General features: G+C 44.2%; 3 protein-coding genes across 11 annotated transcripts; 1 reads left to right on the top strand and 2 right to left on the bottom strand.

The window, feature by feature from the left end:
• Positions 1-2333: 2333 nt before the first annotated feature.
• Positions 2334-8707, bottom strand: rbm41 (RNA binding motif protein 41). 6 transcript variants are annotated; one of them, XM_034605818.1, is made up of 8 exons: positions 8691-8707; positions 7361-7490; positions 6084-6200; positions 5323-5524; positions 4833-5046; positions 3738-4246; positions 2908-3055; positions 2334-2688 (listed from the first exon to the last, which is right to left on the bottom strand). In XM_034605818.1, exons 2-8 carry the CDS (start codon positions 7366-7368, stop codon positions 2549-2551), a joined length of 1338 nt encoding a protein of 445 aa, XP_034461709.1. In that variant the 5' UTR covers positions 7369-7490; positions 8691-8707; the 3' UTR covers positions 2334-2548. The 6 variants fall into 6 exon arrangements, with proteins under 6 accessions (XP_034461709.1, XP_034461711.1, XP_034461708.1 ...); XM_034605820.1 differs by lacking the exon at positions 8691-8707 and adding an exon at positions 8506-8619 and having other exon boundaries at positions 4842-5046; XM_034605817.1 differs by lacking the exon at positions 8691-8707 and adding an exon at positions 8504-8524 and having other exon boundaries at positions 7361-7488.
• klf8 (Kruppel-like factor 8) lies at positions 8498-67024 on the top strand. Of its 4 annotated transcripts, none has more exons than XM_034605813.1 (8): positions 8498-8622; positions 38241-38621; positions 57769-58038; positions 58129-58363; positions 58494-58538; positions 62720-62831; positions 65367-65506; positions 66281-67024. In XM_034605813.1, the coding sequence occupies exons 1-8, from the start codon at positions 8596-8598 to the stop codon at positions 66460-66462; spliced, it is 1392 nt and encodes a 463-aa protein (XP_034461704.1). In that variant the 5' UTR covers positions 8498-8595; the 3' UTR covers positions 66463-67024. The 4 variants fall into 4 exon arrangements, with proteins under 4 accessions (XP_034461704.1, XP_034461702.1, XP_034461706.1 ...); XM_034605811.1 differs by having other exon boundaries at positions 57766-58038; XM_034605815.1 differs by lacking the exon at positions 58494-58538.
• A 12079-nt stretch (positions 67025-79103) lies between these two features.
• klf5l (Kruppel-like factor 5 like) lies at positions 79104-101003 on the bottom strand. The gene is made up of 4 exons (XM_034605823.1): positions 100797-101003; positions 90235-91144; positions 88485-88544; positions 79104-79568 (listed from the first exon to the last, which is right to left on the bottom strand). The coding sequence occupies exons 1-4, from the start codon at positions 100938-100940 to the stop codon at positions 79390-79392; spliced, it is 1293 nt and encodes a 430-aa protein (XP_034461714.1). The 5' UTR covers positions 100941-101003; the 3' UTR covers positions 79104-79389.
• Between the last annotated feature and the right edge of the window lie 12375 nt (positions 101004-113378).

Raw genomic sequence — 113378 nt, 5'->3', positions numbered from 1 at the left:
AATCAGAGACTGTTCATCGTCACTGTGCCTTAATATCACCAAGATGTAAAGTTTGGATTGTAAAGGAGTTTTATTTTTTCACTTTTCTACTTCTCTGTGGATCAGCATGAACACAGTGGATGAATTTACTGACTTGTTGTTGTTTCACAATCATGAAAATCACCTTTTCTTCTGTAATCTTTATCGTTTTATTCTCCTTCTTCATATCGTTCTTATTGTGTCTTTCCTTTGCACATCTCTGATGATTTTCAGGGATGTTTTTACATTTCCACGTTTCAGCTGATTTGAGCGAAGCACCAATATTGTTTTTATTATGATTTTATATTTTGGAAATAAATGCAACTATTTCTTACAGGCACGGTTTACTCACTTTGTTCGGCACCACAAATGGTCATGTATGAGTCAGACTGACATATCCCCTGCAGCAGAAAACACAGGTTTTTCTGTTGGGACAGAAAACACAGGTTTAACTATAATATAATATAATATAAGTTTTAAAGAAATGTGGTTTTTAATGTCTTTGTTGTGGGTTAAACCTTTTTCCATTTACTGCTCTAAATTGACTAAAAGTCCAAATTTACAGTCTAAACATTTACATTATTTATAAGTGGCAGATGAAGGCCTCTGTATTCTCACTAAAAGATAAAGCCTGATTACAGGCGGTGGTGTTGTTACAGTGTGGAATGGGGAAAAGATCACAGCCCTGAACTGAAGGCAAACAGAACATCAACACAAACAGACCTGATCAAACAGAGCCTCGGCTCTCGGACGATCGATGACAGCTTTGAGTTTCACCAACGGACCGATCGTTACTCTGACCTGCTCATTCTCACCGGGTCACTTTACTGTGATAGAGCTGTTAATAGTCAGTTTTAGATTCGAGGCTCGGAAGGTGGTGGTGGTGGTGGTGGGGGGGGGGGGGGGGGGGGGGGGGGGGGGCACTCGTTGTATTTGAATCAGTGCAGATGTTTATGAGTCTGTAATCGACCTTTCACAGGGTCAGAGAAGAGTGTGATGCGAGCAGCAGACATTGGACCTGCAGGGCAACATATAAACACTTCATTATAAGTCTGTGGGGTCTTATAATAAAATAAAGACATGGTATTCCTTTAGTTATGCTCAGTTTTTTTATTTGTCCAGAGTCTTGAGGTCAGGTGGGATTCGGGTTATTTGACCAGTGGTGTTTCCACATCCTCACTTTTGGAAGAATTCAAACCTATAACACTGCTGTGGCTCGTCGAGCTCGGGGGGGGGGGGGGAAATTGGAGTCTGGGGACAGAACTTGACCGAGAGAGCAGCAGAGATAAGTGAACTACAGGGACCTGCACACACTGAGGCTGTGAGAAAGACAAACACGGGACTGAAAAACAGATGCTGCTGCACACGCTCTGTCACAGTGGGAACATGCCTGGGCCAGTGGGTACACAAGGGCTGTAGGGAATAAATACATACGGTGGAAAAAAACATATTATAAGTAAATAAAATACATCGAAATGAGAAGAGATTTAGAAGCAGTAACACGTGTCGTAAAAGTCGTTCCAAAGTTTGGCGGCTGCTGAAGCCTTTTATTTTATTTTAAGAATATATCAAACTGCGAGTCTCAGCTCATATTATTCCCTCTATAAGATTCCTTATGTCTCCTTGATGCTTGACCCACATTTGTCCTATGGTCCCTATGTATACTTTATTTTAATTATGAGATTAAAAACACATTATTATGTTAAAGTCAATGTATTTAAATTGGTTAAATCTAAACTTCCGAAAGCAGAAAATAAAATAACTAAACAATTCAAAGAAAAACTTTTAGGGGAACATTTATTTTCCTCAAGAACAAAACTGGTTTTATTCTTCATAGGAAACATCAACTTTTCAAAATTCTGTAGAAAGACAAGCTGAGTCTTCAACAAGCAACTTTATAAATATATTATATATATTTTAAATGTGTATATTTTAGGGTTTGTGTGGATCCTCTCCTGATGGTAATGACTGAAGAGCTCCATCTAGTGTCCAAACTGAGAATGACACTGAATAAAAGCAGTAAGTGTGTAAACAATAACTGGTCATAGTCTCATTCATGTAAAAATGTCATTTTTGATATGGCAATTTATTAGACATTTAAAAGAAATTATAAAAAATATGACTTATTAAATAATTATTTATATGAAGAATTATTGATCCTGAAAGAAATTTTAATTTCAGTCTAAACATAAAATTAAATATATATATTTACATGTTTGAGGCTGATATTAGTTATGGAACCAAATACCAAGTACTTTATTTAAATCTGGAGATAAATTAAAGCGAAATATTGAAAACATGAGGAAATACAAGTTTTTCATTTTTTTTTATTAAATCTGATGCTTTTGTTGTCATAAATACAGAGTTATCAAAATGACAATAAAAAGTAAAAAGAGAAGTTATTTTATTTCATAATTACAGTTTGATGTAAAACAGACGTTTATTAAAAAGGAAACTGCCGAAGACGACAACTTTTTACAGTAAATAAATATGTATTGATTTATTATTGATGTATTATAAACATTATAAATTATTTCTCCTCCCCCTGCTGCTCTTCCTTCTTCTGTTTCTCCTCCTCCTGTCGCTCACGGCCGAACTCGACCACCAGAGGTTTCCCTAGCAACCGGTATCCATGGATCAACCGCAAAGCATTCTGGGCCGTTTCAGCATCTGCCAAAGGAAAAAAATAAATGCAGCTAATAACAGAGCCACTGTGGAACATGATGGGAAGTACGGAGCTGAGGTTCAGAAACATCATGACCAACAAGTCCCTGGTAACAGAGGGTAGGAGGCTCCCTCCCCTCCTCCGTCCCTCCTTCCATCTCCTCCTCCCTTTGTCCCTCCATTACCTCATCCCTCCCTCCTTCCCTCTCCCCCGCCCTCCCTCACCTGGCAGAGTGATGAAGGCCTGACCCTTCATCCTTCCCGTCAGCAGGCGGTAAACGACCGCAGGCCCGTTCTCCGGCTCAAACCTGGAGAACAGTGCCACCAGCTGGGCCGCTGACGCCTGTGCACTCAGGTTCTTCACACACAGAACCTACAGGGGGTCACACGAAGACAGAAATGATGAGGACGCACGTCAACACCACACGTTGTGGAGTGTGCCTGCATCATATCCTGTTAATTGTACTCGTGAACGTCCCCCTGAGGTTACAGCTCAGACATGAAAGTCATATCGATCTTCTCATCTCACTCCTGTAAAGACAGCAGATAACCACATGTACAGTCGTTACAGGCCACAGCAATTATCACTCTGAGACAAGTCGAATCTGTGAGTTGGTGGTTCTCACCCCACTGATGTTAATCTTTCTCATTTCAATACTTTTGAAGGTGTCAAAGATCTGCTGATTAAACCCAGTATGTTCTTATGCTCTTATTTTCCTCCTGAGGGACGTCACTGCATTTCAAAGTGTTGAATACGTTTTTAAAAGCAACATTTTATGACTGTTTATCACCAGTGACAAATAAAACTGGAGGTCGGACTCAGAATTAAAAGTATAAACTCTGATGAAAACCACAGTTAAGTGGAGGTTTATACTTAGAGGTGATATAACGTCTCTTATCGTAGCTCCACCGGAGAGAAACAAATGACTCTAAATGACTTCACCAGCACAAGATGGCGACGCCCATATCCTGGATATTTTGGGAGGAAGTGGAGATGTGACGTCCATCTTTACTGACGGTCTATGTTTGTGGCCACTAGGTGTCGCTGTCGATACCTTGGAGGGTTTTCCGGGCTGGTAGCTTCGGAACCTCTGGATGCTCCGGATCCCGTCCTCACATTCACGGTTCTGGAGGATTTCCTCGTCCGTGATCGTCTCGATCTTTCCTCTGAGGGTCAGCAGTCCCACTGACCCCGCCTTCGCCGCTCCATCCAGACTGCCGATTGGCTGGTTGATCTTTATCTCTGGAGGAGCAGCTGGTCGTGTTGGCTCCTGTTTGTGTTGCCGCTCTGAGGCGTCTCCGCTGGACTCTGGTTCGTCTGATGATCTCCTGTTTTCATCCTGCGGTGCTGATAGATTCTCTGTCCTGTCTTCTGATTGGTCGTTCTCTGTCTGTGAGGTCTGTGATTGGTCAGATAAAGTTCTGTGTGTGGACACTTGTGCTGGTTCTTCCTCCCAGTCCTGTAAAGACGCTTGTTGTGTCTCCGCACTGAGAACGTCTCTGTAGAGAGTGTCCATTGGATTGGAGGACGTTGCCTGCTGTTGTCCATCGTGGTTATCTTCCTCTGTGGAGAGAAACACAACCTCAATGAGATTATCTGACTTAAATTCAACAGTGTCTCGCAACTGCAACAGAACATTTAATTTTATACATATTTCTTATACTTTATTCATTCTAACTTCTTTAACTTATGTGATAATTCCAGGATCATAGATTTGTTTGCTTGCTGATTTTATTGCTTTTGATTTGAAAGATAAACCTTATTTCAAATTGAAAATTAGACCAATTTCATAATTATCCAAGAGTTAAAAGTAAAAACAATGATTTCTTCTTAAAAGAAACAAACTCCAGTATGTTAAGAAGTAAAAACAACATATTTAAGACTTTTAAACTGAATTGAAGATGTATGGAGGCTGTAATTAAAGGCCTGAGATGTAGATAAGATCATTTTACCTAATTTAGCTTTTACTCTATTTATTCTCATTTACTTTAAGCAGTGAATAAACCTGCTCTTGTTTCTTTTGCATCTATTATGTTTGGGTTTGAGAGGCTCCATCTATTCGTTGTCTTCCTTTTATCCAAGGGCGGGATGCAGTGGCACCAGGATTAAGTCCCAAACAATCTTCTCCACAGGTCCTGACGACTCTAACCCTCCATACCTCGGTGGTAAAGTGCAGAGAGGAAACCCAGACGCTCGTTTCCCTGGAACAGAGCTTGTTCGATCTCCATCTCCCGCCGTGACAGTGGCTGGCTGGTGGCGAAGCGCTGTGGGCGGGCCAGGAGCTCTGCCCTCGCTTCAATCTTGTCTCTGATCACCTGGAGACGCTGCTGCTTCGCCCCCGGAGCTACGCACACGCCATGGGACTGCGTGGGCATAAAGACAAGCGTCAGAGATTAGTTTAGGGTCAGGTTTATATTTAGTGTGTACTTCTATGTTTCCTCTGAGATAAAGGAAGTTAGATGTGGTCCATAAGATAATACACATATGCAAAGCAGTAGAAAATGTGAGAAGGGTTTCACACAGAATAAAGGAAACCAGAGCAAACCAGAGGAAACACACAAACTCCACACATACAGGACAAGAAATCGAACCCGGCTCCTCCTGTTGTCAGACACCTGACTGTCTCCAGCTGGTTTTACCTTCTCCATTGCCTCTGGTGTGTCTCTGCTCTGCCACACCTGGATCTCAGTATCAGTGAGGCCCAGCTCCCGCAGACTGGCCAGCTCCTTCTCCCCGTCCTGCAGGGCCTGGAACTGGGACAGGCTCCTCACACCGGCCGCCTGCTGCCCGAACGGCTTATAGAGCGCCGCTGGGGCGAAGCACTTCTTTTTGGCTACACATCTGTGAAACAGCATAAATATGAATGTGAGATTGTGTAAATGAGGACGTAGGATCCAAACACAGCTCTGTCTGTTAAAGACTGGGTTTTCAATGTCACGTTGCCTTAAAAGTGTTTCTGAAGTTTTACAAAGAGACATTTCTGATAAAAAAAGATGCCTGTGTAAGAATCTGTGGTCCCGGGGGGGGTGTTTATAAAATCCTCCCGGCGGCTCTGTGGGACACTGTGAAGGTTACGTAACAGAGACTTTGACTGACACTTTCATCCAAAGCGCCTCAGAGTTACAAGAGTGTTGGATTTTCTTTTTTTATACCCACAGAGGATTCTGGTGGAGATAATGCTGCAGACACTCTTTTCCCACAGAGCAGAGACAAACCACTGATTTTCTCAGTTTAATTTTTGTTTAGTGTTGATTGTGAATCACTGCTGTACAATTCATCCATGTATTGTCATCATCACGTAATGAGAGGGTTTAAAAACAGTTTCCCTTTTAAATGATCATGTCATATTTTCATTCTAAAAATAAAATGTATCCGCAGATACAAACAGATGGTCTCTGACCGCTCGAAGTCCACGTCAGTGTGAAGCTGCTGCAGCAGGAGGCTGTGCAGCTGCCGCTGTCCCTCCGTCTCCTGCTCCTCCAGCAGCGGACCATCGTCACAGGCCTGCCGGCTCACTCTGAGGGACATAACACAGGGAGACGTCAGATGCTGATACAACCACCACCGCTAACATCCTCATATTACAGTATTCTGTGTAGACACTTGCTTACTGTACCACACCCAAACTGTTAATGTATCGGAGCAACTAAAATATATAACACAAGAAAAACATTAGGTCACTGCAGGGCAGCTTTTTTTTACAAGGACGTTTCTTATTTTGTATTTTAATTTGTCAGGAATCTTATTCTGTCAAATACAATCTGCATTTTAGTTTACTTTCAATACTTTGCAAGACAATTGCCAAGACAATTATGAAATTACATATCACGTATTGTAGATTTCATCAGTAATTGCTCACTCAACCACATATTTACAGTATCTGACGTGAACTAAGGAAAGACGTCAAATAAAAGCTACTACATTTACTTTTAAACATTTTACAAGTGTAACAGGCTCAACAATAAAATGCACTGATGAGGACATAACTGACCATATCACTTATGTGAATTGTGATTAGAAATAAGCATTTCTAGTTCCACCAGAGTCATATATTCATTTAATTTGTTTCCAACCTAAACGTGGTTGTCTCATCACATCCTGCTGATTTATTATTTCTCTTATATTTACTTGTCTTGCTTTAATGTCAAAGCACTTTGTAAACTCTGTTTTTTAAAAGTGCAGCATAAATAAAGTATATTATTATATGAACATAAATAAAAGACACTTCTTCCTCCAGTTGCTCTGATACAAACCACCTTCACCAGTTTAAGACACAGAGGAAAAGAGGCTCACGTGCTTCTACTACTTTTAACTTTTAGATTTCTCTGTAACTCGCTTTATTTAAACATTTCTCAAGACCCCGGATGAGCTCAGAAGCTACACGTGAGTCGATGCTAAGCTAAGACTTAGCACATTACGTTAGAATAAAAGTAAAAAGTCCCATTTAACGTGTTTTCAAATCAAAACATAAAGCGTAGCTAGCTAGCCACTGCTAGCTTAGCACGCTGCGGCTATCTCCATGACAACAGCGTTGCCAGACGTGAACGATGTACAATGTACGTATCGTAAAGTCATATTTTTTATTAACCATGCAGTAAAAACGAGTATAAAAACAAAACAAAACGCAGTTTAAATATTCAAACTGGTGTAAATGTACTTGTGTGTGGTTTTGTTTACCTTCGCATGCTTCCGCCTGTATGCTTCCGGTTCCGGCGAATGGGGCGCAAGGAATCATGGGAAATGTAGTAGAATCACGGCTTGAGGCCCAAACGAAGCTCAAACGCGATATTCTCTCATTCTGTTTCTTCTGCGTGAAAAATAAACCAACAACAAAGACTTCAGGTTCATTTAGAGATCACAAATATAAATATGTTATACTATATTATACATATTATACAGAAATAGATGAGACTCTCTGTGATCAGATAGGTTTCGGATCGATGTTATTCTCACAGTAGAAATACACATTATATTTGCTCTACCGTGAAATCTAGGTTTATGTAAAATAAATCCTTAAGCGTGCCACACCCTGCTTCATTGCTCGGGGTGTGGTTGTAACTGTGCTCGTCTGTGTGTCCTGGTAAATCAAGCAAAATGCTGCAAAGCTTCGCAGAGCACACTCCGCTCGCCTCCGCCCTCCCCACCCAGCCCTAGTGTCCTCAATTAGCCTGCTGGCTGACGTCAGTAAGGTGACATGGGCGCTTCTCTCCACAATGAGCAGCCCGCTGCTGCAGCAAGGCATTCATGTTTGTGAAAGGGGGGCGGGGGGGGGTCGGCATGTGAATGCACAGGAGAGATGAGAAGGTGGTTGGGTCGCATGCATGTGATTTAAAAAAAATGATCGTGCATTAGCGAGGTGCGGGGCTGGTGCTCCTGCTGCACGCATGCCCGGCCGCCTGCAGCCTGCAGCCGGTGTCGGGTGGCCGGCGGGCGGGCGGGCGGCGGCCGGGCTCGGCTCCTCTCCCCGCTCCTCTGCAGGGCTGCGCAGCTCCTGACTGACAGAGAGATGAGGGGTGGGGACGCAGGGTGGGGTCACAAGCAGGGAGAGGCGGAGGAGGAAAAGGCAGAGAGAGAGAGCCCAGCCCTTGAGTTACACGGCAACAACACGCCGACACACAGAGAGAGGCAGAGGCGCGCACACGCACAGAGACTGGCTGTCTTTATTTTTTATTTGGGGGGGTCGAGGATTCAAAACAAGGAGCCTTCGACGCTGCGGATATGAACTGGAAGAGGCAGGGACACCCCGAGAATTCACTGTAACAAAAGGTGGAAAACTAGCCCCCCCCCCGCCCCTCCGTTCCTCCTCCAGCCCCAGTTCTTACCCAGATAGAGCTACACCCAAAGCCCCGGCCGAGCCCCCTCCTGCTCCCGCTGCTCCACCCCTCCGCCGCCGCACCGCTCCGGCAACCGAGATGCACACGGAGACCCGTAACAAGAAAGTAAGTGCACGTTCTTGACTTTGCCCCGGTGGTGCGTGGAGGCGGAGGAGAGAGAGAGCCTCGTCTACCTGTGCGGCTGATGCGCCTTTACGCACGGAGGGTTGTCACTGTCAGATCAACATGTGCCAGATATGAATGTCAGCGAGTGGAGCCTTGCAGAGAGAGAGAGAGAGAGAGAGAGTGTCTGTGTGTGTGTCTGTGTGTGAGAGAGAGAGGTGGGGGGCAGTTTATTTTGCAATTAGCGCAGGAGTTTTGTAACAGCGACCTCATTGCATTGCAACAAGCACCGCGCAGAGAAACCTCCCTCCCTCTCTCTCTCCCTCTCTCTCTCTCTCTCTCCACATCCGTGCCCCCGCGCGCCTCGCTCCCCGTCTCCCCCTCCGAGGTGAGGTCGGTTCGGGGTCCAAATCTGAAATGCTCTGTGATCTCCGAGGAGGCAGGGAGGAAACGGAAGGCACACAAACTGCAGCTTGTAGGACTCCATCTTATCTTTTTAAAGGGCCAGCAGCCACCGCTGAAACATGCGAACACACCGAGCCTGGGAAGCAGCCAGGTGCACCGCCTCCAGCTACACTTTTAAGGGCCCTGCTGCCTGACTTGTGCCTTGGAGTGAGTCCCTCCTCGGCGTGAGTGTGTTTGTGTGTGACAGTCAGGCTGCCAGGTTGCTCCAAACACTGTGAGTGACATGTGGTGATGTGATCAGACTGTCAGGGGGGGGCAGGTCAGTGGCTTCACGGCAGATCCACAATCTGCTGGTTTGAAGAACGATGGAGACATTTGTCCAGACACACGAGTCAGAGGCTGAATCCACATCACTGCGTTTTTATTTGAAAACTCATCGACTCTGCTCTGTCTGGTGTCCACACTACCTCGGAGGTTTAGAGCCGCTATAACAGAGAAGTTTGGTGCGGTTATAGTTTGAAAACTGGCAAACAGAGATTTTTGGAATAAGATTACGTAGACACTCATTCATCTCCTATCACATGATCCCCTTTGGTAACACAACATGGATATCAATCACAAGTGTTAAGCCCAATTCACGCAGCGACGCCGTAGCCCACGTGTAGACGTGTAACCTACGCAGAATCCTACACTGACGTAACTACGCGTCGTGGCAACGCAGGCAACAAGAGCTGTGATTGGTCCGCTTGGTAGTGACGCCTTTCTGGCAGACTGACCGCCATTTTTTTATTGAGTTGAAGGAACGACAACGAACGACGTCTTTATTTTTTTGCATTTCAAATCGCATCTAAATCGCATTTCCTCCAAAAGAGAATGCTCATCTTCATAACTTTACGTTTACTTGACCCACTATAGTTGATCCAATTAAACCTGTGCAGAGCAGCGACTGGCTGTTGGTGGTTATTTCAATCAGCAGCAAAATTCATCCACGTGTGGGGGGGGGGGGGGGGGGGGGGGGGGGGTTAGAAAGAGGTCCTCAGAAAAGTGGTATAAAATCCAATCAGCACTTTTGTCACCTGCTGTGGCGGTGTGTTCTTTGTGTTGTTTTCACCCTGTGAGTTGTGTTATCTCTGTAAAATGTGGTCCTGGAGACACGGAGTACAGTGAGGACGGCCTCAGAGGACATTTCTACTTCTCTGGCCGTTGGTTTTATGTCTGTGTGTCATAAATGGGCAAGATGGCGTCACAAAGGACTTACAGGTGTGTATTTAATCAAAGCGAAAGCAAAGCTCAAACTTGGGTGTGGTCAGATTTGGGTTCTGAGTAATCCTCGGTCAGAACACGTACGGCAGCTGGTCTGAGGCCACTGAAGGATGAACTCATTAGAGACGTGTTTAACAGACGTATAAATAATACAGATACTGTAAGTGTTTAAATATGGGACCTAAGTGGAAACCGATAGATCTGTCTGTGGCTGTGTGACTGAAGGAGACCGCTCTCTACCCCACACTGCACTGAGTCACAAGCTCCGGATCTGCCAAACACACTAAATCTGCTGAAATCTGCAGCCAGACCTTCTCAGTGGGTTCTGAACACAATGGAAAAGGTTCAACCTGAGCTGCTGCTTCACGTTGGAGACTTTTCCCACATTTGTCTTTGTCGCATGCGGATGTGTGAGTCTGAGACAAAGAACAAAAGAAGTTCAAGCAGCAGGGTTGAGAAGAAATGACCAGATACAAGCAGCGGTGCAACTGTGAAGTAGACGTCACCTTCAGGTTGATGATTTTAATTAGTGTGATAACTTGAAAAGGGTCACATGCTGTAATGTTCAGAAAAAGTCCTCAAACTGTCCGTTGCTGCAGCTCCTCTTTTCAGCCTCTGTCTGAAACTCCTATTTTTAGCTTCTGTCTCTTTAAGACCCGCCTCCTGATGAAGCCCTGTCTGCTCTGATTGGCCAGCTGGGTCCAATCTGTTGTGATTGGTCAACTGTTTTCAGGGCATGTCGGAAATGTCGGCCTCCGCTTTCATCAGCCCAAACAAAACAACGTCTTAAACAACCTTTTGTGATACGAACACGTTACAACTATGGCAGCTGAGAAGGTTATTCCTGGCGTTCTTAGGTAATTGACATTAAATAACTTCGTTATAAAAATACTTAGAACAGTACAACTTCAGTTTATGCGATCACCAAACAGCAGCATGCCCCATTTGTAGAAAACTGTATCTATACACACGGCGCTGCTGATTGGCCAACACCCACCAAACCAGATAAAAACGTACCTCGAAGCCTTTTGGAGCAAACGTGTCCTTCAGCCTGGAAACTGTAACAAAACGGTATATTTTAGTTGTTGTGCCAAACTATCCGCTAGACATACATTTGTCATATGACATCCTGGGAAGTTTGGTCCGAACATTGCAACTTTTACATCCACACAAAAGGAAAGAAACACAAAAAACCATGATACGTCTCCTTTGGGTTTCCGTGTGTTGAATTCAGATCAAGCTTTGACTTTGTCTTCACTTCATCTGAGTCTCCATGAGGTCGTTGCTGTGTGTGTTTTTCTCTGCGTTGCACTTGTGGGATTGTGACACAGAGGTTTTCAGCTGACCCCTGTTATCCAGGATCTGATACGGGACACAAGTCGGGCCCGGGTGCAACTTATTATCATATTCAGGCCTACCCAGGTGGACCAGGGCCACCTTGTGTCGTGTCTCTGTGGCTCCCAGCTGACTCCCCTTCAGCTCTGATCATGTGGTGTTGGTATAACCGGTGCTTTCAGAGAGGGGAGAGTGTGGTGTGTGGTGTGAAGCTCAGGAAAAAAGCATTTCAGTAATTATTCACAGTTTGGATCAGGTCCAGTTGTCCTCGGTGAAATCTTCTCTCCGAGCTGGAGGCGTTGACGTGTCTGTTTGGGCCACATTTCTTTCTTCACTTATAAAAAAGTACTTATCAACTCTTGTTTAAAACAGTGACTGTAAAAGCTTTTACGAGAACACTGAAGTTTATTTATTCAGACTGTCTAAATATTGTGGGTTATTACTTTAAGTTGTGTGGCGTTTCCTCACTTACATAAGAAGTTCATGTAAAATGTGACTAATAACAGCAGGTAAAGTGACTATAATGAACATATAAGAGGATTTGTCATGGTTTCCTCGTTAGTGGCTCTACATTAAAGTTCATGAAACTCTTGGGAAACTTTTCTTTCCCTCGGACTTTGTGTTTTTACGTTGACCTTTGACCCTGATGATAAGTTTTTTGACACGGTCTGAGCAGAAATCAATTTCCTCTCATTGTCGTTGAGGCGATATTGGAAGTGAAAATAACTGGTGTGTGTGTGTGTGTGTGTGTGTGTGTGTGTGTGTGTGTGTGTGTGTGTGTGTGTGTGTGTGTGTGTGTGTGTGTGTGTGTGTGTGTGTGTGTGTGTGTGTGTGTGTGTGTGTGTCCGGAATCAGCTGGACTGTACATTCCTGGGCAGGGCATAAGCAGTAAAGGCTTCTTGAATACAAAGTCTGCCTGTGTGAGAGCGTGTTTGTGTGTCTGTGTGTGCGTGTGTGAGTAGAAGAGCCTGTGTGTGTGTGTGTCTATGGTGATTCCGCACAGTAGCTAATAATTAACTATGCTGTACAACATTTTACCAAACTAGTCGGTTATTGGACATTGTGCGTGTGTGTGTATTTATGTATATGCCCCCTTCTCCACATAGGAACACAAACACACACACATGGTGGACACACACACACACACACACACACACACACACACACACACACACACACACACACACACACACACACACACACACACACACACACACACAGCTTACTGAGTTGTCAGGATGACATGGATGGGTGGAGGGACTAGAATCAGCCAGCTGTTGCCAGTGTGTCACGCCAGCCTCCAAAATTCAGTTAGAATCTCCGAGCAGCAGCTCTCGGGTCAGATCGACACTCGAGGTTTATCTGTGTTTCCAAAAATCGAATTAATAAATAAAGATAATAACATTTTTTGCCACTTCTCGCTGTCTGATCAACATCTGGAACGTTGAGAACTGGATGAACTCAGTGGTGTCAACGGAAGGAGAATGTTACACAACTGTTCCTGAACAGGTTTTCATGGCAGTATGTACACAACGTCAGGGCTACCTATTCCAATTTTCCGGTCATGGAGTTTTGGTTAACTGTTATTTCAACTGGTTATTTCAACATCCTCTCAGGTTCATTTAGCAGAGCATAGACTGGGTGTTGCTTTTTAAAAGTCTGAGAAAAACACCCCCTCACCTCACCTTAGTTTATGCACCACTTAGTTTTCTCACGTCTTGGACGCTGATATGCTCATGGTTATTTGTTTCTGACTCTGGGACAGAAAAAACTGTAAAATTGTTTGCTACATTCACACTTTTACATTTTATTTTTTTCCGCTACTTTCAGCAAAACTCAGGGGTCGTGTTTTAGTCTGGAAGTTTGGAAACAATTTGCTTTCCCCCAGAGGTGAATGCAAAGCGTTGAGAGCGTCAGTAACAGTTCCACCTCGTTGTGGGTCCAAGAAAAGAAACCCCTGCTCTCACTTTTCACCTTTGCTGTTTCTCATTCGTAGTTTAGCAACCAACCTGCTTCCTGTTAACAGCTGCACACACACCGCCCTGTGTATGGTCATGTGCATTAGTGTGGACAGAGATTCTTACTAACAGAGCTAAAACTATTGTCCGTAGCCTCTGAACTATATCTATACTTTCTTCACTTCATTCTCTGAGCGTAAACACCTGAACCTCTTTGGAGCCCCAGTGCGAAGGCCCGTCTCCCACCTTTTAAACCTCTCAGCGAGGATATCAATCAGAAGAGAGGACAAATTTTGCCTCTAAAACCTCTAAATGTTTCGACCCAGGAATGTTTGTGTAACACTAATTACCCGAGCGATGGTGGAAGCGTGTACGAGTTGATTTACAGCCACAGACTGCAGGGTCTTCCACAGAGAGGAACCCATGTGGGAATCCTGATTGGGCAGAAACTTAACAGCAACACTGCAGAAAACATTATAGCTGTTATAAAGAGAACTGCGTGTTGTCCAATCTACGTTCTTGCTTCTTTGTAACAACCGGATCCACTCAATTTCAATACATCGTTAAAATCAACCTGCAGAGACTTGTGCAAACGATTTTCGCCCACAATGGAGCGTCACCTTTATGTGTTGACGTTGCGTGGCAATGCAGTAAACAGCAGAGAGCGATTTGAGGAAAAATAACTTCAATGCAATTCAATTAACCTCAACGCGACATCTGTGTTTGCCTGTTTTTCTTAAGTGGTGCTCTTCAGAAGATCACAAATCGTTCTCGGATTTTGGAGCTTCCTTGAATGTGCCACCAAATAGGGTTTTTAAACTGCCTGTTAAAGACGGAATGTGACCTTCGCTGTCGGCCTGACCTGCCAATCACTTCTGATATTAGTGTTGCAGAAACATTTCAGGGTCACAACCTTTTTCGAGGTTTTAATGACGATACTGTCCGTTTTGGGAGCTCTGATCATTTTAAAAAGTGGAAGCAGGGGGAGGACAGTTTCAGTTGAGGCTCAGTGAATGGAAGTGAAAACATAGTTAGTTATTAGTTGAATCCACCAAAGAGGAAACGTTTTTTTAACTCATGTCCAGTTGTTTGTTGGATTACGCAAAAAAAACGTCTCCTAAACTTAAATACTTGGAGAGGAATTACCTGTTTGACAATCTTACGTCAGAGTTTTGCAACGTGATGTCACAGATGCTCAGTGCACCAGTTCCTCCCCGGTAATGGGAGGTGAATGTGACCTTGCTGCACCTTCTGGGAAATGGAGGAAGACCCACAGTGAAGAGGAAGTATAGGTGAGGTAATGGTTGAAGGGGAAAGGAGGTGCACTGGAATCGCACAGCCTCAACACAAAGATAGACTTGGCACGTGCTGGATGTCATAAATCGATTCTTTGTAATGATGTAGAAGTACCTGGGGGTGCATTTGTAATTTAAAGGCACTGGAGATTAGGGCTCTCACGCTCCGCTGGCTGAGCTAAGGGCTCCCTAATAAGTGTGCGGAGAGTGTTTTCCAGGTGGTGTGGAGGTGTCGGCGCGAACTGGCTCACTGCACTTTTCCATTTTCTGTTTTATGCGATGCTCTTATTCGGAGTAATTTACGGCGGTTGCAGCGGTACAATAGGGTTCAGTTCCTCAATCGCCGACATTAAAAGCGACCAGCGGGGACGAGGGGCAAGGGGGACAGATGACGGTTGACTGTGCCGACATGTATAATGTCTCCGTGAACACCGGGTGAGATGGAGGAGTTTGGGGAGAAGAAAGAGAGAAGGGGTGAGACGTTGATGTGTTCCCTCATGGTGGCTTGTTTCCACCTTTAACCAAGTGTTTCTGTGGATGACTCGGCCGGCTCGCTGCCTGAACGCTTGTGTGTGTGTGTGTGCTCGACAAAAGAGATAAATCAGAGGTATGAAGACACAGTGTGAGGAATGGACTGGGTGCGTTAGGATCATCACAAGGGTCATTGCTGGCGAGTGGCGTTCTGTCCGGGGCCATTCAGTCACTGAATCATTGAGAATTAATGGGAATAGAAAAGGCTGGAGAGCAGGAGGGAGGTAGATGTCACCTCTTGATGTCCTCAGTCTCTGTTTTCTGTATTAAACCACAGAGACAAATAAGGCCTGCGCAGATAAGCAAGTTGTTATATTTTCATAAAGGTTTAATTTTATCATAAAGACCCAACAGTCCCCTTATGAAACCACATTTATTTGGATCTGCACCAAACGACTCACAGTAGATATCAGTCCCCTAAATGTTTACTTAATTTCTTCATCAAGATCCATGAATCACCTTCTGGGAAATTGCTGAAAATAATAATATAATAAATTAAATCTAAACAAGGTTACAAAGTGCTTCACAAAATCCATGGCAAAAAATGAATGAACTAAAATAAAAATTTTAAGAGACCTTAGAATTTATAGAGAAACCCAACATTACACATGAGTTTAATGAGTTCTCACTTGGCCTTCTTGGTTTTGTGGAAATCTATTCAGTAGTTTTTAATAATCCTGCCAATCAACCAACCAACCAACCAGCCAGCCAACCAACCAACCAACCAACCAACCAGCCAGCCAGTCAACCAACCAACCAACCAACCAGCCAATCAACCAATCAACCAACCAACCAACCAACCAACCAACCAACCAGCCAGTCAACCAACCAACCAACTAACCAACTAACCAACCAACCAACTGACCTGACAAACAAACAAACTACCCAAGCCAATACCCAACCAACTAACCAACCGACAGACAGACAGAGGTGAAAATATAACCTCCTCAGCAGATGTAATGTAATAAAAAGAAATCTACAAATACCTTGTAAGAAAATGCCCAAAATATCAGTAATTTGAACCCCTTTCATATTCCTGATAAAGTATATTTTGACCACATGCTGTATTAGATGTAAATATAAACCAAATTAACTGAGAGCTTTACTGAGACAAACAGGTAGTCGATGTTCAGTGAAGCCGGAGTTCCTGGGATGGGAGAGCGAAGATAAGACTGTGACAAAAAAAGAAAACCACACTGATGCTATAAAACTGCAATCAGTGACACGCCGTTTCATTTATGCTATCCACTGTGAGGTTATGGTACGCGTCGTAATTTATGCTACACTTGATCCGGGGGCTGACGCACGATAGAAATTTCAGTCACTTTGAGGTTCATAAAATTTGTTACAGGAAGAACAGTGAAAATAAAAAAGCCAGTGAATGAGTTTCTTGAGGAGGAAAAAAAATCAATATCAGGGGAGTGCAGCTTAATAAAAAAAACCACTATTCACCTGAGAGACGCCTCTTCCTTTAGAGCAGGAAGTCACAACAACTGAGGTTCGATCTTTCCAAGAACTTGGGAGCATTTCAGGAAATTAACACTTTGACAACATGATTTTAAGATAAAGTTAATCTTTGAAACTCTCTTGAATCCTATCTACAGATTTGGATGCTTGTCTTTTCGATTGCTTAGATAAGTTTGAGGCGTTTCCTCCTTTCGATAAAAATCCTCCCTATTTGGTCATATTGGTCATATTTTTAAGTCGTAGTAAAACATGAGACATGGTTCACGTTACATCGCTTTTATTAGACAAGTTAAATCCATGATGGTAAAGATGGTTCCTGCAACCGTACCGTCATCACATCACATCACAAATCAGGTGAAATTAACTTCCTGTTTGTCTTACCTGCTGGAGTGCTGCTAAGAAAAGGTGCACTCGCTGCTGCCACTGGTGGTTGGAGGATCAACTACATGACATTATTGGTGGAACATACTGAAATCTAAGCACATTTTCCTCCTCGGACTCAACAGTTCATTGTTCCATTGTTTGGCTCCTTATTTTACATTACAGCAACTGTTATATTTTAGTTGTCCAACTTTGTGGCAACAGTTGATAATTCTGTCTCCACTTCTTTGTCTCAACATGTCCCCGTGCACCAAGCCAGCTCCATAAAGAAGTGGTTGTCCGAGCTTTCTGAGCTGGTGTGGAAAGACTTGAATGACCTGCACGGAGCTCTGGACTGAGAGATCTTGCCTTTTCAGTGCTGGATCTCATTGATGCTCTTTTGGCCGAATCAGAGCAAATCCTTGCAGTCTGGTTTATTTTATTTCTTAGGGGTAAAAGACTGAAACGAGATGATCTGAGTCCGTTGTAGCTGCAGAGGAATGCCGATGGTTTTGAAAAGAGATGTTGTATCACTCATGTTTGATCGTGAAGTTTGGTTAAGTAATAAAAAAGGGGTTAAACTTCCTTTTGAACAGAAACATGTTGCGTGAGGGATCGGCCTGATTTTGCTCAGATCTGGTGGGACGGCACTTCTTAAGATTTAGTCGTCCACACTGCGTCTGCATTATTCAGGCGAGAGAGCGTGTTCACTTGTTGTTAATCTGCTGCACTGTATCCTGCGGTGTCTGGGAGGCAGTTTACAGACTTTCCTGCCTGGACTCAGCAGAGCAGCTCAGGGGAGAAGCAGAATTGTTGGTGGTGCCACGGTGGGTTTTCTTTTTTCCCTGTTTTTCGCTGGGCAGCCTTGCTCAGGCTGGCCTGCCCCCGGGGTTTAGAGCTATTTATAGACACACAGCAGCATTTATATGGTGTCGGCAGAGCAGAGAGAAACGGGCTGATTCTACTGTCACGATACCCGAAAATTCAACCCTTGACACCATCGCTAAGTTCACAATGTTTTGAAGCTGATAAATACCGAGCATCAAGCGACGTGTGTCCACGCATCACACAGAGTTCACGGTGCGACGCTGAGCTGGAGGCCCGACCTTGATATTTCAATCTCCTCTGCCTCACAACTTTGAACCAGAGCGAAGCAGCTTTCACACCTGCACTAAGGCAGATGTCAGAGTGAGACCATGTGAGAATACAGCAGGATCATTTCAGTAAGTGGGTTGTTAACGTGAAACAGGAAGAATACAATTATAAATCCTTAGTCTTAACGTAATGATCTCAGCACATCTCATATTCATGGAAATGAACTTTGTAGGATGAGAAATATTAATGGTGGCATCTCAAATCAAATATTGACTATTACTTCCGCATTACTCTTGTGCTTCTTCTGTGGAATTACACTCGAACAGAAACCCGTCACCCTGTTCTTCCACTATTTGTCAGATCCGTCAACATAACACTTCCTTGTTCTCCTCCTGGCACGAGCTGTGTTGACACGTTTTTAGGGGAAATGGAATCCGGTTCGAGTCGTGATGGACTATTTGACTGTGTTACAAGACGTCCAGGCTGCTGCAGCACACAGCCAAGAAGTGGACTGTACCTCTGTCTGTAACAGGCCTCCTCCTCCTCCTCCTCCTCCTCTTTATTTCACTACAATCAACCATCTGGAGGTGACTCCGAACTGGAAAGTCTCATCACCTCGCACCTCCTCTCTGTTGGCTCATGGTTCATCGGTCTCTGCCGCACCTTAGCATCGGTGTCATCACTGTTAACTGGCTGATTAATAAATGACATAAATTTGTTGGTTTAGCCAGCGAGGGGCGGAGGATGTGACACCGAGCGCCTGGCAGCTGAAACCTTGAGATGGAGAATATTTGAAAGTTAAACAGACTCAAACATAGATATTCACTTGGCCATGGGTGGAGTGTGAGTGTGTGGAAAAACCAGGGAGACCATGTGGACAGTGTGGTTTTCTGCTTTGTCCAAACCTGATATGCAGGATTAAAAAGAAATGATGTAGATAAACCAACCAACTTGACCGAACCTGTCTCGAACCTGAATATAGTTTCAAAATGTTCGTCCGAACCCGACCTGGCCAGGGGCATCGTATATGTCATTAACTTGAGCCGTACCAATATGGATTTGTGGGGGCTGATTAAGAAGAGGCCATTATCAAACCCTTATGGCAAAGACATGTGATTTGAATCTTGATATTTTATAGTTTAAGCATGAACTTTATTATAAACAACAGTTTTTTACAATAAAATGTTAATAAAAGGCACATATTTGTCTTTACTTTTAAAGTTTTTGTATTGGTGCCTATTGGCCAACAGGTATGTCCACAGACGGCTCATATTGGCCTTTTGCATCCAACCAGTAGAGAGGCTTTTTTGTTTTGCTGGTTTCATACCATGTGCCAAACTGGGGACAGCTGATCTTGTTTCCTGTTTTATTTCTCGCTGACAGTTTATCGCGGGGTCGGCCGGCTGGTTCGCAGGGTGTCGGCCCGTGTCAGGGCTTTTTAACGGAGCCTGGTGTGGCTGATGTTTGTGGAGCCGGCGCCCCGAGTCTTCTGGAGAAAACAATATGGGCTCTAATAGTCGGAGCAGGGTTTAAGTTTATCTGAAGGTCATAAAGCTGCTGAGAGTTTGTCATGTGAGCCGCGGCTCCAGAAGGGAAGGCTTTGTTAGGACTCTGTGGTTAAAACCGCTCTCTTCCCCTCTGCCCCTTTCACCTCCCCTGCATCAAGCCTTCTCTTCTTGCCCTTCGTTCACATTCTGCATTAGATAAGTACAGATTTCAGTCATGTGTTGATAATGGCTTTCTCTGCTTCACTGTTAATTATCCAGCCACATGCATCCAGGCTTGTTTACGAGCTCTGAGCCAAATGTGTCCGAGTTCATTTCCGTTTTGAGGTTTCTCATCCACGGCACCTTTACTGGAAGGTTCCTGCTGTTCCTCTTTTTTTCACAGTATTGGCGAAGCAACTCTTACTCAACGGTGTCGTTCGGTGCAGGAATGTGTGAATTAATCTGTGCTGGTTTGAACGCAGCTTCCTGGCAGCAACACTGCACTTCCAAAGAAGAGACACATACACACCCACCCCCCCACCCCCACACACACAAGGGTGTGTGTGTGTGTGTGTGTATCTCCAGATGCAGGGTGCATCTGGAGATTAAATCAGCAGTAACACTGACCTGGAGTGTGCATGTTGTTTTTGTGCATGGGTGTGTGCGGATTATACAGATAATGTAAGTGATAATTAAGATCTTGTACAAATGATCAAGAACCGTTTGGGATCGAAAAATAAAAAGGTCACGTAGTTAAGTGTTGGTTGTGTGTTTTTAAAAACAACAAGATCTAATAATAGAGTTGAATCACGCACCTCTCTTTGGGCTGCGGCAAATTATTTTGTTTCACTAGAATATTTCCTCACCGACAAGGCCTCTAATCATTCGTTAACTTTGTGTGATTTTCCGTCTCGGTGCCCGATGTGAGTGAAATAATTACCTCACGTTATCTGGAGCTAATTCAGCTAATGTGCAGCTGATATTCAACACACACGCACAATCACCGACACACACAACGGACAATGCTCGTCAGGTGGAAGCCATTCATGTTCGGCTTCAGGTTCGCTGAAGTTTGTGGTGCTTCGGACTGAAGGGTTGGAAAGGTTGAAGAGTGGATGCAGTGAAAGTCTGGGGTTTAGCTCTGTGTGTGTGTGTGTGTGTGTGCGTGTGCGTGTGTGTTCATTATTGGAGTTTTGAGTGAATGTGTGCCTCTAGTGGGAATGTGTGTGTGTGAACTAGGTGAAAGAGTGTGTGTGTGTGTGTGTGTGTGTGTGTGTGTGTGTGTGTGTGTGTGTGTGTGTGTGTGTGTGTGTGTGTGTGTGTGTGTGTGTGTGTGTGTGTGTGTGTGTGTTAGTGTGTTGAGGTCTGTATGTGTGTATATGTGTGTGTGAGAGAGTGTGTGTGTGTGTGAACTACGTGATTATGTGTGTGTGGAGTGTATATATATATGTGTGAATGTGTGTGTATCTGTACACACATTCTTCTCAGTGGGATTCTGTGAATGGCTGCCGCATGCCTGTGTGTGTGTGTGTGTGTGTGTGTGTGTGTGTGTGTGTGTGTGTGTGTGTGTGTGTGTGTGTGTGTGTGTGTGTGTGTGTGTGTGTGTGTGTGTGTGTGTGTGTGTGTGTGTGTGTGTGAGAGAGGATATTGGCCACGTCACCTCAGATTAGGCCTTGATGCGGTGGTGGTGGTGGTAGCGATGAAGAGTGACTCCCCCCCCCCCCCCCCATCAACCACGCCACAGTCATTAACAGAGAGTGGGGTTGGGGGGGGGGAGAAAGAATCCTGTCACCATGGCAACGACGGCTGCCCTGCCAAAACGGCCACAATGAAAAGAAAAGGGGACGTGGGAGAGGGGAGGAGGGGCTGGGGGGAGGGAGGAAGGGAGGAAGAGGAGGCGGAAGTTGGTGAAGGAAGGGGGGGGTGTTGGGTGGAGGTACGAGGTGGGGAGGGTGTGTCTGTAATTGTGTGTGTGTGTGTGTGTGTGTGTGTGTATTGAGAGATGGAGGTTATGGCAATGACATAGAGAAAAGTGACGATGACAGGGAGAGAGAGGAAGATGATTGGGTAATCAGGTCACACACACACACACACACACACACACACACACACACACACACACACACACACACACACACACACACGTTGTGTTGATGAACACGTCTTCAACACAGACCCTAAACAAAGATGGACGACACGCAACAGTCGTATCCGGAGCAAATCTGTTTCATCACGTTCTTTAACATTGTGAGATTGTTTGTCATTTTCGTTTCTTAACGAATAGTTCATGGATCTTGATACTGTTGTCGGAGGTAGTTTTCATCGTAGTTTCTGTAAATAAAGTTGGCAAAAACTTTAACACAAAAGATGAAACAGTGGTAATGGGCCTCTTGTGTGTTTGACAGAAGGCGTCATGTTGTGGCGTCTGTCGGTGGAACTGTCGGCTTCTTTTCGACGGCGTCTGACAGACAGGAGCCGTGTTCGGATTGTTTAATGTTGGTCGGTAAATCATCGTGAGTTTGTGTTTGTGTGTGTGTGTCTGCACACACACTCGCCAGTGTTTGAGGTTAGTTCTGGCCTGTAAGTACTTTGAATTGAATGTGAGCTTTAGAGAAGTGCTCTGACCACAGCTTTGTGGTTTGGACACGTGTGTGTGTGTGTGTCTGTGTGTGTGTGTGTGTAGTGTGCGTAGGGGTTATATGTATTTAACTAAGTGCAGCGTACACCAACTTTGTGTTATGTGTGTGTCTGTGTGTGGATAAGAGGGTGTGTAGGGAAGTGGAGGCCGGTTTTGCGTCAACAGGGTGTGGTGTGATAACAGCGTCGCTCTCGCGCTCGCGCTCTCTCTCTCGCTCTCTGCCAGCCAGATGGAGACACACCCAGTTCTTCTCTGCACTCCGCTGCATTTACACTGTGTGTGTGTGTGTGTGTGTGTGTGTGTGTGTGTGTGTGTGTGTGTGTGTGTGTGTGTGTGTGTGTGTGTGTGTGTGTGTGTGTGTGTGTGTGTGTGTGTGTGTGTGTGTGTGTGTGTGTGCTTTCTGACCAACATTTTAAAAAAGAAAGTAAGAAAAAAGGCCATGTCGTAGTTTTTTATTGGTATGAACCCATGAATAAAACACTGTAGACGTGTTTTAAAGTGTTTTAAGGTGGATTTCAGTTTCAAACACCTCGACAGACACGGGTCACGTTTGGCTGGTTGCCAGTCAGCAGCATCTGTCGGCCGTAAATGAGCCAATCGGAAGCGACGTGAGGCGACGGAGGAAATAAAAAAAAAACCAGCGTGACAACACGGGAACAGCCTGGAGAATCACGGCAACATCTGGAAACACAGACAGACAAAGTGGCCACAATCTGAGGCTAAACAACCGGCACGACTGATGAGCACGTGTTGATAAAGTTCATCTAAAATGCCCACAAATCAATATTTTTTAAACCGACAGCTCATCGTGAGGAATCCCCACAGATTCCCTGCCCCTCTCTGAGGCTTTCTGCAGCTTCTCAGCCTCTCGTAGCTCATTTAGCTTGGTTCAGTCTCGCTGACAAAGCTTTGATAAACATGTTTAATCTAACGGCCCCAACGGAAAGCAGGAAACATTTATTGACGTCAGCGTAATGGACAGAAGTGGATTTATAAATCCAACAGCAGCAGAATATCTTTTATCAATATGTACTGATCCATATTGAGAGTTTCAGTCAAACTGCCGCTGATGAAGGTAATTAAGTGGATTTAACACTGTGATGTGTTCGTTGTTGTAAAGTAAAGTTGTTAAGTCAAGGACTGGGAATCAAATCACAATATTTAGTTTGACAATTCCTTATTTTATTCACTTTTAAGATGAAATGTGAAACAAAAACTGCAGCACATTTAATACAGAATGTACGAGTCAATGAAAACGGCTCATCTGTCATTATGATGATAACAAAGAGAACCAAACAGGAAGGTGCTAAAAGCATGTGCATTCACGAGGTCGTACAAAAGATGACAAATAACACAAATTAACACAATGTTATGAAAAAAATATTTTATTCCAGCTGATATATAAAAGCATTTTTTAAATTTGAAACGTGTGTGAATAATAAACAAGGATTCATCTGAACTTTCTAATCTTTGACTCCGGATTTGTCTCGACCTCTGCAAGAGAGACCGTATCGTGCAACAGCCGTGACCTTTGACCCCTGTGACGGGTACGCCCCTCTGCTTGGTCAATGTTGACTCGTCCATCCTGTTGTTGTCAGAGCTGACGGGCAGGCCGGTCGTCAGCTGTTGTTTTGACTTGCACTTCGATTCGAGCTCTGAGGTTAGATAAGTGTGTGTGTGTGTGTGTGTGTGTGTCTGTGTGTGTGTGTGTGTCTGTGTGGGAGAGGGGGGGGGGAAGAGAGAGAGGGAAAGAGAGAGACCTGGAAATGAGATCTGCTCACAAGTGGTCACAGGAGACGTTGATACCGGGTCCGATCGGGGTCAGAGAGGGAATCATGTCATTGTGATCACTGCAGGAGCAAAGTGGCAAATATTTTATAATATAACATTTCCTGTGGGGGAAATGCAAAGTGTTTAAAACTTAGCTTCTATAAAAATGCATCTACAGAACAGGAGAGTGGTTGTTTTTATCATTTTCTAAACAAAGGATTTAGAGTTTAAATGTTTGCAGGAGTTGATGGAATAAGAAGCAGCAGCCCCCCCCCCCCCCCCCCCCCCCCCCCCCCCTGTTTCCTGCAGCCTGAGACCAGATCACTGTTACTCTCTCGCTGCTCTGAGACGTGCACTGAACCCCGGATAATCTCCTGACATTCTCCACTGGGTCTTTGTGTGAGAGCCTCCTGAGTTTCTCTTCCCCCTGGTGAAAACGCTGCAGAGCGGGGGTGCTGATGAGATTTCTAACAGGGGGACGATGCCGGTGCTGCACCCCCCCTTCACCTGAACACAGCATCTTTGTTGTTGTAGACACGTCTGAGCGGAGAATCACCTGAAACACAGCTGTCCGGACTTTCTCCAGTGTTTATATCTCTTACATATCTTTATTAAAATGATAAAAATCAGTTTAGCTGCCACCAGAACTCTGTGACCTGGAGTATTTAACCACATTTACCAATTCAACAAGGACTGAAACCTTTGAAACTGATTTGTGAGATAAGTGGTTTGTTTCCTATACTGCCGTCTTGTAGCTTATTCAAGATGGCAGTCTTCCTCTCCTGTCCTCTCTCTTCCTCTTCCTCTTCCTCTTACTCGTCCTCTCCTCCTCCTCCTCTCCTCTCCCTCTTCCCCTCTGTGGTGACCTGGTCCACATGTCGTGTTTCCTCATCGACTGTCAGAGCAGCTCAAACTCTGCTGAACCTCCTGCGAGCGTGCACGGCCCCTCTGAGCAGGACCCTGGCCCTTTTAAGAGGCGGTGGTTGGGGGGGGGTGAGAGTGTCAGGGAGTGTCTGGGGCGGTGGGGCCGAGATAAGTTTGTCCTCTGTGGCTCCTCGTGAAGCTGAAGTGTATTCACCTCTGCACACGTCTGTTTGTTTCCTCCACATGTTGTTATTTGTCTGTGTGTGTTTGACATTGAACACAGAGATAAGACAGTGAAGGACTGAGGTGGTTGTGAAGAGGAGAGAGAGAGAGAGAGAGAGAGAGAGTTAAATAAAGAGGAAGAAGTCACAGCTGAGAGGGTGAGAGAAAACTCTCACTCTTTCCTCTCTGTCTCTCTGTGCTGTTGTTTTTTTTATTTCACACTGACTTTTTTGGTTTTTAGTTTCTTTTCCTCTTCCTCTTCACCTCCTCCAGAACCCTCCTTCATCTCGTCCTCTCCTCTTTATGTTTTCTCTCCTCTTCCTCTTCCTCTCAGTCTCCCTCTCCTCTTCACTCCCTCTCTTCTCTTCTCCTCTCCTCTTCCTCTCCTCTCCCCTTTATGTTTCCTCTCCTCTTCCTGTTCTCTTCACCTCCTCCCAAACCCTCCTTCATCTCCTCCTTTCCTCTTTACGTTTCCTCCCCTCTTCCTCTTCCTCTCAGTCTCCCTCTCCTCTTCACTCCCTCTTCCTCTCTTCTCCTCTCCTTTCCCTCTCCTCTCCTCTCCTCTCCTCTCTTCATCTCCTCTTTAAAATGGTGCATCACCCACTTTGACCTTAGGTGCAGGATTTTTCAGACTTCATCCCCACCGCTATGTCTTTGCATCGCTGTTGCTATGGTTACACCTGCTGTCCACGGCTAAAACAGAGAAGTTTGGAATCGCTGCTGCAGCCGTCTTTTGCTTGAATTCTCCAGGAGCTGCACTTCAGACGGGCAAAAACAGGAGACTTTTGGAAATGATGAACTCGAGACACATGACACTTCCTGTAGACTCAGCTGCTAGACCACAGGAAACAGGAAATATAAACTTATAACATATAATAGAACGTATTGTCTCACTGGGGCCTGAACTCAACACATCTGCATTTGTGATACTTTATCCGTTTGTTTCTTGTATCTGAGGTCGAGATGCTAAACGCAGGAAGTTCTGTGAGGCTGTTTTTAAAAGAATATTCTTCAATTTGTTTCCAAATGTGGAGCTTTTGTGTTAACTTGGTTGTTGTTGGTGAAATGAAACAGGTTGAAAAGTGGCATGACGCCTCCGCAAAGCAGCCGACTGCCTGTCTCATCTCTGTCACTTATTAACCAAGCCCCACCCGCTGACACACACACACACACACACACACACACACACACACACACACACACACACACACACACACACACACACACACACACATACAGAAACAGAAAGTAAGTAAGTGAGTGAGGGAGGTCAGAAGGCGAAAGAGGAGACATGCAGGCGACGAGCAGAAAGAGAGCAGTGTGTGTGTGTGTGTGTTCGTGCATGTGGTAATTTGTCTGCATGAAAGAACAGTAAACACTGATAGCTCTCACACACACACACACACACATGCTCACACACACACACACACACACACACGTTTGTACTTGTACTGAGGACACCCATTTACAACTTATTGTGTGAAAGTCAAACTCTGGTTAAACTCCGTAGCCAATTCTCCAGTATTTAACCCGGGGGTCAGGTCTGAAAACGGCTTTTGAGTGTTTTCCTTCTTCTTCCTTAAGAGAGGGTCCATATGTGGAGCTGTGTGTGTGTGTGTGTGTGTGTGTGTGTGTGTGTGTGTGTGTGTGTGTGTGTGTGTGTGTGTGTGTGTGTGTGTGTGTGTGTGTGTGTGTGTGTGTGTGTGTGTGTGTGCGCGTGTCAGCGACTCCAGTTACAAGAGTTGTACAATGTTTTGACCCACAACTGGGAAACCAATGGGAACTGACCTTCCTGTCCCCCCCCCCCCCTCCCCAACTTCTCTTCTCTTCTCCTTCATTGCTTCTGCCCTCTAAATTAAAAATCCCTCAGGTTGCGTTCGGACTTTCGTGACCTTCACTTGAACTCGTCCGGCCCCTCGGGCGTTTCCTTCCCCCGTTGATAACTGACCAATCAGAAATGAAGTGATGTCACATCCACCTGTTTGTCAGAAATGTCTGAGTGACACTCCCGGACACTGAGCCGTGAGTGAGGACCTCCTTTGTTCCGGGGTTGCACACGCGACTGCTCTCGTGAGCTGTTTGCTGCAGTCGCCTGAGCGGACGATGTTTACAGTAGCCGTGGAGTTTATTCCTGAGTTGTCAGAGTGACACAAGTTGAACAGACGGATCAGTGTCTGGGAGCAACATCAGCTTCTGAGTTTGATTATCTCATCCTTGGCCGATGAGCAGCCAACATGGCTCTCGCGTTGTGAACAGCTGCAACTTATACACACTTTCAACGCCAGCTTTCCTTCTGATGTTTTACTGGAAGTAACAGATAAATCATATGACGACTTTACAACGGCACCGAGAGAAAATGTCCTGTATCTTGTTATGTTAAAGAAAGTGAAACAATAAATCCTTTGTCCAGATCTGATAATTCTGTAGATTCAGGGATTATTTTAGTCAAAAATGCACAGATTCCTCAAAAGTATAACAGAAAGAAAGACAGCCCACCTGTTGTTATTATAATTTATTAACTGCGAGGTCACTTTGTTTGTAAACAGGATTACGTAAAACCTACTAAATGGATTTCCAACAAAACCTTGTGGAAAGATGGGACGTGATTTCCCAATCAATTCATTAATCTTGATGAAAGAACCTACCATTCTTCCGCGATATGATTTTACGATCTGCATTGTGTTTTCTTCACGTAGCTTTGAAGTGTAATTGAATTTAAAGTTGAGCCTCAAGTGAGGGAATCCGGTCCATCGGGGGCCGTTCTCCTTTATTGAAACGTGGTGAATGGTGATATAAGGAATCCAGCGAGGCGGCGTCGAGCGCAGGACTCCCCTCCTCCGAGCGAAGGTGGTTTTACAGCAACTATAAACCCTTCTGCTGTCTGACGAGGTCGGATAACTCTTCTTATAGAACATAAACCCGCCGCTTAAACGTCAGATTTTTAGTGTTGATGATTTGTTTCGAGAGCAGGGAGCAGTTTCCAGGAGAGCAGCAGGAGCATGACGAGGCCGAGCAGGGGGAAGTTTTTTGACTCCAGACAAAGTTGAACTCAGGCTTTTTCCCCAAAAGGAGAAAAGATATTTTGCCAAGTGTCACAAATTATTTTAGTTTCAGGACGTCCCAGTGGTTTTCTGAGTTTTAGGATGCTGACCCAGAATTCAAAGTTTGAGTTTGTCCAGGGACCCGTCTTCCTCGCTCCTTTCATCCTCCTCCTCCTCCTCCTCTCCCGTCCTCTGTCGTCTCTCCATTGAAAATATCCCCAAATACTCCAGAGCCAGTCTTTGTATTTCGTAACGAGCGACAGGGAAAACCTCGTCTTTGTCCCTTTTTTATTTCTCTCTCATTGTGTCTGAATAATCCTTGAGGTGCCACAAAAAAATCCCTGAAGATGCGTAACCGCCTGCTCTAACCGGACCTGAAGCTTTGACTGCGTTTGCATTCAGCGCACCGACAAATTACGGGTTTTTATATTTGAATAGTATCAATGGCGTGTCGGGCAGAATGTGTGACGGCGCTCTGAACTGAGAGTGAACCCACAGCGGTACGAGTACAGGCGGCCATTATGGGGAAATAAACCCTTCTGCTTTCCGCTGGAGTTTGGTGATTTCTCTTCCACTTCTACAGCTGATTGTGCTCTGTGTGTGTGTGTGTGTGTGTGTGTGTGTGTGTGTGTGTGTGTGTGTGTTTCTGTGTGTGTGTGTGTGTGGGTGTGTTTGTGTGTGTGTGTGTGTACCGTCAAAATTCTTTGGAAGGGCTTGGGAAAAAAAATTTTTTAGGTTAGTGGGTGTGGGCATGACCATACGTGAAATGTGCTACTTCTACATGTGGGTGGCATGAACAGAGTTGGGTTGACTGGGGCAATCCCCCACCCCCCACCCAAAACACACCCATGCACACACATTCACATGCATGCACACACACACACACACACACACACACATGCACACACACACATGCAGGGCCGGGGGCTTTGGAGAAAGGCAGCGGAGCAGTGACAGAGCGGAGAGCGCTGACCCAGATAGTCTCTCTGCCCCACCCTCTCTCTCTCTCTCTCTCTCTCTCTCTCTCTCTCTCTCTCTCTCTCTCTCTCTCTCATGCATGCTGTAAAAAAATAATCTCATCAACTGTTTTCTATCTTACACTCGAGTCTCTTCAATGAATGTAATAATGGATTTAAATAATTTCTACTAGTATGCTCGGTTTTTTTTTTCGAGAAAATTTAGAGTCAAACTAATTCGTCCACATTTTAAAACCCATATTTATTTCTGCACGTTGCTGCAACAGAGATGTGAAGGACAAATGAGATATATATATATTTTTTTTTAAAGATTCCAAACTGCCGCAGTAAGACGTCACCGACATCTGCTGTTTCCAGAATGATGTGAACGCGGTGTCAGGAATGTAGTTTGTGGAAAATGATGATCTCAACATGCTGATATGTCATTTTTTTGGGCAAATTGGAAACAACACACATTCCATTTTGTACGTTGTCTTCGTGTCACAGCTTTTGTACGTTGTTTCATTTTGGGTCCAAAAGAAATGGAGACACAACGTGAAGTTGAAGGAAGCGATTTCACGCACTGGAGAATTTATTGTGGTTCTTTTTGCTTTGCTGTGTGTGATAGAAGCATATATACTCCCATAGACTGTAAATAAAGATGGACGACATGGCACCTCCCAAACGTGAAGCCAAAGCGTCTCCATGGCCCTCTGGTGGCCGGCTGCAGTATTGGTCACAAACCCTGCCTCATCCATGGTAGCGGATGGGACATACACCAAACTTTATAACTTAAAATGATGAAATAATTAAAACAAAGATGGTTTCTGTCATTTTACGTTGTTCTTGATGCTGATGCTTGTTCAAATGTTCATGTTTGGTTTAATTAGTTATTTGATGCTGTAAAAACGAGCTGAAACATCATGATTGACAGCTGAGACTAACTGGTGATTGGCTGAGTGTGAGATTGGGCGGGACCTTGGTGACGCAGCTCCACACCACGATCACAACTTCACAGACTCTGGCTCCAAATGACGTCTTTGGCGTATCTGAGATGTTTTGGCTTCTGGACGGTGTGAGGAAGTGGAGACGTGTTTCCCATCTTTATTTACAGTCTGTGGTTTAACTGCACTGTAACAGACAGACAGGAAGTGATGCATCCCACAAAACCCACGTTGGCTGTTTCACCTTTATTTCTCTAAGTGAAAAACGTCAGGTTTCCATCGTGAGGAAGTGACAGGACCTGAACTCTGCTGCTCTGAACCCCAGAAAGAGAGAAAGCACCCCCCCTCCCCCCCCCCACCCCCTCTCAGCTCCGCAGTAACAGCCTGGTTGTTCTGAGCGGGTGTGAACGTGTGGAACCGTACGAGGATGAAGCCGAGCGTTCAGTTCACGCTCAGTCGGCCTTCAGCGGATAAAAATAGATTTTTCTAAATATTCAGATTGGCCTGTTGGAGACAGATCCTCTGCTGGACGGCTGCAGGTACTGCATCTCCCCAGAAATACACCCAGTGAGTCCCACTGCATGTGGTGGAGCTCTGCACAGGAGCCAATGATCAGGTCTACAGGGATCGGCCTATTGATTATTCTGTCTTATCATTGAGTCTATTTCACATGTTTAAAACAGAAAATTCATGATCCTGACAGTCGAAATAATATTATATCTGAATAACGACGCTATAAACAGAGAAAAGCAGCAACTCGTCACGTTGAAGAAGCTGCAGCTGGTGAATATTTGTCTATTTTCAGTTTAATGGTGACAACAAATTTTAGTTTTTGGTCGCCCTAGCATTGGAGAAAATGGATTTGCGTTGTCCATTTTAGTTATTTAGACTATATAACAATTGTAAAGTAAAGGAATTAGGTATAATTACGGAAACATATATCGGAACAATGACAGATAATAAATGTATCGGCCTCAAATTGTCCACAAGAGGGGGCTGTTTTTTTAAAAGTGTCGATTTCATCCTCGAATTCTTTAGTGTTCATTTTGAAAATCAAATAAATAAAAACATACAATGATACACAATTAATCCTAAATAAGAAATAGATGACAACTATGTAACTAATCTATACTTAACCAATCCCGTGTCTCCACCGGAGGGAGCTGTTTTTACCTCAGGACACTGGCCACGTCCGGGTTCGAGCGGCGTTGCTTCATTCAGCTCGTAGTTTGTGATGTTTGATCTTTACCCTCAGTTCCACTAAGACACGTGTTCTTGTAACTGATAAAAGAGAAACAGGAAACTAGAATTACCGGACTTACAGGAATCATTGTCACAGTCTTCTCTTCCTGAGGCATTGTGGTGAATAACAGCCGGCATTTTTAGTTTCTATATAAACTTATTATTTCACAGTGACGTTGACCTTTGACCTTTTTCACTGACCATTGACCTGATCAGTTCCTCTTTGCATCCAAGTGAACGTCTGCACCAGAATTGAGGAACTTCCTTCGATGTGTTCCTTTAATAGAATGAGACGCACAAACTGAAATCATAACGCCTCTGAACTGAAGCATTAAAATACTATAGCAAAGCATGACATCATCAAATATAACAACACAAAACCCCCCAAATATTAAAATCATCATAATCTAAGACCAAGAAAAGCAGCAACTGTTCACACTGAGGAACCTGGAGCTGATCCATTATCAGAATACTTGGTAGTTGTTTTTATTTCCACTGACTTTTCACTGATCTCAGAACCAACCACAGACTTTGTGTCTCTGTAGAAGCAGAAAGTTCGAGTCACACAGTTTTGGGAATAATCACAGATTTTAATCTAGAATTCAGAAAAACAAAACAAAACAAACGTCGTGCTTTTACTTTGTGGACAAATTCCTCCGAAAAAGAGGAAGTGATTCTTAAAAAATGTTGTTCCCACGACGGAGATCAGCAGACGCGACGTCTGTGAATGTCTGCGTCAGTCCGGTATGGTGAAATAATAAATAATCAAATAGTCAAAATGATCTGGGACAGATATTATTGCTGACGGGGCTGTTTTTGGCCTGCGGGCCGACAGCTGCTGACCTCTGCTGTGGTTCGTCTGAGGACGTAGAGGAAGACGTGTTCAGCTCAGTTCACACACTGCATGTTAGGCCCCTCCCCCACTGACTGCACGTCGCCTGTTTATTCACATTTTATCAGTATTGAAGCGTTTCTAAAATTCAACACTTGCACATCCTCGGGCCCGTAACGATACATTTACCAAGTGTGAAGCTGATAAGATGGTTTTTTGAGATGCGAGCAGCACTGACCTCCGCAGATCCTCCGTGTTTTCTCCGTGTGCTGTCATGAAAGTCACGTGATCTCTGCCGCGGAGTTTATACGTCACTTCCATTTGATGCTGTTGTGAACGTGTCGGTGCAGGAAACCTCCCGCTGGGTTGTGCATGTGTGAAAAGCAAAAGGTCACGTCTGAGATCGGCCTCGTAGACAGACAGGAAAACAAAGTGGGGGATTCAACACGGCTGCTGGTACGTTGTGAGTTTTGCTGCTTGCAGAGTTTTAGATTTTGCGTAAACACTGTTTGTTTTTTTTGTCTCTTTCCTCGACTCAGCGACGTAGTTTCAGTCAGAAAGTTCAGTCTCTGTCTTTCCTCCAGCTCGTCTCGTCCTTCTCTACCCCCACTCCGACTTCCTGTGGTGGGATCAGAGGCTGACAGGGTCACACCCACCCCACCCTTTTTTATTCCTGGAACTCCACAGTGGGACCCCTCCTCTAGGGGGGGGGGGGGGAGACACACACACACACACACACACACACACACACACACACACACAGTCTTGTCACTTCTGGTTTACACACACAACATGCGCATATACATAGTCATGCAGTGTCTCGCTATCACTACTCGTTAGTGCTGGTCTTCACACACATGCACACACTCACTACACACACACACACACACACGCACTCACTCACTGCACACACTCACTACACACACGTGCACACACACACACACACACAACTCCTGACCCCGTCACTGCACTCCCTGCCCTCGTCTGCCGGCAGATGTGGATCAAGTGGGATTTGCAACAAGATTCTCAGTGTTTGCTCGGTTCTGTTCTCTGTGGTGGAGCGAGGGTGTGGTCTATAAGCTGGAGCACAACTCCAGAAAAGTCCAGACAACTTCGGATTCCACTTCCCCCTCCTCCTGTGATTTACTGCTCGTCTGCACGGAGCCGTCAGCACTGTCCTGCAGCGCGGAGCTCCACCCGGCCGCCGCTCCAGATTAGGTTAAAACAAACACCCAAGAATTTGGTGCAAATCCTGTTCGATCAAGGTCTGTGTGAAACTTCCAGTGCACAACGCTTCTCCACAGACTCATGCTCAGCTCAGGCATTAGACAGTATCGGGCCTTTAAGAACCAGCCTGCTCCTGTAGAAGTTAAACGTTTCTCTATTTCTTCATCTGACTTCTTATAACAGTTCATTTTCTAGACATAGGATCGTGAGTTTTCAAAGTAAAAGGACTTTATCACGTTTCCGTGCTGAGGAACTGCGTCTGACTCGGAGCCGCTGGTGGAGTTCTGCCGTTCAGCTGCGCCGGCTGCCGCCCTCGGCTCTTTCCAACAGACAATAACAAATCCTCCCTCCTCCAGCTCGTCTGACACGAACCTAAAAATGTAAACAATACGCCGGCTTCAGTCGCGTCTGGCCGAGGAGCAACAAATCTGATTTACTTCTCCACAAACTGGACGTCAACGTTGTGGAAGGAGGAATGTGGCGTGGCACCGCGAGGCCAGTTTCCATCCTGCGACCAGAACTCGGCCATTTACCATTTGTATTATTGTAGTTTCAAAACGTCATCACGTGGACTCGTCTGCCGCAGCTGACTCTGACATTTGCCTTCTCACCGAAATTCTCCAGAAAAATGTCTGAAAGCAGCTCGAGCGACCAACTGCAGAGCAGACAATCTACTTCCTGTTTACACCGGCACGCACATGGCCAGTGTTTGGTTGTAAAAATGTGTTTTTAAGCCATTTTAATATGAATTGGTGTGGATTTGACCTCAGAGTGTGACCTGTGCCGGTGCCGCAGTGCATTCTGGTCTATGCCCGGCTCTCGTCGTGTGATTGTTGAACGTTGGTGAAACGTGGCTGTTACAGAGAGAAGTCTCGGCTCAGATGAAAAATACGTTTTTCCCTCCGTGTGTTTCACGTCTCTGGACATTTTCTGCTTTTATATTCAACCGTAACTAAACGTGTCACGTGATCTGTCGGGCCTCTCGCACATTTAGAAGATCTAGAGCCACTGAGTGAGCGTTGGTTTGATGTGTTGGTTCCCAGTTTGGGGGGGAAGGTGTGGCATCAAGCTGCCGTCACCTTTGTTTAGACGCACAGAGGGGGCTCTGTCCTCGCACAATGGGCCCGAGAGTCCTGCATGTGTGTGTCCCCTGTTTGTGTGTGTGTGTGTGTGGGAGGGAGGGGGGGGGGGGGGAGGGAGGGGGGGGGGGGGGTGTAGCAGCCACACCCTGGCTGATTGGCTGAGGCCCCACCTCGCTGTGGAATCCACTGGAGCCAGGTCACATGTCGACAGTCGGAACTAAACACAGTCAAGAAAGATACTCGTTAGTGTCACTGGAGGGAAAGTTCACAGGCGATGGTTTTTATGGATCAACCAGGATTTTTATTTTTCTCAGCGACGAATTCTCGATAAAGAAACAGACTCAAAGGTTTTTAGCTTTTTTAAACTCATACTTGTTAAAATCTGGATTTATTTATTCAAATTTGACTTGAAAGGAAAAAAGAACAGCATATAAAGTTTTTAGCTGTGAAACTTGTGGTTAATATATTGAGTCTGAAACTCCTTATTACTCGATATAATATTGTAAAAAGTTTGTTTCATAAACTTCAGGGTCTCTCAGGCTGCGCTAATCTAATTCTGTTTTATGTGTTTATTAATTAAGGTAAAGACCAAAACCAGCCCAATATTATTTATAAATACATTTTTGGATTTTAAAACTTAAGTTTATTTTGTTAAATGAAAAAAGGATCCTTTACATTGTTCAAACTTTTGGTTTTGGTATCGTTTTCTCGGTGTTGGCTTCACCTTGATAAATATATCAGGCAGATACATTTCAGAAATCAGAAGAGGGACGTGCAGAGAAATGAGAAGAAGAAACTTGCTCAGTTCTTTAATCACATCCTGGTGAATATCACACAGATAAAATAAAGAGTTAAAACTTGTGGTGGATTTTTTTGTTGTAAATTCTGTATATTTATCGTGGAGCTTGTTCATAAATCAGCTGTTTATAAAGCAGCCGTAGTTTATAACTCCAACCAAACACGACTGCTCCTTTTCTAGCTGCTATAATTAGAAATCCCTTAAAGCAGAAAACACCAGAGGCGAACAACGTTTCGTCAGAATACCCACAACCACCGTCTCCATCCAGCAGATCCAGGGTCTGTGCACGTCACAGCTCCGGAGAAGCAGCTGTTTGATCACACGACTTCATATGAGACAGAGAAAAACTATAATAATAATAATAAGTTAAATTTAAAGACAAGATTAAAACACGTTTGAATAAATTGTCTGAGGGAAACTTCTCTTGAGTACATTTACTTCAAGACTATTATCACTTTTAATAATAATATAAACTCGTACTGAAAATGTTATTGTTGTTTTCTCCTTTTGTACATAACTTTGTTTAGTGAAAGTTAAGCTGTACAATTAAAACATATAAAAGTCCTTATATTATTATTATTATTATGAATATCATCTGTATGGTTTCCCCGCCCGCTCTTACTTTTACTTTTATATTTAGTCAGGATTAATTTAACAGATGCACACAGACAGTTATTACTCATAGAACCAGCTGCTCTACATTTCCCATAAAGCAGTGGGGTTGTGTGGTGGTGGGTCGATGGTGCAGACAGGATGTGGAGAAGTGGGTTTTGTGTATCTGAGAATCAGTTTCATTGTGAGACGACGACGATGATGAAACAAGTTTGTGTTTATTCGTTGTTTCGCTGGTATTTAACTCAAGTAGAGACATAAATCCAACAAACTGATTTCTGTGGTTAAACAACAAAAATACAATTTATCTGAAACGTCGACGCTGACGATATCGTCAACGGAGCTCCGCAGGGAAATAAAACACAACAAAGAGGTTGAAGGGGAAGTCGTATTTTTTTATAACTTCCACTCATGAGAAGTGAATTAAACTGCAGATGAAGACACATGAGTCAGTGTGTTTTAATACAGGAACAGTCAAAGTTTATAGACATGTCAATAAAGAGTCACTTCCTCGTGGTTTAAACTGAAAATACTGTCATGGGCAGAAACTACAACATGAAAATGAAGATTTTACCACTTTAATTCACTAATATTGTTTATTATGTATTTAACTATTTTCAATATCTGTTTATGAGTTTGTCAAAGAAATAATTTTCACTCCGGAGTTTCAGAACTTTTCCGTTTTCTGTCATTTTAACGTTTTTATTTGCAGCCAAAACCAGAAATAGCTTAATTCAATATCTAAACCATGCTGTTATTGATATGTATTGATCTAATTCAATGTATTTATTGATTAGGAATCTAATAAAGACCAAAACAGCTCTTATGTTATTATCTTTAAATTATCTATATCTTTAAAACTTATATAGATCAGATAGATTTAAAGCTAAAAGTTTTCTATAAACTAAACTGTCCATTGAACTTTAACTCTTTTGGTTCTAAATCTGTCGACTAGCAGATTCTTAAATGTTCTTTTTCATTCAAATCATAATTTTGCCAATTTCTCCAACTTATTTGGCCAAAATTCTTGTATTTCAACGACGTTTAATGTTCGAAAACTCAAGTTTCTTTCGTGAAATGAAAGAAGGACACGAGTATTGATCCTCGGGTTCTGATATCGGCTCCAGTCGTCTACTGGTTTGTGTTGTTTTGTCGGCGTTGGCTGATCCTCACGACACATTTAGGTCAAGTTCTCTGCGATGAGATTCAGAGGAAACCCTCAAGAGTTGATGATTTACATCCCGACGCTCTTTTAACGACGCTGTAACTAAGTTCCTGCAGAGTTTTATCTCAACAAAAATGTTGAACGTGTGCGGGAGGAAGTGGACGTGCACAGAAAATGGAGCCAGAGAAGAAGAAGAAGAGAGAGAAGAGGGTGTGTTGTGTTACTAGAAGTGTGTGTTGACTCCCTCTTCCATGGCACTCCCTCTCCCCCCTCTCTCTCTCTCTCTCTCTATGTGTGCGTGCGTGTGTGTGTCTCTCGCTCAGCTTCCAGAATAGGGTGTGTCCGCCTGCCTGCCGCTGAAAGGGAGGGAGGGGTCAGCTCACGGCTTCTCCTCCCTTCTCTCTCTCTCTCTCTCTCTCTCTCTCTCTTTCTGTTATTTCTCTCATTCCCTCAGTGGCAGCCTCAGGATCAGGCCTTTGTCTCTCTTCCTCCTCTGCCTCTTCTCTCTATCTTCACGTTTCTCTCTCTCTCTCTCTCTCTTTAAATCAGAGTGTGTGTTTCTCACTCCTCCACCACCTCTCGGCAGATTTTGTTTTTTAGAGGAGTGTTTTTTTTTCTGTAGCTCCCCTTCAGAAGAGAGGTAACGCTTCCTATCTCTGAACTCGTCGCTTCCTCTCCCACTTCCTCTTCTCTTTTTTACATTTCCCTGCTTCCTTCCTTCTTCCACCCCCCCCCCCCCCCCCCCCCCCCCCATCCCTCTTTACTTCTAATTCTCTTCAAATCCTTTCAACAAATCCCCCCCCCGCCCGGCCTCTCCCCCCTCGCCTGGAAGTTTTGGCCTTTCCTTTTTAAACACCTTCCTCTCACTCTTTCCTCCCCCCCTTCTTCCCACTCTGCAATTCCACCCCCTCCCCCCCTGAACTACCCCCTTTATCACCTCTCCTCTCATCTCCTTCCTTACCTCCACCCCCCTCCCTTCTCCTCTTCTCTACCTCCTCTCACCTTCTTCTTCTTCTTGTCCTCCTCCTCAGTGCCAGTTGAGTCCTAAGCAGAAGAAGAATGCCGGCGGCGCCCAGAAGAAGCAGAGGAGCCCGGCCAAGCAGAGCCCCCTGACCCGGAAACAACAACAACAACAACAACAACAACAACAGCCGCCGCCGCCGCCGCCGCCATCGTCATCACCTCCGCCACCTGCAGTCCAGGAAGAGGAGGAGGCGAAGGAGAAGGAGGAGCCGGTGACCAGGCCTCGGCCGCCGCAGGAGGAGGAGGAGGAGGCGGAAGTGGGCGAGGAGGAGCGAGAGGAAGTGGCGGCCAAGTCTGTGAGGAAGAGGAAGAAAGGAAAGGAGGAAAAGGAGGAGACAGACATGCCGTCCGTACAGATCAAACCGGAGCCGGAGGAGATGGAGTGCACGGTGAGTGGGAGGAGAGGGATGGAGGGAGGTGATTGGCTGATTGATTTGGGTGGAGGATGCGTGGGTGAGGAGGCCGGAGGTGTGACCGACAGATGGGTGGATGATCGTCAGGTAGGCGGGGTCGGGATCGGACGTGTTCGATCACGCAGGATTTTATGTGGAAGTGACGACTCCTCTTGGCGTCGGAGAGGTTTAACAAATTAGTCAGTGATTAACTCTGGGGATCAATTTGTCAAATATTAAGACGAGTCTGAACCTGGAAGCCACAAGTTTAACAACTGATGCCACAGATGATTCTGCTTCAGCACAACATTTTAATTTAGTCTAATTTCACAGATGATCGACACTATTAATAAAAGATGAAGTCACAGATTTATTACCCAATCTGTCCATTTGTAAATATCCATCACAGGATATTCAACTTGATTCAGTTCTTTTCAGTTTTGTGCCGAGACAAAGGATTATTACCCTCGTTCTGTCATCATCATAAACACAACGAAGAACAAGACGACAAACGTGACACTTGAGGTTTAATTATCTAGAATAAGCATCGTCTTGAGATTCTACATCAAGAGCGAGTGGGTCTCTGCTTCCTTCAGTTTTACAAACTTTAAGCTAAAATATCCCGGATATTGATGCCGCTGTCGTTAGATTTGGACGTCACTTGCATCACGTGGTTGTTTCAGACACTGGTGAGTTAGTGTCTCTGGTTCTTTCTGAAGGTTATCAGATGCTGAAACTCTGCGGAAACTTAACGGCTTGTTCAATAACGAGGAAGGATTTCCGTGGACTTATCATTTTATCTCATGTCGCCACGATCGCTTTAGGAAATATTCAGAAAGGAGAATTTGTTTGCTCTGCTGCATGTTTGAAGTGATGAGGATCAGGATACAGTTTTCCTGCGGTGCTGTTGTGTATGTGAACGCAGCTTGAATGAGTTCTGACACCTTTTCAGATGCCTGACATGGATCTATAACTGTTTTAGGGTATATATTGTTTTACCTTTGTTAATTCACATCTTTACACTGAGGCGTATATTCAGTGTCAACATGGCAGCCACTACTATTTAATCTTCCTCTTGTAGTTCTGAGGTTCAGCAGCAGTTTGAATTTGCAGCGAGAGAAAACTCCCAAATATTTACTCTGCTGAAAAGTTAAGTTTCTGTTTTTCCTCCCCGAACATTCAGTTGGTTTTTGAAAGGGATGTTTTTCCACCGAGCTTCAGATCAACAAACACTCCAATTAAATCACTGAGATTTAAATTGCATCAGCTGTTTCTCACCTCTTCTCTCCACTGAGTTTAATGTAATTTGGTTTTTTTTCAACAACCTGCGGAGAGACACACAAACAACACAATGACATTCTTCAAAAAAACCTTTTCAAAAAACACACAATTAACTGTGGCTTTTTGACTTTGAATAGAAGGTGTGCAGTGAAATATTGAAAACATAAATCCAAAGCTGCGTATTGAGACATGAAACCAGTCTCTTTGTTATCCTGGGAAATTAAATCCTATTTTTCTGAACTATTTCTGAGCAGATTCTCTTGAACTGAACTCAGGACCTTCTGTCACATTCTCAGGATGTTTTTCTCACACGTTGACAGATAATTACAGATGATTCCTCACAGTGACGCAGCAGATATGTTGCTTCATCCTCACAGTTTCATTTTAGAAAACGATATTAGCTGCGAGAAGTTTCCTGTAAATGAGAGCAGAGGATGTGGGCGATTGATGAAGAGGAGGAACAGAGTGAGATGGAAACGAGAGTGGATTAGTGGGCGGAGCACAGAGCGGAGGGTGAAGCGCTGATTGAAGGAAGTGGAAGAGGGAAATTGACGTGGGGGGCGTGTGAGAGTGAGAGGGGGATGGACTGGTCGATGAATGGTGGGTGATGAGACGAGGAAGAGGAGGAGTTTGGGGACAGAGGTTAGAGTCATCAGATGCTTTTGAAAGGAAGGAAAGTGGTCATGTGAGATTCTAGTGTTGGCAATTACATCTCTTCTTCTCCTTCATCCTCTTTTTCTTCCTCTTCCTCTTCTTCGTCCTCTTCTTCATCTTCGTCCTCTCCTCATTCTTTGTCCTTTTCTTCCTCTTACTCTTCTTTTTCTTCTTTGTCCTCTTCTTCTTCGTCCTCTTCTTCAGCGTCTATTTACATCATCTTCTTCATCTTCGTCCACTCCTCCTTCTTTGTCCTCTTCTTCTTCTCCTTGACTTTTGCCTCTTGTGGACAGTAGTGGTTTTATTTCTGAGGACCTTCACAACAGAGGCTCCCGTCGGATACACGAGGCAGCTGGACCTGTTTTATTTTGAAAACTCAGGGGTTGTTTCTTCTCTCTGCTTCAAACCGTAATCTAAGATCTTCCAACACTTGTTTGTCATTCCTATAAGTCAAAGGTGGTAACTCAGGGTGACCTGCTGATACCATCAGGGCCCGAGGCTCTGAAACTCCTTGTCTGAGGAGATTAGTTCTTCTCAGCACTTTATCTGTTTTTTAAATCATTGTTTAACTGGTTTTAATGGTGGTTTTAAATATATTCTTTAGTTTTTGTGTCATTTTCCTTTTTTCGATTAGTGCTATAGAAATACAGTTTGGATATTATCATTATTATTTTCCTCTGGACGGACAGAAACTGAGACTTTTGGAATCAAAGATGCCTCCGACTCCCTGATTGGTTCTTATCAGTCATGCTAACGTTTCCTGTCAGTAAGAGTTCCACCTCGCCGTCGCTCCAGGAGACGAAACCCCCCCCCCGCCCAGTACTTGAAAAGTCCTTCTCAGGCGTGTTAGTATGGACCTGAGGTCACACGTGACACGGAACTAACATGTTCTTGGTTTTAAAACTCCAGCGTTTCGATTCCAGCTGCAGTGAATGATTTCAAATGAAGTGTGTGAACGTGAAGTGAAGCAGCTCAGAGCAGAAAACAAACCTGTGACCTCTGCCCGGCCTCTGTGGATATATAAAGATGACAGGATATATTAAGATCATGATGACTCCACTCTGTCAGCGTGATGTCAGGGAAACGAGGCAGCGGGCCGAGCGGGAGCAGGTAGTCCTGCCGCACGCCACCGTACAACGTCACCGGCAAAACACTTTGCTCTCGCGCCGCTGAAGTGTGTTGACATTTTGCGGGTTTTGCATTTTCAAGCGGCCAACGTTGACCTTTTGCTCGTTTTTATCCTGATGGACTTTCAGGGAGCGAATCAGTAGAACGAGCGCCATGAAACAAATAGCGGCGAGGTCGGAGGTCAGAGGTCGCTGACAACAGGCTGCGTGAATCATTGGGAGGAGAAAGGCTCCTCCTGAAACCAAACTCCTGCCGGGGTCGCCCTGCACGCCGCCTGGACTCTGCCAGTTATCTCTCAGGATCCAAACCATCTCCGTCCGAGCTTTCTGCAAATACATAAAACATGTAGAGCAGTTTTATGATTCACACAGAACCAGGGAGTTTCTATAAAGTGAAGGAGTTGCTGTTTCTTATTTTCTCAGATTTGACTGTGTTTGTTCTCATGGGAACAAATCCACCTGATTTCCCAGAGATATTTGTTTTTTGTGACCTTCACTATTTAGTCAGTTCAAATCGTAGCAGATAATCAAATCCAAATGTTTACTTACACTGTTTATTCGCTGATAGAACAGTTTTCTACCATGAGGACAGTTAATGAACGGATTTACACACAAATGTTATTCAGAATATGCCAAAAAAACACGATTACTTCATAGCAAAATACTTTATATAGGTATCTATATAATATCTTTGTTGTTTACATTCTGCGTGTGGTGGTGGTTCCTCGCTGCAGATATTATTACGTGTCACACCTTCCTATTCTTTGATTACATTACATGTTGGTATTTAACTTTGTTTGGCTTAGTTTGTTGCGCTGTTTGTTATCATAATTCAATTATATAAAAGCCTAATTCTTATTATGTCCACCACTTGTTTGTTTGTTTGTAAGCAGAACTACACACATGGATTTCCACTGAACTTGGTGGAAGAATGTGATTTGGCTCAGGGAGGAATCCAGAAAATCTTGTTGCAGATCCAGGATTTTCTTTCAGTTTCTTTAACATTGTGTTGTCGGGTCGATATTTTTCGATATTTTTATTTGACTTCCCTGAGAATAATTAATAGAACTCAATGAAAATGAGGACTGAGATATGTGAGGATGTGTAATTTGGTGCAGCTTTATTGGATTTAAGGAGACTGTTAAACATTGATGACGTATGAGCTCTACCAGGGGTTTTATTCTAGTATTGTCGTATCTTCGTTGGCTAGTTTCTTTTATTAGTCACATGTCAAAGAATGCCAGACCTCTTTTTTTATTATATTAAATGAAATAGATTTTATCCAAACCAATTTACAGTAAGCACATTCATTTCATTGCTGACAAATACAGTAAATTGGGATTCAACTCTATGTTTGTGGTCACAGTTAAATTAGATTAAAGCCTAATGCTTCGTTCTTTCTTCATCTTTTTTTACCATACTTCACTTATTCTGTATAATGTATAATATAGTATATATTTAGATTTTTGTCTTCATGAAAGTTGATGATATTAACCAGTGGTTATCAACCTCAGGCTTGAGACCCTGACACTGGATCCTGTGATGAATCTAAAGGGTCAACAGAGGTTTTCTCATTAGTAAATAATAACATATATATATAATAATAAAAATATTCTGCAAATCACATTTACTTATGTATTTTTGGGGCATTTTCCAAGTTTGACCTGATCGCACACACGAAGACGCAGAAGAGAAAGCTTTTGAATCTGATGTGAACAAACATTTAAAAGCAGCAGAAACATTCACAACTTCACTGTAGTTGTCGGTTATCGTTGCCGCACCTCTGAATTTCCCAGCGCCAGCGTTAAGACAATGAGTCGCTCCACGTACACCGTTATTATCGGAGACTGAGGAGGGTATAGAATAAAGGGTGTGAGCCGTAATGATACGGTGAGGCCTGTCACAGTCACAGGCGCCGTATAGAAACCATTAGCCCAGCCTACATACTGAGCTGAGAGGGGAAGGGTGTTGTCAGCTGGATGGGTGGAGGATGGGTGAGGTATGGAGTGAGGAAGCTGTAGGAAGTGTAGAAAAGCACCGAGGGAGGAGGAGGAGGAGGAGGAGGAGATAGGGAGAGAAATAGAAAGGATTTGGTGGCGAGGAGGCATGATGACAGAACGCAGATGGAGAGAGAGGGGAGATACGAGGGAAGGTGGAGAGGTGGCGAGGGTGTGGACGTGCAGATAACGACGGGCTGCACTCCAGGATTATGACTGCTGTCCATTTTTGTCCTCTGCCGTGAGGCTAGCCGCCGCTCCCTTTGGTTTTCATTAGGAAAGCTAACAATGCTATCAGGCAGAGAAACTGTACGAAACCAAAATCACAGAGAAAGGTTGGACAGAATAAATGCACCAAGAGTAAAACCAGATTTTATTTAAAATATGATGCTTAATCCAAAAGTGCAATTTGTTATTCCAGTAGTGGTTTAATTATAGGTCCTGTGTATTCATACAAATATAAAAATACATTTTCTGTGGAATTATTCCAGGTGTATTCCTCCGCCTGAGCCGTGCACTCTGGAAATCATCAGAGAGGCTTTTGGGGGGGGGAAATGTCCGTCATCGTGACAAATGCTTGTTTGCGGTTCGTTAGCCAAGCACCTGTCACTCCGAGCGATGTGGCCCCTTTTTGTAATTGTAGAGAAAAAAGAGCCCGACGTCAGCCCGATGGCTGGACCCACGGCGAAGGCATGGCAACAGCAGAAGGTGTTTATTATCCTGTTACCTTGACTGGAAGGGATGTGCAGGGCTTTTGTGACGCCACCTGAAGAGGATCTTTCAGCCTGTGAGAGTTATTCACAACCTGAGTGTGAGATTGTTGGAAAGGCAGATCTGGCTCTATTGGCAGGGAGGGTGTGTGTTCGGGGGGGGGGGGGGGGGGTAGTAAAGGTGATGTTTGAGTCACATGAAGGAAGGAAATGAGCTGTTTGTCATTCTCAGCTAATCTTCATGTCTCTGTGTAATGTCAGTGTAACCTTTAGGGCTTTTAAGTACACAAGTTGTGATCGTACACAAGTTGTGCTCCAAGGCTCAATGATTGATGAGATCTAACAAATTGGACCAATAGAAAACGAGCTGCAGAGAGTAAAAGCGACAAAAGTAACGTTAACCTTTGCAGCCAATGGAGGTTTCGTTGTTTCTGAGTCTCATCGTGTCTCGATTTAGCTTAAATCTCGGTTTATAATTGAGTTTAGACTTGTGTGTTTGGGGATTAGTCTAAAATCTCAGTTTTTATGAACTCTGATTCCACAGAGAAATAATTAAATGGTAAATGAATAATAGTTTATGACAGTGAAACAATCCGTCTGACACCTTTTGAATGAGACTGATATAATAATAAAATGAAAATAAAAAACACTTCCTCCATGAGATACATTTGAACACGTGACTGTTTGGACTCGTTTATCTTCAGGGGAATAAACAGCGATACCAGCACCTTTGATTAATGAGTTTATTATTCGGATTTGTCGTATAATATAAGTAATAATGTGGATCATTAAGATTTTATCAGGCCGGCGACTGTGACTGGTTTTACAGATCAGTTCAGGTTTGCTCCTCTGTTGTGTCTTTTTTTGTTTAGACCACATCTTAGACATTTGCTAAACTTCTATTGTCACGGAAATGTACACAAAATTCCATCATACCTGTCCACACATGACACTGGTCAGTCAAGACTAAGACACCATTTCCAATTTGTCTCTGTTTCCATGACCGAAAACTACTTGGCACTCACTCTAATAGCCTATTTACTGTGGAGTTCCCCAAGGCTCAATCCTTGGTCCTCTTTTATTGATAATTCACATACTTCCATTCACTCAAATGACACCAATGATTAATAACTGTTATGTTGAGGCTCTTTCACAAAGTAACAGTAGCAGGTAACTTTTGTATTGTTAAATTACCATTTCTAAATATGAAAAAAACAAGGATTTGAAGTTTGTAAGTGGGAGATGACAACTTTTACTTTGCAGGAGGAAAATATTCACATATTTCTTTGAAGGTTTATGTTTCCAGTCACTATTGTTTCACCTGATTCTTTATTTTGCTTGATACAGAAACAACTGATCGCCACAGAAAGTTCAACGTCGAGCTGAGGCACAGTGTCGCAGGATGAGAAGGAAACTGGTGTTCACCTGCTGTCAGAAAATATCATTTCACATTTTTGAAAACATCTCTCGTTTCACAGGAGAAAAAAAAAAAAAAGCAGTGTTACGTTAGTATGTTCACATGAGGCTGTGAGGGCCGAGGTCGGGGGGAGGGGAGTGGTGGGGCCTCGTGTGTGTGTGTGTGTGTGTGTGTGTGTGTGTGTGTGTGTGTGTGTGTGTGTGTGTGTGTGTGTGTGTGTGTGTGTGTGTGTGTGTGTGTGTGTGTGTGTGTGTGTGTATTCGCATTGGTGTTTGTGGCATGGTGTGGTTTGGGTTAGTGGAGGGTGGGGGCTGGGTGGAGTAGTGTTGCGTAAGGCATCATTAAGCAGAGGGTGTGTGTGTGTGTGTGCGTGTGCGTGTGCACGCTGACCACACCTCTGTAGGGGAGTGGAGTTTCCTGTCCAAAGATAAAGTCTCCAGGAAGCTGATCCCTCCGGTGTTCACATGTCACATGTTACACGTCTTCTCTCAACGTTAATTAATTATTATCACTTTTAGTTTTGTTTTGTCCAACTCATCCAAAGACTGAAAACAAATCATATTTACTCTACGTATTCTTTTTCTTGTGTAATATATATAAAAATTGCAACTACAGGTGATCAGGTTTCTCAAATACTGTATCTTCTCCAATCTTCACATCTTAAACCTCAAAATATTTGATAAACTTTGAAGAAGCAAATCTAAACAACTAAGAAGCTGGAACCAGAGACATTTTTAATTTTTTACTTTTTAAAGTTAGTTAAATATCAATGTCACTCGTCAGCCCGATGGCTGGACTCGTAATCCTGCTGAACAACAAATAAACAGATAGAAACATAACCTCGGTTAAAATTTTTATCTGCAGGTTCTTCTCTGATTTCATGCTCGTATCCAAACTGCAAACTACAGCGTTGACCCACAGTAACAACTCCTGCACGGGAGCAAACTCCCTGTGGACAGACTGAATAGAGCTGCAGAGGAAATAGTAGAGTAGAGAATGTTAAGTAGAAAGTTTGTCTCATGTCTCACATGGAGACACGAGGGACACGGACAGAAGCTCTAACCTGAGAGAGAGTGAACGGAGTCAAACGCCTTCTAATGTCGGGGTTGACCCGAGTTTTAAAAACTTGTGTTAAAGTGATATAAGAACGATTTGGAGGGAGGAGAAGAACGAGGAGAAGAACGAGGAGAAGAAAGAGGAGAAGAAAGAGGAGAAGAAAGAGGAGAAGAACGAGGAGAAGAAAGAGGAGAAGAACGAGGAGAAGAACGAGGAGAAGAACGAGGAGAAGAAAGAGGAGAAGAAAGAGGAGAGGATGAAAAGACTGGTTCAAAGTTTCGCTTCAGTGTCAGAACGAGGTCAAAGGTCATTCTGCCTCCTCATTACGGCTTTCAAGCAAAAGTTAAAACTTTCTCTTGTTTTTCCCACAACAAACACACACATGCAACTACACACACACATATTTGTCATCTCTCCTTCCCGCCACTCTTCTTCTCCAGCTTCTCCTCTTCCTCCTCTCCCGTGTCTTTCTCTCCTCTCTCTTCTCTTTCTTTCCCCGCTGTCTCTCTCTCTCTCGCCCTAATAGGATATGTCGAGGGAGGCTCTGCTTCCGCTCGCCCCGTCACCATGGCAACCGCGGCTCTGGCGGGAGTTGCCGAAAAGACTGTGCTAGCCTGACCCCCCCCCCCCCCCATATATACACACAGTCACACCCCTTCCTCCTCCTTCTCCTCTTCCTCCTCCACCTTTCCAAGCCTCCCTCCCCTCTCTTCCTCTCTCTCTCTCTCTCGCTCGCTCTCTCTGTTTCTCTACCTCTCTCACCCCCTCCCTGCCCCCTTCTCACTCTATCTCTCCCTTTTCTAATTCACCACTTGAGCCAAAGGCGAACACACACACACACACACACACACACACACACACACACACACACACACACACACACACACACTCTGAATACCTGCCAGCACAGTGCAGTGAATAGCCCTGAAATGTCTCTCTCTCTCTCTCTCTCTCTAGCTCTCTCCCTCACAGACACACACACACATGCACACAAATAGAAACACAAACACACAATGAGGTCCTCTGTGCATATGTGTACTTGTGTGTGTGTGTGTGTGTGTGTGTGTGTGTGTGTGTGTGTGTGTGTGTGTGTGTGTGTGTGTGTGTGTGTGTGTGTGTGTGTGTGTGTGTGTGTATGTGTCACTGATGTATGCACATAAACAAGTCAGTTGTCCTCCGGCAAACAGGAGCAGTCATGCACAAAGACCGTCCACAACACATACACACACATACACAAATGTACACACACACAACTCTATTACTCCCTGTGTGTGTGTGTGTGTGTGTGTGTGTGTGTGTGTGTCTGTGTGTGTGTGTCTGTGTGTGTGTGTGTGAAGGAGCATGGGACATAAGAGGTTAGGGGCCTATTTACTGTGCTTTTGCCAGGAGGGCTTTGCGAGCACTAGTGTTCCCCATTGTGTGTGTGCGTGTGTGTGTGTGCGTGTGTGTTTACGTGCGTGTGTGTGTGGTTGTGTGAGTGTGTGTTTGTGTGTGTTCAGTCCATTCAGAGGACAGCACATTCACAATTTTTGGGTTACAGAGAGAAAGAGAGAGGGGGATGATGTGAGGAAAAAAGACGAGTATATTGCAGATATTGGACGGGTGCAGTTTCCTCTGCTGGTGCAGGATGATGATGTCATCGTTGGCAGTTCCACTTCCTGCAGCGTGAAGCGTTCAGGAAGTAGAAAACAGCAGCTGTGTGTGTGTCAGTGTGTGTGTGTGTGTCTGTGTGTGTGTGTGTCTGTGTGTGTGCTGATCTGAGTTATCTCCAGTCTATTAAATCTGCTGATGTTTCATATTGATGATAGATCATGTTTTGAGATGATGTTAATACACGACGGATTCTTTATCTGGAGATGTTTGCAATAGAGCAAGTCCGGTGCTTTTAATTTTTAGGGCCGATACTGATGTTAGGGTGTAATAAACGCAGTTTATTTTGTTAAATAAAAGTTTTTAATAACTTCAAACATAAACCCAGATACTTGAATGTCTGTGAAAGGCTCATATCGGAGGATTTATAAATTCATTCATTTGGAAACACAGCCCCAGTTTTAGTTTAACTTTTTAGTCTTGACGAGCAGAAACAATCACATTTGCCTCCTGATTGGTTCTCGTCAGTCACATGACTTGACCACCAGCGTTGTAACAGTTCCCCCTCGTCTTCGCTTAGAGAAAAGAAATTCCTGCTCTTAGCTGATATAGTATTTGATGTAACTAAGCAACCAACTGCAGAGTAGCTTCTCTGTGATGGTCGACCTTTCACCTCATCTTCCAGATATGAGCCGTTTGGACATTTCTTTCTGAACGTAACTCGACTCTGAGGCTCGTCACACAATCTGCTGGCTTTTAACTGCTTCGTGTGTGAGCAGCACCGATCACATGCATGTCTGTGTGCTCTGCGTGCACGAGGAGGATCTGGATGTTTATCCACTCGGCAGCAGGCGAGGGTCGACTCCTCCCGACCGTCACCAGAGGCTTTACACAACGTAAACAATGGTGACACTCGGTGAATTAATCCGACTGAGGCAACAACAAAAGAGACGAAGCGGAGGTCACGTCTCAAAGTAATTTATTGTTTTAAATCTTATTTCACCTGAAAGTCTTCGTGTGCTCGGAGGCGTCGTGCTCAGGATGCCTTAATCCCAGTGAAGCTGAGGAAACACACAAGATATTTATAAGTTTACACTTTAAGATAAAGAAATATCACCTGTTGGGTGAGAAAAAATTAGTAATTATATATAAATAGAAGCGGAGACAGTAACACGCAAAAAGCAAACACAGGAAACTGATTATAAAACAGAGCAGACATAGAAACATACAGGAATCAAAGGCGAAAAAGAAAATGTGGGAAATAAAAAGCAGATGTTAAGAGTGTGAGTGTGTGAATGTGGCTTTGAGTGATCGACTTGTAAAGAGCTATATGAATACAAACCATTACAGAAAATAAGGTGTTGAATTTGGGTGAAATTACCTGATTTAAATTGCTGCACTTCGACCATTTTTCCTCGATTTGTGAAGAAAGAATCACCAGTTTTCAGCAGAACATTTAAAATCCTACTCAGGTATTTTTAATATATTCATTAAAATGTCTTGTTATCGTGTCTGAAAGTGACATTTAACTGCAGATACAAAGTTTGAGTGTTAACAAGCTTCACCGGACGTTTTACTGCACATTTACTGTTGCGCACAGTTTTCCCTGTCATCACCGCTTCACCTTGAACGTCGCCCATCTCTTCATTTCTAAAATAACGATGTTAGTAAAACACGTTCCGCCCCTGGTGAAATAAATCCACCTTGCTCCAACATAAATAGTCTGTTTCCCGAGTCGGGCAGCCGAGGTGTCGCTGGGCGCCGGCGTTGTCTGTGCCGAGCATCTCTGGGTGTTGAAAGTTTCCGCTGCCAGGACGACGGCGCCAAAGTATTTGTGGTTTTTCCATTTGTTAAAAGTGATGATTTGGGAAAAACACGAAGGGTCAACAGACAGTTTCTTGTTTCCCCTCCCTGAAGCAGGAGGGACGTTTTCGAGAATCCACAGTTTTCATTTTAACCCTTTTTTAGAATCTCAGTCCCTTTTTAGAAGCTGGTTATTCGGACACTGGATGTGTTTTTGTCAGCAGAGATGTTTTATTCTCAGGAAAACTGATTGTGCCGTTGGCTCAGCTGGTTTACGTGGAAACAGATTTTAAAGAGATGCTCTACAGGAATTTCTAGATGGTGTCAGCTGACAATCCACATGTTCCTGTACAGTTTATTCCATCACAGGTGAAGAGAGAAGTTTTGATTGGACATTGGATTTGTATTCATCATAATTCTGATTAAACACACAAGTACCAGTCCGGTGATGTAAATACCTCTTCTTGGGAATTGAAAACAAAAGGCGTCTGAATCCGCCTCCTGTCGAGCTCGTTCCGCCACATTTTCTCTTCCGTTTGTCAAAAGCTTTGTTATAAACGTGTTTGTTCATAACAAGAAGAAAACAGATGAAACCGAAACATGTTGAAGAGAAACAGGGTTTTTATTTGGTTTTCGTGAGAAGTTGTCAGAATGTGCGGAGCCTCAAATGAGGACAATGTAGGAAAGGAAGATAAATAAAGGATTATTTATTATTTTAAAGGTAATTGTAAGTGAGAATTAGTCCAGATCCAGCTGTGTCACTGACGTCATGCTGTGTATCTACATGTGTTTTTACATTTGATCTGAAGTTAGATCTTCTGTTATAACCACTCAGTCAAAGTTAGGTTTCTGCAGAGTCTAACAAAGTCTAAACTTCAATTGTGCTTCAAAATCAGGATTATGAGGCTGAAGAGAAATTAACTTTTGTCGGCATTTATACTTTCTAGTTTGTCAGTGTGTTTAATGTCAGTCCTCTCGTCTCGTCTGTGGGAAAGACAATGATCCTGTCCCTGTCTGTAGTTTTAGAGATAATGTGATATTTCCAGGGATATAACTTCACTTCACTCATCATGGTCTTAAAACGTATTAAATTGAACCTGTAGGAGTCGAGTAGACGTCCAGGATTCCTCTCTAAACCTATTTTTCTACTAATATTACATTTTATGCCGATTTCAAAAGTGTTTGAACCCTTTTAAGTAAAAACCCTGAAACGTATCTTGCGTCCGAAGATGGATTTTTCTGGCCATCGGGGATGAAACCTGATGTCACTGCTGTTAACACTCACAGCAGATTCAGCTTTATGGTCTTAGACTCTGCTCGTCCTGTGCGGGTGCTCGGGACAAGCAAGTTACTTAGCACCCAGGAAATCAACACTGGTGACTCCTCTTAGGTGACACGGGGGCCGAGGGAGACGTGGATGTTCACACCGTGCTGGGATCAGCGAGCTAACAGGTGGGGTAGAGAGGAGAGGGGTAGACTTACCGCTTAACGCAGGGTGGGGGAAGTTGGTGCTTCTCTGGGCGGGTCAGGCTGCAAGAGGTGGAGTGTGTGTGTGTGTGTGTGTGTGGGTGTGTGTGGGTGTGTGTGGGTGAGTGTGAGTGTGTGTGTGTGTGTGTGTGTGTGTGTGTGTGTGTGATAGGCGGGGCCGCGTGCTTCGTGGTTAATATCTCCCCCAGCTGTTGTTTTTCCCCTCTGTCTTTATTATGTCGTCTGTATCTGCCTTCACACTCTCTCTCCTCCAGTGCACACACACACACACACACACACACAAACAGACACACACACAGTTACACATGCGCACACAACACACACATTTACATTTAACACACACACACACACACATTCCCAACAAATCAATGCCTCCGTCTTTATCTCTCTCCTCCATCCCGTCATCATTTTCTCCTTCTCCTCCTCCCTTTACCTCCCTCGTTGTCCCTTCATCCTCCCGCCACCTTGTGTGTGTGTGTGTGTGTGTGTGTGTGTGTGTGTGTGTGTGTGTGTGTGTGTGTGTGTGTGTGTGTGTGTGTGTGTGTGTGTGTGTGTGTGTGTGTGTGTGTGTGTGTGTGTGTGTGTGTGTGTGTGTGACCTCCAGACCAATGGCCCGTCAGGTGGAAGGAGGTTTTCACCCACTGTGACTTCAGTGCCTTCTGTTGTGACCTGACTCAGTTTGGGCAGTGACTTGGCTCCGATTCTTCCCAATATACTCGTCAGTTTAGCTCAGGACCTGTTTGCATTTCCACCGTTTAGTTCTTTCTCACGACCTGAAGAACCTGTAAGGGATCACGATCTTGTCTGCTGTGTCATGTTTGGAAGAATAGAGTTAAAGAGACGCGACGAGGTACAGATGTCCGCAGTGGCCGAGAGAATCTGCAGATTTGAACTTGGTTCCCTTGGTCTTTCCCTTGGAATAATTCATCTGTTACAGCAAGGGCTTGTGGGTAAGTTCCAGCATGTCACCTGTAGCTATATGTAAGAAACCCTGGAAAAAATGTTCATTTATAATAATAATCTTTATTCTCTAGTATCTATTACAACAGTGACGTCATAAAATCATCAGACTGTAAAAGAAATGATAAAAAAAAGATCAATAACTGAAGTTTGTAAGAATAAAACAGCAGCCGAATCAAAATCTGGATAAAAATGAGATCATGACTTTCAATAGAAACTAAAACTCGGTGAAGAAACATCACATCGATAAACTGTAATTTGGAACTGGAGCCGCCGTCGTCCGCCAAACTTTTCATGTAACCTGTCATCGGAGATTTATGTGTCTGTGGCTGGTTTGTCGACTCCGGTGCCGACAGACTCAGCAGAATAATTGACAACGCGCCTTCACTTATAAATGTTACATAAATAGTTATGATAAAAGTTTGCCGTCTGCGATCTTTGAGTGGAGCTCGTTTTTAATAACATCAAGAAGCTAATTAAAACCAAACGTATGAGAAGCATGATGCACATACATCAGTTTGATGAGAGGAACCACCTTTATTCAACGTGTATGAGTTGATCCCATTCACTAACGTGGAGGAGGCGGGTTTGTGACCTATAGCTACTGCAGCCAGCCACCAGGGGGCGATCCAGATGACTTGGCTTCACTTTGGAGTTTTGTTTGTGGCTGTTTTGGGATGAAATAGGAGAAACAGGACAAAGCAGCTTCTCTGTCTTTAGTCACATGTTCTACACATCCTGCTGTAATCACACGTCTGTGGTCACATGATCTCGCTGTGGCCGAGGCGTGTTTCTACCTCTGGACGTCTCCACATCTTCCTCGTCTTCTCGCCGCCGCGCTCACAGCTGCTTCCTGCTTCCATTGAACTCGGAGATCACATGAATTAATTGCGAGGCGAAGACTGGGTGACCCATTTAATGTTGGAGCCGAGCGGCGTGCTCCGGCAACAACCGCGGCAACAACCGCGGCAACACGTCTGGAGCCCAGGCAGGGTCTCTGCTCTTCACCGTGCTGCGTTCACAGAGCAGGTTTTATTGTGTAAAGGTGAATTGAGTCTTGGCAGATTGTTGTGATTGTTTTCAGAGACGGTTATTTTATGGCCTCGTGCCACCGTCTGATTCACAGAGACGTGACTGGAGCTCGGGTGCAGAGGAAGAGGTGTGGATGTATAAATACCACGACTGGAGACTGGGATCAGGAAACACTCACAGCTCCACTCTGACTTTAACACAGACTGCAAAGCATTTCTAAAGTACTAACAACTAAATTGAACTTTATAGATTCCCAGAAATTAAATAAGCAGCGGTGGAGGAAGTATTTAGATCTTTTACTGAAGTAGAAGTACAAATATAACAATGTAGAAATACTGTTATAAAAGTCCTGCAATTAAAAAGGTTACTTTAGTAAAAGTATGTCAGGAAATTGTACATGAATTGTACTTGAATCTTGAATCTAAAGTATAAACAGATACAAATTATCCTACTTTTTGTATTATCAGGTTATTTTTACACACGTATTCATGTAAAAGGAGGATTTTACTGTCGTAGTTTGTTGAGATGTCGCCGAACTTTTCATTATGAATTAATCTGCTCATTATTTTCTCCAGTAATCAAAAATTTTAAATACATTAAAATCAGTCAAATTATTAAAATTGCCAACAGCAACAAAGATGTTTGAACAAATAATTTGTGTAAATTAAACTTGACAACAGTTGACAAATCAAAGGGATTATATATATATATTACTTTAATAAATCACGGCTTGTGAGGACTTGACTTTTGACGGACGTGTAAATGATGTGGTGTCATCGTGTGCAGCCGTTTAATGACAATAAAGAATCTCGATGCTGGAGCCAACAACTACTTTCTCTGGAAAACTCTTTGAGTAATGAGCCGACAGCGAAGTCGCATTTTTCTCCGTGCCAGCTTCCTACTCCGGTTTTCTCTTCCTCCGGCGTGCGTTCATGTTAGTGCACGTGTGTGTGTTAGTGCACCTGGCTCCCCGGCCCCTCCCCTCTTTTATCCAGCGAGGTCTGCGGCTCCGATCGGCGAAGATGATGAAGGTGACGCCCGAGTGAACGAGTTCATTTTCTGCTCTGAGACGTCTTCCAGAGACAAACGGTGAAGACCCACCCGTCACCTCATCATCACTCGGTTGTTCACACACGGCGGCTTCACCTTTTAATTATACGTCCAAACTGGGATCTTTAAAAACCGGAGGATACAGGATTAAAAGGCCTGTTGGTTTTCACCTCTGCCCCCCCGAGCTTGTGTCTTCACCGCTCTCTGTTTCTGTGTCAGCAAGATTACACAAAAACAAACCCAACAGATTTGCATGAAATTTGGCGGCAGGATGGGACATGAAAGATCTCGTAAAAAATTTGGGGGCGGATCTGTTTTTATATAATCATTTTCTCGTGGGGTGTGTCTTGAGAATTCACCAATTTCCCAGAGAATATTTTATGGATCTTGATGAAACAACTCCGGGATATTTAGTGGACAAATATGAGGCTGTGCAAGTTTTGTGCAGATCCAAATAAAAATCAGGATACAGCAGATTCGAACGTGGTTTCATAAGTGAAATGATTATAGTCAGGTGCAATTATGAAAAACTGCTTTTAGACAATAGAAGAAGAAAGTACTGTAGTACTGTGGAGTACTGTGGAGTACTGTGGAGTACTGGAGGTGCTGATGCTGGGTGTAATACCATCATGATGTTACCATGGCAACCAGATGAAGAGCTTCATTCATGTTCTCCATTCAAACAGAAAGACTGACAACACACCCACGTCTACAAACCAATCAGAGTCAAGTATAGGTGGACTCCGCCCACGTAGGTGATGACGACAGGACGTACGTGTGTCAGACAGAATTCTTTAGTCCCTAAGTTACAACGTGAAACCAGAACAAACCAGATCAAATGAGACCATGGAACAAACACGTGAAGCTTCAGACTCTCCGGTCAGAGAACGACCTAAAGTCAATGTTTCATTCTTCACTGTGAATCCGAACCAGAACTCATCACGTGTCTAACTTAACTTTATTCTCCTTGAAATCCACAGAATAAAGTTAAATTTCGCTATCATCACTTCTTCCAAAAGGCCAAACTTAAAAATAATCCTGCTCCTGATACGGAGGCGGATGTGTCCTCGCGTCTCGGCACCAAATTAGCATCTGTGATTCAGCATGAAGAGTCTGGAGCTTTCTTCCTCCACTGAGTAATGAGCTGCTTACACATCGTCCTCTTTCATCTCATCAGTCTGAGCTCGAATCAGAAACTTTCCCTCTTTCCTTCCTCCCCTCGCTCTGTCTCTCCGATCAGAGCTGGAGTTTCTTCTCTTTTTTATTTTTCTACATTTCAGTCTCGTCTCCTTGTCGAGAGCCGTGGCTTCAGTCTGACAGAAGTAGACCGGATAGAGTGGGTGGAAAGAAACAAAGGTGTGGCCGACTGTAAAGAGCAAATGATGCTGGAGGGAGAGGTGGGGGGTGTGTGGGAGAGAAAGTTGAAAGGGGTGTGGTCGAGAGAGCGAGTCACTATCACTCCATATTTTTTCACCTGGGAGAAAGGGGGGGGGGGGGGAGGACGAGGAGAGGGTGGGGGAGAAGGGGATGGAAAGACGAGGGGACTGGGAGGGGAAGGGAGTTGGTGGTGGGTGGGGAACGAGTGGAAAACATGGAGTCAGCTGATAGCTCCCAGTTTCCATGGCAACCCTAGGCCTTTCCCACCCACTCTCTTTCTCTATCGTCTCGTTCTCTCCTCTCTCCGCCTCACCCACTCCCTCTCTTCTTTCACACTTCATTTTATTTTCTGTTTTTTCTTTCTTTGTTTTTTTTTTCTAAGGCCGTACCTCAGTACCAACGTTACAGCCCTGCTTCCTTTCCTTTCCTTTCTTCTTGTTCCTTTTGATTCTTTTCCTTTCCTTTCCCTTCTTCTTGTTCCTTTTGATTCCTTTCCTTCTCGTTTCTCTGCTTTTTCATTCCTCTCCTTCTTGTTCCTTTCTTTTCCTTCTCATCCCTCTCATTTCCTTTCCTTTCTTCCTTCCTTCAGCCAAGTTCTGTGTCTTTATTTGTTTCCTTTTCTTTCCATTTCCTTTGGTGCAGGATCTATTTGTCTTTATTCGTATTATGTTAAATATAGAATAATAAACACTATGCACACAATCCAGGGGTGTTTTGGTTGTTGTGCATCCTATCACCTGCATGCCGACCCCCTTGTGGCCACAGTTGGATTAACTCTTCCGACACTAATGGTTTTTCGTTGACAAAAATAATTCTCCCAACGCACCAAATGTCACGTGTTGCGACCTCCGATGCACCCAAACCAGCGGCGTGCTCCTTTAACGGTGGTTATTTGCACGTGTAATGATGGCTGACTGCAGAAGGGTGTTTATCATATTTGCGTCCACCGCCGCCATCTGAACCGTGCGACCTGATAAAAGGGCGTAGCGTCATCTCCACCCTCGCCTCCTCGCCCACAGCCGGGCTCAGCTCCCCTGGACGAGGGCCAACTCCTGCACTGCTGCTCCCTCTCTCACTCCACTCCTCCTGTCTCTCTCTCTCTTTCCATCTGTACCAGTCTCTCTCTATGCCCGTCCAGCGCTCCTCTATCTGTCCCCCCCCCCCACCACCCCCCTCCAGTGTCCCACACAGCGGCCATTGTTCCCGCGGCACATTGGAGCTACATGGCAGCCGAGCTTCTCGCCGGCTGTGGTGGCAAATGCGGCGCCTCGTTCCTCTGAGGAGGCGAGAGGAGAAAAACTAGGTCGTAGTATGAAAGAGTCCCGTGCAAATTATATAAAGTGTGAAATCAGCATAGAAACATCTGCCTGCAAATATTTGTCAATTAAACTCAATTAAAATATATATAACATGTACAGTGTTGAGCTGGTTCCCTCTGACAAGTGGTTTGTTTGATTCTAACGTATTTCCACGAAACTTGAAACGTGGGCCACAGAAGAATCGATTCTCTTCAGGCGCGGAACTGGATAAAATTGTTCTTTGGTCTGAATCTGTCATGAAGATTTGTTTCATATTTCAATTCTCTCTCATTCTTTCCAGCAGGCGGATGCATTCGTCGACTGCCCGCAGCCGACAGACCTGAAGGTGAAGACTGAGTCGCCGGTTTGCAAGACGGAGCCGTCCTCGCCCGAGCCGTGCCCCGCTGAGGACCAGACCGAGCCCGTCGACCTGTCCCTCAACAAACCCCGCTCCTCCTCGCTGCCCGCCTCCACGACGAGCACCACGGTCAACCCCGCGCCCTGCAGCATCATGACTCACCACAGCATGACCGCCACGTCGATCCCCTCTGCGGTACAGTCGATAGGCTCCATGGTAACGACAACCTCCCTTCTCCTCCACTGTCGTGAAGCTGTTGTTAGAGCAACCAGTCACACGCCTCCCCTCGTTGTCTCCCCGCTCTAGGTCCTGTCCCCGGGCTCCATCCTGGCCACGCAGGGCGCCGGGGGCCAGCAGATCCTGCACGTCATCCACACCATCCCCTCGGTGAGCATGCCCAGCAAGGTGGGCCAGCTGCAGACCATCCCCGTGGTGGTGCAGTCGCTGCCTGTCGTCTACACCACCATGCCCACTGACGGCGTCGCCACGGCAGCCATTACTGTCCCGCTCATAGGCAGCGACGGGCGCTCAGAAGGATCTGGTGAGTGGCACAAAGAAAACACTGCAGTTATTTATATGTAACCGCTGCACAGTCACATTTGCAGGAGCAGAGTCTGTCTGAACTTTTCTGTCTTGGTCACACACTCACTCGCTCACACTGTCATTTCTAGGTTTCTCTCAGACGAGTTCGGTGACAGGGCTGATGTGTGTTCATGGTTAGTGCTGCCGTCTGTCTGCCTGTCTTTCTCTGTTTCCCTGGACTCCTTCCACATGTGCCAGGAGACTGATATTCCCACTGAAACGAGGAAACATGCTGAAATAAAAATGTTCCCACTTGCACTTCATGCGTCACGGTCTCAACAGCTGATTCCGTTCTCTAATACTTTGTTGGGGAAAGTCTCCAGATGGCCCATAAATCAAAACAGGAACTTGTTGTACAGATCGCTGTGTGACTTATAATGTGTGACTTTTGTCTTATTATCTTAAACGTGCATCAGAGGAAGAAAACTTGAACGACTCAAAAGTTCTCTGACACATGAACTCTGGTAAATGTCCAGAAGATTCGGATCTGGACATTTTCCAGTGTTTTCCTTTAGCTCATGAAGAAGCAGCAGGAGATTGTTCCGGGTCCGACTTGTTTCCTTGCAGCAGAAAGAGCGACGTCTAAACTCTGCTGCAGAAATCACGTCCAGTGTCGACCCTGATAACCAAAAGCTCTCATGTCCGTCATCAACACGCCAGAATTTTCCATTAAAGTTCATAGAGCCACTGACTTTCAGGAAAATGTTCTGGACTAAGTCTGAAAGCAGATTACCATTTGTCCGAACAATAGTGAAGAAGCAGTGAGAGTTTGTCCTTCTGTCAAATCTGGACACTCCCAAGATATCCCGTTAATCAATTAAAGAAAACGGCAAACAATGAGGTGGAGGAGGTGTAATCATCCCACAGGAAGCCCGACATTTGTTCAGGCAAACCACCCCTGTGATGAAGTGCAGTAAGGTCCCTCAGTCTGGTTCTCTGTGGTCTGTGATCCAGAGCAGCGCAGCCTCCGCTCAGGAATGTAAACCAGGGAGAAACTTCCACAAGAATCTGCAGCTCACAGACTGGAAGCCTGAAGACTCTCTCACCCTCTCACACCTCAACGGTCTGTGACGTTCAAACACTGCCACGGGTTATTGTGTCGCACTGTGTTAGAATTCACCTTTTCTTTACTTGAGAGAATTATATTTACTCTTTCAGGGAAGGAGAACACGTCATCTAGAGTCATTTCAGAGTCCAGATGTTGTTTAAATCCGTCTGCGAGCACTTCTCCATCCACCTGACAGGTGTGATTAACGCAGCACCGTTGTTTTACAGGTGAGCCTCGGGCTGCTCACAGTAAAAGGCCACAACAAGATGTTCATTTCTTTTTTTCAAATGTCACAAAGTCGCAGATGTTGTTAGCTGTGCTGCTTTCCGTCGGCACGGTGACTGCAGGAAGGTCGACCAGGGCCGAGTCTGCAGACTTTAATGTCCATTGTTTCAACCACGGGCAGATTAAAGAGGCGTTAGAGAGGAAGAGTTTGGGAGAGTTGCGACGCGTCTACACTTCCTCACGAACCCTACAAAGATGAAGCTCTAATATCAATATAAAGGTGCATTAGAGTCTGAACAGTAGTGATCGTTATGTGGAGCCACAGTATTGAGTTTATGCAAATACAAGCAATCGACCAATCACGAGTCAGCCTCAGTTGTCAATCATGATGTTGCCCCCCCCCCCCCCCCGTTTTTATCTCATCAAATAACTGATTATAATCAAACTCATCAGAAACATGAACACCTGCATCAGTGTGATAAGAACCACCTCAAATGACGGAAACCATCTTTGAGGAAAATATAACGTGTACTTGAGAATTTGACTTTTTAATTTGGAGGAGGTGGCATTCACTAACATGGAGGAGGTGGGGTTTATGACCAATACTGCAGAAGTGGCAGATCAAGACAGGTCAAGACGTTGAATGAGAAACTCGTTCTGGAACCTCCCATGGATGTTTACAGTTTTACCTCGATACAGTTACTCAGAGTTTACTCAGTAATTGTTTACTCACAGGAACCAGTCAAGCATCACCTGAACTAATGTGATCTGATCTAGTGAGACGGGCCGAGCACGTTCTGGCGGTTCAGTCGTCGGTGAAGGAAACACTTGTTCCTCAAGCTCGTGCTGAAACTCTGCATGTCACAGCCGCGAGTTTTGTTTCTGTCGGTGAGGAGAGCAAACGGAAAAACAGGGGTTAAAGATGTGAGTCGGACAAGAGGAGTGAGAGAGGACGAGAGGAGAAGATGAGGGAGCAGGAGGCGGTTGGGGGAGGTGGAGGACGGGTGTGGTGGGGAGCTCAGTGAGATTCGGGGGTGAGGAGGGATGAGGAGGAGAGGGTGCAGGGGTCGAGAGGAGAGGAGATGGCTCGTTTCGCCTTTGAAAGAGGCAATGGCTGAGGGGGGTGGCTTAATTGTCTCCAGAGACAAAGAACACTTCTTTTGGTTTGTGACCCTCCCCACGCACACACACACACACACACACACACACACACACACACACACACACACACACACACACACACACACGCGCGGATACTCCACCCAAAATTCCTCACGTCACCCGTCCAGCCACCCCGCCCCTGCTCGCTCTCTTCAGGCTGGGTGGACTTTGAACAGTATGGCTGCCACATTCCTGCAGGCAGCCGAGTAATGTTTTCCGCTTCTGTACCGCGGCCCCTGATAAGCAGCGTCCGCGAGACCTCATGTCAGAGAGAGAGAGAGAGAGAGAGAGAGAGAGAGAGAGAGAGAGAGAGAGAGAGAGAGAGAGAGACTACATCTATAAATGCTGCTGTCCGACCCTGGTACAGATTATTTGACCAGATTGACAAAAAAAACAACTCAATTCATTAACTCAGTAGCTCATGTTTCATAGTTTCCTTTGATCGATTAAAGTTAATCAACTCTATCCTCTTATCTTTTGATGCGAGTAAATGCGTCTGTGTCATCACCCTGGTTTTACACTTTGTCTGAAAATGGCCGAACCAAGTGGAGCACCTTCCTCTGCCGAGTCCAAACAATCCCCAGTTGATCCATTTGAGTTTTCTAATGAGGCTACAAATATGACTGAGGAGTCCAATGTCTGCTGTGGCCAGTAGGTTGTCGGTTCGATCCCAGTCTTCCCCATCTGCAAGTGTCCTTGGGCAAGATACTGAACCCCCAAATTGCCCCTCGTAGAGACACTGCTGCCCATAGATGCACTGAATGACAAGAAACCATCATCAGCGCTAAATAAATACAGATCGTTTACCGTCCTCGAGCCGAAGAGACATATAAACAAAATGTAATAACATAATTTAAAAGGAGTAAATGCACAACCAATGATCTTTGTTTATCAATGCATGGTTTGATTCTCTCTCATCATACATAAAGAAACACACTGACAATGGAGCATTTCAAATACAGGAGCATTCACAGAGCACATAGCCCCGCCTCCGGTTACCTCGCCATTTAGGAATAAATTCTAGATCTGCCCGTTTATGGGGAGTTCTTCCTTTGCCCGTTACACCACCGTTTACAACTAGGTTCAATTAATTTGGTTCTGGAGTCTTTGCGTAATGTAGTTTACAGACAAAAAGCTTTTCTAAACTACAAGCTCAGCACGATTTAAAACACGTCGATGTTTCGAGGTGAGACTCTAGTCTGTGTTCTTAACAGCTTGCCAAAACTTGAGCACAACCAGCGGAGACTTGCGTTCGCCCCTCTGGAGATTTGTCTTCCACTTAATTGCCAATTAGCATCGTGTGTGAGTCCTGCAGAAATGTTTCTCATTAACATCTGTCCACGTCGTCTTCCCGTCACTTTGACACTGGGAGAGGTTGTTGCAACAAGAGAGAATCAGACAGAAAAGTGTTTCGGGCGAGAAGTTAAAACATGTTTAGAGATGTTGAGAAAGATGTGGAAACAATGGCGTCCTCGCAGGGAGAGCCAGCGTCGGGGTTGGCCTCAAATTTGATCCATCAATTCTGGAGCCTAGCGGACCACACCTAACTACACCCACACACACACACACACAGACAGACACACACAGACACACACAGACAGACACACACACAGACACACACACACACACACACACACACACACACCAAACACCACTTAGAACACGTCTTTGTCTTGTTAAGTTGCTGGAATCCAGGCATCGCTTTTAAGAAGTTATTAACCCCCTGCTGTTCTGCTCTGTGTCCACCCCTCCTCCCCTCCTTTATTCTCTCACTTCTGCCTCTTCCATTTTTCTGATTCATCTCTGGCCTCGCTCCCTCCTTCATCCTCCCTCAATCCCTTCCCCATTCCCGTTCATCCCTCCGTCTTGTCCTTTCCGCAGTTCGCATTAAGCCGGGTTCCACGTCTCCGGTGGAGTATCAGAGTGACAGCGATGCAGAGAGCGGTACAGAGTCCGGGTCGGCCTCCCTCAGTGCCCAGAGCCTCGACGCTGGGTGAGTCCATCCTCCACACGGACTCACGGCATAAACTTTGTGAAAAACTCATTTTCCCACAGTAAACACGCATAAAAATTGCAACATGTATGTAGAAAATGACAAGAAAAGCTTAATTTGTTAAAATCTGGGGATCTGTGCGCTTGTCCTGCTTGTGGTGATCGTGTGGATGGAGCAGGGATGTGTTAAAGATGGGATTTTGGCCACTAGAGGTGCTGTGGAGCAATGCTTTATTTGAGGTTTTGTTCAGATCTACCAACGAACATTAGCTCTTGGGGGGGGATGTGGTCTCAATTCCCCTAATTCAGAGGTTAACTACTTCTATGCGTCCTTTACGTTAGCTTTTCATCCACTAGAGGACAGTGCGGAGCGAGTTTTGATGGCGGAGGAGGTTGTGATACAGTTCGCTCCATTTCGTCCGAGTACGCACAGAAGGCTCCGTCCATTTCTGTATAAGCATCTAACGTTGAGCATGAACATTATTGCGGTGTCCTCACAATAATGTTTTTGTGAGGACACCACCACTGTTGGTTGTTTAGAGGAAAACTGGACGTAGCGTAAAGACTCCGCCTTGTCGCCCCGGAGGCCAAACACAGCAAGGCTCAAATTAAAAAGAATCCCTCGACCCCCACGTCAAATCAGACATCTGTGAAACCTGACAGGAAATAAATACCAAGAACCGTGCACAATGCCATCTGAGTGCAAGCTCTATGATACGAGCGGAGCTGCAGAGTGCGAGCGGATGTACAGGAGGGTCTATGGGAAACGCCTGCAGTCTCCTGACTAATTACATTACTGCAGCGCTGCCGTGACTGGACACTTATATAACCTCATATAACCCTCTGTACGGCAGAACACACCGGAGACGCCCAGGCTGGAGCGCAGGGAAACAAGTGTGTGCATGTGTGTGTGTGTGTGTGGGATGTGTGTGTCTGTGATGTGTGTCTGTGCATGCTCAGTAGACACTTCATAAAGTAGGACATTTGGTTCTCTCAAGGAAAGCTTGGACATTTGAAAGTAACGTGTAAGACTCGTGGCTGCAGAGTTAAAGGTTTTAATATTCGCTGTCACTAGATGTCGCAATAACCCCTCCCTTCGTTTCCTCAGCCAGATATTACCTGCTCCAGTGAATGTGCTGCTGAATATATAATAATAACGATAACTTGACTTCATATAGCGTATATTAACGTGTCCACCGTCACTGCTGATCTGGAGAAATCTGGTGATATGATCATGGGCCAACAGTTCCACAGGGAGGGGCTCACATGCACAAACATGAACACATGCCTGGACCGGCCGCCGAAACAAACAGGGATCAGATCCATAACTCCCCCGTGTCTCTGGATAGAAGAGTAAATCTCATATCTATAATGTGACGGGGGAAGTTCAGTAATGTGTGTGTGTGTGTGTGTGTGTGTGTGTGTGTGTGTGTGTGTGTGTGTGTGTGTGTGTGTGTGTGTGTGTGTGTGTGTGTGTGTGTGTGTGTGTGTGTGTGTGTGTGTGTGTGTTTTATTAGTAAGATCAGGATGGACCTCCTGCCACACCCGATGGGCGCGGCTGCCTGTCTTTAACAGAAATTCTGGGTGCGGTTAGTGTGTGTGTGTGTACGTGTGTGTACGTGTGTGTGTACGTGTGTGTGCGTACGTGTGTGTGTGTGAGACAGGAGATAGAGGCAGTCAGAGAGAGAGAGAGAAATAGAGAAAGAGGGAGGGATAGAGAGAATGCTTAATAGAAACAAAGAAAACAAGTGTGTTAGAGGTAACTTGAGTTTTATATTGCGTGCGTGTGTGTGAGCGAGAAAGATGGATTGTGTGTGTGTGTCTGTGTGTGTGTGTGTGTGTGTGTTGCTGGGCAGGGCTGTCCCAGAACTGGGGTGTAAACAAGGTTACGTAATGCAGTTTGCCGTCACACCTCCCTGTGAAACGACGGTGGAGAGCTCTGCCGTGTTTTTTTGTTGTTGTTGTTGTTGTTGTTGTTCATATTTACTTTATTTGCACCGTGATTATTTCATTTGATAGAATCAGAAGAGTCAGAAGATCACATCAAAGACATTCACACACGTTTCTGAACCTCCACTGAAGAGAGGGAGGGAGATTTGAGTAGTGAAGGGTTTGAGTTGGTCGGATTCTTTCTGCGCCAGGAGAAGGGAGATGAAAAATGAAAGGAGAGAGAGAGAGAGAGAGAGAGAGAGAGAGAGAGAGAGAGAGAGAGAGATGCTGAAGTGCAGCTGACTCACAGTCTGACTCTCTGTCGTCCTCTGGTGGATCAGCTCTTAATCTCACCTGCTTCTCCTTAAATACAAAACATAAATTCAACCAAATATATATAGAACTTAAATTAAGGAAATGAACATTGTTTTTTCACCTAAAATGTAACATAAATGTAAAAATAGTTTCAGATTAGCAATGAGATTTCTGTGAAAGTCTCATATCGGCCAGTTTTTATCGGTTGGGGTCTATTTTATTAACATGGATTAAACATTAAGTGTAAAGAGTATTGATCACTGATCTGTTTCCTGTTCTCTCCTCCTCTCAGGTCGGTGATGGACTTAGAACCCGTCGATCCAGACTCGCCGGACATCAAGAGAAGGCGAATCCACATGTGTGACTATGAAGGCTGTAAAAAAGTTTACACCAAGAGCTCCCACCTCAAAGCTCACAGGAGGATACACACAGGTGAGACTGAACAGACACAGACAGCAACAGACAACAACAGACAACACAACACGCATCAGCAGGAAACAGGTTGTAAGCTCCAAGAAAGAAGTGAAAACTCAAACGTTATTTATCGAACACTTAACGATTATTTCAACAGTTATTGTGATTGTAAATATTTCTGCAGTAAGTTTATTCCTCAGGTTTATTCCTCATAATGAGAATTTTCTAGTAACAAAAGAGCAGCTGTTTAAATTTACTGGATCTAGATTTGTTATTTGGATCCGCACCAAATCGCTCACACTCCTCTAAATGTACCAGATTGTTTTAAATCAAGATCCATGAATTATTTTCTGAGAAATTTTACGAAAGTGTCAAGAAAGTGATTTAAACAAATTCCCGATCCACAACAAAATGTAATGGGTCCCTTTCTGGCCCTTGTTCCATCAAATTAAGTGAAAAACCTTCTTGGCAGATAATTAATATAGTAAAGTCATTATCCCCCAAAAATTTAAATAAAAAGACAAAATGATTTTGTGTAAAATGAGAAGAAAGATATTTGATTGTTTAAAGCTCCGTGAAGTGAACTGAATCATTTGACACTGAATAATCGTCCAGAGGAAAAAGAGGCAGAAAGATTAATTTTCCTCAGACGAGTTTCTTGAAAATGTAATAAATCAGTAAAAGAAGCAGGATTTCCTTCTGTGAGAGTTTCCTCTTTTCCTCTTCTGTTGCCTCCTCTCCTCCTCTCCTCTCCTCTAACTCGTCTCCTCGTCTCCTCCCCCCTGCGTCCAGGAGAGAAACCCTACCACTGCACCTGGGAGGGCTGCACCTGGCGCTTCGCCCGCTCCGACGAGCTGACCCGACACTTCCGCAAGCACACAGGAATCAAACCGTTCCGCTGCACCGAGTGCGACCGCTCCTTCTCGCGGTCCGACCACCTCTCCCTGCACCGCCGCCGCCACGTCATGATGTGAACTCTGACCTCCCCCGTCCCCCCCCCAAACACTTCCCTCTCTCCACCACCCCCACCCCACAGCACATCTTGTACCAGTGTCCCCCCCCCCCCCCCCCCTTCTCGCCTCTGCCGACATTAGGATATAAAAAAGACGCCGTTCATTCTTCGTCCTCCTCCTCTTCATCTTGAAATCGCAGGAACATCAGGAATGTGTCTGTTCATCCACCGTCCACCGATCGCCCCGAAACAATCCCCTCCCTGCACCCCCACCACTCAACGCCGCCTGTCTCATGACACGCGTCCTCGTCACAGAGAGACGGATGGACTGAAGGACATCCAGCAGCAGGGACGCTCATCCATCCATCACGTGCATCCATCCAGAGGAGGAGGAAGAGGAGGAAGAGGAGGAGGAGGAGGAGGAGGAGGAGGAGGAGGAAGGACACGTGTGTATTGTCTTATGTCTCTTCAGCTGCTCTTTTTTTCTGTTAGATTTTTTTAATTGTGTACATATCCAGAGTTGGGAAGTTGTGTGAAGAAGTCAAAATTATACATTTTATCCATATATTATGGATCTTTGGAAGCTAAATCAAAGAGAACCTTTTCCAGGATGAGTTTAGGAACTTCAGGAGCTTCACCTTTGTCTCTGTGACTGAAGGAACGAGGCCAAATTGGAACATTATGAAATCTGTTCCGTAGTTTTTGTCTAATTCTGCGTAATCCCAAAAAAACGACCAGAGATTCGAACCCGACCTTTGATACAGGGTGAACCAAACATGTTCGCCCTGACTCCTCGGAGCCGTAACACGTCCTCAGCGTTGGAGGAAACGGTTTCCGATGTCGTTCCTGAGTCACTGGTTTGCGTTTGGAAAAAAGTTCTAAAAAGTAAGTCTCTGTCGGATTATATCGTTTGTTCATCGCGGCTTTTTGCATAAATTTCGGAATCTGCGGCGAGTTTTGTGAACGAAGACGCTTCCCAACGTCGTCTGTGTGTGTGCACGTAGCTGAAGTCACATTAAACACTGCCCCCCCCCCCCCCCCCCCCCCCCCCCCCCCCCCCCCCCCCCCCCCCGACCCCATGCCCTGGTACAGGGAGCTACAAGACTGTGAACTTTATAAAGATTCATTTGTTTTCATCGTTATCAATCAAGTTATTGTCTTTTTGCGTGTCCCCCCCCCCACCTCCCCGCACATCCCCTGATTCTCCTTCGAAAAACAGTATTTTTGCTTTTTGTTGTGCGTCGTTGTGTTTGTTTTAAATAAGGCCTTCAGTTCTGTGTTTTATTTCTTCTTGTGTTGTTGGTTTGGCTCTTAACAGAAAGGCCCCCCCCCCCCCTTTAAAAAAAGAAAAGGTTCTTTAGTTGTGTTCTGCTGACGTGAAAACGACCGGAGACACAAATAGTTTGAGATTACAAAGAAAACTCTCACGCAGGGAACAGGGGAGCTTTTCTGAGTGTGTGTGTGTGTGTGTTTTTGCGTGTTGTGTTTATGTGCGTGTGTGTGTGTGTGTGAGTGTGTGTGTGTCTTTGTGTGCGTGTGCATGTTTTGAGACAAACACATAATCAGAATTTAAGATTTTTTACAAGTGTGTGTTCCGGGCACTTGTTGTTCTTTTACCTCTTGCCCGTCGAGCCTTAATAATCGAAGTCAATCTGAATAAGGGCGAAACCAGAACCTGTGACAGACGACGACACTCGGCCACAGATCAACTGTGAGGCTCCGCCCACGGAGACGTGGCGACGCCGTTCGTCCACGAGGAGCTGATCCGTGCTGCGTGGAGACGTGTTCGTTTTCCCCTCGATGGTTTCAGCGTGTAGACGTGTTGTTTGGGTGTTTGGCCGGAGATATACTCGCTGTTTACTACATCGCGGCTGCTTCGTGTTTCCTGCGTCTGTTTGGTGCATCAGTCGAGCACATCCTCAGAAAGCAAGAAGCAATACACACATGACCAGTAGGGGCAGTGTGGGGGCAGTACGTGTCCTTCAGTGTGACCATGACATGACTGTGACCTTTTTGACCTTGTGAACGCAATATCTTAAGAACGCCTCGAGAGAATCCTTTCAAATTTGGCAAAAATGTTCCCTTAGACTCGCAGATTAACTGATTGGATTTGGATGGTCAAAGGTTAAAGGGTAAAGGTCACGGTGACCTCACAGTTCATGACGCATGTGGTTGTCTACGTGAACTTGTAGCTAAGCAGCGAGTAAATCTCCGACCTTTGAAACCAAGACGTGAACGAGGTCAGTTGCTGGGAAGCTTCTTCTCAGTATTTTACATCGTGACCCTCACAGCACAAATCAGGAAGGGGGCGCTGTTCCTCCAGAGAGCGAGTTGATTTAAAGTTCAGCTTCCGGGGGGGAATGTGGTCGCGGTTTGTCGATGCTACCTGAAACAATGTCGAAAAACTTTGCACTGTTACAAAATCAGAAAAACGTGGAGCCAACATGGCCGCCAGTCGGTGGCCAGGCCGTCGGCTGTCAGCGGTTCTGGGAGAAACCTGGCACTGTGTCGGGCTGTCAGGGTCCGTAGTGCCTGGGGTTCAAACCACGGGGAACCTTTAGCGCTCTCCTCACTAGCATTTCTACCAGGGAGGTGTGGGGGGGGGGGGGGGGGGGGGGGGGGGTCACTTCTCTGTCAAATCAGTTCATTTCCATCGCGACGAAATTTAAAGCCTCAAAGAACTAATAGACTAACACGGAATCTCGTTTTTTCATGCATTCTCCCTTTCTCTCTTCGCAGCGCTGACGTGAAGCCTGAGCTCGACACAAAGAGCAAAACGTTTGAACTCGGTTGAACTGAATTGACTCCCCCCCCCGCGCCCCCCCGCGCCCTGACCCTGCTATAACCCACAGCGTCCATGTCTTAAGGGGGGCTCTTCTCCAGCTCCTGATCTGGGCTGAACTTGATTATGCAACTTATCGCAGACCTCGCTCCAAGCGCTGTCCTGAGCTCAGCAGTCGAGCTCCCGCCGCCGCGGCGGCTCTCACCCGCCGGGTTGTGAGCAGAACCTTTAACCCCAGAGGTCGGGATGTGCAGAAGCCTGCGCTGTCGACTCCCTGAACAGAAGCAGCCTCTGAAAGCACCTGTGAAAAGCTAGTAAGCGAGAGCGGCGCGTCGCACGCCGGACGTCGGTCGGTGTGACGTGAGGTGGACGTGCAGGCTTCCTGTGAGCTGAGTGCACGACCTGAACGGGGCGGATTGTACTTTGATCTGCACGCTGCAAAAAAAACACAACAAATCCCTCTCTGCAAGTCACTGGGTCCGGTTTCGATTTTTAAATATTGTTATTATAGTAGAAAAAAAAGATGAGATTAGTTGCGTTTTTTTTAAAGAGAAAGTTTATTATTTAAAATCGACTAAATTCACTTTCTTGCCGAGAGGGATTTTGTTTTTGCAGTGCAGAGCAGTGCAATGTTCCCGTTTCGTTAACGTCCCCCTCTGCTTCGACGTAAAGACAAAAAAACATAGTTACTAAGCACATAGCACATCTTTCTAGAAGAGTATATGCATTTGATTGCAATTTTCCTTTCTTTTGTAAACTGTTGATAAAGACATTAAGGACAAATAATTAAGATAAATCCATGTACATAAATGTATATAATCAGAAAGTGCAGAGTAAATGTAACGGGTGAATTTCTATTTTTAACACTGACTAGACAATGTGAAAACATCTTTTCTTCTTCTTCTTCTTCTTCTTCTTCTTCCTCTGTTGGTTTGATGAAGTGTTTTTCATCATGTGTTCATTTTTATTTCTCAAATCTAATAATTCATTTGTTTCGTAGTTTCTTAAAAAAAAATTAAATGGTCCCACTTGTGTTGTGCACACTTGTGTTGCATGGAGAGTAGCCCTCTTGTTTTCCTTCTAGTGACGTTGGTGAGCATGTCCGTGTGCGTGTGTGCGTGTGTGTGTGTGTGTGTCTGTGTGTGCGTGTGTGTGTGTGTGTGTGTCTGTGTGTGCGTGTGTGTGTGTGTGTGTGTGTGTGTGTGTGAGAGAGAGAAAGTGGGGTTCCTTTAACATTTAATGATCTGAGGGGAAAAGAAAACCTCCACTGAGAAAATTGGCTTTGATTTAATATGACAGACTTTGATCTGTCTGCACTGCACCTGATTTTAAAAATGTCACAAAGTCATGAGAGAGTCAATGAAATGTCAGATTTTGTTGGTTTGGGTCAAAAAAATCGTTTATAAAACAGAAACTTTGAATTGAAACAGGGCTAAAAAAAATATATATATATATTTATTTTGGTTGTTTCTTTAAAAAAATGTACATGACGAGTGAGTCGACTCTTTGCAGATCAGTTTGGGTGAAAATTACGAAACACTCAACCTCTTACAAGAAACAGGAAACAAGCTTGCCAATATTTTATTTCAACATTTTTATCTTTGTGGTGGTCGTGCGATACGTTGGCGACCTGGGAAATAAAATATGGACAATTAAAATACGCAAATGTGTTTTCTCCTCTTGGAAATTCTGACATTCAGGAACAAAATAACCTTCGATTTAATTTGGTATTAAGATGAAGTCACGTTTTCATTCATCTCAGATTATTGGACAGAAAAACGACATGTTTCAAATTTCTTTTGAAAGATGCAACATGAGAAAATGAATTGTGTTGCAGGAGCTAATTGAACAGAACCTTGTGTCCTAAACTAGTCAAATTACTCAAGACACCAAATTCAATTCTTCTGTATTTAACATCACTGGATTTATTTTTGGTATCTTTCAATCCACGACTCACGTGTCAGGAGCCAAATTGATAATTCACAAAGACACAAACGCACCAAAACCTCCGGTGCGTCGCTGAGGATCATCTCAGTCGTTGCCGGGAGACGGATGCATGTCCATCCCGTTGTCTTCGCTGTTCCACTTGGTGCAAGCTTGTTTTCCTCTGTTTTCTTCTGAATCTGTGCGTAAAAGCAGGAATATCTGAAAACAGGGACATTTGCAGAGTCGTCTCCTCATGTCCGAGGGAGACGTCTCTGACTCGTGTCCGTCTGTGTGCGAGTGCCTCGACTCACCACCAATCATTTCCTCTACCAGTCTTTTAGGTATTTTCTATTGAATGCAGTAACTTATGGGCCAGTACTATATTTACTCAGTGCAATGCAGTTATCATTATAATAATACAATTATTAATAATATTTTGTTTTCTTTTGTTTTTTCTTTTTTGTATTTGTACAGAACAAATGTGTAAAGATCAGTGAGGAAAACGTGAGCTTTTTGATACTGTGACTCATGGTGTTTAAAAGTCAGTTTCTCCCTGTACAGTTGTGATTATTTCCCTCCTCCCCTCCTTCTTCTTTTATAGAATAAAAAATGTTTTTGGTGCAATTTAACGTCGTGTCTCTGTCTCGTTTCATGGTTTATCACTTTTTTAAAAAGATAATTGTTACACAGCCCTGGGGAAATACATCTGACTTTATTCTAATATCAGTTTTGTGAAAAAAATTATCTTGAAATGAAGAAAAAACTATTGAAAGTATTAAAGTCTTGAAAATCTCAAGTTGAAAAACAAGTTAACTTTCTTTCTCTTCACCATTTAAGGTTGAATTATTTATCATATCCTGTTTTATATGAAGAACAATAACAAAATAAAAACTTTTCTACTGAAGCAATTCTCAAATAATTGATTAGAAACGATTAGAGTCAAAGTCGAAAGTAGAATAAAGTGAAGTAGTGAGTAAATGTACTTAGTTACTTTGCCCCACTGTGCACATGTGTGTGTTGAGACGTCCGCCACAGGAGGGCGCACTAACACAGAGGATGTGAGACCCACTGAAGGAATCTCATCACAGGAGAAGAAGAGCTGCAACATCCACCTGAGGTTAAGTTCCAGGTGAAGTTCAGCTCCAGGTGTGAAACATCTGCTCGAGTCAATAATTAACTCATCTGAAATGTGGATTAGTCCTCGTTAATATAAAAGTATATAAAGTTTATACAGGATCCTGTAAGTCAAACAGAAGGAGAACAGAGAGATCAAACCTGGTTAATAAATAAAGAAAACCTGCAGAATAAAGTGCAGGAACAAAGTCATAAAAACCTGTGTGTGTGTGTGTGTCTGTCTATGTGTGTGTGTGTGTGTGTGTGTTGACCGTGTCTTTGTCGTTTGCTCTAAATGGTTTTATTGGCCTGCAGCCGCCATGATGGGCTCAATGATTAACACCCAGCGTCAGTCGGTTGGACTCACACAGACTCAGACGGACTCACTCCACACAAACACAATAAAGAACACAACGCTGCTGCTTCGTGTGAGTTTGAGCAACGTGCACGTTGCGGCGGCGCCCGGCGGGGACAGGAAGTAACCTGCACGGATCCGTTCATCCTGATTCATGAATCTAACCAGTGCTGTGACGGACTGGTTTCGATGGTTTGCTGCAGAAAAAGTTGTTTCCCACCCCCCCACACACACAGAGAACGACTCTGCCTCCAATGCATGAGTCTTAACTTGAGTTGTTTGCTTTGTGTTTTTTTGCAATCGCACACATCGACTCCACCTCGACCTCCAATCAGCAAACTGTGCGTGTGACTCAGGGAACTTTGTGATAAACTGTGACTCAGCGATGATTCAATCAACCACTTGAAGATCAACGGAGCAAATCAAGAAGTGAAATGAATCGTTTGATGCTGCAACGTCCTGTTAAATTCCATTTATCTCTGTATACACATATATACTTATATACATATATACATATATACTTATATCTGTTCTACTGGATTCAGTGTGGAGACGGACGAAGTTCACGCTGCATCATCTTGCAGGAAGTCTCCATTAGAAGAAGAACGGTGGCCATAAAGATCCATGGGCAGTGTTAAATTATTGGTGTTAATGGGCAGGAAGCTGAAGCTAAATTATCTTGATCACCCCCTTGTGGCTGGCTCCAGTATAGGTTATAACTCCACCTTGATGTTTGGTTTTAAGTAGTTATTTTATGATATAGAAAACAAGGTGAATGTTATGATTGACAGCTGCTGTGTGTGTCGACAGGACGTCAGAACAGCGGCTTCACGCCAAGATCACTGATCCACGTCGAAGCTGTAACCTGCCAGCACCTGCATCTGGGAGAAATGTCCCTGCTGTGCCAGGATAAATATTTCTTTACTAAACGTTCCAGTTTGCTTCTTGCAGAGATGCACACTCAGACACAAACAAAGTCGTGTTTCGTGTTTCCATCGGCCACGAGGTGGATTAAGTCTAAGAAAACGCAGCGTTCCCTGGAGGCTGCGTTCGACCCTGAGAACACGAACTCGTCTGACTGCACAGCTGAAATGCAGCAGGTGCAGACGCACAGCGACCATCTTGTTTGATTCCTCTGTGCAACACACACCCGCCTTTGCATCACGAGACAATCTATACTTTGTGGCCGTGGTGGGTCTCGCCCATGCATCTCTTCACTAAACCACAGGAACAATAAGGCTGATCCCTGCGTGTCTGCGTGACGAGTCGCAGTCTGCAGGCTGGGGGTTGTTTTGACAGCTTTGTTGGCTCGTTTCCCTTTTGCACCGTCTCACATGTGCACGATGCGCAGGAACCTTTTGTCTGCAGCGTTTGTCTCAAATGTAAAAGGTTGAAACAACGCCTACATGCGGCAATACTGGTCCGGCCACGTTTACCAAGAGGTCGAGGCAGTTTCACATGAGGTTTTTGTCAATCAAAAAAGAAAAGGATCTGCACCTTAAGATGACAGTGATGTCCCAGTTTGATTTCTGCTGTTCAACACGTGTTCCAAGAAGAAAATCAATCCTGCAGATGCCTGATGAAGCCGTTCCAAGGAATTTAATCCTAAACACATAAAGTTTTCTGCCGTCAGTCATTATGATTCTTTTGTAATAGATTTCTTGAATCAGTTTCCAAACATTAGAACATGTCACTGTATCACATCCTAAAGATTGAAAACATATGTCAGCTGCTATTTAATGGTGGATGAAATGTAAAATTCACAAAAAGAGCAGCTTGTAAAAACTGAGGAAGCATCAACGAAGTTATATCTCCTGTGGGGGTCGACCAGGAATGTTGATCGGAAAAGGCTCTGCCAATCAGAAGGAAACCCCCCCGCCCTGGGGAAGACTCAAACCTCACTCGAGGGAATGAAATACATCCCATCTGGCCTGGGAACACCGCGGGATCCCCAGGAATCTGAGCCAGGAGGCGTGTCTTGGCAGAGGGACCCTCTGGGATACCCTACTTGGTCGACCACCTCCGGGATCCGAGCCTGGATGTGTGCAAGACGATGGATGGATGCAGAAGTTTCATGATTGACAACTAAGACTGACTCGTGATTGGTCGAGCTCATGTATTATCACGGGACCTCGACACCGTGGTTCCACTGCTCGATCACTTCTGTGCAGCCTCTGGCTTCAAATCACATCACAGGAGCAAGTTGGCAGAACTGATATCTGGGAGGTTTTAGTTCTGAATTTGTCAAATGGGAGGAAGTGGAGATAAGTCCTCCGTCTTTGTAAACAGTCTGTGATTCAGATCTTTGTATCAACTACTGAGTTGCACAATCCAAAGGTTTCTCACCAGCTTCTCCCCGGAGTGAAGTCAAACACCTCGGAGAGGATTCACAGGCAGCGTCTGTCAGACAAGTTTTAACACGAGTGTTTTAATGCTGCGACTGTGGAATGAGCTCTGAGCCCCGGCGACCGTCCGTGAGACTCGGGCCAAAGAAAATGTACCTGAGGAGGAAACGAGGAAGGAACCGATCAGGTAAACATGTGAGTCACCTGCCTACCGTCAGGGAACAGTGTGTTTCGCTGCTGCTGCCAAACTCCAGACCTGTTACACCAGGAGAGCTCCCACACACACACACAGCAGGGGTCCAGCAACGGTTTCTAAATGTCTGATTTATGTTTCTAACTTCATGGTGATCGATCTCATAGTGTTGGGAAATGAAAGAAAACCTCACAGGACCATGGAGGAAAAGTCCGGGAATCAAATTCGACGTCATAAACATTCATCATCTGTAAAGCATGAATATCAGTTGAAAATATTACTCTAATCCATCCTTGCATCTATTGGACTCTCTCTCTTTATATATATATAGATAGATAAATATATATATGTGGAGATCAGAGTCCAGGTCACTGGTTCCCCAGTTCATCAGGAGCAATGGGATGCAGCTGGGATCTCCGTCAGCTGGTGGGTTTATGAGGACGTTTGGTTTCCTGGTTCAGTTTCTTGTTTGAGGCTCAACACCTTCAGTTGCTTCTCTGAGTTTGTGTTGTCGGTTTTGTTTCTTCTAAGAATTTGTCATTTGTCCTTTTTCTCTGTGACTCACACTATCTTTTGGTTTAGGTCCAATTCTTCTGTTATTCGATCCTATAGATAGATTTAGTGGGTGAAGGTTGGGAACTTTATTCCCACCGTCACCTTTCAGAACACAAGGACCCATTTAGTTAGTTTCCCGACAGCAGCCCCTGTGCACCAGGTTTAGTTTTTCTTGGGGGAAACATAACTTGATATACATTTTAGAACATAGGACAAGATGGTGAATATCCCTTGTACGTTGTGTATTTGTATATATATATATAGCTTGAACTGTCTCAATTCTAAACATCCTGCCTGAACAAAACCAGACATTAAGAATTGGTTTTCTTCACACAGGATTTAGGGAAATCCTCCTGGGATCAGCTACTCAGTTTCTCTTTTTGACCAAATATGTTGCAGGGCAGCAAAATGTGAAAAAGTTGACTGTCTGAATACTTTCCTTTTATTTCTTGGTGATTCATGGATTAAAGAGTCGAACTCTCTCTCACACACACACGTGCACAGAGGACATCACGTGTTGAGATTAAGGGCGTTGTCCCAGATGAGGAGGCAAATTTCTGCAGCTCCCTGCTTTAGCATCTTGGCACTGGCATAATGACGACTCTCGCTGCCAGCGGAACACAGCGGAGGACTCCACCCTCTCTGCCTTTTTATGTGATACCATCTCATTATTTTGGCTTAATTGTCGTCTTTCTTTCCCTGTCGAGCCAGCAGGCTCTTTGTCACGCAGCCCCACGGAGCTGCCTGCCGGCGGGTTACCTTTCACCCCCCCCGCCACGTCACGCCAACACAATCCGGTATCTGCAGAGCCGAGGACTCAATGCAAGGAAATGATTAACTCCGCTTCCTCTGTGTTTTTGACGAAAGCTGTCAATAAGCTCTTTTTAATGTTTCACCAAATCCATTATCTCCTCGCAGATAAGATCAAAATCAAATCTTTGGAAGACAACGCCGATGGTTTGTGAAGTTAATGTTTCAGATTATTATAAAACCAATGGCACCTCTGGATTCATAAGAAAAGCAGTAATCTCACTTTCCTTTCTTTAATCTGAACCAAATCAACCAACTACATCTCGATTCATTTTAGTTTTTGTTCCATAAATGTAAAAGACTCAATTAATCTTTATACCTTTACCTTTATATCTGTGAAACAAACAGTAAATGCAGAGCTGAGGGGAATAAATCAAGTTTGTCCTAAGAAGCAAGAAAACAATCTGGAATTATTTCATGAATCTTTTTATTATCTCATTGCAGCATTTTACACAAACAGGAATAAAAATAAACCATTCTTGTTGTTCTTATTAATTTTACATAAACTGATAAATTCTCTTACACACGATGTATCAAAACCAAACAAAATTAAACAAACATTCACATAAAAACCGATCTAAAGTCCCATTAGATAAAAAAAAAAAGAAAAGAAAAAATATTAATATTATAATAGGAAATAAAACCAAACAAATATTTACAAAGTTTTCTGTTAAACTACAGTTATGTACACAGTGGGTGGTCAGTGCTGCCTCCTGGAGGAAGGCAGAAGAACTTGTTTCCTTTAGAAGAAAGAATAAACGATAATAGAGTTGAAATAACAAGATTTGTTTTCTCCTAAATTAACACACATTGGACGGACATGGGTCAATCGACGCTCGAAGTAGAAAGTGGGTTGATCCAATAAAATGAGCTAAAAACTGACTTAAAATACGTTCTTACAACGGTTTTAAATGTTCAGACGTCATCCTCCTGTCATTGTTAAAGAAACGTTTTTAACTTTTTGGGACGTTTGTCGACTTCAAGTTAAGAAAAATGTGAATTATTCTGACAGCAAACGAGCCGGAGGAGTAAATAATGTAGTATTTTCTTCTTTTTTACCCTGGAAGCGTTTTCAAATAGCCTGACTGTGCTGAACAGTACAAGACAATTAAAGGATGAACAGCCACCGGCAGAACAGGAGTATCACCGCATTCTTGTGGTGTCATTTTCTCCAAAAGGGAAAAGGTGTCAAGTGGATTCCGTTTTAAAATCCATTCCTCTTGTCACGTTTCCCAGATAACGACCATTTGTTCCAGTTCACAGGCTCAAACCCTTCATTCGCTCTATGAAACGTCTTTTGTCTCCGTCTTGTAAATCTTTGTTCTTGGCAAACACGGCCGCTGCACAAAAATGCTCGGGCATTCCGCTGCGGGTGAAAAGTAATTTTTAAAAACCCTGAAACAATGAAAGACGCCGCAACTTAGAATTAACGCGATGCAACAAAGCGAACTGCAACCTGCCATTTATGCAGTTAACAGGACTGATGCCATCAGAACAATAAGGGACGATTACGTAAAACTTATATCCGCCCATCGCTCTTTTCTCGAGTTGACGTGCTGAACAAATACAGGAGAAGGATAAAGACGCCGCTGAATAGAAACAAACCGTCATCAAAGCAGATTGGTCGCCGGGGCAACGGGTGAAGTCATGGATACAAACATTGGCAGATTGCTGCGAGCTCCGAGCTCGACAGGTTTGACTTGTGCTGAAACAGGCAGAACAAGGCGATCATTAACTTTTCCATGGAGAGTTCTCTGTTTGATTGTTTGTTTACTGTTTTATTGACGTGAGATCGCGGGGACGTTTCAACGTTACTCATATTAACAGTCAGTGTAAAAAACAAAAAAAAAAAGGAAGAAGAAAGATGTCAAGTATAAATCTCAATACATTCGTCGTATTCTCAGACACACACACACACACACACACATGCACACGTATTAACAAATATTTACAGAAGTGTTTCCACCTCTCCTTGAAAGTTCGTACCTCAAAATGATTAAAGATGGTGTCGGGGTGACGTTGGCAGTAGAGTTGTAGGAAAAGTTCATTTTGTTGTAGTTTAAAGGTTTGTCTGGGATGTGATGAGCTGGTGTGTGTGTGTGTTTGTATTGAGTTGTACAGAATCCCCCCCGAGCGCCTGGTGGATACATGATGGTGACTGACGGCAGGTGATCGGCTTTATCTCAGAGAGGAAAACTTAAAACCTGGAGAAGTTTAGAAAATACCCGGACTTCGGATTGAATCCAATCCTCATGATCGCCCCCTGGTGGCTGACTGCAATATATATCATAAACTCTCCCTCCTCCATGTTAGTGGATGTGACATGGACCAAATTAAAACTCAAAGTACAGGTTAAAAACTTTTTTATAAAGATGTACGAAACGGCTCCCCCAAAGCGCCTTGATCGCCCTCTGGTGGCTGGATGCAGTACAGGTCATATACCCTGCATCTTCTATGTTAGCAGATGAGACGTGAAACAAGCTAAAAAGCCAAACTACACGTTAAATAAATATTTGTCAAAGATTTTAGGTTGTTTGTATCACACTGATAAGTAAGTTTGGTTTTAATTGTTTGATGCGATGAAACTTCATGATTGGTCGAGCGTGTGAATCGGAGGGACTTTGATTCTGCGACTCCACGATCACTTTCTGAGCGTCGTCACGATAAAGGCTTCGTAACTTCGTACCTTGGATTCAGCTCGAAAAAACCTGCAGTCACCCGACCTCCTGTTAGCATCGAGCTCCAGGACCAACACGGGCGCACGGGGATGATTTTGTGATCTGTTCATATTAACGCCGTGACGTTCGAGTGGCGGTCACGTCCGGATGCCGCACTGTTTGTGTTTTGTATGTACAGGTTTGACGTCCGTGCTAGTTCTGGTGACGCTTCATGTGCAGGGCCAGGTGGTCGGAGCGGGAGAAGCAGCGGCTGCAGGCGATGCACTTGAAGGGTTTGGCCCCGGTGTGTTTCCGGTAGTGTCGGGTGAGCTCGTCCGATCGGGCGAAGCGCCAGTCGCAGTTTTCCCATGTGCAGCGGTACGGCTTCTCGCCTGCAAGAGAGAGAGAGAGAGAGAGAGAGGATTTAACAACATATATATTATATACATTATTATAACTTCTTTAGATCATTAGAATTGTTCTAAATGTTGCTTCCAGAATTGGTCGGATTCATAATCAGGGGGTCCAGTTCAATCTCAGGGTTTTAAATTGATTTCCTTTCTACCTCTTTATTATTTGTCATGAAAATCAACTTCCATGCATTTGAAACTTTTGTGTGAGATAATTAATTCTTTATAAAATGTTCAAACTACTCCGATCAAATGATCCTGTTCAAAACCTCCTTGTTTACTCGTTTGAATCATAAGCGACATGACAGCTCCATAAAAGTGAAGCCAAAGTGTCTTTATCGCCCCCTGCTGGCTGGCTGCAGTGTAGGTCATTAAATCTGCCACCTCCATGTTAGCAAATGGGACATGGACTAAACTAAAAAGTTACAGTAGATGATAATAAGTCTATACAATCTGTGGTTTTTCCTCTTTATCACGTTTTCTGGTGATGGAGATGAGTGCGACGCTTTTCAGTCACTTACAATAACGTAAAGTTTGATTGTGCGTGAACATCCCACCGTCACAGTTTGATGCAACTACAGCACAACACAAAAAGTGATTGATCTCTTGAGTCAGAATCACAAATTCACATGAGCACAGACTCCGCCTCACACCAGATGTTTTTCTTTTCTGTCTCAGCTCCTATTTGTGTCGTTCTCATCATGTCTATGTTATCAGTAAACATTTGAATCCCAAATGTTAATTGCCGCGTCCCGGTGTGAACCTGTGTTGTATTTCTAAATGGAGGTAATGAGTGTTGAGGTATTTTTAAACGTGTGGGCGACTCAGTCCTGTGGTTTGCTCCTGTGCACGATGCGCTCGAAGCTACGGAGCTGAACTCTGAGATAAAGTTACACGGGGCACTATTTTGGACAATGCACTGAACAACTGGGTCAGGTGACACACACCTACACACACACACCTACACACACACGCAATCCTTCAGCAGCATGTCAGGGTTGTTTTGGTTTGTTCACACACACACAACATCAAAAAGAACTGGTGACGAAGTTGCTTCATTCACAAACCACAGAATGTAAAAAGTGAACCATCGCAGCTGAAAGATGCTTTTATTAAATTCCTGAGAAGTTTAGTTTTTGAGGAGCTGACAGCAGTAACCACTGTGTGTGTGTGTGTGTGTGTGTGTGTGTGTGTGTGTGTATGTGTGTGTGTGTGTGTGTAACGCTGAAGGACACACCTTTATTTATAGTTACATCTGTCATTATCAGTGTGTGTGTGTGTGTAGAGTGGAAAGGAGAGCTTGTAACAGAAACAGTGTTTTAACTGATTCAATCTTTGGACAATTAAGAAGCAAAGTGAAGTTGTGTCTGTGTGTGTGTGTGTGTGTGTGTGTGTGTGTGTGTGTGTGTGTCTGTGTGTGTGTGTGTGCATGCCCCAGATTAGGCGATATTTTGGTGAAAACATTCTAGTAGGTTACACCTGAATCCTGTAGAACGGGTCCCTGTTTGTGTCTCGAGCAGAAAGTTAGCAAGTGCACAAATTGCCATTTTATATTTGAGATTTGTAAAATATCAAAGAAATGTAACTGTAAGATCTGATATTTTGCTGTATTATAAATGAATATGTTTTCTGCATGATTTATTCTGTAAAATAAAAGGTTTCATATCAGCAAACAAGCGCTGGTACTGAGGCTCATATCAGACGATTTTTATCGGCTAACTTGATAAATCAGTTGCACTCTAATCAATATTTGGTTTCATATGAAAGATAGAGGAGCTTTCAAATTGAACCCTATTGAACTATCGTGTGTTTTCATCTCTGACTCTGCAACCTGCTCATTAGTCACTGTATCTTACTGTTGATCATCTAAAGTAAAGTAAATCCCATTGTTTCTTAATGGTGGTTTTAGATGAGCAGCTAAACAGACAGAACCTCTAAAATGTGGTTCCAAAGCACCAAAGACTAACGAGTTTATTTAACACAATGTTAACACAACCGCACCCAAAACACTGACATTTCTCTGCTGTGCCACGACGTGTTGTTGCTGCACAGTGAGCTAATCATCAACACGGAGAAAAGGCTCTGTTGAATCGGCTGGTTTGCACAAGAGGAGGAAAGAGAAAGAAGACATCATTCATAGCTGAGCCGAGCTGGAAATGAATGTCTGGGAATCGTGACCGCAAACAAAACTGAAAGAGAGAGAGGTGACGATGAAACGCAGATTCCTCAATCTGTGGTTTTCTACTTTCTGTTTATACATTGTTGGAAATATATGATCATTCCAGGATATAAAGGATCTGAATTAAAGACGGTTTCATCCAACATTAAAGTTTGCTCAGTATCTGAAACCTCTTTAAAGAAGTATGCTCTTCTCCGAGTTACGGTCCAGTGAGCGTGACTCTCTCTGGTCGTTTGGGTCATTAAGTGCTCGTTAGCAGCTCAGGCCCGAGCTGATTAGATAACTCCGGCTATTGATCATCAATCACTGAGTGGCAGCCATTAGCGGAGCGAAGGGTTCAAAGAGCAGAGGACGAAACGGTTTGACGATAAAATACCCAATAACAAAGAATAAAGAGGAAGAATTTATTTGTGGTTTTATGAAAGAATGAATGTTTTTTATAGATTTAATCAAAAAAAAGCCTGTTGAAATGAGATTAATGCTAAAATATCCCATCTGCAACTGTCCAATAAGTTAAAAACGTTAAATATATAATATAATGTATTCTGTAAAACGTTTTAACATTAAACAAAACTTTATTAAGTTAAACCTGAGAAATCCAACCAGCACCTAAACCCCACATCAGAGGCTCAGAAGCACTTCAGCCTCCTGTTTGGACAATATCCTGTTTCTAGACTTCACTGTGTGTGTGTGTGTGTGTGTGTGTATGTGTGTGTGTGTGTGTGTGTGTGTGTGTGTGTGTGTGTGTGTGTGTGTGTGTGTGCGTGCGTGTGTGTGCGTGTGTAAGCCGAGCACCAATGTCTCCGTATAAAAGGCTCTCGAGCTGCAGGTGTGTTGGTTTTGCTCTATAGCTGAACTGTCGGGGTCAAAAGCGCAGCCGCCGCCTCTCACACTAATTTCCTCGAGGGCCTCGCAAACTGAAACGCACACAGAACAAACACTGCGGCCGTATAGGATCCTCAACAAGCTGCCAAACGGTGGAAATCTGCCGCATGCATCATCCATCCTCACGTGCACTCTCCTGAGATCTAAAGGAGAGCGTTACGTTTTTGCAGAGGTGGAGAAAATCGCTCGCTTCCATTCGATGGTAAAATCGTGTCTGGATGTGTTGATTTTCAAATTGTGCCAAAATATAAAAATGTTACGGTCTCAAGACTGAACTTGATTCGACTCGTCTTCAAATCATGATGCAAGAGAACTGAGATTTTTTTAGAAACAATCTGATGAGATAAAGGTTCGACAAACAACAGACATTTACTAAAACTTTACTAATAAGTAAAGTTCTAAAAAAAGTTAGCAAACTGTGCAGAGTGTGTTCACTTCCTCTTCTTCCACTGATATTAAAAGGATTTGAAATCACATATAAAACTATAATATAATAATAATAATATGTTACATGAGAGATTCTGATGTTTTCAGCGTCGTCCTTTTTTTCTTTCAAACTGAAAAAGCTTTTACAGACAAACAAACGGCAACTGTTTGATCAGGTGGCTGAAACGGCCAAACTATTATTTCTCTCTCACACACACACACACACACACACACACACACACACACACACACACACACACACACACACACACACACACACACACACACACACACACACACACACACACACACACACACACACACACACACACACACACACACACACACACACACACACACACACAAATGTGCACGAAACATCATAAATCATAACAGACAAACGCTCAGTCTCAGCAAAACACACACACACACATACACACACACAGCAACACATCAATCACACTGGGTCACAAAAGCCCCTGTCAGACTCATGTGTACTTTATAAAGGGAACATATACATCGTATATTTACTCTATAGGAGGCTTCAAGTTTCTGTGACTCTCTGAACTCTCTGCGTGAAAAACTCAGATTCCTGCTTTTTCCTTATTCCTCTCTTATAACTTCAGAAAAATCGAATATATTCTATTTTAAATCAAATTTAGTTTGAAGCAAGTTTTTAAAGTAGATCCTTAGACGTGAGTATTAAGGCCTTATTGAAGAAAATACATTTTCCAGAAGAATTTGTAACATTACGAGAATAAAGTAGTAATTGAATTACGAAAAAAATCTTTCTTTCAATCAAATCAATACAGAAATAAAAGGTTAAAACTGCACAGAACGTTTCTCCATTAAAATCTCCTTTGACACGATGTGGCAGCTTCTAATCTAAAGTCAATTTACATTTCAAATCAAGGCATTTAGCAGATAACTGAACCAACTGGGAATGAGTCAAGAACGATGTTATATGTAATGTGAAGTGACAGTGAGGAGAACAAAGGTTAAATAACGGCAGTTTCCACCCACACTTCACGGTCATCCATCAAATCTACGGCAAATACACTGATAAGAAAAAAATACCTATAGCTGAAAACTAGAGATTTTTCAAACCTTCGACTTCAAACCGCAAATGACTAAACCAAGTGTGTTTAAATACGAGAGGAGAGTAATAATATTCACTTTATATCCACCGCTGCTGTTTCAGAGTCGGAGAGCAAACACGTCCAGGCTGTTCCAGGACGCCCATAAACTCTTTGTGGAGCTCTCAGCTTTATCAGCAGCGCTGGTGTTTGTGAAGAGGGCTGGAGGGTTCCCTAATCAGGCTGATAGCGCTCCGCTCTTTACACACACACACGCACAAACACTCGCACAATTACAAAAGTCCATGTGCAGGGCTGCCAATGGCTGCCGGGGGCCACGGTCAAGGCTGGGCCCCCCCCCCCCCTGTTTAGCAATGGGAGGGTGAGATTGTTGTGATAGCAGAGTTGACAATGACCGTAGATGGTGGTTCGACAACAATGTGCACATCAGCAGCTTCCGGGGGGTTCAGGAGTTCACAGCTTGAAGACGGCTGCTTTTATACTGAAGCTGCGACAGGAAGTCACACGAGCTGATCAGAGGGTGAAAACGATTTCTGTCCACACAAGTGTTTTTATCTCCGTCCATGTCGACATGCGAGGAGTTGTCGCAGATCGATTGCGTTCTACACTGATGGCCGAGGCTAACGCTGGTTGTTTTCTTCTAGAGGGGGGGGGTCACGTGATTGGAGCCGGACCGATTAGCGAAGGCTACATCCTGACGTAGCCCTGGAGTTTTCAAAATAAAACAGGTGCAATGATTCCTAAGATGTTGTTCTGCTATGTCATCAGTTATATCAGAACAGGAGAATATTTCTCAACTGAAAGATGAGCACTGAAGGATTCTCAATTTTTCCAGACAAACTTCGGAAACCGTGTTCGATGGGAGATAGTTCATCCAATCACCTGCCAAGGATATTTTTACAATCGCAGAACATTTTCCAAACACTTTCCCACAAAGTCTTCTCAGGTGCGTCAGGTTGTCTGACTTGATTTTTTTAGGAAAACTTTGAGAGAAGATTCCAGCTCTAAATATCAACCTCTGAAAAGTAGGTTGAAAAGAGGAGGTGCATGAAAAACTAAAGCCTTCATCACACTCACACACTCACACACTCACACACTCAACTTCCTGATACAGTCGCCTCGGAAAAAGAAAAGGAAAACCCATTTCAAGGAAATGAAGCAGACTTACAGTAAATCAGTGATGATGCTTCAGATAAAAGATTGTCAGCCAACAGATAACAACGTTAATTCCATATATAGATGAAGGAACTACAGTATATCATGGGTGTGGGAATATGCCTTCCGGCTAGGCAACATAAAATTCCACACGGAACCCCCACATGCACGTACTGTATTATTTAACCAGAGCAAATTATAGTCCCTGGGATCGTGAGTTAGGTTCAACAAACATGATGCATCTCTGATGTATAGTTACAATAACAAGAGAGCAACGATGTCAAATAAGGTCTCGTTCAAAAAGTGTCTCTGTGGTAACCATCAACTCTCACCATCAGATTCCAGTGAGCGTGTGAAAACTGTATTGTGGATGTATTTCCGTCAATTAGGCCAAGATATCCCTGTATCCCCCCCTAAAATGAGTTTGATGAGCCAAAAGAAAGTATTATGGTAGAATAAAAGTTGCATGCTATGTGAAGCAGGATTGTGATGAAGCACATGGCGCAAATAGAGATTAAAAGGGGACCTGGGAAAGAGCCTTGGGGTACTCCACAGATCAGAGAATGCAGAATAACCATTACAAACAACCAGGTCTCTGTTTGAGGGATAGAAACTGTTTAGAGTAAAAGGGATATTTGATTATTCAACATCATCTGTTGAGAACATAATGTCAATAAGGTCAGAAGAAGCTGCACGAGACTGAGGAGCGACGTCCGTTCCACACTCTGGTTCGGGTTTTGTTAATTTCTTTTGATTTGCCTGGAGTACTTCTTATTGTCTCTCGAACATACTCGGGTCTTGAGTCATCAGCAGCTGAATGTGAAACAAGACCGGGCAGGCCTCGTTCCGCCTGATCAGAAGTTAAGTCTGTTGGTTGGATTAAAAAAATATGACCAGAACAAGCAGTTGAATAAATGTCTCGCACGCTGAAGTCAGGGAGCAGAAGAGACGGCTGATTCACTGAGGAGCGCTGGTTTCTCTGCTCTTATACTGGGGTGACTGCAAGTGTCTTAGATCAGTGGTTATCATCCTGGGATCAGGGGTCGACCCAGGGGGGTTGGGAGGTGTTGTCAGGATTTGAAATATCAAATAAAATATATTTCTTTGTGACGTTATTTCCTGTATTTGTTACTTGTCAATAACAGAATAAATGATTTGATTGAAGCAACCTGAGAAGGATTAATCCCCCTGAGGTCGATGTAAACCCATCAAAACCGTGTCTACAGGGAGTACAGGAGTTTGACAGTTTGACAGTTTGATTATTCAGTTTGACATCGTGCTAAAAACAAAAAACTTCCCCCAGGTGCAAAATGATTTTACAGCAGTGTGTTGAGAGACAGATTAGCTCACTATTAATCTCTATTAACAGCTTCTCAATGTTAATGTGCAGAATCTGTAGGAGAGAAACCAGATTCTGGGGCTGCAAGGATTTGGTTGCCCGCAGGTAAACAGTCCGTGTGGAGAGAGACAGATGCATTGGACTTTTTAATTCATCTGTTTTCATTTATATATTTATAGAGATTAACCAAAATCTGGATTTAAAACACCTACAAAAATCTATCACTGTTTGTGTTTTGTGCAGAGAAACGTTTGAGTGTAAACGTTGTACGATGAACTGAAGACTCTTTGCTCGTATATCAGAAATTGTAATAATCAACATATTCTCCCTACTCACTTACATATTTCTTGTTTTGTTGACCATTCTCACTGTTTGAATTTACAGCCTATTTGTCTTTTGCGCTGCTGTGACACAACTTCCCCCCTAAGATCCATAAATCATATCTATTTATGACCACAGACAGATCTTCTTCTTCTTCTTCTTCTTCTTCTTCTTCTTCTTCTTCTACATTCAGTCACGTGTTCGCTCGCTCTCGCTCTCTCTCTGCCGCCGGTTTCCCACTGTGACATTAATCACATGAGTAAACCTGTGAAATCCAGGTCTGAGGCTGCTGGAGATCCACAGGTTTCATCTTACAGAACGGGCAACGCATCGAAACCAGTCCCCCCCCCCCCCTCCCCGTTCTGCAAACTCCCCCACCTTCCTCCTCCATCCTCTGAAAACAGGACTGAAAAGCAGGAGTAACTGGTTTGGCCTTTATTTCAACAGTGTGCCTTCCCCCCTTTATTTCCCTCGTCCTCCCCTCCTCCCTCCCTTTCTGTTATCTCTCTCTGGGGAAGCTCGGCGGACAGGTACGAGCACGTAGAAACACACCGGAGGAAAAACAAAAAAAACTCTTAAGCAAACCAACGTGGCTTCCCTGCTGTTTTAGCCTTTCTTCAGGCTAATCCCTTCTATAGTCACTGGGTGTATCGAAACTGGAGATTTGACAGGATGAGGAATAAAACACACGAATAAAGTCGACTGAACTCAGTGACTCGACTGGTCTCGACTGAATCCGAGGATTAGATTAGAAATGCAGAGAGGAGCGATTGCATACGACTTTACAGGGAGGCACGGGGGGGGAGACGGGGGGGGGGACGTCTACACGGCCAAAAGAACACTTTCTCTAAATTCGCATTAATGTTTTAAATTTAAGAAGAATTTTCTGGACAATTACTTTACAGACTTTTCCCTATTCTCAAAACTCGAGATCCTATTTGACTATTTGCTTTCTTTATATCTTTCTTTCTTTCAGCAGCGATGGAAACATGACACGTGGTGAACGCGCTAATGTCTTCGTGTTTATTTTGGCGCTTCACCTCATTCTGATGGGTGATGAATGATTCTAATCTTGTTGTTTTATACATAAACAACAGGGATATTTTTCTTTGTGTCATGAAAGATGCAACACTGGTGAGACAGAGAGGTTTCTGAAGCGATGGTTACCACAACATGGGGAAATGGGAAAGGAGTCAATTTCCCTTTTTAGTGGGTTTACCGGCATTAAAAATGAAACAAAAGACCTGTGTGTGCTCACATATTCTCAAATAAAAGAGGTAGAATACATGATAGAAAATAATGGCAGCTGCCACGGTTAAACATTAAAGGGCTGTTCCTCCTTTGGTTTAGGAGGTAGAACGGATCTCTCACCAACCAGAAGGCCGGTGGTCTGATCCCTGGCTCATCGACAGCTAATGGCTGTTCCGTTAAATGAAGTGAATGTGACTTTGAGTGGCCATTAAGACCAGAGCAGCTCCGGAGAAGGGATCTCTCACCTGTGTGTGTCCTCTGATGTGCCTTCAGATGAGAACTCTTTGTGTAAACTTTGCTGCAGCCTGCGAAGAAACGAGAGGAATCATGAGACACAATGAAACATGTAAAATGTGCTCAGCTTACACGTTTACTTGGGACAATACAGGTGGAATACAAGGAGCTTTTTTCAGTCTGACCCAGTGAACATAACTTTCTACCATGTTAAAATGTTTAGCAGAAATAATTAACTGTACAAAGATCCAGAGAAACAAAGTTAATACTAATAGTTTGTAGGATGGTTTTAATAAACCATGAAATACCTCCAGTGACTTCATTTATGAATTCTTAAGTTTTTATTTCTCATAATATGAAGCGTCTGCCAATGAGCTGTCATGATGTCACCGGTTTCAAACTGCAACTTAAGCCGAGTCTGTATTTCGTTGCCTTACACCTTTTATCAAGGGGGTTCAAATTAAAAACTTTAAAGTTCAATTGCCGCGATGAAAACAAGAGTGAACTCCACTTGAAGATCAACTCAAAGTTTAAACTTGATATTCTGAATTCAAACAACTAAGTTTTCCTTGAAGAAACATTAGAACAAAACGTTTCTTTAAACATCTCACTGTGTAAACTTCCAACTCAGCCTGGACAGTTTAGAAACTTGACCCAGGCAGAATGATCTCACCTCGCCGTCATCTTTCTTTAGGACAAGTCTAACATGAGACTTAATCATTTGTAGAGAAGTGATGAATGTCCTGGCGCCGTGTTATTAAGTATGTCTGCAATCTTGTTTCTGCACAATTGTTTTCGAGCGGCGGCTCATTACTGAGAGATTTACATCTGTGCTCCGGGACGAGGGTTTATTTACACAACACGGACACTGGGAGGCAACTATTTGATCCGACCCGTCGGAGCGGTTGTGTTGAAACTTGTTTTCATAAGTTATTTGTGAATCAAACTGTCATTAAAGGGCAGGAAATGTCGCAGGACTCGCGCTCATGTGTGTTTCTGTGCATCAAAGTATAGAGTAGATGCACCTCAGCATGTGTGTGTGTGTGTGTGTGTGTGTGTGTGTGTGTGTGTGTGTGTGTGTGAGTAAGAGAAGGTATCAAATTGCATAGTGTGTTTTATACGTCGCCTGAGGGCTTCTACACATGATCAGTTTTACAGTAGAGTTCAGACGAGGACACGTTGAACGTGGGTCATCGAGCAGGAAAGTCGTAAAAGGAAAAAATCGGAGTGGCGACAACTTCATTATAATTTTCAGTTTCACAAAACAAGCTGAGCTGGCAGTTTTCCAGAATGAAACAATGCCGCCTGTGACCTCAGGCGACTTCACGGAGACATTTTATTTTTATAATATTATCATCAAGTGTATTTAGAAGTATTAAACACGTATTTAAACCCGTGTGAACTTCCTTTTGGCCTTCTCAGCTGCCACGGTTAAACATTAAAGGGCTGTTCCCTTTGTCTTGTCTGAACGCAGCTTCATTAGAGCATGTTTAGATGTGTTGTGTCATAGTGATGTGGATCAGCTTCAGTCTTTCTGTGGCAAGAGGATCTGCCTTTACCACAGAACCTTTACTTTCACAGAGAACCTATGAAAACACTGGTCCTTGTTTTCAGTAAAACCTGAAAGTGGAAAACCTGCTGTCAAGCTTCTTGCCCCTGGTGTAAAAATGTCTTGCACACAAAAAGGAAAAGTCACTAAATTAAGCCAAACAAGTTTTAGCTTGAGACGTTTTTTTGGTGTAAAACAAATAAAGCACGGACCTGGGTAGTCACAGAAGTGGATCCTCCTCTTCTCCAGCTCGGGGTTGTTCCGCCTGTTGTATTTGGGGCCCGTCAGGACGCCCTGGCCATGTGTCATCAGCAGAGCATGAGGGGACATCCCTGTCACCTTCATCCCCCCGAGACGCTGCTGGTACGGCGGTGGAGACGCTAAGCTGAGCAGCTCCGCATGACCATCGGGGCTCCCGGGCTGGGAGTTCGGGGGTGAGGGCGGCAGGCTGTGGGGCGCTGTGTGCTGGGATGCGTTGGGATTGACGTGGTAGTAGCCGTGCTGCTGGAGTTGATGTTCCTGCATCATGTAGTGGCCGTTGGATGTCGGCAGCCCGACGCCTCCGAGGCTCATCATCGTCCTGCTGCCTGCGGAGCCGTGCGACGACGGGGACGTGTGTGACAGCGTGAGGTCGGCGCAGCTGGTGATGGGCATGTGGTAAACCTGCGACTGGGGGGCCGGGGGGCCGATGTGAAGCTCTGTGTCCAAACTCGACTGCTGCTGACATCCCACGGACACACTGACGCCTCCAGAGCTCATGTCGGGTTTGATGAAAACGTTGTTGACCACAGGCGGCACGCTGAAGACGGAGGTGAAGTCTGGCAGGGCCTGGGTGCTGCTGGTGGAGATGGAGCAGGGAACCTCCAGGCCCGGTTCGATCTTGATCTGCTGGGGCGTGAGGTGGGTCTTGGTGTTGGGCCTGTAGAGGCCTGTGCGGAGGTGGGTGGTGCTGGGGAGGATGACGTTGATGTTGAGGCTGTAGGGGGCAGGTTTTTCCTCTGAGAAGAACTCATCCACCACGGAGGCGCTGTCTCGTCTGTACTTTTTGTCAACGCAGAGAGTCGAGGGGTTCATGAGAGGAACGTGGACCTGTGGCAGGTATTTGTCCAACTCCAGTCGAATCTGAAAAGACAAATAAATAAATAATTAATGAAAGCTATGTCAAATTATTCCAAAGGACAAGACCTCAGGATATTTTCTATCTTGAGAAGAGTGAAAACTGAAGAAAACAAAGACAATGTTGTGATCTACAACATTTTAAATAAACCCAATCAGCACGGAGACACAACGTGCAAACTCCCCTTTGGTAATTCAAACAAATTTTAGAATAAAATAAACTAAATGTTATTGCACAATTTTCCAGAAAAACCCACGGGGCCACAGAAAATGAAGAATTAACTTTTCATTTGGAATAAAGATCGTTCAGGTGTAATCCAGCCACGAGGAGCATAAAGTCCTGAACATACATTACGTCAGGAGAGAAACTTTTCCATTCACGTAGACTCCAACAATGTAAAACGTCAATGATGACGATGGTGATGACCATTATTGTTGTTTCCTCAAGTTGCCAGGGAGACACAACTGTCAGTCACATCACTTGCATGACAAAACGTTTTCATGCAACAAGACTGGACAGGCTGAGAGTAAAAAAAACTAAACACAACGCAGGTGGTTGCCTCACTTTAGATCGAGAGCATTCTCTGTTCTTCAGGATTTACTGGTGTGTGTGTGTGTGTCTGTGTGTGTGTGTGTGTGTCTGTGTGGGTGTCATTCAGAGTCTATGAAGCATTCAGTCAGTCCTTTAGAGGTGCACAAGCCGTTAAGTAAAGAATCTCTGCTGCAGGGACCACACACACACACACACACAGACACAGACACACACACACACACACACACACACACACACACACACACACACACACACACACACACACACACACACACACACACACACACACACACACACACACACACACACACACACACACACACACACACACACACACACACACACACACACACACACACAAATGTATAAATGCATTTGCTATGGAAATGCAAAAACAAGCAAATGTACGTACGCTCGCACTGCAGCCTCACAACACACACTTAACGACGCACAATCACACAAACAGGTGGAGAGTTCCCTACGTGGGTGTGGCCAGTGGAAGCAGTTTGATGCATGGACGAAAAAAAAAACAAAAAAACTCCTCAGCCAAACCAAAACAAAGGCGGACGGCATGAGAATGAGAAACCTAAACAATGTGAGGTAAAAATAGAGCGGCCAGACAAAGTGCTCCCAACGACAACAACAGATGCACCGCCCAGCAGAGAGGAGGAGGAGGAGGAGGAGGAGGAGAGAGAAAAAGAGGAAGAGAATGAAATGAATGAGAACAAAAAGGACGGAGAGACAAAGGTTTTAATAAAACTGACACTGTGATAGTGACGGCAGGCGACTGATCTGAGGACGACATCTCCACCAACTCCAAGTGTCTCTAATAGGGAAGCTGCACGTTTCCATGACAACTGGTGTTAAACAGAACACGCATGCAGCAACTTCTAGCAACTTTTTCACTTAATTGACTGATTTTGTTAACGACGTTTGTTTAATCAAGATAAACCCCTTTTATATACATCTTTTATTCTCTTGTCTACCTCTTTCTGAGCTGCTGCTGATGTAACAACCGAATTTCCCGGATGAGCAGATCAATAAAGTTTTATTTCATCTTATCTCATCTGTTTTTATCTGTGTGCAGGAAAGAATTTTTTTATGCATATGCACACATCTCTGCTTGCATTGTCTTAGTATATGCTTGAGTATCTGTGTGTGTCTGTGTGTGTGTGTGTGTGTGGTTCTTGTTCAGTTGTGTCGACAGGATTAACGCTGCGTGTCCATCTTTCGTCGCAGGTGAACTCGCGGCAGCTTATCACCGCTGCAATCTGAGCGCTCGGTGAAATTAAAGTCTTGGGTATTTACTGGGGGGAGCGAGGAAAACAAAAACAGCCTCTCTGTTTCCTCCTCACTGAGGACTCCTGTGTGCCGGGACCCAAACAGCGCCGGTGCTGTTGGGCGCTGGCAGCTGTGACCCGCGGGTGCCCTTGTCCCCGTTTCGCTGCCGTTCCTCCTTCCTGTCGTCCGACTCTGTTCCCTGATTTATCTGCATCTTCTCTCACCACTGACGTTTCTCTCTTTAGCCTCTTTATGCAAAAGGGAGAACGTCTGTGCAGAGAGAAGTGAGGCTCGTGAGTTGAGACTGTGTGTTGGGGTTCAGATAAATTACACATGTCTACATGCTGTTAGATAGTACGACAACTGGAGCTCGGGTCATGGAAATCTATGGGTTTAAAGAAAAGAAGGCAAACACACTATAAACTACACAATGAAGCTCTGATCGTGTAAATCTCTGCTGAGGCTCCATCTCACCAAAGCTGTTTTCCATGAATCATCTACAGTGTGGTGCACATATTCTAATTCATCCCACCACAGTTGCATGATACACTTCTCATGATGATAACATGAGAGAACTTGTTGTGTGGTTCCTGCACGCTGTCGTCCATAAAGTTTTTACCATCCACGCAGACAGTCGGACCTCTTACTATCAGGGGCAGTTGAGCATGTACTAGAACTTGTCTCTCACTTTTTAGTCTGTGTATCTGTCACTCGGAATCTATTGTGCTTGAGAGTGACGTTCGTGCACCCCCACCCCCCCCCCCCTGCTTCAGAGAAACAAACTTCCCTGATCCGCTCCTGGATCTGCACCAAAATTTAATGGGTTCCTTCCTGACCCATTACCAACATCACCTCCCACTAAGTAGTAATCTGTCCAGTACTTTTTGCACAATCCTGCTAACTAACAAACAAACTCAGATGAGAAGATAACTTCTTTGGCAGAGGTGCTGGGTTCACAGTAGAGCACAAACCTCCGCCAACGCCCACAAGTCCCCTGAAAACCAATCAATCGGCACCAAATTGAAAACACTCGTAGATATCAGTCCTCAAAATAAACCTGAATTCATCAAGATCCATGAATTAATCCCAGAGAAATTGATGAAAATGTCAAAAAACTCCTAGATCTGCAGCACAATGTATTTCTTTCCTGATCGATTCATCGTCCACAGTAGTTTTTATGTAATCCTGCTAAAACAATCAAACCTGCAAACATAACGTCCTTGGCAGACGTAATAAATATAAATAAAAACCCCATAAATGATTTAGAACTAGTCCCTGACCAACGCGAGCTCCTGTTCTAACTCCACCTCCACTGGAGAAATTAAAAATCTGCAGCCTTCAACGTCGTGTTCACTTCAAAGTGAACTTCTGTCTTCACTCAGGTGGAATCTCTGCGTTTGGATAAAAGGTGTTTTTCAGTAATTTGGAAACTGCCTCGTTAGCGAACACACGGCGACATCAAAGCAAACCGGTTGACGAACCACAATTAAAAAATGTCTCCGTATAACTGAGCTCGACCACAGTAAAAGATCTTCGGGCCAAGACGGAGTCGGTTAATAATTGGAGAACATGTACAACTGCTCCGCTCTGAATCCTTCTGCCTGATAACGGGCTCTTATCAGCTCCACTCAGGTTTATGGGATGGAGTGGGAGTTTCCACACAAACGCCAATATGACATGTTCTACAAAGAGAATCAGCTCCAAGTGTTCCTCTTATCGTACTGCTTCTCCATTCAGGTATAGAAATCAGGCTTTCAGAGTCTTGAAACCGGCAGGAGAGAGCTGATATGAGTCTTCACCTCATTCTATAACAGAAATGGATGTAGATCAGATGTTTTCTGTACGTGAAGCATGTCTAGGGGGCGCTGTTTCCCCAGGAAAATCTATAATGAAAGCAGGGAAACTGCAACTTCTCTGCTGACAAGAGCAGCAAACTTTGTTCTGAAGGAATTTGATGTGAAACTGTGACTGAATATAAAGATGGACGACACGACAGCTTCGTAAAAGTGAAGCCAAACCATCTCGATCACCCCCTGGTGGCTGGCTGCAGTATAGGTCATAAACCCTTCCTTCTCTGCGTTTGCAAAGTATGTTAAATGAACTAATTATCCCGTTATCTTCCTCCCGCTGATCAAAAAGACTCCGAGCCACAACGTCTGCTGCGTCTCCATCAGTCTCTGCGCCTGCACGTCACTTTGACTTTATGGTTCGCAGGAATGCAGAGAGATGGTGGCCAGTCGCCTTTGGATCTCCATAAAGTGATAACGCCGGGGCCCCCTGGTCTGCTCGCTATTAACCAACGGGACCGAGACGGGGTCATCAGAGCAAAAATACAACCTTTGAGACCGACATGAGGTTTTACTGCTGCTGATGGAGGGACAGATAGGGAGACTTGTTTTGGTTTTACAGGACAGTCACAACGAAGAGTTACTGCAGGCGGACAAAATAAAATATTATCATCATATATCAAAGAGTCAAGAGTTGATATACAAGTGTAATTACATGGATAACAGCTTTTATTATATATTGTATACATGTAAAAGTAAATTGAATGGTTATCCTACATTACGTGCATTTACGCAACATCTGTCATTCAACTTTATTCTAAATAACTAAAGAAAAACAAATACAACCAAATATATAGAACCTGAATTTCGAAAATATACATATAATAAACGAAAGTATTCTGTAAAATAAGTTTTAAAACGCCGTTCGTGACTCATATCAGCCAATCTATAATTGCTCAGACTTTATTAGGAGTATTATGGGATACTACGACCCATAAATGAAGATATGCTTATATATAAAGATCCTATGTACACGGAAGGCATCTCCATATATGAGCAGACCCTGTATCGTATGTGTGAGGATCTGGTTGACAGTCATCTCTCTGTGGGTTAAAGTTACAGACTCGATGTGTTCATTTCCGCTCTGTGACACGAGACGACGCATTTTTCAAAACCTGCCGTCTTGGGACAGAAACCAAAATATCCGTGTATTCAGGTGAACTCTGTGCAAACAATACGATTCCTCACGTGCTGACCTCCGTCTCTTATTTCTCGTCTCTTTTGTCCCACATAACAGAAAAAGGTTTCTTTTCAAATGTCGTCGTCTTTCCCAGAGTTCACTTCCTGTATTTTGATTTCAAATGTTCTTAGAACAATCACTTTGCATAATGATACATGGAAATCACAGCCTGAGGGAAACTGGAGGAAAAAAACAATGTGGTACTTTGTCAGCTTCCTGTAACGGAACGTTTTCAGAGACACTAACTGAGCTCTGACACAAAATGACATCACCTTTTGTTTTTCCCTCATCAGAGTCAGTTTCTCTGTTGTTCCAGACGAGCAGAGGATCAACAGTGACGGTGATTAAAAGAGGTTTTGACGAGTTCTCAGACCACAGGTATCAGAAAACACCAGAACACCAGCGTCTGCGGGCGGCGTGTGTTGTCTGGTGGCCGAGACATGGCCGGGCATGATGGGTAAAGATGACATCATCAGACCAAACAAAAACGAACAGCATGAGTCACATGATGCATCTCTGCATCTCTGGTCAGTTCTGCTGCAGGATCAGACTGATTTATGAGTTTGTAAATATGTCAGGTCGACTTATAAAATACCTGATCGTCTGATAGTGATGTGATGTTTCTGAATTGATATTTGCAAAGCAGATATAACCAATTTCAATGAGTAAATTTGAATTCCCTGTTGACAATCAGTAGTAAAATAGGTAAACAAAAGTAAGAGAAGAGTTGAGGAGAACAAATGTGGCGCCGACAGACGTCCATGCTTAAAAGAAACGTTTCCATCTTTTCTTTAAACACACGAGGACGACTGGACTCTTCCCAGATGTTTGCTCGTCTTCAGGAATGAACAAAAAACGAATTATTCACGTCGTCTCTTTCCATCAAACTTCCCATCAGCAACTGAATGTGAAATCCCTGCGAGCTGAGACTCGTCAACAGACGCTCGCTCACATGCAAATCAGCTGCGCGTGTTGTGCTGCAAGTCAAATCGTTAGTCAGAACAAAACCATCAACGTCCTTCAGCCTCTGCAGCAGGAGGCAACGAGAAAAAACACAGGAGCCACTATTCACTAACGGGGGGGGGGAGGTGGAGGGGGGGGGGGGGGGGGGGGGGGGGAGGGGGGGGGGGGGGGGGGGGGGGGGGGGGGGGGGGGGGGGGTGGGCGGACAGTCATGACCGGAAACATGGAGACGGGTCAGTCCGGTCAAAACCGTGACTTTAGGAGAATTAATGTAAACACAACGAGCTCGATCCCAGGAAGTAAAGAAACATCTTGAAAACCATATCTGAGTATTGATCTTCAGGAATCATTAGGCGTGACAGGGAACACGCTCTTGATCTGCTCGCCATGAAGTTACTCTGTAACTTCCCCTGTCGTCTGCGCTCCGTCTTACAGGAACCCCCCCCGAGTGACATAATGACTGAAGAATCTGCAAATCGGTTTCATATCAGTTACTTATTCTGTCATTACAGCTGAGGAGCATGAACACAATCGCTCCACATGTTCAAACCCTGTGTCCTTTGTTTTCTCTTTTTCTGCTTCCCCCAAAACGTGGAAGCTTTCCACTACTTAGTGGTTGAATTGCACATCTATAAGTTTTGAGAAGATGAAATATCACAGACTTCACCTGACATGAAATTCTTTACTAAAACCCGACCGATTATTTGGTTGGCTTGTAAAAATGGGCCGATATGAGCCAATCAGAGCCATTTCAGTATTTCAGGTTTGATAACAACATCTTAGGAATCATTGAAGTTTTTTAAACACACACACAAATATCCGTATGGGTCGAGCTCTAGTCCCTTTCTACGTTTCCAAACTGAGCAGACGCTGCTTTTTTCTTCCTGAACAACACGATGGCTGAAGCTGCAGAACAGTTCTCCTGACCCACAGCCTGTGGCCACATGTTTTCTAACTTTTACACTAACAACCAAATACTTGAAGTGTAAAAGTGACAAAGGGATGTTTCTCACTAATCTCGCTGCACACTGATCAATATCTTAAATGAACCATATCGATCTTGTTTCCTCTCAGCTCTACAGAGTGTTTAGTGTCTTTCAGCTCATTGTTTCGCTGCACGAAACTTCACTGTTTTTATTCCAGTTTCACAGCTCTGATCATTATCAAGCCGCAGGAAGCAGCTGAATTGAAACTCAACAGGCTCAACACCAAAGGTCACACACAGGAGTTAGTGACGAGACAGCGAACACAAAACAAATACGAGCTAAATACATGGAAAAACAGTAATCTCAATATTTCCCAAAGAATTATTTAAATATGGCGATAGCAGGAGTGCTCGAACATGTGCGAGTGTCACGTGTAACACATTCCTAAGTTCAAGAAGTTCAAACTATGAGGTCTGGTTGTCTGCGTGGATGGTAAAAACTTTATGGATGAGCATGAGTCACAGAGCAAGACATCAAGTTCGAGATCTGTAATGTTATTTGGTTCATTAGGAAACTGTGGCAGAACAAATTAGAACATGGCGCCTCAGTCTAGATACTCAATGCCTCTTGTATCCGTCGTTTTAAAAGTAAAAGCACATCGCAGAGTCATGAAGTCGTGACCTCACAACACTGCAGCGGCGCCTCGGGGGAGAAACGCCGAGGAGCCTCGTCGACCTTTCGCTGTGACTTTCTCATGAGACCGGCTTTTATCAAACCTCGCTCTCTCGCCTCGGGGCGGCCTGTGGAGATGCGGGCTCTGCTCAGACAGGTCGGGCAACATACTGCTGTCACGACACCGAGTTAAGCGCTCTTTAAAATACCAGCACAATGACACCCAGACATGTCTGAGAGAGGGAGGGGGCGGAGGGCGATAAAAGAGAGTGAACTTTCTGTAGCACTTATAGAGGAAAAATGAAAAGTGAGGAACTGGGATCTGTGTGGAATGTGTTTTATAGAAACCTGCACCCTCATGGTGGATCCGGAGCACAGGAGGTAAAACCCACTGGGCTGTGTTGGCTTTGATTTGCCTGAGGGGGCGACTATTTCACTTAACCCGACTCCTTTGTTCCTGACAAAGTCGTGTTTTGCATGAGGCCGAGCAGGTGGATGTGGCCATTTTGTGTCGAGCAGAGAGGAAAGGTGACACAGTCCAAGCTGGTGCACAGAATAATAATAATAATGTAATAGGTCTTTAAAAGGTGCTTAATCTAAAACTAATGAAAACAAGTTGAGATTTTCTCCACATTTCCCTCCTCTTGGCCTATTTATCTATTTGCCTATCTAGTCAATGACCAGCGTTGATCAGGTTTTCAGCTGTGGCTCTGGAGGGAGAGTGGGTCATTCACTAAAGGTTGGTTGTTGGATTCCCAGCTCCCCCAGTCCCTGCATGCCGACGTGTCCTTGGGCAAGACACTGAACCCCAAATTGCCCCTGATGGCTGTGTTGATAGTATGGGATGTAAAAAGACCTCGTGTAGTAGCATCGTGACTTGTAATGTTCAGCCAGTGGTCAATAGCACTAGAAAACCACAATATGAATAAAGTCCATTTAGCTTTACATTGTGATTCAAAGGATCGCACATACAAATACACAAAAACGACTTCATTTAGACCAGTGACAGTCACTGTGTGTTACATGTATCTGCAGCAGCAGGTGGGAGAGACTGTTGACTGCTCTCGTTCCATGTGCATCAAAAACCAACGACGTCAACCCGCCCCACTCACACACATTGTGTTAAATATGCTGCGTGCAGGTACAACACATGAGCATCTACCAGACTGTGCATCCATCAGTCACCAATCGAGTCCAGCGTTGACCCTGAGGGGGGGGGGGGGGGGGGGGGGGGATCTGTGGATGTGTGACCTGTTTACCTCACACGTGGCGAGAGGCCAAACTCGGCACCATTCGAAGGCATCCGGTTTCTGTTTGCGTTCTGCTGTGATCACTCAGGCTCGACAACACAATGCAAAGCCATTTAACTTTAATGCGGCTGTCATGTCTCTGCGGTGATCAGAGGTTTAACAAACAGGAGGTTGTAAAAAACATTGTTTATCCCGCCACTTGCTCCGGCCTCTTACATCAGGCCCTGCTTTACCGTGACGTGACTTAACCTACATCCTGAATCCTTCTGGCACCGCAGCGACAAGTATTCGAGGTTTCGTTTCCAAAAGGTCCCGCAAAGGAGCCATTTTACAGCCTCAACCTCAACCTGCTCGTCCATCATGTGATCAAATCCCATGACCTGACGGCTCCTGCAGGCAGGAATGGCCCTGAGACGTCCCCGTGCAACAATCTGAATAATAAAACTCCTGCAGCGTATTAACCTCAGTGTTTACAATGCAACAACACAACGCAAATAAAAAGCTTGGTTGTTGACATATATCAACACAACCAGCTCCATCTTTCACAAAGACATTTCCATACACAACTTCACTTTGCCTATCACCAATCTACCAAACAGACCTTTACATAAAGATGTGGATGCTTTGTGCTGCAGAATTCCCTCTAATAGCTCCAGACCCAGTTTACAGGGAAACTTCAGTGACATGTCAGGTGTCTGTGTGGGACTTTAACCTGCATTTACAGGTGAGCTGCTTCCTCACGGGTCAAAACTCAGCCTCACACACAGATAATAAACAGCTCGTGCAGCTCAAGGGGAATTAAATGGTTTTCATTTATCATTAAATCTATTTTTTTTTATGTGAGATTGAGAAATCCACTGTGTCTGTTCAGGCTTTCAAGATTAAGGCAAATATAACAAAAAATATGAGCTTATAATTTAAAACACAAGGAAGAAGTGGTTCACCGAGACCCCCGGCTACACCCAGCGGGTCGGCTCAGCCTCTCACCCCGGGTTTGACGTCCTCGAACACGGACGCGTCCTCAGCGCCGTCCGCTCCCGACATCCTCACCGGCTTCAGCTGCGTGAAGACGGCCCGCTCCTCTGTGGTGTGCGGCGGATTCATCATGGACAATCCTACACTCGCTGCCATTTGAAGTACTTTTAGAAGTTCACTTATACAAATGGAGGTTTCTTCAGTGGCTGGGTTCACGTGCGTAAAGTGGGTTTTTTTTATGCGTAAAATGCGCTGAAAGCAACGACGGAATTCCACCGCCCTTCCCTCTGCTGTGGCTCCGAGGGACGTTTCACCTGAGCTCAAGTACGGACCTGCTACCTGCAGGACAAGACCGACGGGGGGGGCAGCCAATCAGGGCGGAGGAGGCGTGTGAAGGGCCAATCAGCGGCGTGGAATGAGGAGGCACTCACCTGAGAGGGCTGCAGGAGAGGAGGGCGAACACGCGCGCGCGCGCGCGCGCGCGCACACACACACACACACACACACACACACACACACACACACACACACGTTATATCCCTGTAACTACTACATGCTGATAAAGTTCACTTTCAAAGTGGCCTTAGAAACAGAGAAGATCTGTTGTATTCAACATTAAACTGGGATTTAATGAATCCTGTTTTATCAGATCTGAGTGTGATGAGATTGATTTAATGGAATCATAAACTCAACTTTTGATTAAATTGGAAAATATAGGCTTTTTATATCGCAGATAAATAAATCTGCACATGAACAGTTAGGAAATAATAGAAAGTGTCTGTGAATGTGCGTTTCATTGCATGTTACAGCAGATTCAGCAAATGATAAATCTTTTAATGAGTAATAATGGATTCAAACGTGAATTGCACAAGAGAAGAAACGGATCAGAAAGATCAGTAACTATGAGGAATAAAAGATGAGTTTTTACATGCATCAGACCTGACGAAGACCGATGGACACGACTTGAACCAGACACGTCTCGTCACAGTTACTCTTTGATTTGAATTCATCGAATCCCTCTGTTTTATTTGTTTGTTGTTTTGTTCCACAAGCTTTACACGATTTCTTTCTACTTCAGAGGCTGTGCAGTAGCGATCAGGAGATGATACACATGCTCGACCAATCACAAGTCATTCTCATCTGTCAATGATTATGTTTCGTCTTATTTTTAAAGCATCAAATAACGAATAAAAACCAAACTTGTGAACGATGTGAACACTTGACTTACAACTTCCCACCATCTTCACTACAAAAGGACAGAAACCATCTTTAAGAAAAGTTTATTTGAGGCCTATATAGATTTTTTTCATTCATATTCCATTTACTAACATGGCGGAGGGAGGATATGACTTATACTGGAGCCAGCCACCAGGTGGCGATCAAGATGCTTTGGCTTCACATTTGGGGAGCCGTCATGTCGTCCATCTTTATCTACGAACTTGAATCAATTGTTTTCACACGAAGTCAAATTCCATAAAGAAATGAGAAAATAAAACTTTTCTGCTAGAAATTGTACATTTTGCTGCGTCAGAGAAGTTGGAGCTTCCTTGCATTTCTTTAAATTAGGCCGGTGAAACAGCGCCCCCTAGACATGCTTCCACAGGCAGCCTGTTGGTCCAAGGTGGAACACGTCAGAGGAATCTGGGTGTTAGTTGTTAGAGTTCAGGTTTTCAAAAGTATAAACACGAGAAAACAACTCTTATAAGGACATAAATAAGCTGCTACAACATGTACAGAATGTGTGTGTGTGTATATATATATATATATGTGTATATATATATATGTATATGTATATGAACCACGTGCACGACGTCACTCACAGTCCAGAAGGTGATGAGGCTGTTTTCACCAGCTGCAAGTGTCAGATAGAAACACAATCCACCTTCTTTTGTCCACGTGGACAGATGATACGCCGGTAACACCTTCATCAGCTGCTCCGCACAAACCGATGAAGACATCATCGCTCGTGGGTATGACTCCATGTGATACCGGCCACGGAGACTTATTGCCAAAACCTGTTTTCCTGCAGTATATCATCCCTGACGTCTGCACTGCTGCCTCCTGCAATTAGTCTTGTTCTATTTCTTTATTTAGCTGCACCTAAATGTTAAGATTTATATTGTTACAGCACCGGGGCCAGATTTATACCAGCTGTAAGCTGCACCACACCCTCCTCGCTCAAATAAATCTTATTAGAATAGAATAGAATATAATCCTTTTATTGTCACTGCACAGTGTACAACGAAATTTAGCAGCGATCCTTCAGGTGCATAGTTTAAATGGAAAAATAGAAAACAAAAAATAAACAACAACAAGAGGAAAATGCATAAACAGGAAAAAGGTGCAATAAAAAAATAGTAGTATGAGGTAGAATTTAAATATGAAAAACAACGCGGCAGATAGTTATAGCACATAAATCTGTATTTGTACATGTAGTGCATGTAAAAGAAAAATTAAACAGAGTTCAGTTCTCCTATGGCCGAGGGGTAAAAGTCTGACCTAGCTTGATGACGTCTTGAAGCAGCGTGGGATCATGGGAGCTGTCGTCTTCTGATGTGACTCAGGCTCAAATCATGTTTTATTGACGTTATGCAGCAAACGATCATGAATTATCGTGATCCATCACGAGTGAAACGGTGGGAGAACGAAACAGCCGAATGGCAAACAGCACGTTTTTCCTCCACTGCTTGCAGAGATGGGTGAAAACACCGGTGACCAAAATGAAACGCTTCGCTACCTGGAATGAAATTCTGGATTTCTCTGGGTTTGGACATTATTGGAAACATTTTGGATAATGTCAGAGCACAACTTGCAGCTTGTGAGATCAGCTCCTCCACGACTGAACCTCTGGCGACTCTGGAAATGATGCGTTGATGTTTCCCAGTGAAGATCACAACAGCTGAGTCCACGAAGGACACAATGGATCAACATTTTATTCCTGTGTCACATCAGGTGAGTTTATTTGCACGGCAGATTTCAACAAGTCAATTCAAAGCCTTACATGACACATAACATGTATAAAAGGAAACTCCACCTATTTTAGCAATGTGAGGCCAAATTAGTCTCCATTGTCTTCATACCGAACACCTATTGACCTTCAAACAGACAAAGTCTCAGCGTGTCTTCAGACAGAATCATCTCTGACTCACCACAGCTTCATAAAGGCTTCATCAATGAACCCAAGAGGGTGGAGCTCGTTAAGACTAATCAGCTGTGTGAGTATTATGGATTTTCCTCAGAGCTGAATGAGGCTTCAGTTCAAATCACTGGAGTTTTATCTCCAGTTACATCACAACTAAAATAAATTCAAAAAATAAATAAACCCAAAAGTTTATTTGGGACGGATACAATACACAGAGAATTGCACTGCAACAATCCAATGCATCAGAAACTGCTCATTTCTAACGCCTGTCAATAGAAGGGCCTTTAAGACAACAACCAATGTATTTTGTTGTTTTGTATACACATATGTATATATATACACACACACAAATACACACACACATATATACAGTACATGCACACATCTTATCAGCCTCTGGTCCTAATTTTCTAATCCCACCATCCATGCAGCTACTTCCAAGCTGCTGCTCTGCACTGATAAAATCCTGATTTCATATTTAAAGCTAGAAGCTCATTCTTTGGTTAGTTAGTTGAATGAGACGTCCACAGGAGTGTGTGTGTGTTGAAGGAAAACCCGACCTGGTTCTTGTGGTGAAGCACTGATGACTGTCTTCTGCGGAGAGTATCGAAGGTAAAGCAGGCAACGGGATCTGAAAAGTAAATCTAATTCTCCTCCTGATGTATAGAACATATCTTCATTTCCTCCAGATACCAGAGACATGTGCGAGTCGGTCTCAGCTGTCAATCATAACGTTTCACCCCATCATCAATTAACTAATTGAAACCAAACTTATCAGAAACTCGGAAAAAACATATTTTTAGTTTGGTGCATGTCCCATCCACTAACATGGAGGAGGCACGGTTCATAAACTGCCATAAGGGGGAAATTGAGATGTTTTGGCTTCATTTGTTTTTATGTTGCCCAGCTTTTTTCTGCAGTTTATATTTCGCACTTATTAATTTTGAACGATCAACAGTGAATAAGAAAACTCCTGTGGTGTCAGTTGCTGTGTCAGTTGCAGCTGGAAGTTGCCGTCAGCTGCTGACGCACCTGTCAAACCTCACGGGAACATTGTGTCACCACCGGAGTGAAAACATGCCACTGAGGTGTTTTACGGTCTGACCGGCTCGCTGCCGTCAAACACGAGGCCTGATCCCGAACCGTGAGAAAAGTCAGCGCTGATGCAGATTCTGTTTATACTGAATATAATAACAGGATCTCCTCCGATCTGGTTTGGTTGGTCCCACTGGTTGGGCCACATACCTGCAGACTGTAACCATCCCACAGTGAAACATGGCAAGCTGAGAAAAAAGAGAGCTCGTACAATAAATGTGAGAGTTCAAATAAGGATGGACGGTAGAAATTCCAAGACGAAGGTTATAGGGTTTTTATACAACTGATGACGTCACCCGTCTCCAGCTCTGAGTGGTTCAGTCCAACAGTTGGCTGATCCATTCATCTTCTGACTGGTGTTATAGATTAGCTTCATTTGGAGGAACTGTTGAAATGCAAACAGGGGGGCCCAAAGCCAAAGGGACCTGGGGCCCCTGCCTCACGTTTCCAACCCCACAGTCTAGACAGCCAATCTTAGAATTTAAGGCTCGTTGCTGTGCACTAATCAGCCGTTCTTTGGGGGGGGGGGGGGGGCCCTCTCAGCTGAGGGCCCCGGGTGATTGCATGTGTTGCCGACCCTGTTGTGAAGCCCCTGGATCTGAATTATGGGGCACGATTATAAAATTAAATTTTCAAGTAAGAATAAAACTGCTTTCAGAGCATTTTCCTGAATTCTTCTCGAGGGGCGAGGGATGAAAATGTCGGAGTCAGCTGCTCCAGACATTTCTCAGAACTTTAGTTTAGTAAAATGTTGGAAAGGAGGACACGTGTAAAGCTTTTTATTTCTCTTCATTAACTTTAATTTATAAACTTTTCCTATTTTCAAATATCAAGGTCAGGTCACTAGATTTACAAGATTTGGATAAAAAAAATCACAGGAGGTTTAGATTCTATTCAAATCAAATATTTCCATGTTTGTAAAACTCAATGCATAAACATCCAGAATATCCGTGAGAACGTTGTTGATGTAAGAGCAGATTATTTTTTGATTACTGTGTTTTGCTCCAGGCGTGTTCCTTCTTCTTGCTTTTATAACCTTGCATCACACTCAACTATCATAAGTATGTAAAAGTAATCAAAAGAGTCACTGATGCAGTAAATAGATCCCATGAATTATGACGCTTGAAAAAAACAAACAAAGAAAACACAAGCTCAATTCTCACGTATCTACTGAATTGTATTCTCTGCTTTTTACATTGAAGTTGAATGAAAACAACTTTTAATGACCTGATAAATGGAGGATTTCCCCCTTGTGCTGCTGAAACTCTGTATCAGGTGTCAAAATAAAAAGTAAAATCAAACTAATAATCCTTCAGGCTGCAGCTCGGCACAAAAACAGAACCTGCTCAACCACTTCATTGTGTAAAGAGTCAATTAGTGTAGTGCACTTATAGTGTGTGTGTGTGTGTGCGTGTGTGTGTGTGCGTGCGTGTGTGTGTGTGTGTGTGTGTGTGTGTGTGTGTGTGTGTGTGTGTCTGTGTGTGTGTGTGTTTGTGTGAAAGCCATAGTAAACATAAAGAACTAAAAGGAAAAACACTCAATTAGACGTGAATGGAGTTTTTTTTTATTCTTTATCACCTGATCAGCAGGGAAAGCCACATCTGAGGATGAGAAGAAACTTGATACGCTGCATTCCTCCCTCTCTCTCTCTCTCTCTCTCTCTCTCTCTCTCTCTCTCTCTCTCTCTGTCTCTCTCTCTCTCTCTCTCTCTCTCTCTCTCTCTCTCTCTCTCTCTCTCTCTCTCTCTCTCTCTCTCTCTCCCTCCCTCTGTCTGTCTGTCTCTCTCTCCAGCAGCAGTGTGTTGTCATAGGAAGAGAGGGCAGATGAGGTCTCCACGCTCAGCAGGTTGAAGCCCTCAACATCACGAGAGACAAGGATGCAAATATGGACACACACACACACACACACACACACACACACACACACACACACACACACACACACACACACACACACACACACACACACACACACACATCCTGCAAGTACATCTGCAAGAAACCTATAAATATGTAGATAAATTACACTTCCTCAAAAGCGAAGCCAAGTCATGTTGATCTCCCCCTGGTGGCTGGCAGCTGTATAGATCATAAAGCCCCCCCCCCCCCCCCCCCCCCCCCCCTCTCCATGTTAGCAGATGGGACAAGGACCAAACTAAGTCCAATGTCAAATAACGCACGTTGACTCTCGGGCTGACTCTCGCTCTGCGTTGGTGTTCAGGATATTTTGGCTTCATCTCTGGTTTGTGGGAGGAAGTGGAGACAGGTCGTCCATCTTTACTCACAGTCAATCATCAACACGGTTCATTTCCTGGGACACAATCTGTCACAACAGAGCAGATACACGTGCCCAGTCGCTGGGTTCCAGCACGGTCACAGTTATGCACATGACTGAAGGGAAAGTTTTTCTGACTGATGACAAACAGACAAAAAAACTCACTGAGGGATTACATTTCATGTCGGCTCATGTCTGCCATCAGAGAGTATCAGAGAGAAACCGCTGATCTGACCAATGTGTCGCACTTTCGTTTGAGAAAATAATCGTATTTAACCATTTCGAACAAACAGTACTGAAATAAAAACTCTCAGCTTTTAGTAAAACAGTGTCACTCACTCTCTCTCTCTCCTTGTTTCCTATTGTTCTGGACTGTGTTGTATTAAAAACTAACTCAAAGTTTCCTACAGCTACAGGACCTAAGTTTATATTCTGATGGAAGATGGTGGTGCAGTTTGCAGCGTCTCCTCAAAGCCAGAACTTGCTGACTGGAAACTTGTGCACTCACATCTTTGCCCCTGAGGCAGGACGCTGCATGAATCACCACCTGCTTCCCTTCGACACCAGGGTCGAGGCTGCAGGTCGTCATGCAGCCGTTTCATTGAAACTGGAAAAATGATGGATGCGGCCAGAACCGACTCCAGACCCTAAATAATAATCCATCACCTGCAGGAACTGTAGAAAAACAGCATTTTGAAAACTACTTTGCTTCTACTTTACTAACTTTGTTTTCAAGCTTGAGAACTCTCTGCATCATGGCGGTGAGGACGTGTCCTGATCTGTGTTGCTCTTGGACCCAGAAATCATCATTCATCAATGTCTTTGTCTTTGATGTGTCACTGTCATCGGCAGAAACCTATTCATGTCGTGTGTTGAATAAACAGGTGATAACAGAACAAGTGTTATCAAATACGATTTCACAATGTGTTCCGCAGAAACTGACTCAATAAGAAAGTATTTGTTATCATTACATTTTTTTTTCATGTGAATTACAAGTTAACTGGATGTTTTTCTTTGAAAACAAAGAAACCTGTTTTTGTGATGATGGATTTGAAATCGGAAATCCATCTTCTGGCTTTGATGCTTAAACTTCTAACGAAGTCCAACAGAGACGAAGAGTTACCCGATCAAGCTAACCCCACGTGACACAGAGGTCAAACTTCTACACATGTTTATGAGCATTTTGAATTCACCAGCTTGTCCTCTGTTAAAATGAGGTCAGAGTTTGACCTGCTTGTTGTTCTGATTTGAGGCGTTCATGTGAGTTCGAGAATGAAGTAAAGTCCTTATTGGTAAGTCTCACCATTCCGCAGCCGTCTTGGTTGTGCACATGGAGCTATCTTGGGATAACAAGTGAAGATAGAGCCTCCAGATAGTAGACGGGTGTGGGCCGATTCAGGCAATGATGCGGCAAAAATGGGTGTGAGCCTAAAGTTGCCAAAGTGGTGAAAGGTGAAATGGCCCAAATGGCACAAAACAAACCTGGGCCACCTTTGGCACCTTTTAGTTGACACCCTGTGTCTCACTTGTGGCCCAGATGTGGCAAACAGAAGTGGACCGGGCTAAGTGGGCCGAATCAGGGCCAAAACTATTTAGCTACGAGGGCCAAAAGTGCATGTAAATAGAATCAGCAGTTGAGTCACTTAAGCCCAGAATTCAGTTTAAAAGTCCTTCACTCCCAGATAAAGGTGAAAATGTGGGATGTGTGTCAGGTTATAATTTGCTTCCTTCACCTCCCCGACACTTGTTTCACACCAGCCTGCATCCAGGGCACTTCCTCCTGGATTACCAGTAAACCTCACTGGGCTTAATACAAACCAGGACTTCTGGTCTGACCAGTTTGTAGGTAAACGTCACATCTGATCGGTATTTCTAGAAAAACGTTTGACTAATACGTTTGTGTTTCATAATGATTCATGGGAGAAAGTATGGTGACCACATAAGAACTGGGTAATAAAGATAGTGATATTGTGATGATGATGATGATGATGATGATGATAGTGACGGGAGGAAGGCTGTCTGTTGCAGTTGAGTGGCCGTGCTGTGAATGGAGGGTGTGATTAAAAGGCAGCCCTCTGATTGGCTGTGTGGATGCGGAGGCCTCGTATTGACCGAGGGAGGAAGCCGTGAACAGCCTCTAATTGTTCTCAGGAATCATGTTATAAAAAGGTAAGAGCTTAAGCAATTGATCTGAGTAAACTCAGGCGTCACTGATCTACAGTGTGTGCAGAGGTGAGCGCTCGGCAGGTCCAAGGTGGAAGGAGAGGAGGAGGAGACGCCGGGGTTTTAGAGCCGGTGCAATACTCTGCTTTATGTTTCTGGGTCTTACACAAACTGTCACACACTGTTTTGTGTTGTTTGTTGCTGTAGAACTTTGGCCCAAGAAGAATTTCCCCATGGGAACAATAACTTATGTTTTAATTTGATTTGAGAAAGTTGCAAAAGAGGCATAAACCAACACAGTACTTCAGCAGCATCATCGTGATTTATTTCTTAATAAATGAACAAATGTTAAAGCTGCACTAATCAATGTTTGTTTATCAGGAGGTGGATCAAATGAATCAGTTATAATCCACTTCTGCACTTCCTCCCAGCTCCACGTAGCATTCCAGCATCATTCAGCTCATTATTTAGGTTTTCAATGTGTAATATTACTGTTTCGGGTCAGTCTCCCCCCCCCCCCCCCGCCTGCACACAGAAATGTACAGAGATAGAGATCGATGACAGAATTCTAAATTCAGGTCGGAAGGTCATCGGATATGTTTACGGTCAGAGATGAAGCGAGAGGAGAACAATGAGTAATGAGGCGTTGGAAGCTAAAAAAGAATCATAGTTTCTGTGGGAGAATTATAATTAAAATACGTGTAAGTGGACCTTGAGTTCGACATTTATTGTGAAATCAAACTTTCAAGAAGTAACAAAAAAAATTAAAAATAAAGGAACAGAGGAATTTTCAACCCAGGATCTTCTAGAAGTTTCTTATTTTCTCTGGAATCATTTTTATTCAATCACATTTACTGTAAATTACTTTCATCCGTATCATTACCACTGGTTTTTTTTCTTCCTGATGACGCAGAAGTCCACCTCTGAGATCACTTTATTGTTTGACGTGTTTTAAGGGGCTAAGTCAGACAGTTTATTACAGGCTTTATCGTATCTCTACAAACTACAGGGCCTGGAGCCTTCACATTACTCAGCAGCGGTGAGATCACGTCCGTGGCTCCGGGTAGTTTAACGCAATGTGCAGGCTAAACACAAACCCTGGAATCTTCAGGATAAAAGACAAGTTTACTTATTTAAAATCTGTAGAATCTGTAGTTTCTCATCCAGATTTTGCTCCATTTGTTTTATCAGCAGCTTGATAAGTGACACAGTTTACGATACAGTTTAAGATACAGTTTATTACCGTCGCTGTAATCGAGAGACGTCTCTAAATCTGTGAGATGTAAATGTGCTGAGATTTACTTTTCTTTTAAAAGACGTACGGTAAATCTGCAAAGATGAGAAAACATGTTAAACCACTGACGACACTGAACGTCTCATCAGGACGGAACTAGAGTAGTTTATGGACGTAGATCACTGCAATGTAATGTTCTTATTCAGAAAAAAAGTAGGTTTGGCTTCATTTTAAACAAAATACTTTTAAATTTTTTATCGGAAAACAAAATCCTCAATTAAAAACATGATAAAAAGAAAGTTGTCTTTTCTTCTGCAGGTAGACGATCAGTTTGAAATGATTCCTGTTCAGGTATTTCAAGTGCTTCAGTGGAAAAGAGGAAGCCGGAAGTGTGTTTCACAACCTGAGCGCCTGGTCCTGGGTTATCCTACAGGATCTGTGACCATATTTGGGTTTACAGGAAGTCCTGGAATTCCGTCCGGTGAGATAGGAGCCAGATTGTGACATCATCACTGTGCAGAGGGACGGAGACGTGCAGGTTTTACTGTAGCTGATAAAAAGAACTGCTGAGGCAACTCACACTGTTTCACCACACTGAGCCTCGAAGATTCAACCGCCGTGCAATCCCAGAGTTACTGGTTTTAAACACACATGCATGTTTCTGACCACTGACACGTTGAGCTCCTGCTCTCAGCGACAGATTCATCACCAGCAGAGCAGCAGATTGTCGACTGTTATTTTAACCCCCGAGGACAGAAAGCTCCCACAGTATCACGTTACCCCTCCACCTGCCTGAGAGCGAGAGGCCGGCCGGCTGGGGGGGGGGGGGGGGGGGGGGGGGGGGAGGTGAGGGACGACTCCTCGCTGAAAAGAGAGGTGGGCTGAGCCGAGCTTCTCATTGTTGGTGTACAAAGTGGAAAACCGCCCCCACAGGGTCAGAGAGATTCAGACAAATGTGCTGCTTCCCCCTGTCCCGCTGAGCGGCGTCTTCCCAGCAGCCACCTGGTTGTCTCTGAGACGCGGCAGGTTGGGTAGAGGCCGATTCTGTATAATGTACAGATGATATCTAAATATGGAGGTTTATATTCTGCTTTATTAGTAATTATGTGATAATGGGGGTTTTGTCATTTTTCTAGTATGAACATGCGGCACAGACTAATCTCTGGAGACTGAAAGGACACGGTTACATTAGGGACCTTTCGTCAGCTGCACTGAACTCTGGAGATCCTCCTGTATGTGTGAGTGCAAATGTCCGAGCGAGACCCTCAGGACTTTCTCCAGCCGGCCTCCGACTAAAAGGTCCAAAGAATGTCTGAAGGAGACGACAGCAGGATTGTTGAGGTTTATTACACGTGACAGATGCAAGAGAACAAATAAACAACAATAAGAAAACAAATCGGAGACATACACGTAGAAGACATCGTCTAGTAGTTGTCAAGAGAGCTCTTGGTGATAAGAGCCGACGTCGGTGTTACTTCGTGACATCTCTCCTCTGCCTGCTGCTCAACCCGTCACCTGAACGCCCGGGAGAGATCGTGTTGTTGAGAATCTCCTGCTCATGTATGAAATGCAAACTCCGAGAGAAAGTCCTGACCCGATTCTGTGGACATCCTCCAGAGGGGATGTCTGAAAACCGTCCATCCTCAGCTCAACCTCCTCCCACTTCTCTTAATCTCTTCATCATATTTACTATGTTTACACTTCTCCAGCCTCGCAGAAGGAGACAGGATCACAGTTCTTCTGATTTTAAATATAGAAACAAAAGGTAAACGTGAGTAACTCCACACGTTTCTGTTCAGGCATCGATAACGCAATCAAATAAATGAAGTCTAAGTCAACTACTTGTGATGCACTGTGTAAATATGTGAAATAATCATTGTGACTGGCAGGAAACCTGTGGAGCAGTTATCAGAGGTCGATGATTCACTTTGAATCAAACATTGTAAAACGTCTGTTGGCACGCAAACACAAACACACACACACACACACACAAACACACACACCAACACACACATCTACACACTATATTTTGGCATCTCCAGTGTTGGTCAGCGTCAGGTTCTCTGGTTCTCGTCACCGTGTCAATAGAAGCACCAGGAACAACAATGTAAACCGATGCGCCAGCAAGTGACGGATAAATGGGGCTTCAATTACTGGCAGGTAAACCTGGAGACCTGAGACGTGTGTGTGTGTGTGTGTGTTCCTCAGGTTGTGTATTTGTGGGAAGCAGTGTGTTTGTTTGTGTGTGTGTGTGTGTGTGTGTGTGTGTGTAGTGATGTTATCAGTGTGAAAACCTGTTGGTGCACTCACAGGTTTGTTCTGTGGAATTACAGAACTCCATACTGTGTTTCAGTGGGCGGCACGACGGCTCCCAAACGTGAAGCCAAATCATCTGGACCGCCCCCTGGTGGCTGGCGGCAGTACTGGTTATAAACCCCTCCTCTATGTTAAAGGATGGGACATGGACCAAACCTAAAAAAAAGTACACATTAAAAAGGGTTTTCTCTAAGATGGTGTTTGTCATTTTAGTTTGTGTTTGTTCAAGGGTTCACATTTCTGATAAGTTTGGTTTTTATTTGTTATTTGATGATATGAAAACGGGCTGAGACGTCTTGATTGACAGCTGAGACTGACTCCTGATTGGCTGAGCTTGTGTATTGAGGCGACAGCGACCGTGTCCGAGATG

This window comes from Hippoglossus hippoglossus, chromosome 14, assembly GCF_009819705.1.
Source record: "Hippoglossus hippoglossus isolate fHipHip1 chromosome 14, fHipHip1.pri, whole genome shotgun sequence".
NCBI classification, from domain to species: Eukaryota; Metazoa; Chordata; class Actinopteri; order Pleuronectiformes; family Pleuronectidae; genus Hippoglossus; species Hippoglossus hippoglossus.
Note: the sequence above shows the minus strand (reverse complement) of the source record. Positions and strands in the feature narration are given on the sequence as shown.

Excerpts from the sequence above, each read along its gene's own strand:
- klf5l (XM_034605823.1), bottom strand. The coding sequence starts at position 100,940 with ATGGCAGCGAGTGTAGGATTGTCCATGATGAATCCGCCGCACACCACA. Across the intron at positions 91,145-100,796 it reads TCGAGGACGTCAAACCCGGG|ATTCGACTGGAGTTGGACAA; the intron begins GTGAGAGGCTGA and ends TTGTCTTTTCAG. Across the intron at positions 79,569-88,484 it reads ACATCAGAGGACACACACAG|GCGAGAAGCCGTACCGCTGC; the intron begins GTGAGAGATCCC and ends TCTCTCTTGCAG.
- klf8 (XM_034605811.1), top strand. The coding sequence starts at position 8,596 with ATGCACACGGAGACCCGTAACAAGAAA. Across the intron at positions 38,622-57,765 it reads CGGAGGAGATGGAGTGCACG|CAGGCGGATGCATTCGTCGA; the intron begins GTGAGTGGGAGG and ends CATTCTTTCCAG. Across the intron at positions 65,507-66,280 it reads TCACAGGAGGATACACACAG|GAGAGAAACCCTACCACTGC; the intron begins GTGAGACTGAAC and ends CCCTGCGTCCAG.
- rbm41 (XM_034605816.1), bottom strand. The coding sequence starts at position 6,211 with ATGTCCCTCAGAGTGAGCCGGCAGGCCTGTGACGATGGTCCGCTGCTG. Across the intron at positions 4,247-4,832 it reads TTACCACCGAGGTATGGAGG|AGGAAGATAACCACGATGGA; the intron begins GTTAGAGTCGTC and ends TTCTCTCCACAG. Across the intron at positions 2,689-2,907 it reads GGCCTTCATCACTCTGCCAG|ATGCTGAAACGGCCCAGAAT; the intron begins GTGAGGGAGGGC and ends TTCCTTTGGCAG.